At 34.1% G+C, this 129440-nt stretch overlaps 7 protein-coding genes and 1 long non-coding RNA gene across 12 annotated transcripts; 2 read left to right on the top strand and 6 right to left on the bottom strand.

The window, feature by feature from the left end:
- Positions 1–10820: 10820 nt before the first annotated feature.
- On the top strand, positions 10821–16671 carry LOC129904584 (GABA transporter 1). The gene is made up of 7 exons (XM_055980145.1): positions 10821–11011; positions 12251–12481; positions 13439–13536; positions 14161–14347; positions 14456–14586; positions 15241–15474; positions 16236–16671. The coding sequence occupies exons 1-7, from the start codon at positions 10933–10935 to the stop codon at positions 16614–16616; spliced, it is 1341 nt and encodes a 446-aa protein (XP_055836120.1). The 5' UTR covers positions 10821–10932; the 3' UTR covers positions 16617–16671.
- A 7041-nt stretch (positions 16672–23712) lies between these two features.
- Positions 23713–26657, bottom strand: LOC129903143 (uncharacterized). Its single transcript, XR_008770211.1, has 3 exons — positions 26022–26657; positions 25059–25109; positions 23713–23967 (listed from the first exon to the last, which is right to left on the bottom strand). It is a non-coding gene; the product is annotated as an uncharacterized LOC129903143 (long non-coding RNA).
- A 4538-nt stretch (positions 26658–31195) lies between these two features.
- On the bottom strand, positions 31196–45903 carry LOC129902237 (DNA repair protein RAD5A). 3 transcript variants are annotated; one of them, XM_055977373.1, is made up of 20 exons: positions 45011–45899; positions 43650–43783; positions 43400–43535; positions 43151–43204; positions 42831–42980; positions 42603–42754; positions 42448–42532; positions 42082–42351; positions 41772–41918; positions 41491–41646; positions 40474–40541; positions 39777–39899; positions 39550–39649; positions 39337–39449; positions 33184–33456; positions 32892–33092; positions 32403–32496; positions 32249–32320; positions 31995–32093; positions 31196–31824 (listed from the first exon to the last, which is right to left on the bottom strand). In XM_055977373.1, exons 1-20 carry the CDS (start codon positions 45656–45658, stop codon positions 31702–31704), a joined length of 3198 nt encoding a protein of 1065 aa, XP_055833348.1. In that variant the 5' UTR covers positions 45659–45899; the 3' UTR covers positions 31196–31701. The 3 variants fall into 3 exon arrangements, with proteins under 3 accessions (XP_055833348.1, XP_055833350.1, XP_055833351.1); XM_055977375.1 differs by lacking the exons at positions 31196–31824; positions 31995–32093; positions 32249–32320 and having other exon boundaries at positions 32870–33092; positions 45011–45903; XM_055977376.1 differs by lacking the exons at positions 31196–31824; positions 31995–32093; positions 32249–32320; positions 32403–32496 and having other exon boundaries at positions 32957–33092; positions 33188–33456; positions 45011–45903.
- An 8915-nt stretch (positions 45904–54818) lies between these two features.
- On the top strand, positions 54819–66193 carry LOC129902145 (DDT domain-containing protein PTM-like). Its single transcript, XM_055977207.1, has 10 exons — positions 54819–55013; positions 55167–56141; positions 56757–57461; positions 57624–58809; positions 62693–62984; positions 63141–63265; positions 63389–63846; positions 63927–63955; positions 64057–64509; positions 64615–66193. Exons 2-10 carry the CDS (start codon positions 55315–55317, stop codon positions 65652–65654), a joined length of 5115 nt encoding a protein of 1704 aa, XP_055833182.1. The 5' UTR covers positions 54819–55013; positions 55167–55314; the 3' UTR covers positions 65655–66193.
- Positions 66194–68085: 1892 nt separating this feature from the next.
- Positions 68086–85418, bottom strand: LOC129904734 (AP-2 complex subunit alpha-1-like). 3 transcript variants are annotated; one of them, XM_055980322.1, is made up of 28 exons: positions 83204–83294; positions 81155–81336; positions 77697–77828; positions 76704–76829; positions 76549–76611; positions 76355–76452; positions 76066–76273; positions 75734–75805; positions 75514–75606; positions 74898–74999; positions 74595–74692; positions 74148–74229; positions 73972–74060; positions 73390–73495; positions 73237–73302; positions 72290–72396; positions 72104–72208; positions 71869–71989; positions 71491–71670; positions 71151–71396; positions 70457–70537; positions 70207–70371; positions 70040–70126; positions 69680–69805; positions 69421–69501; positions 69255–69326; positions 68762–68841; positions 68086–68670 (listed from the first exon to the last, which is right to left on the bottom strand). In XM_055980322.1, exons 2-28 carry the CDS (start codon positions 81155–81157, stop codon positions 68526–68528), a joined length of 2934 nt encoding a protein of 977 aa, XP_055836297.1. In that variant the 5' UTR covers positions 81158–81336; positions 83204–83294; the 3' UTR covers positions 68086–68525. The 3 variants fall into 3 exon arrangements, with proteins under 3 accessions (XP_055836297.1, XP_055836296.1, XP_055836295.1); XM_055980321.1 differs by lacking the exons at positions 81155–81336; positions 83204–83294 and adding an exon at positions 85011–85418; XM_055980320.1 differs by lacking the exon at positions 81155–81336 and having other exon boundaries at positions 83204–83748.
- A 1424-nt stretch (positions 85419–86842) lies between these two features.
- On the bottom strand, positions 86843–93516 carry LOC129904733 (protein RETICULATA-RELATED 1, chloroplastic). Its single transcript, XM_055980319.1, has 7 exons — positions 93038–93516; positions 92023–92121; positions 90968–91188; positions 90304–90373; positions 89947–90026; positions 88352–88416; positions 86843–87223 (listed from the first exon to the last, which is right to left on the bottom strand). Exons 1-7 carry the CDS (start codon positions 93461–93463, stop codon positions 87030–87032), a joined length of 1155 nt encoding a protein of 384 aa, XP_055836294.1. The 5' UTR covers positions 93464–93516; the 3' UTR covers positions 86843–87029.
- A 1226-nt stretch (positions 93517–94742) lies between these two features.
- On the bottom strand, positions 94743–102605 carry LOC129904732 (BTB/POZ domain-containing protein At3g44820). The gene is made up of 4 exons (XM_055980318.1): positions 101201–102605; positions 99876–99945; positions 96584–97795; positions 94743–95927 (listed from the first exon to the last, which is right to left on the bottom strand). The coding sequence occupies exons 1-4, from the start codon at positions 101248–101250 to the stop codon at positions 95367–95369; spliced, it is 1893 nt and encodes a 630-aa protein (XP_055836293.1). The 5' UTR covers positions 101251–102605; the 3' UTR covers positions 94743–95366.
- Positions 102606–105241: 2636 nt separating this feature from the next.
- Positions 105242–110210, bottom strand: LOC129903011 (UDP-D-apiose/UDP-D-xylose synthase 2). Its single transcript, XM_055978488.1, has 9 exons — positions 109786–110210; positions 108009–108101; positions 107768–107875; positions 106615–106729; positions 106397–106530; positions 106199–106300; positions 106023–106115; positions 105775–105910; positions 105242–105688 (listed from the first exon to the last, which is right to left on the bottom strand). The coding sequence occupies exons 1-9, from the start codon at positions 110050–110052 to the stop codon at positions 105576–105578; spliced, it is 1161 nt and encodes a 386-aa protein (XP_055834463.1). The 5' UTR covers positions 110053–110210; the 3' UTR covers positions 105242–105575.
- Between the last annotated feature and the right edge of the window lie 19230 nt (positions 110211–129440).

Below are 129440 nucleotides of genomic sequence, written 5' to 3'. Positions count from 1 at the left end.
ATCAATTATCTTTTGTAATACTCCCATGGTCTAATAAATAAAGGATAAATATATTTTTGATTCAATCTTTCATAAATTTCAAACAAGTTGCTATCTTCTCCTCTTTTTTTTTTTTTTTTTTAAAAAATGGAATAAAATACAACTCTATTTTTAATTTCAACTTCACAACTTTTAAATAAATTGAAGAATATTTAAAATATATGACGGAATGCCTATTAAAATTTTTAAATATATAAATAAGCATTTCACATTATTTGAATTAGTGATATTGATCCCCGATAATACAATAAAGTACCAGACAAGTTGGGATATGATATTTTCTTAAAATAATACATAATTTGGGGATCATTGAACCTTGAGGGATCCTAAAACTACAAATACACCATCTTGATTAGGTCAAACATAACTTTTCCTTTTTTTAATTTCCCCCTCTAGGTTCGATATTCATTTTTATGACCACTAATTTGAATTCACATTGAAAATAACCTATTATTTTAGACGTCAAACATTTGTTATTAAAAACGCGCTTAATTTTCAGGATTTAAACATGATAACTCTGATTAAAGATGAAAAAAATATTTAACTAATGTACATATCTTTTAGAGATAGTTTGGTATATTGGACAATACCCGTCAAGATCTAATTCCAAGAGGATATTGTTCATATCTTCTTTACGTTGTTATTCACCTTGGAGACTAGACAATAAGAGAGATTAGGATATAGTTGTTTAAATCCTCGATTAAAATCATCCAACATCAAATTGTATAAGACCTTAGTGATTGACTGTTGGTGTGTGATTAGGATATAGCGTCATTTTTTTACTATTAATTTTCAAATGAGTTGTACGATGATTAGTAATTAGTATCTGGACTAATTACTCCTGTCATTCCGAGATAAAATAACGAAATTGACAAAAATCACCTCTGAGGTTTCTCAAACCTTTTTTTTTTACTAAACGAGGTGGAGAGTACGTAACAAATTAAATAACTTTTTCTTAGATATTATGAAATGCATGTTATTTTTACTATAATAAGTCAAACCGTGAATAAAAAATAATCTCTAACATAACCTGTGTTTAAACCAAACCACCCCTAAGAATAAGTATATAATTGCATTGCATTTGATCAACAATATAATATGGAAAAAAAATCATTGGTTCATCCCCCTCTTAGCATGACAAACCTGAAGGTGAAGTAGCCTAGGGTTGTCATAATTAAGCAATGTCTTGTGATTCATTTCTACTTTTTTGTAGACACAAAGCTCCATGGAACTATCAAACCTTATTTTATGCAAAAAGTGAACAAAGGAAATGATGTTTTTATATAAATTTGGCCAAAACCTAGACTTGCTCATAAGTCATATACCAACTTTTGTCCAATTTTTAGTCATTTTTTTTCAGATTTAAAGCACATAACAGACTTATGTCATTGAATTATTCATAACAAAAATCATAACATTATCCAAAAAATATTAATAAACAATAACATAAATTTCAATTTCTTTTCCTTTTTATGGTTATACACAAGTGGTGTTTGGAGAGAGTAGAATGTACACATACTTTGCCTGTACATTTGAAGAACAGGGAGACTATGTTCGATAGACCCTTGAAACAAAATAAATCTAAGAAAATGTTTAGAAACTATGTATTAGAATTTAGAAAGAGGAAAGAAATTGATATAAAAAAATTATAATACTATATGGGGTCTATATATTAATAATTTTTCTTCTATCCAAATTAAAAATGCTCATAGCAAATAATATTCTCCAAAAATCAAAAGTCATGACTAACCTTCCATTAGCAGTAATTGGAAAAGTGTAAGCTAAAAAGAGTCTATATATACCCCATGAATGTCTTTTAGGTTAACCCCTCCCCACATCCACCCCCACCCACCCACCCACCCCCAAAAAAAAATTCTAATTAAATTAGATTTTTTTTATTTCTCACTTGGTGTTTGATATCTATATTAAAGTCTGACTAAATTAGAATTTGCGAAATATTGTAGGCCCTTTTTCTAAAAATGATGCTTACAGCAAGATTTTTTTCATTTTAAAGACTCGAATCTAAAATTTTAGCCAAGACAAAAAAGACTCAACTATTTCACTCCGACCAATGTTATTCAGTTTAATGAAGATGTTTCTCTTGTTTAAAAATAAATAGCTACAAACAAACTCAAATAGAATCATGAAAAAGGAAGTATTTAGCAAACAATAAGTAATAACAACATGTATATATGAGGTGGCACAAGATCCTAGACTAATAGTGAAAGAAAATAAGAAATATATAAACTATATAACAATTAATGAAAACAAAGTTGCCTATTCATGAAGTGGAGTCTTGGAGTAACTAGTAAAGTTGCTGTCATGTGACCAGGAGGTCACGGGTTCAAGCCTTGGAAACAGTCTCTGACAGAAATGCAAGGTAAGGCTGCATACAATAGACCCTTATAGTCAGACACTTCCTCAAACCCCGCACATAGTGGGAACTTTAGTGCATCGGACTCCCCTTTAAAGTTGCTATTCATGAAGCTTCTATGTATCCAAGGGAAAAAAAATACAAGACTTGTTGCTTTATTGTTTTTGTTTTCTTGTGAAATTAATTATATTAATTAGTAAAAAGACACAAACTTATAATCTGTCAAACATTTGTACTCATTAGTGGATTCTTTTCTTCCATCTTTGGATTCTCCTTTCCAATTTTTTTTCTTTAAAATAAAATTAAATATTTGTTCACTCAATTGCTTAAATTAGAATTAATCGGCACTTTCATGTATATGTATGTATAATTTAACTGACTATTTATATAAAAAATTATTTTTGTCTTGATTCTTTTTTTAAAGTCATTTATCTGATGGGATTAATAATTTAGAATTAAATATGGGATTAATTCATTCTATATTTGGTAGAATTTTTAATTCAAGATCAACAATTTTGGTATCATAATTTTTTTTTATCTCACATTCTATACGAATAACAATTCCGGAATATAATAACAAAATAATACATTTTCCCTTTTCTAAAGGCATTTTAGCCAAAACCCTTTTAAAAAATGATCTAGATTAAAATTGAAAATAAAAATTTATTCAAGTTTATCCAATTCAAAACCAAATACATGATTTATAGTAACACTTATATCCACTCAATAATTTTATTTATTTATTTCTATATTATAATTCCGAAATCATAATTCATGTATAATTTATTCATCAACCAAACGATCCCATGGACTTTAACTCTTTATTAGTTTGAATTTAATTATTTTAGGGTTTTTTTTCCCTATCGAGGGAATTGGAGAGAATTAATACAATGTGGGACAATCTAATCATAGAGGAGAATTTTATTATAATGTCATATAATAATAATATGGGACAACATGTACATCAAGGAAAATATTTCATATTTAGATCTTTGTACTAAAAAAAATGATTTTGACACCAAACAAGATTATTTTTTTTTTGCATAAATAGCCTATTTTTCTCAGAAAGGATAATATGTGGAACTTTTTAAAATTTGTTTTTCTATGAGTTGATGAAGTCCCATGAATTAACTAATATGAGTATTGGAAACTTAATGTAACTAATATGAGTATTGAAACTTAATTGTATATAATGAATTATAAGTTCAATCCATTCTAATATGAATTCATCACTTATCATCAAATCACTTAATTATGATAAGTTGCATTCAGTGTTAAAAAAATAACATAAATTCATCACTTATCATATTTAGCGATATATGTATTATCATAAAATTATGTTAATTACGAATAATTTACACATTAATTAAATAAGACATGAGAATTAGTTAGGTAACACGTACATTTTCTTTAAAAAAAATTTCTCCAACTTTTGTTTGCTCTTTTTTTTATTTTTTATGGTGGGGGTGGGGGAATTGTGTATTCTGCCGACAGTTTGGTTATATTTCAATTTCGCTATTTTTTCACGCTATCCACTAAATTAAATAAATCAAGATTTAAGTAAAATAACATTAACAAAAGTCAAAAAAGATATTTTTATGTTTCTTGCAAGAGTATTATATTCAACAGCACATATATAATATTTTATTTTATTTTTTCTGTGGGTGATATAGTAAATAATAGGATATACTTCTTAAATATTCTAAATTCCGAAACATATTTTTAAGGGTGTAATTAAGAGGTCAGAAACAAGTTGTACTATATATGAATTATTTTATGTTTATTTATAGTGCCAACTGTATTAATTAATAATAATTTAATAAATTTTATTCCATCTCGAATTAATTAATTATATTGCTTGTATCGAAATCTATACAAAAACTGTATGTGATGTGTCTAGTTGTCCACGTTACCCCATCAATAATGTGTAAATGGAGAAATAGTATGTTATGTTATATGGATCGAAGTATTTCATGATGTTTTGAATTGAGCAAATATGCCTCTTTAATGGACGAGTGAACAATTTGATAAACCCTTGGAACACACTACATACAATCTAAGCGATATTCTAAATTCAGCTAACGTATCGTTTTAATGCGGAGCAAATGACTCGATCAACCCTCGAAACACACTACATGCAGCCCTAAACGGCAAAGAGCCGACATTGAAATATCAAACCTTACTATAGATGTGAACCCTTAGCGAAGATCAACTAGCATGTTTCTTAAGTAACTTTTAATATTTGCTCTAGCGGCGTCCCTCCCGCACTTTCGAATCACTAAGGCTAACTTCTGTCTCTCTTCGACGAGTGATTCTTACAGTCAAGCACCCTTCTACCTTTTCACTTCTGGGGTAAACTATCTATACGAGACTGTCCCTTCGAGACGAAGATCTAATACAAGGTTGGAATTTTACCAAAAATCTTTCTTGTAATATTCTTGAATTTTATACCCCACAAACTCAAATACATAAAATGATATAGTTTTTTGTGTTTACCAATTTTTTATTTATTTTTTTTTAAACAAAACTATAGAATTTCAATGGTTAGGCCAATAGGATGTCGAAGACATGTTGAAAATGCATGGAAATTCGTGAAAATTGTCGGTTATATATCTTACAATTTTATTTTATTTTTTGTAGACTTTTTTGTGTAAGCGAAAAATGCGGGAGAGATTAATTCAATCTCAAGAAAATTAACTACTAATTGGTTTAATAAATTAATAATTGGTCTACTAAATTAAGATTGTTCTTGATTGAACAACACGTATTAACAAGTCAAAATTATATTTAACTTGTTAGAAAACATAACAAATGTGGACAGACAAACATAACATCTTCTTCTTCTTTTATGTTTTGTTTTTATAATTGTGGTGTCCGAGTTAATAATCACAAGCAACATGTATTAGGTAACTCTGTCTATCAAATTAGGACAGAATGAGATGAAATCACCTAATATTTTTTTGATATCTGCTGGAAGTTGAAGTTGAGACGTCATGAAGTTGAGACGTCATGATTCTCAGCTCATTTCACTACTAGGTCAACTATCGAGTGCATTTTGATTGGATCATCTTTATGAATTATTATTTTTCTTTGGTCAAATTATAAGAAAAAAGAAAAACAAAAATCTTATGCATGATTGACAATATGGGTTTAGTCACGTGGTGAGCATGTTATTCTAGAGGAAAAGCATATGCTAACACATGATTTATTTATTTTTTTTGGAAAATTAAATTAAAAGAAAATAGGAAAAAATTACAAAATAAATTTTGACATTTAGTGTAGGATAGACAATTTTCTTTTTCTACCTTTTATGGTAACCATCATAATAGAGTACTTTTAATTTGATGTATCCTTGTTGTGTCAATAGTAAACATAGGTCACATGGATTCATTTTGGATGGACTATATTATATACCAACTATTTGGAGTTCACTAACATGTTTTATTTGTAATGAATAGACCTACTTAATTGATTCATAACCTCATATTATTTTCCCTACTATATAGTACAATTTGGATACCCCTTATCATAAATTCCTTGTGGTTTTATGTTTTAGCATGTTTCATATATATAGTATTGAAGAGAGACAATTGTATAATTCATATATAGTGGTTGGAGATCAACCAAATAAGTCATTTAACTATCATTTATAACACAGATATGAAAATACCAATATTTTGGTGAATAACTGTTTTTTCTTTAAATTTGATAAATGGAAATTCAATTAAAGAGCATTGGCCCAACCCAAATTCTTGTTGATGCCATTCTAAAGCTCTTCCTTAGTTTCTCTTGTGGCTTCTTTCTTTTTCTCAACATAATATGAAGAATATATTTATATTAAAGTGGATCTTCGAATAAAACTCATTTCTGTTTTGGGATCGCTTGGTCCTTGAACAGTTCTTTCAAAACAAAGGAGAGCCCATTGCCTGCCTTTTTATATACGAGTGAGATACACTAGTTTTTAGATTTTGTTGACGACTTTTACAAAGAGTTGCACAAACGAAAATTTAGACTATAATTTAGGGTTCATCTTATCGAAATATCGATTGCCCAATTCTAATAATATAATACTATACATTAATGTGTCTCCCATTTGGTTACAATAGTTTCACATTGTCGTGTACTAGTGTTTATTTATTTACAATTTTTTTTTAAAAATAATAAAAAATATGTATATATATATAAGAGGTTGAAACTTTTGACTGAAAAAAAAAGAAAGGAAGGGCCTTTGGACTTGGTCCAGATATTCTTTTGACTAGAGCACTTGAAGAAAAAGACAATTATATCTTTTAAATTTCATTATCTAGTTATCAAAAATTGTACACAATTCTTTTATAAAAATAATTTTATAGTACTTGATATTTATATCAAATCAAAATATATAATTACTAAAGTCAATTAAAGTGAGAACATATATGAATTAATCATGGTGCAAGGTACATATCTTACATTTATTTGCTTGGTGCAAATAGTGTTAAAAATAATTATTTCTTAGATAATTAATATGACTTAATTTCATATACAAAACACATAAAAATTCTACACAAGTATAATGATTGTTATTCCCCCTTATTTTTTTTAAAAAAAATATGTATACCCCTATATAATGAAACTCCAACGCAAATAAAGATTTTAGCTAAATAAACTTAAGATAATTTGAAGGCCGACAATACATAAGGAAACTAGGATAAGAAAATGGGCTTTGTAATAAGGACTCTAAATCTGGTTTGGGCCTTTTTTTTAAAAAAAAAGAAAAAATTACATAAATACAAAACTTTTAAATTTTCTACTATTTGAAAAAATTATAAAAATCCGTACTCTCTCCTATTCTCTGATACATCACTGTATCGAATACACCACTTTACGTGATGTATAGGGAAGTCGGATACACCACTTCACGGGATGTATCGGTCGGATACATCACTATTGGGATGTACGTAATATATCCAAAAGTGTGAGGATAAAATATAATTGGAAATAATTACTATGGAATTTAGGTAAAATTTACTTTTAAAAAAATGAGTAGGCTGATTTTACGCAAATATCCTTTTTATAAAATTGTCACTCAAATTTTTCTCTTAGTTTTAAATTTAAAAGTTGAGCGGATACGTTAAACTCAGGTTTACTGTTTGTTTATATATTTCTCAATTTTATAAACAAAATAGTGTACTATATATTTTCTAACTTTTTAAATAACTAACAATATCTTAGAAGGTGATTTAACGTTTTATCATAAGCTTTTTAGATTGCTCGAAAAGAATTTTTAGATCGTGATATAAAACGTCCATAAGTAACAAGGAATATTAAAGAAAGGAGGAATTTACTATAAGAAAAGGTCCATAGGTTGCAGGCCTTGACTATATGGCCCATCTAAGATTGGGCTTAGTATGTCGTCAAGAAAAGACAACATTAGAGAATACAGGAGACATATAATTTTGTAAAAGTTTTATGGGTAGTCTATTTAGACACCGTTATTTAATGTTAATGGGAAAAGGGTCAAAAATATCTTTAAACTATTTGAAATGAATAAAAATGTCTTTCATTTATAGTTTGGTCAAAAAATGCCCTTGTCGTCAATACTTTGGTCCATAAATTCCCTTATTGTTATTTAATGGGTCAAAAATATCCATATTCTTACAAAATGGGTCAAAAATATCCTTTTTCGAATAAATATATATATTGTTTTTTAAAAATCTTGTTCCTTATAAAAATATTACTTTTAAGGAACTCTATTCGTATTTTTTTTAAACCAGCTTAAGTAATAAAAATGTAGGAAATTATTTTATTCTTCATACCCTTATTTTATCAATTAAAAAAAATAATTTCATGTACTCTAAGTGATAACGGATAATATATGCCGTATATATAAGATTATAATAAATTTATCATTAATTTTTATTCAAATAATGATAAAAAACAATTATAATAAAATAAGAAATATTTTTAATTTTTTAGTTTTTTTCTAATTGAAGTAGAATAAACATTTGCAAGGTAAGGCTGCGTACAATAGACCTTTGTGGTCGGGCCCTTCCCAGAACCATGCGCATAGCGGGAGCTTTAGTGAACCGGGCTGCCCTTTATTAGGAAAAAATATATATTTAAAAAGAAAATAAATAATATATTTATTTGAAAAAAACATTTTTGACCCATTAAATAATAATAAGGGCATTTCTGGATCAAAGTATTGATGGCAAGGACATTTTTGGACCAAACTATAAATGCAGGACTTTTTTGTTCATTTCAAATGATTTAGGGGCATTTTTGACCCTTTCTCCTTATTTAATCTATACTTTTTTTTTTAAAAGAATTTTTTGCACGTTCACTATGAAACTATTTCAGATATGCGATGTTTGAAAATGTAACTTCAGACAACACATGATCGATGTTTAGGCATTCTGCCTAAAGTTCATGAAAAAATGATTAAGTTTTAGTTATATGTGCATGAATTTCAGATGAAAATGACTGAATTTAATCACATATGATTGAAATTCAAAAAAAATAATTAAATATCAGACGAAATTAACTAAACTTAAATCACATGTGTCTAGACTTTAGCCTTATGAACATGCACCACATATCTGGTGTTGTTTCGAAGTGGTCAGACTTGCAAAATTTTGCACACTACGAACATGGCTTAAATGATAATTTCAAAATTCAGTATATATACGCTTAGGCCGATAATTGTACTTGAGAATTGAATCTATTAAATAAAAACACTAGCTAAATCTTGGGCCACTAAACAATTCATTTCACCTAAATTTGTTCTAAAGATGGAAAGTGGAAGGTACCCCACAAAAATTGAATTTTATTAACCAAAGTTTAAAATAAATATCAATATCATGTAGAAAATTGAAATAAATGAAAAGGTGGATAGGAAAATAAAATCCAACACTATTTGTATGTGTAGAAGTTATATTCAAGAATTGAGGTGTAACATAAACTAGTTTGAAAACATTTAAGAAAATATTTCTTTTTCTTAGGTAATTTTGTTTTTTCTATTAATTATTTAGACATGAATCAAGTGTCCAAACTAAAAAATAGATAAATTATTATTTGAAATTATTTTATTCGATCAAGAGTAAGTGCATCTTTGTTTGTGTCACATCATCATGAGATATTTATTAGTATATATGTGTTAATGTTAAAGTGTGTAATTGAAATTAAGCTCAATTAAAATATCAAAATGCAATTAATGATAGAGACGTAGTTGTTTTCATTGCTTATCGACTTTGCAAGTTTGCTTGTTCTACTTGCCCATTTTCTTGGTCTAGTTATATAAAGGATATTTGATTTGACACCCTTCATTATAGGTGGCTAACATCAATGATTATTATCGATAACAAAGTTAAAAATTTCAATAAAAAGATTCACGAAACCAAAAAATCCAAAAATACTATATTTGAGAACAAAATTTATATTTCTCTTATTTTAAAGAGATTTAATATACATAACTCTATCACCGACTATTATTGGTAAGACTAGTGGTGAAGATTATATTAAAAAAAAATATAAATATTGAAAAGTAAATAAAACAAAATTAAAGCTCCAACCTATTAGTTGATCAATTCTAGTTGAGAAGCGACCTAATAATCAATAAAGTGGAGGTAACTTATAGAAGACGTAGAGTTCAAATTCAATCGAGATAAAACACACATTACTAAAATAACGTCAAAATCGAGGATCAAAATTGAGGGATAACTTTGATATTTTGTCTAAAACCGATCTAAAACTATTAGGTTTGGGTTGGTTAAAAAAATCAACGGACTATATAGGTTTTGTTCGTCCATTTTTCATAAATATATGTAAAGAAAATGTACCAACCTAGAATCGCATCCAAATATTTTCTATGACATTGAACAATTCTACCACTAGATCACACATACTCTATGATGAAATACTTTTGTTGTTTTTCATTTATACCCCTCAACCCCAATTTTGTATTTTAAAAATTGATGAAGTCCATCAATTTTTGTAAGCAAAAAATCGAAGAAATCCATCAATTTTTTTATTAAAAAAAATTATAATTTTTGTACAGAAAATAACTAACGAATGTCCATCAATTAATTTTTTAAAACGTTACTAAAAAACCACCAATTTTTGACGATTTTTTGGTAATGACATCAGTCATCCATATGCTAGTCTACAAAATAATGACATGACGTAATCAAATACATGGTAGAATAGTCCTTTTTTTTTTTTGGTAATTATGATAGAATAGTCGATATGCACACATTGATCTAAAATAAACATGTTATTGGAAAATAAAGAACACAAAAACATATACCCCACCCCAAATAAATAAATTAAAAAGTGTAGCTAATTGGAAACAAGTGGGGTGGGTATATGGTTGCTAGATATCTCTATATATACATAAGCTTCCACATTTCCATAATTTGCTTCATCATCATCTTCCCAATATCATCCCCACTCCATTAAAGCTCATCAATATTTATATAAATAAAAAAGAGAATTTATAAATAATTATATACATACATACAAATTATATATAAGAGAGAAAAATGGGAACAATGGTTGATGAATATTATGATCATGAAAAAGAACTTGATGCTGGTGCCCTCTTTGTTCTTAAATCCAAAGGTAATATTTCTTTATTCTTTGTTAATATTAATATTTACTTTATATATATTTATATATATTTGTTTGTTTTAATCTCTATTCCCTCTCCTCTTTGGTTTGTTTTTTTTCATTATCATCGAGGTTGCAGTAGGATGAATATGATCCCTCAATATTCAATCAGATATTTTAAATTTTAAGTAGCTATTTTTAATTGAAAAATAATCACTATCATAAAATTTTATACCAATGATATTTCAAAATATCATCATTGAAATTACACACGCATAATTTTTTTCAAAAATAGATCTAAAAAGTAATTGACGAACCCTATTTCTACAAAAATATCCTGGCAAGAAGTGATTTCAAATTTTCCTCTTAGTCTTTACTCAATGCGAATTCAAATTAATCCTGAATGCTATGGAAAGCTAGCAATGGACACTGAGTGGAAATCAAAAGAATGATTATTTGACCAAACGTATCATTTTTTATGACATGAGCTGATATATCTTTGTTGGGGCACGCACTTACAACTTGTTTGTGTATTTTATTATTTTAATAAATATAATATTTAAATAAATTATATTATATTTTATTATTATATAATGTCATCTAAAAGATAAATTTTAAAGTAAAATAAAATTCATGATAGAGTTATTATTAAAAAAAATTATTAAATAATAAACAATAAATAAAAAAACAAAATGATCACATTAAATAAGTCCGTACATATAAATGAGATTTTTTTTCTTTTAATATCACCAACTTTCCTCAGTGAAATTAATGTCTATCAAATGAAATTGTCAAATTTCCAGCCGATTTTTCTATTTTCTTTTTGTCATTTTATTTATAAAATAAATAAATCAATCGTCATGCTTGGCTAAGTTTACCTTCAATATTGAGTGTTGTATAGTCAAAATAATTTAATTTAATTTTGATATGATTTTACAGCCAAATTTAAGTCACATAATTTCATGACATGTTTCAAAATCATATTTTTCAGACAACTTATTTACTTTCTTAATCATCGTATCCAATCAAATTATAAATTCACATAAAATGTAGAGGGAGTACTAATTATTCTATAATATATTGAAGGAGGTTTTAGAGGTGTCAATTGACAGTTTAACACCACTTCATTGAAAAATTACATAAAATAAATTTTGAAAAATACTTATGCATATATACTAACTATATGTTGATTTGAATTTTTTTAATTTTTTTATATATTTACTTCTTTATATTTTAAATAAATATTCGTAGGATCATGGGTGCATTGTGGTTACCACTTGACAACCTCAATTGTAGCTCCACCATTGTTAAGTCTTCCATTTGCCTTTGCTTCACTTGGATGGTGGGTTGGAATTCTATGTTTGGTAATTGGAGCTCTTGTAACATTCTATTCATATAACCTCTTGTCGATGGTCCTCGAACACCACGCTCAGCTAGGTCGCCGCCATCTCCGCTTTCGCGACATGGCCAACGACATTTTAGGTATGTACATAATGAGGTCGATACATACATTTATATCAAATTTTTGTATAATCATATCATCTGAAAGCCAAACTATAAAATATCGTATAGTAGAATAATAACCCTAAAAAGGTTTAATAACTTACATATAAGCACATTTCATCAATATTTATAACTTAAAAAAATACAGACCTCATCATGAAAGAGCATTGACAATATTAAAAAGAAAGGAATCCATGTAGTTAGTGAGTTAATGATGAAAAAAATTAATCATTTTGACGAGTAGGACTATTATATATATAAGTTTTCAAAAATTATTATACTTGATTATATTTTATTTTCACATTATATGTATAGGATCCAAAATTCATATCCAATATTGTAACCTTTTTGGGTTGCGTGCATCTTTTCTTTTGAGCAGCCACCAAATTTGAAATCGATACGTATTTAATTCGTTTATATTTGAATTAAATGTTCACTAGAATAGCCTAAAGTCAAACTATCATTTTTGACCCACCTACTGCATTTAATTAGCACAATCCTTTTCTTTGGGCCCATAATTTCCACTTGATTCTTATGTAAATTGTACATTTTCTTGAAGGTATATTTATTTATGAGAAAATGATATGATGTAGAGGTTTTGGTTACTTTATTACTTTTTTATAGTGATATTTCTTAAATATAAAAATAATAACATATTGTGTATTTTTATAGCAGATATAAAAGATACTTATATTTATATATCTGAAAACTCTAATAGTGATCACTTTCTCAAAAGAGACGGCGACAAATACCTAATATATATGTATGACATACATACGTATATTTAAAACACACATACACATATATTGATAATAAGATATTATGTTCACATAATTTTAATTAGAATTAGATACTATATGCACGTCGATACAATATATTTTATTGGCATTATTTGATTTACCCATTAGTGAAATATCATAAATTTTAATTTCACAGGACCAAGATGGGGCAGATATTATGTTGGACCCATTCAATTTATGGTTTGCTATGGTGCAGTAATAGGCTCCACTCTTCTAGGAGGACAATGTATGAAGGTGACTTCTTTAAATAAAACTAAGTTTAATGAAATAACAGTAAAAAAAAAAGGCTGAAAAGTGTTCAACAAACGCTATTTCTATTTTTCAATTATTGTTATGAAGTTTCTCTTGCAGAACTTGAAACTTCATAAGAGTGACTATTTTTAAATATATGCCCAAAAAGTAACAAGTGACTTCTATTCATATCTTTCAACTACTGTTATAAAGTTTCACCCGTGGAACTTAGAATTTCATAATTATGACTATTTTTTAAAGACATGATCAAAAAGTAGCTAGCGATGACATTTTTTACTTTCAATCATTGTCATGAAATTTCATACGCATAACTTAAAACATTATGTTGTGCCTATTTTTAAGGACATTGCGAAAAAGTAGACAATGGGCGCTATTTTAATTATTCAATCATGTTCATGAAGTTTCATATATGTAACTTAAAATTTTATGACAATGATTATTTTTTCAAAGACACAACAAAGATCGGATAGTAAATACTATTTCTACTTTTTAAAATGTTAAACTTTTTATACTGTCAATGTATATAATTTATAACTTAGAAAAAATAGAAAAATAATCTTCTTATAATATCAGTTTACCTTCTTTTTTGTTCTTTTTTTTTTGCAGGCAATTTACTTGCTTTTAAACCCTAATGGAGCTATGAAGCTATATCAATTTGTAGTCATATTTGGTGGCCTAATGTTGATTTTAGCTCAAATGCCATCATTTCACTCTCTTAGACACATCAACTTAATTTCTCTTTTACTTTGCATTGCTTATAGTGCTTGTGCCACTGCTGGTTCCATTTACATAGGTACTTAATTTCTATTGCAAAAATATATATCTTGTCAGATTTCTCTATTACAGTGATTTTCTATAATAATATTTTATTATAATGACATTTTGTTGTATATTTTGCTAGGAAATTCGTCCAAGGGACCTGATAAGGACTATTCGATTAGCAACGATAAGGAAACGCGCATTTTTGGAATTTTTAATGCAATAGCTATTATTGCCACCACATTTGGAAATGGCATAATTCCTGAAATTCAGGTTAGTTTATTACTATCGGAAAAGTTTCTCTAAGTAAGAGACAATAGAATCAGCCGATAAGCACATATAAACGTAGTAAAAGTGATTATTTTTTTTAAAAAAAGTAACTATCCAATTAGACCCATTAGACATGGGTTGGATAACTAACTTTATAAAAATAAATTAAATATATATGGATATATACCCATCTGTTTGCTTGTTCTTTTTTATGAGTTCTTAATTTTTGAGTCTAAACTTATTTTGATTTTTAACTTAGTATTTTCATCTGATTACTCTTGAAACCATGAATAATATGAATATTCATATCATCCGTTGGTTAACTCAATTATTACCCGTGTTAAATATGGACGGTTCAAATATTTTATCCATTTTTATGTAACAAATTTATAACTAGTCCATATCCAATTTGACTCGACCGTTTATCACTCCTAGTTCATAAGTAGAAGATTAAATCTTAAAACTATCTCAACTTGTTTTGCATTTTTGCTTATTTACTCTTACTAATTTTGAGATCTAAATGATAATAAAATAAATTATTTTCTAGTATATTCAGATATTAAGTACATATTTAGCTAAACATGTACCAATTTAGACAAGTTGGACGAATTATATTTTTATGGATTAAATTTGACGATCTTAATATGATTATTACAGGCAACGATAGCGCCTCCGGTGAAAGGAAAGATGTTCAAAGGGCTTTGCATATGTTATGCAATGCTTTCAACAACTTTCTTCAGTGTGGCCATTTCTGGATATTGGGCATTTGGGAACCAAGCTGAGGGCCTCATTCTAAGCAACTTTACAAAAAATGGCCACAATTTAGTCCCAAAGTCATTTATCTTCATAACCAACATCTTCACCATTCTTCAATTGTCTGCTGTTGCTGTGGTATGTTATACATTCCGTTGTTACTATTCATGTACCAGATGTTCAGTATAAAACGGGGTAAATTTCACAAATAACTACTTTTTAGTCTCTGAAATTTAAAAATAGTCATTGTCGTGAAGTTTTAAATTTCACAGGTGAATGTCTATCCAAGAGTAATACATGTGAAATTGAAACTCCATTATGATGGCTATTTTTTCAAGGACGTGCGGAAAAGTAGCAGCGAATGCTATTTCATCATCCTGAATGTGCGGAAAAATCTTACAAAGCCCAAAATTTGACCATGTACCAGATGTCCAATACAGAACGATGTAAAATTCATAAATAGCCACTTTTCAGTCTCTATAATTAAAAAATAGTCATTGTCATGGAGTTTTAAATTTCACATGTGAATGTTTGTCTAAGTGTTATACATGTGAATTTGAAGCTCCATTATGATGGCTATTTTTCAAAGATACGACTAGAAAAGTAGATAGCAAACGCTATTTCATCTTCTTGAACATACGGGAATCTTACAAAGTACCACATTTGTTGAGGGAATACAATATTCTCCCTCTATATGATCTCAGTCAATCTTTACCTCGTGAACTAACTTTTGAAATTGAGTTAGATTCATTTTCTTAACAAATGAAATTAGTGTTTTTCAAACAATCTACTACAATAGGTTATATTATACAAATGATGCATAAAATATATAAGTTTATAATCAGTATGAATATATTATACACTAGCACGATTACGATTAATTGGTGTGGCTTTTGCAGGTATACTTGCAACCAACAAACGAAGTACTCGAAAGGACATTTGCAGATGCCAAGAGCAGTGAATTTTCCACAAGAAATATGATCCCACGCTTAATTTCTCGATCAATTTCAGTCATCATATCAACGATAATCGCAGCAATGCTTCCATTTTTTGGTGACATCAATGCAATAATCGGGGCATTTGGTTTCTTGCCCCTTGACTTTGTGTTGCCTGTGATATTCTTCAATTTGACATTCAAACCATCAAAAAAGAGACCAATTTTTTGGCTTAACATAGCAATAGCAGTGTTTTTTTCAGGCTTAGGAGTCATAGCAGCAGTTGCTGCTGTTAGACAAATTAGTCTTGATGCAAAAACATATCAATTATTTGCAAATGTCTAAGTAAAAGAACACTATGATGTTTGGATGTATTGTTTATGATACGTGTTTGACAGAATTCAGTAGCCTGCTAGCCAATCTTGACCCCTCTGAGGTCATATTTAATATTCTGACTATTGTAGTCGGAATATTTAAACTTTTTGTTTGGAGGATCAATTGGCATAGATGATTTTTTAGATGCTCAATACGGATCTGGATTAATCAAGGGAACTTACAGAGATCCTACAAATTTAGGAGCTAATTACGTAAATATTTTTATTTGTAATATTACAAATCTTATCAGATTTTGATGCGTCCAGATTTATGGGGTCAAAATTAGGTATAATTTATTCTAAATGCACCGTATCCAAGTAAATTCGCATGTATCTAGGATGCATAGACAAATCTCGCTCGCCACTCTCATATGTATCTGATATACTAGATACATGCGAATCACACTAGATACATACAAATACATTTATCTAGTGTATTTAGTGTGATTAACATGTATCGGGATACATGACTATCCTAGATACTCGTACCGAGGGGCTGCACAAGCGAAATTAGGCGATTTTCTTTACCTAAGTGCATTCATAGAATTCAGGGCTGCACAAGCGGAATTAGGTGATTTTCTTATTTTTCGTGCGTGTTAGCCCATGAATATTTTGGTGAACTGGCTTCAAAATGAGAAAATTATCTAATTCTACTTGTGCGGCCCTTAATGCTATAAATGCATCGTGGATCATGTCGAGGCTACACACACTAATCCTCTAGGTACATACGGAGGGTCCCATATAGATTTCAATTTTTTTTGACCAAAAGCCAATTGACCAAAATATTAATGGGCTAACACAAACGAAAAATTAGAAAATCATTTAATTCAGCTTATCCGTCCTCTAAATGCTATGAATGCAGCGTGGATCGTGCCAAAGCTACACGTATTGATCCACCTGGTACTTACGGAGGGTCCCATATAGGTTTCAGGAAAAAATTGACCGAAGTCAGTTCAACAAAATATTCATTAGCTAACACACACAAAAAATGAGAAAATCAACTAATTTCGCTTATGCGGCCCATAAATGCTATGAATGACTGGGATCGTGCCGAGGTTACACGTACTGATCCCCTTGTACTTACCGAGGGTCTCATAAAGATTTCGAAAAAAAGTTGACCAGAAGCACATTCACCAAATATCCATGGATTAACACATACACACAAAAAATGAGAAAATCGCATAATTCCCCTTGTACAACCCCTAAATGCTACGAATGCGACGTGAATTATGTCGAGGCTGCATGTATTGATCAACTGGGTACTTACGAAGGGTCTCACATAAGTTTTAGATAAAAATTAACCGAAAGTCAGTTCAATAAAACATTCATGGCCTAACACTCACGAAAAATAAGAAAATTATTTAATTTCACTTGTGCGACACCTAAATATTATGAATGCGTTGTAGATCGTGTCGAGGAAATGTTTTGATCCCCTAGGTACTTATCGAGGGTCCCTTATCGGTTTTCGAAAAAATTGACCTGAAGCCACTTCACCAAAATATTCATGGACTAACACAAATAAAAAATGAGAAAATGGCTTAATTCCGCTTGTGTGATCCCTAAATGCTATGAATACGTCGTGGATCCTGCCAAAGCTACACGTACTAATCCCCAAGACACTTACAGAGGGTGTCATATAGGTTTCAGAAAAAAAATTGACCGAAAGTTGTTCACTAAATTATTCATGGGCTAACACATATGAAAAATGAGAATAAATCACTTAATTCCTCTTGTGCGGGCCCTAAATGCTATGAATGCGCCGTGGATCATATTGAGGCTATATGTATTGATCCTCAGGGTACTTACGGAGGGTCTCATATAATTTTTGAAAACAAATTGACTGGAAGCCAGTTCACTAAAATAGTCATAGGCTAACACAAACAAAAATTGAGAAAATCGCCTAATTCTTTTTGTGCAGCCCCTAAATGTTATGAATGCACTGTGGATGGTGCCTAGGCTACACCTACTGATCCCTCGGGTGCTTATGTAGGGTCACATACAGGTTTCAAAAAAAATTGATCGGAAGACAGTTCACCAAAATATTAATGGGCTAGCACATAAGAAAAATAAAAAAATTGCTTAATTCTGCTTGTGCGGTACCTAAATTCTATGAAAGCATCGTGGATCATACCGATGCTACATGTATTGATACCCTGGTTACTTAAGGAGGGTCCCATATAGGTTTCGAAAAAAATTGATTAGAAGTCAGTTTATCAAAATATCTATGGGTTAACAAAGACGAAAAATAGAAAAATTGCCTAATTTATCTCGTGCGTTCCCTAATGCTATGAATGCACCATTGATCATGCCGAGTCTACACGTATTGATCCCTCGAGTAAATACAGAGGGTCCTATATAGGTTCAGGAAAAAATTGACAGAAAACTAGTTCACTAAAATATTAATGAGCTAGCACACATGAAAAAGAGAAGATCGCCTAATTCTACTTATGCGACCACTAATTGCTATGCATGTGCCGCGGATCACGTCGAGGCTACACATACTGATCTCCTGGGTACTTACTGAGGTTCCCATATAGTTTTCAAAAAAAAATTGATCGGAGGCCAATTTATCAAAATATTCATGCACTAACGCACAAGAAAAATGATAAAATTGTTTGATTCCGCTTGTGCAGTCCTAAATGCTATGAATACGCCATGGATCATGCTGAGGCTACATATACTAGTCCCTTGAATAATTAAGGAGGGTAACATATAGGTTTCTCCAAAAAATTGATTAGAAGCAGTGTACTAAAATATTCATAGGCTAACATACACGAAAAATAAGAAAATTGCCTAATTTCGCTTGTCCGACCCCTAAATGCTATGAATACACCGTGAAGTGTGCCTAGTACATGTACTGATCATTCGGGTACTTACAGAGGATCCCATATCGGTTTCAAAAAAATTTGACCTGAAGCCAATTTACCAAAATATTCATGGGCTAACACAAACGAAAAATGAGAAAATAGCCTAATTGCGCTTGTGAAACCCCTAAATGCTATGAATGCACTATGGATCGGGGCCAAAGATACATGTACTGATTTCCAGGCATACTTAACTCCCGGGTACCTACGAAGGGTCCCAAATGGTTTATGAGAAAAATCCACTAGAAACGAGTTCAGCAAAAATATTCATGGCTAACACACACGAAAAAAATGAGGAAATTACCTAATTCTGCTTGTGCGACCCTTAAATGTTATGAACAAGTTATGGATCGTGCCGAGGCCGCACATACTGATTCTCCGGATACCTAAGAAGGGTCCTATATGAGTTTTCGAGAAAAATCCACCGGAAGCCAGTTCACAAAAAATATCCATGGGCTTACACACATGAAAAAATGGCTAAATCGCTTAATTCCACTTGTGCGGCCGCTAAATGCTATGTTTGTACGACCCTTAAATGCTATGAACGCATCATGGATTGTTATGAGGCTTCACGTATTGATCCCTCGGGTACCTACGGAGGGTCCCATAATGGTTCACGAGAAAATAATCCATCGGAAGCTGATTCACCAAAAATATTCATGGATTAACACATACAAAAAAATGGCAAAATTGCCTAATTCCATTTGTGCGGCCTTTAAATGTTATAAATGCACCGTGAATCATGCCGAGGCCGCAGTACTGATCCCTTGGGTACCTACAAAGGGTTCCATAATAGTTTTCGAGAAAATTCCACTGGAAACCACTTCACCAAAAATATCTATGGGCTAAGACACGCAAAAAAATTAAGAAATTGCCTAATTTCACTTATACGATCCTAAATGTTATGAATGCGGCGTGGATCATGTCGAAGCCGCTCTTGCTGATCCTTTGGGTACCTATGGAGGTCCCATAATGGTTTTTGAGAAAAATCTATCATAAGTCAGTTCACCAAAAATATCGATGGGCTAACACACACGAAAAAATGGCAAAATCGCCTAATTTCACTTGTGCGACCCCTAAAGGCTATGAACGCGTCGTGGATCATGTTGAGGCCGCTCTTGCTGATCCCCCGAGTACCTATGGAGGGTTCCATAATAGTTTCTTAGAAAAATCAATCGAAAGCCACTTCACCAAAAATATTTATGGCTAACACACACGTAAAAGTGGTAAAAATTGCCTAATTCCGCTTGTGCAACCCAAATATGCTATGAATGCACAGTGGATGATGCTGAGGTCGCATGTACTTAACTCTCAGGTACCTATGGAGGGTCCTATAACAGTTTTTGAGAAAAATCCCCCGGATGCCAGTTCAAAAATAATATCCATGGGCTAACACATACGAAAAAATGGCGAATCGCCTAGTTCCACTTGTGCGGGCCCTAAATGCTATAAAGAAACTTTTGATTGTGTTGAGGCCGCACGACTGATTTCCCGAATACCTACAAAGGGTCCCATAATGGTTTTCAATAAAAATCAATCAGAAGTTAGTTCACCAAATATATTCGTGGTCTAACACACATGAAGAAAATTAGAAAATCACATAATTTCGATAATGCAGACCCTAAATGTTATGAACGCATTGTGGATCGTGCTGAGGCCGTACGTACTGATCCCCTAGGTACCTAAAAAGGGTCCCATAATGGTTTTTGAGAATAATCGACCGGAAGCCAGTTCACCAAAACTATCTATAGGCTAATACATACAAAAAAAATAAGAAAATTGCCTAATTCTGCTTGTGAGGCCGTTAAATGCTATGAACACACCGTGGATCATGTAGAGGCCGCACGTACTAATCCCTGGGTACCTACGAAGAGTCTCATAATGGGTTTTCGAGAAAAATCCACTGAAAGTCAGTTAACCAAAAATATCCATGGGCTAACACACAAGAAACAATAGCGAAATCGCCTAATTTTGCTTGTGCAGCCCCTAAAGGCTATGAACGCGTCGTGGATCGTGTTGAGACTGCTTTTGCTGATCCATCGAGTACCTATGGAGGGTTCCATAATAGTTTCTTAGAAAACTCAATCGGAAGCCAGTTCATCAAAAATGACTATGGGCTAACACACACGTAAAAGTGGCAAAATTGCCTAATTCCGCTTGTGCAACCCAAATAAGCTATGAATGCACAGTGGATGATGCCAAGGCCGCATGTACTTAACTCTCAGGTACCTATAGAGGGTCCTATAACAGTTTTCAAGAAAAATCCACCGAATGCCAGTTCAACAATAATATCCATAGGCTAACACATTCGAAAAAATGGCAAAATCGCCTAGTTTCGCTTGTGCGGGCCCTAAATGTTATGAAGGCGCTGTTGATTATGTTGAGGCCGCACGTACTGATTCTCCGTATACCTACAGAGGGTCCCATAAAGGTTTCCAATAAAAATCAACCAAAAGTCAGTTCACTAAATATATTCATGGTCTAACACACATGAAAAATTAGAAAATCACATAATTTTGCTTATACAGCCCCTAAATGCTATGAACGCATTGTGGATCGTGATGAGGCCGTACGTATTGATCCCCTAGGTACCTAAAAAGGGTTCCATAATGGTTTCTGAGAATAATTGACCGGAATCCAGTTCACCAAAACTATCCATAGGCTAACACACACAAAAAAAACCAATCGCTTAATTCTGTTTGTGCGGCCCCTAAATGCTATGAATGCATCGTGGATCATGTCGAGGCCGCCTTACTAATCCCTGGAAACCTACGAAGAGTCTCATAATGGTTTTCCTAGAAAAATCTTCTGAAAGTCAGTTCACCAAAAATATTCATGGGCTAACACATAAGAAAAAATGGCAAAATTGCCAAATTCCGCTTATGTAGTCCCTAAATGCTATGAATGCACCGTGGATCGTGTCGAGGTCACACTTCCTAATACTTCGAGTACCTATGGAGGGTCCTATAGCAATTTTCAAGAAAAATCTACCAGAAGCAAGTTCACCAAAAAATATCCATGGGCTAACACACAGGAGAAAAAGGCGAAATTGCCTAGTTTCGCTTGTGCGGCCCCTAAATACTATGAACGCGTCGTGGATCGTATTGACACCATACGTACTGATATTCAGGTACCTATATAGGTTCTCATAATTATTTCCAAGAAAAATCTATCGGAAGACAGTTCAGCAAAAATATCCATGGGCTAACACACAGGGAAAATGGCAAAATCGCTTAATTCGGCTTGTGCAGACCCTAAATGCTATTAACGCGTTGTGGATCATGTCAAGGCCACACATACTAATCCATTGGGTACATATAGAGGGTCCGTAACAGTTTTCTAGAAAAATATACGAAAGCCAGTTCATCAAAAATATCCATAGGCTAACACACAAGAAACAATGGAAAAATCGCATAATTCCGCTTGTGCGGCCCTAAATACTATGAATTCACAATGGATCATGCCGAAGCCGCACTTACTAATACCTTGGGTACCTATGGAGGGTTCTATAATAGTTTTCGAGAAAATTTATGGAAACCAGTTCACCAAAAATATTCATTGGCTAACACACATGAAAAATGGCAAAATCGCCTAATTCTGCTTATGCGACCTACGTGTCGTAGATCAAGTCGATGCCACACGTACTAATCCTCCAGATAACTTTGGAGAGTTACATTATGATTTTCAAAAAAAATCCACCGGAAGCCAGTTCACGAAAAATATCCATAGTCTAACACACACGAAAAATGGCGAAATCGCCTAATTTTGCTTTTGCAGTCTCTAAATGCTATGAACGCACCGCGAATCATACCAAGGCTGCACATAGTGATCTATGGGTACCTACGGAGGGTCCCATAATGGTTTTAGAGAAAAAAATTCACCGGTTGCCAGTTCACCAAAAATATTCATAAGCTAACACATACGAAAAATGGCAAAATCGCCTAATTCCATTTGTGCAACTCCAAAGTACTATGAGGGCACCGTGGATCGTACCAAGGCCGCACATACTGATCCCCCAGGTACCTACGGAGGGTTTCATAATGGTTTCTGTCACGACCCAACCCCGTAGGCCGTGACTGGTGCCCGAGTTGGGCACCCAAACGTACCCTTATCCCAAATTTGGCTAATTTTTTTTTTTGAATAAACAAATGTAGTGATTAGTAGAAATTACTAAATATATCATAAAAGTAGATATACGCACGAGAGTTGAAAGGTTGTCACAACACACACAAAGATCCAAACTATATATCCAAAACCCACGACATAACTCTGTCTACAGACCTCTACAGATGATAGCATAGTCATATGACGAGACAAGGCCCCGTCGTACCCCTGACCAACATATCCAAATATACAAAGATAAAGTCAGTACCAAAATACAAGCTCCGAACAAGGGAGCACTGTCAACGACGCAGCAAATATCCTAAACAGGTGGATCAGCAAATCAAACTTCGGTACCTGCGGGCATGTAACGCAGCCCCCCCGAAGAAAGGGGGTCAGTACGAAAAATGTACCAAATATGTAAAGTATGAATTGTAATAAATAAAATCATAATCTGAATAGTATGTGCAGAAAATAAAATAAATGTTCAGAATTTCAAAATACTTTTCATAATCCCAAATCATATATGCAAATACATATGCCGTATCCGGCCCCATTTTATGGGACTCGGTGAACAAAACGTGGTCGCCCTCCTGTCATTGGCGCCACAGCACATCATAACACCAGAGTAGGGAATATCTCCGTAATAAATCATATCATATCAGATGGCCATATCAAATCATATCATATAACAAACATATATGTACATGGCACAGCATAACTCCGTGGCATAACATTTACCAACCCATGTACATGTCATACCTGCCCCCTCACGTCGGGACACGGCGAACAATGCAGAGAAATACGCACGAAAACATATCCTGGCCCAGGCTCAGTGAAAGAAGCATTGAGGCATCCACGAGTGGAGTAGTGAGAAACTAAATGCAATTTAAATTATAAAACATTTATACAGACTCGATGGCATAATTTCGATAACAAATCATAAAAGGAAACTTGAATAATAATAATAGTACAAGTACTTCCAATATCACAATAGTCTACGTAAAAATAGTATTTTCCGAATTATCTCCGTACTTCCAAATATATTATGGGAATTATCAGAATAATTATTCATATAATATTAGGAAGCATAGCAAAGAGTTTCTTTCAAATTCTACCTACCGTAATTCAAACGGAATAACGAAGAAAAATTCAGAATAGTGGGGCCCACCTCGGTCAAATGAGGTGGCGTATACAAATCACGTGCGTTAGACTTCATAACATTATTTAGAAGAGTTTCAAGGTATTCGGAATTCATTTGTGCAAAATCTAGAAGTTTAGACAATTTTTTTCCAAAACTATTCATAATTACCTAATTCAATTCTATTGAATAGAAAAGGGAAATTTTCGAGCGTCGATTCCGACGAGTAGAGTGATCCCCGAGGTTCGTTTTCACTCCTATTACATCTAGGACATGCCAAGAGAAGAAAATGTAAAGCTTTACATACCTTTTTGGCCTTTTACGGTTGTCCAAGTTCAATTTCCGTTTTCTCCAAAATCTACAATTGGTCACATTTACCAATTACTATTCATAAGACTTTAAGAATTCATTTTTTCCAATACTTGTCTACAAAAATTTTGGCAGCATCTCCCCTATATATATGACAACCCCGAGATTACAACTCGGCCACAATATCAACAACCAAGCCAACAACAACATCAATTTCATCAATAATCAATTTAAACACACCATAACATAAATTGGTGTAATTTTCCAATTAGTGCAACAACTTTCAACCAAACTTTGCATTTCCAAATAAATATGAATATCTCATATCCATAATTAATTTCAACTCATTCCAATATAAGTGAAAAATATTCCAAGTAAGTTATCCAATTTTCATCAATTCCATATTTCACTCAAAATTTCATAAATACAACAAAAATATTACAATTCATTTTCTTCTTTCAACTTCATCATCAAATTCATTTCCTTCTTTCAACTTCATAATCAACAACAACAATCCATACTTTTAATAACTTACCTCCATATTCTTATAATATTATACTAAAATTACATAATTCCTATAATCCATTTTAATACCAACTTACACCATTTAAACTTCATTTATATCCCAAAAACCATAACCACAACTAACAAATTATACAAACATAATTTTTTTCCCATTACATCACCTAACCCATTTTTCCAACTTCAATAAATTTCATCCAACTTCCATTTTCAACATCAATTAACTATCATAACTACTACTCAACTACTACCCAAAAATACTACATAAAAATACTACACAAAAATTCAAGTCTTCTTGCCAACAATCTTACATACACATAACTTATTCATATGTCCAAATCCAACCATATAACTTCTATATTTCCATGGATTCTACACATCTCTACTTACTACAACATAAACAAACTTCATAACACAAAGAAATTGGATTAATTCTTACCTTTTCCTTCCAACTTCTTCACTTTACCAAAGCTTCAAATCAACCAAACAAGCCTCCTATCTTCCAAAAAAACTACACCATGTTGTAGAGCACCCTTGACTTAGTAGGAATACTAGAAAATTATAATTTTTGGGATGAAATTTGAAGGGGTAATTTTTTGGTCTTCTTGTCCGATTTTCTCTCTTGATTTCTCTTCTTTCCTTTGCTCTTCTTCTTTCTCAAATTGTGTAGAGAATTCTAGGATTTTATGACTAAGGCTCCCATGTGAAATTTCCATTTTGCCCCTCACCTTTCCTAATATTTCCAAGTTGAAATTCCACCTTTGCCCTTAACCTTTTATAGTATTTCCATATGTAAAATTCCAAGTATACCCCTAACCTTTTATAGTATTTCCACGTGTGAAATTCCAATTTTATCCCTAACCTTTTATGGTATTTCCACATGTGAAATTCCAATTTTACCCCTAACCTTTTATGGTATTTCCACATGAGTAATTCCAATTTTGTCCTTAATCTTTTATGGTATTTCCACATGAGAAATTTCAATTTTTACCCTTAATAAATTTCCAATATTTCCACATTTCAATTTAGTCATAAGAATTTTGTATCCAACAAGGTCAACCATAGCCTTGCCCTTGACTTATTATCATTATCCCCAAATTGTCCTAATGTGAAAAATACGGGACATAACAGTTTCCGAGAAAAATCCACCGGAAGCCAGTTCACCAAAAGTATCCTTGGGCTAACAAACATGAACGCAGTGTGGATCATGTTTAGGCCGCACATACTGATCCCTCATATACCAACGAAGGATTTCATAATGGTTTTCAAGAAAAATCCACCGGATATTAGTTCACCAAATATATTCGTGGTCTAACATACACGAAAAAAATTAAAAAATTGCCTAATTCCACTTCTGTGACCCCTAAATGCTATGAATGCTGGACTACGGCAGTTTGTCAAGTTACCTCTTAGAAAATACACATAATCAAAAAAACATTGCGTAAATCGGACATCCGAGGCCAAAGTAATGTATGATTTAAGTTTCACCATATTACAAATAGTTTTTTTAGTTCCACTCCTTAATTTGGTTTGCCTTTTTATATTATTCAATTTTTATTTATATAGAATAGTGACGTCAAAGCATCTATTATTAAGTTCATGCTTCATTATTTATAAATAAATAAATTATTAATGCTCAATAATGAATTTAACATTTGGGTATATTTTTCTATTTACCCTCAGAATTCGTTTGGAACCCCCATGCACACAATCTATATATGCGAGCCTTTTGGCCCAATATTCCAAATTCTACTTTAACCTCAGCTCAAATATAAAAAAAAAAAGAAAATAAAAATGAAGAGATGTACGATAAGGCATAAATCGCATTCGGTGAATTCGATTTATAAACAAAATTTGTGGCTTTCAAAGATATACTGATAAGGCATAAATCGCATTCAGTGAATACGATTTATGAACAAAATTTGTAGCTTTCAAAGACATATATTCCAACGTAGATATTACTATATGTATCTCAATATAAAATATTATATAAGAATATATCTACAAATATTCACTTTGTTTTACTATATAACATTAAATTCCCTTGACATGATATAATATGTGTACAACTCCGTCTATTTTACCTTAAAAGCTTGTGTGGCCCTTAAATGTTATGAATACATCGTGAATCGTGCCAAGGCTACATGTACTGATCCTCCGAGTACCTACGGAGGGTCCCTAATTCAACTTGTGTAGCCCCTAAATGCTATCATTGCATCGTGGATTGTGTCGAGACTACACGTACTTATCTCCTAGGTACTTATGGAGAGTACCATATAGATTTTGAAAAAAAATTACCGAAAGCTAGTTTACCAAATTATTAATGGGCTAACACACAAAAAAATAAGAAAATCGCCTAATTTCTCTTGTGCAGACCCTAAATGCTATGAATGTATCGTGGATCATGTCGAAACTACACGTATTGATCCCTCAGGTAACTACGAAGGGTTCCATATAGGTTTTGAAAAAAAATTGACCAAAAATAAGTTCCAATATTCATAGGCTAACACACATGAAAAATAAGAAAATCACTTAATTTCGTTTGTGTGGGCCCTGAATGCTATGAACGAGCCGTGGATCATGCTGAGGCTAAAAGTACTTATCCCCGGGTATTACGAAGGTTCCCATATAGGTTTTGGAAAAAAGTTAATCGAAAGTCAGTTCACCAAAATATTCATGGGCTAACATACACAAACAAGAGAGAAAATCCGCTAATTCCGCTTGTGCAGACCCTAAAAGATATGAATGCACTGTGGTCCGTGACGAGGCTACACGTACTGATCCCTCGGGTACTTACGGAGGGTCCCATATAGGTTTCTAGATAAATTAACCGAAAGCCAGTTCACCAAAATACTCATAGGCTAACACACGCGAAAAATGAGAAAATCGCATAATTCAACTTATACGGACCTTATATGCTATGAATGCGCAGTGGATCGTACCGAGGCTACATTTACTTCTCTCCCAGATACTTACGGAATGTCCCGAAAAATATTCGAAAAAAAATTGACCAGAATTCATACCACCAAAATATTAATGGGCTAACACACACAAAACAAATAAGAAAATCATCTAATTCCGCTTCAGTGAACCTTAAATGCTATAAATATGTCGTGGTTATGTCAAAGGCTACACGTACTGCTCCATCAGATACTCATTAAGATACCCGTAAGGGTTTTGAAAAAAAATTGACCTTAAGTCATACCACTAAAATATTAATGGCCTAACACACATGAAAATGAGAAAAATGACTTATTCCGCTTGAGTAACTCCTAAATGCTATAAATATGTCGTGGATTATGTTGAGGCTACATGTACTGCTCCTCCAGGTACGAAGGGAGTGTCCTGTAAAGGTATCGAGAAAATATTGACCAAAAGACATACCACCAAAATATTCATGAGCTAACACACAAGAAAAATGAGAAAAACAGTTAATTACGCTTGAGTAGTCCCTAAATGCTATAAGTATATCGTGGATCATGCCGAGGTTACACATACTGCTCTTCTGGGTACTTATGGAAGGTTCCGTAAAGGTTTCGAAAAAAAATTGACCAGAAGTCATACCACCGAATATTCATGGGTCAACATACACGAAAAATGAGAAAATCGCCTAATTTTGTTTGTGTGGACCTTAAATGCTATAAATATATAGCGGATCATGCCGAGGCAACATGTAATAATTCCCCGGGTACTTACGAAGTGTTCCTTAAAGATTGTGGGAAAAAATTAATTGAATCCAACCACCAAAATATTCATGGGCTAACATATATAAAAATGAGAAAATCGTCTAATTCTACTTGGGTGGCCCCTAAATGCTATAAATATGTCGCGGATCGTACCGAGTATACACGTACTGATTCTTCGGATGCTTACGAAGGGCCCCATAAAGATTTTTAAAAAAATTATCAAAAATTATACCACCAAAATATTCATGGGCTCACACATGAAATGAGAAAATCGCCTATTTCTGCTTGAGTGGCCCCTAAATGCTATAAATATGTCATCGATCGTGTCAAGGCTATACGTACTGCTTCTCTGGGTACTTACCGATGGTCCCTTAAAGGTTTAGGAGAAAAATTGACCAGATGTCATACCACCAAAATATTCATGGGATAACATACACGAAAAATAATAAAATCGCCTAATTCCACTTGAGTGGCCCCTAAATGCTATAAATGTATTGTGGATCACAGCTAGGCTACACGTACTGCTCCCCCAGATACTTACTTAGGTTTCTTTAAAGGTTTCAAAAAAAATGGCCGGAAGTCGTACCACCAAAATATTCATGGCCTAACACACACGAAAAATAAAAAAATTGCCTAATTCCATTTGAATGGCCCCTAAATGCTATAAATATATCGTGAATCGTGTCGAGGCTAAACATACTGTTCCCCCGAATATTTACGGATGGTCCCATAAAGCTTTCAGGAAAAAATTGACCAAAGTCATACCACCAAAATATTAATGAACACACGTGAAAAATGAGAAAATTGCCTAATTCCTCGTGAGTGGCCCTTAATTGTTATAAATATGTCGTGAATCGTGTCAAGGCTACACATACTGCTACCCCAAATACTTACGGAGGGACCCGTAAAGGTTTCAAAAAAAATTGGTCAAAATTAATACCACAAAAATATTCATGGATAATACACACAAAAAATAAAAAAAATCATCTAGTTTTGCTTGAGTGACCCCTGAATGATATAATATGTCGTGGATCATGTCGAGTCTAGATGCATGTCTCCCCGAGGCGCTTACTGAGGGTCCTGTAAAGGTTTTGAAAAAAATTTGATTGGAAGTCATACTACCAAAATATTCATGAGCTTACGCATGAAAAATGAGAAAATCGCCTAATTCCGTTTGTGTGCCCTAAAAGCAATAAATATGTTGTGGATCGTGCCAAAAATACACGTACTGCTCCTCCATGTACTTACTGACGGTCTTTTAAAGGTTTCGGAAAAAAATTGACCGGCAGTCATAATATCCATGAGTTAACACATACGAAAAATGAGAAAATCACCTAATTCTTTTTGAGTTGTCCCTAAATGCTATAAATATGTTGTAGATCGCGCCGAGGCTACATGTACTGCTCCCTTGGGTACTTACTGAGGGTCATTTAAAGATTGCGGAAAAGAATTGACCAGAAGTCATACCACCAAAATATTCATGGACTAGCACGCACGAAAAATAAAAAAAATCTCCTAATTCAACTTGAATTGCCCCTAAATTCTCCTAATTCGTGCCGAAGCTAAACGTACTGCTCCCCAGGTAGTTACGGAGGGTACCATAAAGGTTTCGAAAGAAAATTAATCGAAAATCGTACGACCAAAATATTTATGAAATAACACATACGAAAAATAAAAAAATTGCCTTCTAAAGCACCAATGAATCGAACTCCAGTACTACTAACTTAATTGCTTTGCAAATTTAACCATATGTTTTATTGGTCTGTAAAGCACCAATGGATTGGAGAACTTGAATACTCACAACTTATTAGCTTTGAAATTTGACCATCTGTCTTGAATCGTTGGTCAGTAAAGCACCAAATTCAACAACTTCACTACTCATGAAAGAGACAATAACGGTTATTCTAATTGAATGTCAACCCGCGTATTCTGATAACTTAATAACTTTGTTAACTCAAAGGAGAACTTCAATAAGGTCATAATCTGCATACAAGGTTTGTTGATTGGGAAAAGGTTATAGATTTACATATGACTCTCTGCAGCTTGCAAGCTACATTGACAAAATTATTCATTACAAATTTGTTTAAGCTACCAAAACTGTTTTAGAAGTCCTAAATTTTGATAATACTCTCAATGAAGCCATGATATATTTTTACAACAGTGAAGTAGAAATACAAATCCCCAGATGCTAGTTACATTCGCGCTCCTGGAAACTGCTTCAGTGAAAAATTGGAATACCGATAACAATGTGGCTTCCTCTGAAAATTAAATCAGCCGTAACCAATGGAACAATCACTTTTCAACACGAGAGATTCTTGAGGCCTCCAAAATAAGCCGGTGTACCAGCAGCAGAATGAAATGATCTGATATGTTGTTTGTGAATCTACAATCTGAGGAGCCAGAGGCAACATTTTGGCATAATTTAGTTGTTCTCTATGCGAAAAGCATCTTAAGTTCCTCAATTCTTGCAGTCCGAACTTCTTGGTCGGTCAAAGCACCAGAAATCATCCGTTGCTTCCTAGCTTGGACTGCCTCCATTCTTTCCTCTACCGAACCCTGCCAGCAGAAATATATGCATGCAAGGGTCCGATGACTTTATCAACATGGTTGAGCACTCAAGGTGCAGTAGAGTATATGATTTCAGGTAAAGCATTTCTCAAAGGTGATATTGTTACATGGGGATCCAACTAACAAGTCCTAGTTAAGGAGAAAAGTGTTTAGGATACCTTCACAATGAATCGTTTGATCATTACTTGCTTAGTTTGTCCAATACGATGAACACGCATGACCGCTTGTTCCTCAACAGCTGGATTCCACCAAGGATCCTAGAGATAATAGGCAAAGATGAAAACTGTATATATTTGACGACAATAGAATCACAAAAAAATACATGCATACAAACAGTACAAATCATGGGACCGTCAAAGTTCTTTGTAAAGAAAGGACAGGACAACGTCTAAAGCCGCAAGGAGACGAGTACCATGACAAATGCATTAGATGCAGCCGTCAGGTTTATCCCAACACCACCAGCCTTCAATGACATTAGCAACACCTATACAATATTCAAATTGATTAAGGCAACATAATTAATTAATACAAATATTATAACCAAAGAGGCAGCAACGATGACAAACCGATATGTCATCCTCTTCTGAGAACTTCTTTATTACTTTCTCACGTTGTTGTTGGTTTAACGTCCCATCAAGGCGAACAAATGGAATACTACTACTGCACAAGTATGGATGTAAAGAAATAAATTAACTCAAAAATAAAGTATGCAAAATATGAAAAAAAGACTGTTACAAAAGGCAATAGACAAATCAATTGAACTTCAAATGTTTAACAGCAGTATTTCAACTAATGGTCGGAAAAGAAACATCACCTAAATAAAGAAAATATCCAAGCATTTGCAAAACTGGGAAACTTTCTCAGTTTCCGTATCCTTATAAGCATGCATACCAAGACTACTACAATTAATTAGTTTGCCATAAATAGACAATACCACGATGTTCATGGAGTTTCTTATTGTAAAATTATCTTAAAAGACAAGGAAGTTGCAAAATACAGTTTAAAAAAACTTATAAGTTCTTCAGATTCTAACATGAACAGAAATATGGTGGTACCGAGAAAGAGGAATCTGCAGTAGATCTAAGAAGGCAGTCCACTGACTAAAAACAATGCTTTTGGAGCCAACAGAATGAACACGTTTTAATTCAGACAACAAGGCTGATACTTTTGATGACTCCACCCAATTCTTTTCAACATCAAACTGAAAGCGGTTGTCTGACGGGGCTGTTATAAGCTCCTGTCTACTGACAGTGTTTCTGCAGAAGTGGAATTTATATGATGTTAAAATATGCAGTTGATCTCATAGTAAAGAATCACATTCTTCAGTAAACACCTGCAGGAAAATACCTACAAACAGGACAAAGGCCTGAATTAGAACTTCGCCAGCTTGCCAAGAGACACTCTCGACATAACCTATGAGCACATGGAGTAAACACCGCATCTTCAAAAGCTTCAAGACAAATAGGGCATTCTCCCTGTTCTCCATTCCGCAACTCTTCCACAACCTCCTGAATATAAGCACGTGAAGGGACATCCTTTCCTTCTCCAGTCTCCTTACCACCCTTGAGGAAACGTTTAGCAAGCTTATTTAGATCAGAGAATTCTTGAGCATCACCTCGACTGGTCAAAAATAAACCCCATAAGCAAAGATATTACTTCATAGATAATATTTAGTAACCATTAGCTATCAGATACTCCAGCAGAGTCCAAGAGTCTAGACACAGAAGCAAGCTATGTAAACAGTCCAAAAGATCAACTGCAATAACAATTACACCTGCCACTATATTATAAGTCAAGGTTGATGTTTAAAAAATAAAGATGCTAACGGACTACTTGAACGAAAAAACTGAATAATCCGAAATAGCACTTACAAGAAAAACAATGATCACTTTCTACAAAACTAGAGTCAATAACCTTTCTGGACTCAAAAAAAGGTATCTTGGATCCACATCGCAAAGTTTTCAAAAGATTCACATTGCTTGTCTTTCAATGAAGAAGCAAAAAGAAGTGCTTTCATTTTCACTCGAATCAGAAATTAGAATGGAAGCATGACCCACAAAACCAGAACAAACCAAGAAAGCAACAAAAGAAGAAACAGATAGAAGTCAAAAAGATCTTCCCATAACCCAAAGCATCACAACGTTATTATCTTCACAACTTCCTCTCTCCAAACTCAAAAAATGTTCTTCAAGCAAAGAATAAGCATGCAACTTTCTTTTCTTAATTTCCATATGGAACAGATGAAGCATGTGCTAATCCAAGAGCTAAAAATCATATAAATCAAACACTCCCTTTTGTCTATGTCCTATATCGCCCTCCTATAGTCTGAAATGTCCATTTGACTAAGATATGAAACGTTGTACTAGTACTTTACTTTGCATAGTTGCTTCATATCTACATGTAATATTCATAAATCATAACAAAAAGAAAATGATTCTGAACTCTATTCATTATCAAACCAAGAAGATAATTTTCAATTTATTTCCATTTTTTTGGATTCCGTTAGCAAAAAAGACTTTGAATCCAAGTTTATAATGTGAATTAATCAGTCTAACTTGTTAGAATCCTAGGAATATTCTATAGCATATGTGTAAATATAGTAGGTAGCTTGATTTACTCCTAGATTTACTCCTATTTAATTAGGTATTGATTTCCTTTCCTTTCCTTTTTAGGACATGTATACTTAGCTATTTAAACCCCAATAGCTTGGGAATAATCAAGCTGAGTTCTCTCTCAAACTCTTGTCTTCTCACATGGTATCAGCGCTTTGTTTAGTGAGAAAACAAGAATAATAAGAGAACAAAATTGCTGAGAATTTTTTTTCCAGCAAAAACTCCATTGTTCCGCGATTCCGACACTCTCCAAGGGTATTGTGCATATCCACTATGATCAGAATCCTCGCGGCGTGGTGTTTTCCAGCCACTTTTCCGGCAGATTATTTTTTTCTAGGTAACTTTTTTCGACAAGACAGCAAGCAGTTTTTCAATTTTCCAGATCTACTCTTCAGGTTTTTTTCCAGAATTTACTTTTTTTTGGACACGAATAGATCTGTTTTTTTTCATATTTCTCGGATCCGATATGTTTAGTACTAAATTTGTGGGTTCTAGCAACCCAAATCATGGCATCACCACAGAACCTTTGACAGGTAGTGCAAACTATTTATCTTGGTCCTCCTCTATTCAATTATGGTGCAAGGGACAAGGTGTTTAGGATCACTTGGTTACACATGCTAAAGATATTACTGAAAAAGACGGGCGAATGGGGGAAGATTGATGCTCAATTGTGTTGTCTGTTATGGAAATCTATTGATTCAAAGTTGATGCCATTGTTCCGACCATTCCAAACTTGCTTCTTAGTTTGGGAAAGGGCTCGTGGGCTATACAAAAATGACCCCGCCACGCCAAGTGTTAAAAAGCAATTGAAGCAGCGTCAGAAGATGTTTCTCATTGTTACACTTGCTGGACTTCTATCTGATCTTGACTCAGTGCGAGATCAAATTTTGGCAAACTCTACTGTCCTGTTGTGGATGACATGTTCGCTCGATTGTTACGACTAGCTGCACCACCTATGTCGTCTAGTCATCCAATACCACCTGCAGATTCTTCTGTCCTAGCATCTCAAACTGCATTTCAGACTGGAAATCGACATGGAACCGTTATGGGAAACAATAACCAAGATGTAGCTATTGTAACAAATTGGGTCATACTCATGATGTGTGCTACTCTCTACATGGTAAACCAAAGAATTCTCATGTTGCTCAAACTGAATCCACTGGTAATCCAACCAATCAATTATTCTCTTTGTCTGAGGTAGAATACAATGACTTTCTTCAATATCAGGTGAGTAAGCAGACATCTTCATCAATAGCTTTCGTTGCCCAAGTTGGTAATCATGTTGATCATGTTGCTTATATCTCACAGTCCACTACACTTGGACCCTTGGGTCATGGACTCAGGCGCTTCTGGCCACATTTTTTGGTAACAAATCTTTGTTGTCTAATATTACTTACTCTCAATCCCTTCCCACTGTTACATTAGCTAATGGTTCTCATGCCATGGCAGCCGGAGTCGGTCAAGTCAATCCCTTACCTTCCTTGACTCTAAATAATGTTCTTTTTGTCTCTAGTTGTCCCTTTAGCCTCTTGCCAATAAGTCGTTTAGCTAAGGTTTTAAATTGTTTCGTCTCATTTTTTAGTGGCTTCTTTGATATACAAGACCTCAGTACGGAATGGATGATTGGTGAAGGTCATGAGTCAAATGGACTTTATTATCTCAATTCTCAGATCCACTACAGTTTGTTCAGTCTCAGACTCTCCAGATTTAATCCACAGATGATTGGGACACCCTAGTTTATCTAAACTTCAAAAGATGGTACCTAGCTTGTCCAAATTGTCTAAGCTAGATTGTGAGTGATGTCAATTGGGGAAGCACACCCGAGCTACTTTTCCACGTAGTCCTAATAATCGTGCCAAGTCTCTTTTTCATTTAGTTCATTCTGATATTTGGGGTCCTAGTAAAGTCAGTTCTACATTGGGTTTTAAGTATTTTGCTACTTTTATTGATAATTACTCAAGGTGCACTTGGATGTTCTTAATGAAAGATCGTTCGGCATTATTTTCCATATTTCAAACTTTCTGTGCTGAAATAAATCGATTTGGTTTTTCTATTCGCACTTTCCATAGTGATAATGCACGTGAATATTTACCATCCCAATTTAAACAATTTATGTCTACCCACAGAATTCTTCATCATACATCTTGTCCTTACACTGCACAACAAAATGGGATTGCAGAGAGAAAAAATAGGCATATTGTCGAGATTGTATGCACTTTTCTCATACAAGCAAATGTTCCTTTGTGTTTTTGAGGGGACACAGTGCTCGCCTCTTATTATCTGATTAACTGTATGCCTTCCTCTGCTATTCAAAATGAGGTACCGCACTCTATTTTGTTTCCCCAGTCAAGCTTATCCTCTCTTCCACCACGCACCTTTGGGAGCACATGCTTTATTCATACACCTACTCCAGGAAAAAACAATTTTGCTCCATTGGCTCTTAAATATGTCTTTCTCGGTTACTCAAGGGTACAGAGGGGATATCGATGCTTCTCACCTGACCTCCAGTGATACCTTATATCCGTTGATGTTACTTTTTTTGAAGGTCAAAGCTACTTTACATCCTTTTCTGCTAAACAATTAGCTATTTCTGAGGTTCTACCAATTTCATCTTTTGGGGATCCCACCATAGTCTATCCTTCCACATCATCTTCTATGACTCCATCTTCATCCTTTGCACCTCCACCACTATTAACCTATCATCGTCGTCTACGCCCAGATGATTCACGCCCACAACCAGAATCCTTGCCTACTGAGGACTTGTCTATACAGAGTCCTTCCATTGCCAGTCGAAAAGCTAATTGCTCTACTCGTAACCCGCATCATATCTATACTTGTGTGAACTATCATCGTTTGTCACTGGCCCATTCAACCTTTGTATCATCACTATCATCTGTGTCTATTCCTAAGACTACAGGTGAAGTTCTTTTTCATCCAGGCTGGCAACAAGCTCAAGCTATGACTGAAGAGATGTCTGCCTTACACTCAAGTGGTACTTGGGAGCTTGTTCCTTTACCTCTAGATAAATCTACAGTTGGTTGTCGTTGAGTATATACAGTGAAGGTTGGCCTCGATGGACAGATTGATCACCTAAAAGCTCGACTAGTGGCGAAGGGTTATACATAGATTTTTGGTCTTGACTATGGTGATACTTTCTTTCCTGTGGCCAAGATTGCTTCAATACATCTCTTTTTATCCATGGTTGCGGTTCGTCATTGGCCGCTTTTCTAGTTGGATATTAAAAATGTCTTTCTTCATGGAGATCTCGAAGATAAGGTATATATGGAGCAACCAATTGGTTTTGTTGCTCAGAAGAAGTATAGTAACATGGTGCGCAGACTACGACGAGCACTCTATGGCCTGAAGCAGTCTCTAGAGCATGGTTTGAGAAATTTAGCATGGTTATTCAGGAGTTTGGCATGGTGCGAAGTGAAGATGATCATTTTGTGTCCTATTGTCACTCTAATCTAGGTTTGTGTATGTATTTGGTAGTGTATGTTGATGACATAGTTATCACAAGCAATGATGATGAGGGAATTACCGAATTGAAACATCACCTTTTCCAGTACTTTCAAACTAAGGATCTTGGTCAATTGAGGTACTTCTTGGGCATTGAGGTTGCTCAATCCAAATCAGGAATTGCCATTTCACAACGGAAGTATGCACTTGATATTCTTGAAGAGACAGGGATGACAAATTGTAGGCCTATTGATTTTCCAATGGATTCAAATGTTAAGCTCCTACCAGGTCAGGGGGAGCTTCTTAGCGATCCAGGAAGATGTAGAAGGCTGGTAGGAAAGTTGAATTATCTCACAGTTACTCGACCTGATATTACTTTCCCAGTTAGTGTCGTAAGTCGGTTCTTGAATTCTCCTTGTGATAGTCACTAGAATGCAATTATTCGCATTCTTCGATACATAAAATTTGCTCCAAGGAAAGGACTACTTTACAAAGACCGAGGACATGAGAAAATTATTGGACATTCAATGCAAATTGGGCAAGGTCACCCTCTGACAGACGATCCACTTCTGGATATTGTGTTCTAGTTGGGGGTAATTAGGTGTCTTAGAAAAGTAAGAAACAAAATGTGGTTGCTAGATCTAGTGCAGAAGCAGAATATCAGGCTATGGCAGTGGCAACATGTGAACTCATATGGATCAAGCAACTACTAAAGGAGTTGAAATTTGGAGATACTAAAGGAATGGAACTTGTGTGCGATAATCAAGCTGCACTTCACATTGCATTGAATCTAGTATTTCATGAGAGGACCAAATACATAGAGATTGATTGTCATTTTGTGAGAAAAGGTACTCTGAGGAGACAATCGTCACAAGGTTCGTGTGGTCAAGTGGTCAGTTTGCAGACATGTTCACCAAGTCCCTAGCCGGTCCCAAAACAAGTTATATATGTAACAGTTTGGTACGTATAATTTGTAATCACCAGATTGAGGGGGAGTATTAGAATCCTAGGAATATTCTATAGCATATGTGTAAATATAATAGGTAGCTTGATTAGGTATTAATTTCCTTTCCTTTTTAGGATATGTATAATTAGCTATTTAAACCCCAATAGCTTGTGGGAATAATCAAGTTGAGTTCTCTCTCAAACTCTTGTCTTCTCACATAATTGAATTACAAAAATTGGTCAAGTTGAGAATAATGAGAAATAGGAATATTTATTTGGGACAGAGGGAGTAATGACAATCACATACATTGAGAATAAACTTAAACACCAAACCAAAGCTTGAACTCATCAACACAGAATAAATAAGTGCCTGTTAGAAAGTTACACAACAATTTTTCTGGAGTATAAGTTCATTTAGACAAGAAGAAACCACTAAATAACAAACTCAACAGATAGATATAAGCGCATAAATAAAAGTCCAAACCTCATGACAAGAAACGGATGGTCACAACATTGACGAAGTCGCAAAAGCAACTCCAATATAGAAGCATAGTTGTGGAGAACCCGTCCTTGCTCAACAAACTGATCAAACTTCACCTGATATTGGAGATATAGGACTATTGTAAAGGAAATAAAGGTACAAAGGGTATCTAAGGATAAAATATTTCATGAACAGAGTGATCAATGATGGTAAAACCTTGGATCTTTTATACAATGCATCATAGAAGTCGCGCTCTGCTTCTGTAAGTTCACAATACATCACTTGAATATCTGCTGGTGGTAGAACTAAAATTGGTCTGCGATGCAATAATACGAGAAGCAATATAACATTTCAACAAACCTAAAAGTAACCATTACAAACGAAACCAAACAAAAGAAGACGACAAAGAAATAACATTAGTGAATCCCAGGGATAATTCCAACCTTCCTTCTCTATCTGTACTAGATTTTGTTCTTCTCAACATAATCAGACTTAATATTGATTGAACCAACTTTAGCCCGCTCTCATCTCCCTCCTCAAAAGGTTTCTGAATAAGCTTGTTCCACCTAAATATGATCAAGCAGACAACAGGTTGAATGGCATTACAGTAACATGAGAAAATTCAATCAACTGTGAAAATAACTCTCTCACACAGAACTTAGCTTCATATTTCCCCAAATACAAAAAGGAACAGCACTTGTAGCAGCACCACAGCCAATCTCCTCATACCAAAATGGCAAGGATCAAGACTAATTCCAGCAAGATTAGTGAGGTTTTAGTTGAAGTCACAGCAATGGATAATTAATTCAAAACCATATGAATGAAAAATCAAGCTGCTGTAGATCATTTGACAGATGGGGGCAAACTGCAAAGTCCCAATAAAAGGTATATGCTACAGCCTACACTTTCTACAGTCTCCTATCTAATGCAAGGCGTACACAACAACAACATACCCAGTGTACACAAAGGTAGAGAATCTTAGAAATAGCATCAGTCATCAACAATTCAAGACCCATCTATAACATTTCAAAACATAATTATATATTCATTCAGAGAATAAGAGTACCCCACCACACTGTCTGATAAGCTTCATGATGATAAACAAGTTTGAAGGTTATATGCAACGGATCCACATCTTACCATGCCCAGCTTCCCCATGGTTCGACTCTCAAAAATCTTAGTAGACTGTAAATATCCTCCAGATTGTTCTGTCAGAGGAAAACTGTAAGTCCCATAACAAAATGAGGTGAATATCAATATACCTTATCTTGGAAAAGCAGATGAGTAATGGTAAACCACTATAAGATGGCAACAAATGCTAGATTTAAAGAAATATCCAGAAAAATGTCTGAACTAAATTAAGGGGAAACTAATATCTAGCTAAGATTACCTACTCAAATGAGTGGTATCCTCAAGTGTACTAGTAATAATCAGCTGATGGAAACCTAACTGAGCAAAAGGTATCTCAATCTCAAATATGGTGAAGCTTGCAAAACGGTCTGATTAACTAAGACCTCATCCAACAAAACTGCTTAGAAGTACTTCACTAGGTGTCTTGATAAGATAATTCTTCTAAGCTATGATGTTATACCAAAACTGCAGCATTAGTACCATAGAGATCCAACAACAGGCTCAGGACCAGCCAAGAAGGATCTATCTGAAAGAATATGACTGCATACTGGGTAAAAGAGGTGAATATCTAGATCATCTGATAAAAGATAGAGTGCTGGAGAACATCAGTTTTTCCAAAGATCTATATTATTTTCCCTCTGGAAGGTAGGGAAAGAAGAGAAGCATGAACTTGTATCTCAACTTACACACAGAAAAACTAGCATTTACAATCAGTTCAGACAATTTAAGTTTGAACAACTGATTTGGCTTTGAAACATCGAAGACAAATACTCAAGGTTCAAGGCATGCTTGAAACTTAGAAAGTCATTATAATAAGACACATGGCCAGTCTAGCAATAAAAGAGATGGACCAAAGCCTTAATAATGTAGCATTTGTATGAATCTAATCCAACAGCTTTTATCTCTCTGAGAAGAACTATGAAAATAGCAAAACAGTATGTTTTACATTGTAGGAAAAAGAAACTTTAATCTCCAAATAATGCTAATAATTTATTAACAAAGTTTTCCAACGGTAACACTGGATACCTGGATAGGGGTACCAGTAAGACACCACCGACGGTCAGCAATAAGAGCAGCGGCAGCATTTGAGATTTGGCTTTTAGAGGATTTGATAGTATGCGCCTCATCAAGCACCACTCTAAACCATCTAATAGAGAGAAGGCCCCCACTGTCCTCAGCATTCTACATGAGTACAGAACATAAATGAAGACACAAGGACCTAGACCAAATTAGCGCAAAGTAGTAACAATAGGCAAACAAGGTGAACGCAGAAACTAAAACTACAGTTTGAAGAATCAAAAAGATACCTCAGTAGAAAATTCGGAGGCCAACACCCCATATGTCGTTAGCACAACATCACTTCGGGCAAGCACTTTTGCATCCTTTGATCTTGTCTGCCCATAGTAAACATACACAGATAGAGCCCCAGCTTGTGCATGGGCCTCAATCTCTGCCTACAAGTGACGAATTCATCTTTACATATCTATATGTAATATGTGAATCCGTTTTATTTTCTTTTGTTTTGACAATTGTAGAGCTGAATATGCCTAATGCACCATTTTAGTTCCTAAAAAAATAGTAATACTAATGTTTACAGTTGAAGCCGATATGAAGTACCTTCCATTGACCTAGTAGTGTCATTGGACATATAATCAGATTGCCACCAGAAATGAGTATCGGCTTATGTTTCATAAGCTTATCAAGACTAGAGAATTTTGCTTTCTTCGCAAAAGTTGGAGAATGACCTAAGATATTACTAGCTTCACCATTTTCACTAGACAGCTGACTTGTAGATTGGCTTCCTGATGATCCACCTCTTTCAGAATGACTGAGGAGGAGAGATATAGTCATTATAGTCTTCCCTAGCCCCATGGAATCTGCCAAAATCTTCAGAATACTCTCAAGTCATTAGGTGGAAAGTGCATATATACCACTAACAAACAAAATATCCCAAAAAGTAAAAGAAGCATAGCATCAACATACCCCTCCTCTAGCCGTTTCAAGGGTACTTGGAAATTCAGTGGTCGCATCGCCCGAAAATGCATTCAAGTAAACAACAAGCTCCCTCCTGAAATGAATATTTAGCGTACAGAATGTGAAAATAAATGGTAAAAGCATGAGAGACAACATTCACATACTCATCTTTCAGGCGGTAAGCATTCCAACATGGATGCAGAGTAGTTGCTGCTTCATCTGTGTTTCTTCCCCTCTCCAGTTGCGTCATCCAATGAAGCGCCTGCTTCTGATAGGGTCGCAGTTCGCACTGGAGCGTACTTGGTGGTTCCATTTCCTAAAATATGATCGTAAAGTATTCAACAAGCACAAAGAACTCAATAGGCAAAAGAACACTGTTGAGTTGGCCATACCTGTAGCTTTGAGCTATCAGCTAAACCAACAATATAGTCAAGATCAGTATCAGAAATTGACTCATCATTCTCAACTTTATCTCCATCTGCAGATGAGGAGCTTTTGGACAAGTTTGCACGCAATAATGAGGCAGGACCTCCAGAGCTTTCCTGTGGAGACAAATGAAGCATTAAAACTCAACATTTTAATCAGTTGTAGGTCACAGCTGATCTAAGAGAAACTGTGCAACCCTAGAACAACACCTTGCTACTCTACTTTAATAGTATAAAGTGGAGCAAGAGACAGAGAAAAGCGAGTGGAAACTCTCTTCTTGTCTTACCTGTTCGTTCAAAGGCCGCTTCCTCGTGTATAAATCAGCTGGAGTAAACTCTGCCTAATAATGATCAAGAAAGAAATTATGAATTAATCTCACTCAATCATCGATGAGATGCATTCTTATAACTAGGCAGGATATGCTGATTCCAACTGATAAACAAGTTGTCGCAAGAGGGTTATAATCCATAATAGCTATGATCAGAAAGCATCAACTATTTCCTAAAGCGTAAAGAACCAAGGAAAAAATTATCACCTTCTTAAATGGAGTAAGCCCGAGCAAATAGAACAAAGTCGGAAGGGGGTGAACAACTGTATCATCTGCGGGATTGCTTCTAGCCTTTAGTGATGTCTGATGGCTTTTACGAAACATGGAACTGTTAATATGCACTCTGCATATAAGGAAAAGTTGATCAAAATCACCACCGTCTGTATCATGTCTTGTGAAACTGGATTCCTCAACTCAAATGTTGAACTACACTACAATTAAACTACTATCAGAGTACCTGACAGACAAAAGGACAGAGTCCATAATCCCCAATATATTAGGGGCCGATTTGCAACACCCTTCAATTCTAATCTTCTTATCTCTCACCAGTGGCAGAATACATCGAGCCCATTCATTTGGAATACGCCCAATCTGTCATTCCACAACAAATAACCACAAAAAACTTAGGCTTATCAAACAGAATTCCATCAAGAAAGGTCTAGCATTCCCCTCTATCACACCCTTAAAAAACTAATTTTCAATAAACTTTCTTCTGACCAATTCACTCCATATTCAGACACTCTCTAAAGCAGAACCAGGTGCACCCACTGCCCCAAGCTCAAACAATATTTATGTGTAAGAGAACATATATTAAAATGATGCAACACTGCATTTAACCTCTCTTCTTTTTTCTTTTTAGATATGGGTGTTCTTCGGACCAACTTGCTCAGATCTTAACTAATCCACCAGACAACTTATCCAGCCCAAGAGCAGAAGTTGCCAAGGTAATTCTACGCACTAAGACTGGAGTAGATGAGTTCACAACAAGTGTTGTAGCTTGGATTTGAACATGGAATCTCAAAGTTATCACTCGCATGCCCCAATGAGTGGTGGATCCAGGATTTAGAAGCGGTGTGTTCTGAAATATATACTCCCCCGTTTCAATTTGTTTGTTTGATTTTGACTTAGCACGGAGTTTAAGAAAGTAAAAAAGATTTTTGAACCTTGTGGTCTTAAATTAAATATATGTAGAATGTATCAAAATGTCTTTTAATCTTGTAGTCATAAACATGTCATGTGAAAAGTTAGAATTAAAAACTTGCCGATAAAAGAAAGAGGCATTCTTTTTAAACGAATTAAAAAGGAAAGTAAGACAAACAAATTGAAATGGAGGGAGTATCTTTTTTTGGTATAACCAACCAGTCCTACTGGCCTTACTAATACGAATTATAAGTTCATGGTACCTACTGGCCTGACTAATTCAGATTCTCCATTTCCCATGCTTGAACACAAGACATCCGGTTAAGGGTAGAGGATCATGTTCATCTCATCAAATTCTTTGGTGGTTCCAGTATATAAATCTAACTATACATATATATATATATATATAAATATAAAGGTTTCAAGCCTAAAGTTGTGGGTTTTTCGGAGCTACAGAAGCCTTCTACATCCCCCACCGGCCTCAACCACTAGACCATCCTCTCCAGGACACAACCACTGTCCTAGATCCACATTGGTTTTGAATGCAACTTGACTAATGTAAAGCCTTGGCAACTTCCTTCTTCCATTTTCTTTATATGTTTATTTGGCTAGGGGAATTCCATCAAATGCAATAAAAGGAGAGAGATTTAAAGGGAAGAAACATAAAGAAAACAGTACCTCTCCACAAGCCATTGTAGAAAACCTTACAATTTCAGAACAGGCAGCTGCTTGACGCCCTCGTCCACTGCCAAACTTCCCACGTGAAGGTGAACTCAATTTCTTCTCCACCGGGAATGTAAAATCAACTTCATCACCAGGCTTCAAAATCCTCCCTTTACAAGTTGACATACCAGCAACCTCACCACACCCCACATACCACCATTCACTCCCCATATCACACCCAGCCCTCTTACCCACCAATTCATTACTCCCACATTCCCTCCCCATATCACACCCAGCCCTCTTACCCACCAACCCATTACTCCCATATTCACTACCCATATCACATCCAGCCCTCTTACCCACCAACCCATTATCCCCAAATTCACTTTCAGTATCCAAACCCACAATTGAAGAAACTGTACTAATCACAGATTCTTTGATCTTACCACTATTACTACGTACATTTTCAGCTTCAGAATTGAAATGGGTATTGCGAATTTCGATTTTCTTGAAACTCGGGGTGTCAAAAATGATGTTTATTGCAGCTGTAGGATCGTTTTTCGCCATGTGAAGTGATCTAATTATGTCCATCTCTGTATATTCATCGCCAACAATGGAACGTACCATTGAAACAAGCTCCTCAGTGACTTTGTTCCCCGCCATTACAGTGAATTCCCACAAAAAAAAGGGCGATGATTACAGTGAATTCCCAAAATCCCCAATTGAATTTGAATTTGGTGAAGAAAATAGTGAAAATTTGAAAAACCCTAAACGGGTTTAGAAATGGCGGGTTGCTGTACAAGTGGGTGGCTGTCCCTTTCTTCTTTCTCATTTTTTTTCTTCTGCTTTTCCCGTTTCTCTTTTGCCCTTTCACTAAGTTTTGTCCTCCCCAATTATTATCATATTTCTACCTATAAATAATGCAGTGTAACATGTAAAGAGTAGCAACAAAATCAAAGTTCCAAAAAGAAAATTTTATTGTTCTTCCTCTCCTCTTCTTATTTATTTGCTTTCTGTATTTTACTTACCCTTCTCATAACTTAATTACTTTCATAACACGTTATCAGCACGAGCCTCCATCACTTTAAGCAATTTTAAAAAAATAACAAAAAGGGTAAGAATTTTATTTTCTTAAAATGTCGAATATCTCTAAACTTGAATTTGTTGTTCTTGATATATCTGAAAAAGGCTACTCATTATGGACATTAGATACAGAAATACACTTAGAATCGATGGATCTGGCAGACACCGTCAAAGATGACAATATGGCATCTAGTCAAGACTGTGTCAAACCCATGATATTCCTCCGCCACCATCTTGACGAGGGGTTAAAATTACAGTATCTCACATTAAATGACCCTCTTAAACTGTGGAAGAATCTAAAAGAAAGATATGACCACCTGAAGTTGGTCATCATTCCATAGGCACTGCATGATTGGCTCAATTTGAGATTAATGGATTTTAAAAATATAACTGAATATAATTCTGTCTTGTTTAAAATTATAGTTCAGTTAAATTTATGCGGAGAAGAAATCACTCAGCAAGATAAACTTGAAAAAACATAATTCACATTTTTCCCCGCGAATATACTCCTGCAACAGTAATATCGTGAAAAGGGTTTAAAAAATATTCTGGATTACTTTCTCACCTTCTTATTGCTGAATGCCACAACGAACTATTAATGAAAAATCATGATAGTCGGCCCATTGGTTCTTTGCCACTCTCTGAAGTGAATCAGGCAAACTATAACCAACGAAAAAGAGGTCATGGCCCCAGTCGTAGTCGTGATCGTGGTCGAAGAAAAAATTATAATCATGATGCTCGGTTGGCACCAAGAAATGATCAGCAATATAAAAAGAAAAGTGAAAGCAGAAGCTAGACCAAAGAAAAAATCAGAAAGTATATATATCATAGATATGGAGGTATAGGGCACTGGTCACGGACATGTCGGTCATCAAAATGTCTGGTTCAGCTATATCAACCATCCTTGAAGAGGACAGAAAATAATCCAGAGACAAATTTCATCTCTGAAGATAATATTGAGCCTATACATCTGGATGTAACTGATTTCTTCAATTTTCCAAAAGAAAATATGAATATTGATAACCCTGATAATATTTAGATAATTTTTTTTATTTGTCTGTACTAAATCATATGTTTATATTTTTCTAATTAATGTAAATAAATAAAATTTGTATAACGAGTCATATTTTAATTATAACGTTTACCTTATTTCTTTCTGAAGAAAAATATGGATATGCCTCAAATTTTATTTGGATTAATGATCAATCACGAGGATATTCGTGTAATTGATAGTGGAACGACTCATTCCATTTTTAAAGACAAAAAATATTTTTCTTACTTGCTTAGAAGAAACGCAAATGTTACTACAATTTTGGGTAATTCAAAAATTATTGAAGGCTTCAGAAGAGATACTATATTTCTGCCTAAGGGGACAAAGATTGTTATAGAAAATGCATTATTCTCTTCTAAATCCCCAAAAAATTTGTTAAGTTTTAAAGATATCCGTAAAAATTGAAATCATGTTGAGACACTAAATGAAATGAATACTAAATACCTTGGTATAACCAAGAGTGTCTTGAGCTGGAAATATATTTTGGAAAAAATGACCAACTTTGTCGTTTGGCCTATATTATGCAAAAATTAATGTAATTGAAGCACATTTGATCGTAAACCAAAAGTTTACAGATCTAAATACATTTGTTCTATGGCATGATCGAATAGGTCATCCTGGATCAATAATGATGAGATGAATTCTTGAAAATTCAATTGGACATACGTTATAAAACCTGAAGATTCTTATGAATGATGAATTTTCATGTGATGCTTGTTATAAAGGCAAATTAATTGTCAGACCATCAATTCTGAAGGTTGGCATCGAATCTCCTGGCTTTTTAGAACGTATACATAGGAATATATGTGGACCTACTCATCCACCTAGTGGATTGTTTAGATATTTTATGGTCCTAATAAATGCATCATCTAGATGGTCTCATGTGTGCCTCTTATCATCTCACAACCTAACGTTTGCGGAGTTATTAGCACAAATAATAAGATTAAGGGCGCAATTCCCAGATTATCCAATTAAGGTTATTCGTCTTGATAATGCTGGAGAGTTTATATCCAAAGCTTTTGATGATTATTGCTTATCAATTGAAATAAAAATTGAACATTCTATTGCGCATGTTCATACTCAAAATAGCCTTGCAGAGTCATTTATTAAGCACCTACAATTGATAACAAGACCTTTACTAATGAAAACAAAATTGACAAATTACTGTTTGGGGTAATATTATCTTACATGCAACAGCACTTGTAAGTCTCAGACCGACAAATCATAATAAATACTCTCCATCACAATTAGTATTTGGTCATGAGCCAAATATAGCCCATCTACAAATTTTTGGTTGTGCGGTATACGTGCCTGTAGCACCACCGCAACGTACAAAGATGGGCCCTTAACAAAGGTTGGACATATATGTTGGGTTTGACTCACCTTTCATAATTCGTTACTTTGAACCGTTGATATGAGACTTATTTACTGCTCTATTTGCAGATTGTCGGTTTGACGAAATAACTTTCCCTCAATTAGGGGGCGAGAAAAAAGAACTCAAAAGAGAAATTGCGTGGAAAGTTTCATCACTATCTCATTTTGATCCATTTACTCTCACATGTGAGCAGGAGGTTCAGAAGATCATCCACTTACAGAAAATAGAAAATCAAATGCTAAATGTATTTACTGATTTGAAACGAATAATTAAGTCACATATCCCTGCAATGAATGTGCCTGTCTGGATTGATGTCCCCAAAGGATCATCTACTAGTATCATAGTTTCTGAAATCCAAACACGCCTGAAGCGTGGTGGATCATTGGGTTCAAAGGATAAAAATCCTAGAAAGAGAAGCGTGAGGAGTAATAAAAATGATACTACAAAAGAACCTCGTAAAGAAGGTCAAGATTTGAGTAATCCTGATATTCCTGAAGAAATTAGTGAACCCTAGACTCAAGTGAATGAAAAACTTTCAATAAGTTCTACCAGTGATGAGATAAATTTAGATCGATCGAAAATCACGATTGATAATGTTTTTGCATATAATGTTGCACCTAACCTCATGCAAGATAGTGAAAGTCTTGAGCCTAAATCTGTCAAAGAATATCGATAATGGCAAAAGACAATTCAATCAGAATTAGACTCACTTGCTAAACGTGATATTTTTGGACCTGTAGTCCAAACTCCTAAAGGCGTAAAACCAATTGGCTATAAATGGGTTTTTGTGCAAAAACGAAATGAGAGAAATGAAATTGTAAGATATAAGGCATGCCTTGTTGCACAAGGATTTACTCAAAGACCCGGGGTCAACTATGAAGAAACATATTCACCTGTTATGTATGGAATAACTTTTCGATATCTCATCAGTCTAGCTGTACATAAAAATCTTGAAATACATCTAATAAATGCAGTTACAGCTTACCTTTATGGTTCACTTGATAATGAAATTTACATGAAAATCCAGAAGGATTAAAATTGCCTGAAGCATGTACTAACTCTAGGGAGATGTACTCGATGAAATTGCAAAGATCATTATATGGTCTGAAATAATCAGGGCATATGTGGTATAATCGCCTTAATGAGTACTTGATAAATGAATGTTATATAAATGATGTCATTTGTCCATGTATTTTTATAAAGAAAACGGAATCAGAGTTTGTTATACTCGCCGTTTATGTTGATGACATAAATCTCATTGGAACCCTTGAACAGGTCCAAAAGGCGATTGAATATCTAAAGAAAAAAATTGAAATGAAAGATCTTTGAAAGACAAAACTTTGTCTGGGTCTGCAAATTGAACATTTAACAAACGGGGTCTTTGTCCACCAATCTGCCCACACTGAGAAAATCTTAAAATGATTTTACATGGACAAAGCACATCCATTAAATACTCAAATGGTTGTTCGTTCACTTGAAGTGAATAAAGATACATTTTGACCTCCAGAATAGAATGAAGAATTTTTTGGTCCTGAAGTACCATATCTTAGTGCTATTGGTGAACTTATGTATCTTGCTAACGCAATCAGGCCTGATATAATATTTTCTGTTAATTTGTTGGCAAGGTATAATTCATCCCAAACGCAAAGACATTGGAACGGTATCAAGCATATTTTGCGATACCTAAAGGATACCATTGATATGGGTTTATTTTATACTAACAAATGTTGTGAAGACCTTATTGGTTATGCAGATGCAAGTTGTTTATCAGACCCACATAAAGCTCGATCTCAGACAGGCTATCTATTTACATACGGAGGAACTACTATATCATGACAATCTACAAAGCAGTCTATTGTTGCTACTTCTTCAAATCATGCTGAAATAATAGCAATTTATGAAACAAGTAGAGAATGAGTGTGGTTGAGATCAATGATACAGTTCATCAAAGAAATATGCGGCCTGAAAAATGATGTCAAAGTACCCATAGTTATATTCGAAGACAATGCCGCTTGCATAACTCAATTGAAGGATGACTTCATAAAAGTAGACAGAACAAAATATATTTTACCAAAATTATTTTTTACACATGATCTTCAGAAGAATGGTGATATTGGTGTACAACAAGTTCATTCAAGTGATAGTCTTGCAGATTTATTCACAAAGGCATTACCAACATCAACTTTTGAGAAACTAAGATATAAGATTGGAATGCGTCGTCTCCAAAATATCAAATGAAGTTTTCATCAGGGGGAATAAAATACGCGTTGTACTCTTTTTTTCTTAACCAAGGTTTTGTCCTACTATTTTTTCTTGTAAGGTTTTTAATGAGGCAGCACTCAAGACATATTATTAGAAGTGTGTACTCTTTTCCCTTTACTAGGCTTTTTTCCACTGAGTTTTTCTTAGCAAGGTTTTAACGAGGCACAATATCTATGGGTGTTCAGGATAACTATGTATATTATTTCTTGTAAAGTTTTTAATGAGACATATTTCACGTGGACATACAAGGGGGAGTGTTATACAAGTAGTGGTTGTCCCTTTCTTCTTTCTCATTTTTTTCTTCTGCTTTTCCCCTTTCTCTTTTCCCTTCCACTAAGTTTTGTCCTCTCCAATTATTGTCATATTTATGCCTATAAATAAGACAATGTAAAATGCAAAGAGTGGCAAGAAAATCAAAGTTTCAAAAGAAAATTTTATTGTTCTTCCTCTCCTCTTCTTATTTATTTGCTTTCTATATTTTACTTACCCTTCTTATAACTTAATTACTTTCATAACACGAGTTGATTTTTTATTTGTTTATGAAAATAGAATTGCAATGCGGGTGTATTACAAGTTCCCGCCTATATTGGAGTTAATGTTCCGACTTCCGAACAACTGAATATATGATAAAGTGCATCGAAAGAATCTTTATGACTATTCTCATGCCGTTATGTGGATCACTAGAAATATGTTACTTCATTTAATAATATGTGTAATCTTAATACTTTATCCGTCTCATATTAGTTATCGACATTATTGAAAGTAGTTGTCGTAAATTTATAAATTAAAGATTTTTTCTTAAAGAGTTTAAATAAGTTGGTAAAGTTCCAAAAAGGTTCTTAAGAGAAAAATTAGTAAAACTATCTTTCTTATTTATGATTACTAAAGGGCGTGTAAAAGAAAAAGTGGACAACTGATACAAGATGGAACTCAAAATGAGTAAGTCGTAAAACTTTATTCGTGTTCCAGATGATGTTAATGTGTGTAATTAAAGAGAGATACGTTTTATTGATTAGTATATCTACGCAATGAGCGATTGTAAACATGCACAAATTGTTTTCCAAAATATGAATAAAAAATATTTAATAAAAATAATATATCATATATTTATATGTTTTATTAAACCATGCTATAATTTGAGTATCTAAATAAGCTACAAATTTAAGAAATTGTAGATTACTCAATACATGCTTATTTGTTTTCTTTTGTTCGAGTCATTCAACAAAATATGGTTGCTAGCAACTTCATAATAGTAGTTGTGTCCCTCATAATTTTAAATTTTGAAGAAGTTAGTATCATATATGGTTGATGCATCACATGATACGTGTATATTACTAATATATCTTTAGAAGGACATTATTATTTTTTTGGGTGTTGTTTTATAATGTTACGCATTAATAATTTAAAAAATAAATTTATAGTATTATAAAAAAAGAAAAGAACAATTAAGACAAATATGGCATTTAAGGTAATAATATATATATATATATATATATAACAAATATTAAAACAAGCTATTAGATAAGAGCGAGTCATTCAGATGATAAATATCTTTCACTTTCAATTCTTAATTTGTGAGTTCGAATCACCAAAGGAATAAAAAGGGATATGAGTTCCTGAGGAATGGGGAGGGGGTAAGAAAAAATAAGCTATCTAGAGATCATACGAAGATTTTCATTCGTTTAAATTTAACAACGATCTTAATGTTAGACATACATTTTACTAATTTCGTCAATTCACCACTATATTCATCGCCATCGATGATCAATTATTGTTATCGATGCCTACCATTATTAACTATCACTATCCATAACCACCATTACTGTCGATTACCACAATTAGTTGTTATCGTCGTTGACTAAGATTTGCAAATATAATCACCAATCACCATTACCACAACAATCTTTGATCAATACAAATAATCATACTTATCAATGGTCACTATTTATTATCAACCGTCACCATCACCATTCACCACAACTATCAGTCGCCACTAGCAATCATGTACCATCATCACCCACAATTGTTTGTCACCGTCACTACTAGCTACTACCCACGATACCTTTACTAACTAATATCATTCCTAACGGGCGCCCGTGACCACCATCCCTAGTCATTACCACCACCAACTGCCCTATATATATGGTGTTAGATCAATTTCGTATTTTGATGAATTTTATGTTTATTAAGTTTTAAATAAAGACATTTTTTATATATTTAAATATTGAAAAATCATCAATCTTAATTAGTTAATATCTAAATTTTAAAACAATATATTAATATTCAAATGGTTATTTTTATTCATACGTCTAAATTTTAGTACATATTTTATGATTGGAGTGGTTATTAAGTCAAAATATATTAATTTCAATAAAAATAAATGAGGCATAACTGTGATATTTTAACGACTTAATACATCAACATCTTGTGTCTAAAAGGGCCACTTATGATGTGTTCAAGTGTCTAAATAAAATTTACTCGTTGAACACAAGATGAAAACTTCTGCACGCACTTTGAAGCATCTATTAGATAGTCAAATTAACAACAAGATAATATAAATATTTTATTAAGTGTTTAATTAAAATAAATCATAATTTAAATGTATAAATGAAATTTGTGCTACTTAGCATAGGACATACTAATGCTTTATAAAATACGACAATCAATGTAAAATTCCAAAAGAATATAAATTGTTGCAAAATATTTTAGAGCATTTTTTTCTTCTTAAGTTACAAAGATGTTTGGCGGGTAACACAAAATCATTAAAACATATTCTTCCCGCCAATAAGTTTTCTGTTATTTGGTTGGTGTAATTGAGAAAAAAAGAAAAAAAAAAAGAAACAAGTTTAATAGAAATTAAAATGGGACCGAGTTGACTCACTATACGGTGATTAGCTTTGTTTCCTTTTTGTCTTACCCCCACCCCCTTTTTTTTAAAAAAAAATATATATATAGAGATAGATAGATAGATATAGATATTTTTTGGGAGTTTTTCATTTTGTGTGTCAGATATTTATATTGAGGCCGATTAATTTAGATTCATGCATTATAAAATATATTTATGGAGATTCAAATTTAAAATTTTTAATTAAGGATGAAGTAATTTCAATTGTTTCACTATAATCGATATTGGTAAATATAAACAGTTGTCACTAATTGTGTTTGACATGTATCATCAAAGTTTTTATTGGATTATAATTATTTGAACTCATTAATGTAGGTCTACACTAGTGTCAAGAAATTAAAGGAAATCATTGAAGAATTAACATATAATTGGTAATTTTTTGATGATCAAATACATGTTATTGCTGAAATTAAGATGTAGTGCAAGCTATTTGAATTTGTTATAGGTAAATGATACTTTTTAAAGTCACGTGTTAAGATTTTTTTTTTTAATTATGTTTGAATTTGAATATTTTTAAAAACAATCACAACTACAACTCTTACATTCTTCAAGAATTATACTACATTAAAAATAAAGTTTTATAAGATATTAATAAGTGCCTATTTTTTTTATAGTTAGGAGGACAAAAACACAATTTAACGTGTAATTTTTTTTATCATTCTTCCTAGTGCTATATGAAGTGATGATTGATTTATAAAGACGTATTTCGCTGGATCATATGATGAATATGTTTTTTTTTATAAGAATAAGTATATACAAAATGTTATTTGAGTTTTATAGAACTTAATAACATAAGATACATTATTTGATTAATGATAATTATCTTTTAAATAAATATAGTTTTTAATGATCAATAATAATTTAGTAAATCAAATATCATAAATAAATAAAAAAACCAATTACCAAAGTTAATAATAATTTTTAAATATTCGTTAAAATCGTTATACGTAATCAAAAGTTACAACGAAAAATAACCGTCGTCAAAAATTTGATAGTTATAACGTCAAAAAACTATCGCCTAGAAAGCTAGGGAAGTCATTTCCCTCCCTAGTCGGTGAAAAATATTTTCCTTCATAAAACAATCAAACATTGAAATGATTTTTTTTGTTTGAATTATATTGTCCGAGTCATTGAGTTAGAAAATTGGACTCACTGAGTTACGCTTTGGGTAAGGAAAACAATATCCAGAAAGCCCACACAATTAAACTTTGGGTACTGAAGAATCTTGATTTTGCCTTTTCGTTTTTAGGGCTATAACCCTTTTTCCCATTTCTCTTATCTATACATTTCCCTTCTTCCATTATCTTTTCAATGGCGGTTCTTGTGGTTTTTGCTTAAAAAGGTAAGATTTTTATGTGTTTTATATAATCTTTGTGTAATTTATGTTTGTTGTACTTGTGTTTTTCTGTAAAGGGTAGTTATAGATTTGTATAAAATGGTAAGATTTTGCTGATTTATTTGTTTGTTTTCTTTGTTGGGTTTGTGCGATCTGAAGGAAGAATCTATAAAAGGGTAAAATTTGAGTGGATTTTGTTGAAAGAGTGCGATTGTTAAGTGAAGCGAAGGGACCCCAGATTTTTATTTTGTTGGATTTTTTTGGTTTATGGTGTGAATTGGATTGGGAATTGAGTTGGGTTTTTGGAATGGAGGGTGGTGTGGGTAGATCAGAAAGGAGAGGGAGGAAAAGGAGAAGAAAGGATGTAACAAATGTGGAGGTTGATCAAGATGGGAAGAAAAGGGCTGTTGGATTGAAGCCTAAATCATTGGTGGGTAGGTATGTGAGGAAGGAATTTGAGGGAAATGGGTTATTTTTGGGAAAGATTATGTTTTATGATTCGGGGTTGTATAGGGTGGATTATGATGATGGAGATTGTGAAGATTTGGATACGGGTGAATTGAAAGAGGTTTTGGTTGAAGAGGATGAGTTGGTTGGTGAATGGTTGGACAGGAAGAAAAAGTTGAATGAAATGGTGGCAGGTAGGGAGGTAAAGGATGTTGCTTCTCAGGTTGAGATTGAGGCTGATCCGATCAGTGCTGTAGTTGATGGGATTGAAGAAGTGCCAGATTCGAGTGACTTGAGGAATGATTGTCCTGTTAAACTTGAGAAGATGCAAGTAGATACTGATGCTGATTCACTGAGCGATTTGTCTGAAGATGATGAGGAGCAGGATTTAAGTTCAGAGGTGGAAAAGCCTCTTGTTCCTGCACCTGAACTGCCTCCATCTTCTGGCAATATTGGTATTCCAGAGGAGTATGTACCACACCTTTTATCCATTTATAGCTTTTTACGGACATTTAGCACCACATTGTTTCTAAGTCCCTTTGGACTTGATGACTTTGTGGGTGCACTCAGCTGTTCTGTTCCAAACTCGTTGCTGGACTCTATTCATGTTGCTCTAATGCGTGTTTTGAGGCGTCACCTTGAAAAGCTGTCATCTGATGGTTCTGAGCTTGCATCAAAATGCGTAAGGTGAGTTTATTTGCCTATTTCATCTAGGATATTTTTTGAAAAACTGCTGGACCAAGTTCTAGTCAGTTTTATTTTAATGTTGTTTTGGTTTTGTTTGGGAGGTGCTTCCTGTCATGCTGTCCTTCTGAAAAATGCATCACTGAACTTGAAGAATGCCTTGATTATGACATGGTAAAAATAAACTAAAAGCTAGATAACTTGTCAGAAGAAAAATTCAAATGATGGTTTATGACATGAAGTTCCATTACAGTGTGTCCTCATGCAGTTTGACTTTGCCTGTATTAAGGCATTGAATGACATACTTTCCTAACAGTTCAGCTGTTTTAATTAATCGTGGCATGGCATTGTTTGTATGTTTGGGATGTGCTTGAATATTTTCCGTGCTGATTATATATCATTTTTGCAAGCAGTAGCAGTTATTCACTTTTGTTGAATATTCCTTGTCACTGTACTTTTCATGGAGGAGATCTTGAAATGCTTAACTAATGTATTTATTTCAGCATAAGCAAGAGTCAGTGCAGTCGTGCTTACAGGATTTCATATTTAGGTTTCTATGTAATTATACAATTTAGTAGTGTACATTTTGGAAGCTTGACTATTGCTGCCTGCTTGTAGGAACATTGATTGGAGCTTGCTTGATACAATGACTTGGGCTGCTTATCTAGTTCATTATTTAACGGGAATGGGATACACAGATGAACATGGTTGGAAAGGTTTTTATCCCCATACTTTGGAGAAGGAATACTACTCATTATCTGCCTGCAGGAAACTCATAGTTCTGCAGATCTTGTGCGACAGTGTCCTAGATTCTGAAGAGCTAAGAGAAGAAATTGACATGCGCGAGGAATCAGAGGTAGGAATTGATTCAGATGGCGGTACAGCTTTTGCCCCAGTTATTGGACCACGCAGAGTGCATCCACGGTACTCTAAAACTTCTGCCTGCAAGGACCAAGAAGCCATCAAGCTTAGTAAAGAAAACAGTGAAACAAATGTCTCTTCTAATACTACTTCTTTGGCTCCCAAAGTTAGTGGACAAGATTCCATTCGTGATGTTGATCAAGATGGTAATGGTGACGAGTGCCGTCTCTGCGGTATGGATGGAACATTACTTTGCTGTGATGGCTGTCCATCATCTTACCATGGTAGGTGCATTGGTGTTTCCAAGATGTATATACCAGAAGGAGCATGGTATTGTCCCGAGTGCACAGTCAATGAGCTTGGGCCCAAAATTACAAGGGGAACAACTCTGAAAGGATCAGAGGTGTTTGGTGTTGATTCCTATGGACAAGTCTTTATGGGCACTTGCAATCATCTACTTGTGTATGTCTCTGAACTTCTATATTTATTGACTCTGTTAAGTTGCAGCATTTGATTATGGGATGTTCTATGTGGAGATATATAATGCCCTTAATCTCAAGTAGTTCATGCTGAAATCTACCTCTGATTCTCCTTTTTAATGTAATTTTTAATCGTCTATTATAGGTTGAAGGCTTTGGCTGGCTCAGACTGTAATGTGAGATACTACTATGACAACGACATACCCAAGGTCCTGCAAGCGCTCAATGCCAATGTGCAGCATTATTCCTTATATTTGGAAATATGCAAAGGAATTATTCAGTACTGGGAACTTCCAGTCAATATCATTTTCCCCAATGGTGAACTTTCTGAAATTAGGAGGCAAGGAGAATGTACAACAGGTGGTTGCCTTTCGTCATCACTTAATTCCTTGATTACAGAAAGTCATGGGGAAGAGAATACTGCAAGTTGTGTCACTGAATATGGTGCAGGAAATGCTCTTCTAGGCAGCTTCCCGATGGAACCAATGCAGAATGAGAATCTCGGTGCAGTTTCCCGACCTGATGGTCTCTGTCTGGCAAATATTGATTCTATAGCGAGACAGAGTAACACACCTATGGATTCGTTGCCATCTGAACAAATTCAAGTGAAATCCAGTGTATGTACTGGTTCAGCTGACCAGCAACTTATTCCTTCTGAGTGGACTGAACAAGATGGCCCAAATTTGGTAAAGACTGCTATGCATACCTCAAGCCACAGTAACTACTTGGAACAAATTAATGGTACTTATGCTGGTGTCATGGTGTCTCATGGAAATGGTTGCTTATACATGGGTTCATCTTTCAAACCTCAAGGATATATAAATAGTTACCTGCATGGAGAATTTGCGGCATCTGCTGCTGCTAGTCTAGCTATCCTTTCTTCTGAAGAAAATCAGGCATCTGAGAATCGCGTTTCAGACAATAAGCGTAAACAATTATCTGCAAGTTTTCTACTTCAAGCTAAAGCTTTCTCATCAGTAGCAGTGCGCTTTTTTTGGCCGAATACAGAAAAGAAACTCGTGGAAGTACCAAGGGAAAGATGCAGTTGGTGTCTTAGTTGTAAGGCTTCTGTCGCTAGTAAGAGGGGATGCTTGTTGAATGCTGCAGCATCAAATGCCATTAAGGGCGCTGTGAAGATACTTAGTGGTCTACGTCCTGCAAAGGGTGGTGAGGGAAGTCTTCCTGGTATTGCCACATATATTATATTGATGGAGGAGAGCTTAACTGGTCTGATAGGTGGCCCATTTCAGAGTGCAGCTTTTAGAAAGCAATGGCGTAAACAGGCAGAGCAAGCTTCTAGTTGCAGTGTGATCAAGTCTCTTTTGCTCGAAGTAAGTGTTTTGCAGACTTTTGTTTATGTTAATGTTAGCTAGCGTAATGTCCACTTTCTTGATCATTGTTTCTCTTAAAATGTTTGTTACCAGTTCTCAATTCACCATATTAGTTGATAAAAAATGTATTTTGTTTATTGTTTTTGAACATTAAATAGTACTTTATGCTAGTAGTATTAGGGGCTACTTGGTAGCGTAATTCATTTAACTCACTTATAATTGAATCTGAAAATGGCTGTCAATTTGTGTCAATCGTATTTTTTTCGATTGTATGGATATTTTCTTTCGAAATGTGTACTTCTTTTTGTTAGGTAATATGCATATTTAATTGATGTTGCCACCAAAATGTCGGAGTGAGTTCGTTCATAAAGAGAACATGGTAGAGAATATAAAGAGCTAAGAAAAGTATGTCTTGGCAACCTACTCTATAACATTGGTAGCAAAAATGTACTTCCATGTTCTTCATCATACGGAATATAGATTTATGTTTAAGGTTCACAATATTGACCCTTCTCTGAAGACTCTAGAAACTCTTTCCTTTCACATGACCCACCATATAACAACAGGGATAGTGTTCTTTTGTAGGAGGATTTTGTCATGTCTGTCTTTTGCCAAGTTAGGAGAAAATCCATGGAGCTCAAAGCTTATTTGATGCCCTGGGTATTAAAGAAAAAAATGCCAAATTTCACATGTAACATTACATTTAAGGAAAAGATTGTTGATATCCTACACATCCACTTTAGGAGGGGAGCATCTAGTGTTTAGTGAAATGCCTCTTTCTGGAGATTGTTTGAAATAAGATTATGTTATTTACCCTATGCTACAAGCCAATTGAAGCATTTGACTTCGTAAAGTGCCTTGTTCTTTCAAATAGATTTCCAAGGCCAAAAGGGAAGTGAGGAGGTGGAGCCTGTCAAAGAGGAGTGGCAGCTCCCAAAAGAGAAATCACCTTTGGAATTAGGATTCCAAAAAAAGGTAATCAATAATCAATTTGGGTAGACAGTGGTGGTGCCTCGTTCAGATGAGACATCAAGCTCATGTATTCGTCAAGTTCCCAGTTGAGGTCTGTTGAGCTGTATAAACTAGTTGAGATCATGTCGTTTATTTGCCATGGAAGTATTAGGGAAACTTGAGAGAGAATTCTTCATAGGGGATTATCCCACCAGATGAGATATAAAATCACGAAAACTATGCCTAGATTGATCTCCCTTGTTGTCAAGGACTTTTTTTTTTGAAATTTCTTTCTTATATGATTAATAGATCTTTCTTTAACTTTGAAAGACATGATAATAGCTATCGTCATCCATATTCCATGTTTTTTTCTCCTCATTCAATACATATATTTCAATAAAATTCCTTAATTTAAGCTTAGCAGGGAGCTTCTATAAGATGTTTCAAAATGTTGACAAAAAGATTAAAGAGGGTGGTCAATGTGCTGGTGGCGGACACACAAATGACCTTTATTAAAGGCAGTCAAATAATGGATACAGTACTCATTACAAATGAATGCCTAGAAAGCAGAATGAGACAAGAGGAGGCGGGGATTATATGCAAGCTGGACAAAGAGTAGGCTTTTGATCATGTCAGCTGGTCATACTTTCTTAGTTTGGTGAATGGTATGGGTTTCGACAACAAATGGATTGGGTGGAGTAAATGTTGTAGCTCTACGTTATTTTCAATTTTTTTGTAATAATAAATACAACAACATACCTAGTGTAGTCCCGCAGAGTGAGGATTGGGGAGGGTAGAGTGTACACAGACCTTTCCCGTACCTTAGAGGTAGAGAGGCTGTTTGTGATAGACCCTCAGCTCTGCTCAAGAAAAAACAGTCCAAAAAAGAAGTAACGGAAGTATAAGAAATAACAGATAACAACTAAAAGCAACCTAGTTATGGAAGATCATGAGGTTTGAGGGTCAACGGGGGAAAACAGTTTTTTTCTCATCAAGGAGGTCCCTTAAATTCAAGAATTGGCAAATATACTCTAGGGTGCAGTGTGGGGAATATACCAACAACTTACCTTGGCATGCCATTGGGAAGCAAACGCAAGGCAGTGGAGATTTGGGATAACATAGTAGAAAAAACAGAGGAAAGAAACTGAGGAGGAATTTTCTATAGTGAGACTGCAAAGAAGGGAAGGGGTACTGCTTGGTAAACTGGTAAATAATATTACTTAGCAAAAAAGGGGTGGATTGGGAATAAGAAATCTAAGGTTACAGAATAATAGCTTATTGGTGAAGTGATTTTGGAGATACCATGGTGAGGAACGTGCTCTTTGGAAGGAGCTATTTAAGGAAAAGTTTGATGAGACAAGCTCTAAGCGTACAAAAGCAATCACAGAACCCTTTTGAGTTGGAGTGTGGAAATCTATCAGGGGCCTTATGGCATCTGCTGGAAGCAAAAACTCAAGGTAGGTAATGGTAGTAAGATTCAGTTCTGGAAAGAAGGATGGATTGATCAAGCTTCTCTTAGTGAATATAAGAACCATTCTCTGATCTATTTACAATATGCAACAATCCTAAGGCAAGTGTGTGCCAGTGTTGGACAATCCAGGGGTGGCCACTATACCAATGGAACTTCATTTGGAAAAGCTTAACACCTACCACAGTGAAGTGCTTTACATGGATGGTGTTAAGAGGGCTTGTCTTACTCATGTAGGGCTACATAGGAAAGAAATGCAATTGGTGTCTAGGTGCTTTCTTTGTAACAACTAAGAGGAGACAAACAACTATCTGCTCCTCCATTGCAAATTCATTGTTTAGTTATGGGAAATTTTTCTTAGCCTCACGAACCCTAGGTGGATCATGCCTGAACATACAACAAATTCACTAAGCCTTTGGATTAGTAGGGGAGGTTAAAAGCCAGAAGAGTTGGTGGAGGATAATACCATCTTGTATCTGTTTTGTGTGGAGAGCAAGAAATGACAGATGTTTTGAAGATATATCCAATTCTATACAAAAAGTAAAATGAAATTGTATTGTATCTCTTTAGTTTTGGTGTAAAGAACAATGTAGAGGATAATACTTCGTCTCCTCTTTTACTTTGTAAACAATCTTGGGAAAATAGCCCTTATTTCTTGTCTTGTACAGTCTACCTATCTTACTTCTCATCTTTTCACCTCTACCAAACATCGTCTAGGTTAAAGTAATAATGTGAAGCAGTAGAATAAACATTGCTAAATATTTTATGGTAAAGAAACTAGTACGTTAGATGCCCACATAAACAGTCCATTTTTAAGAATATTAGGCAACTAGTTCAGTTTCAGTATTACTGAAGAAACCAATTTATCTTATTTTGCCTTTTGTTTTTTAAGCCAAATGTAACTCTGGTAAAATAATGAGAGGTTTGCATGGCAAAGAGAAAGGGGGATGTGGAGTTAATTGCCATCAGGGAGCAGCAGTGAACAGCTTTTGAGTAATGTGGTGCAGGGTATACAGGATATCTGCACATGTAATATTTGTTCCGTCATCGGTTTATTTAGTGAGTATTCTTTTTGCCGCAAGTGGGCTAAGTGCTTAGGTTCTGTGCTTTGATTATGTTTGTGGTTCATCAATCTTTGGTCTGAAGTATGAAATCCAGAAACCACGGGGAAATTCCATACTGCTTAAGTTGCAGCCTTGATTTCTTAGTTGCACATTGTTTGAATTCCAACAGATTTTTGCAATTTTTTAGGCTGCTATAGAATTTAGAAGGGCTAGACAATTCTGGCTTTATTTGGAAACTTTGCATTTAACTGCATTGTGTTATTAGAATAATTCGAAAGATAGATACTTTGTGATATGCCCTAACCTTTGACATCTATAACTACTTCCTACATATGCTTTTATCTATAGAATATTCTGTTCTTTGTGCTGATGAATGTAGTGTATGGATTTATGTTTGCAGCTTGAGGAGAATATCCGCCTAGTTGCATTTTCTATGGATTGGACAAAGCTTGTTGACGGTGGATCATCTGTGTCTTCTATCACCCATTCAGCTGCTGGTGCTGCTGGATCAACTCAAAAGCGTAAACCAGGGAGACGTGGTAGGAAACCAATGGCTATTGTTGAAGCCACTGCTGATGAGTGCCAGGATATACCAACTGACTTCACTTGGTGGAGAGGTGGATTGATTTCTAAGTTTATATTCCAGAAGGGGACCCTACCCCGAAGGATGGTGAAGAAAGCTGCACTTCAAGGTGTCTTTGAGATACCCCCATTACCTTTTTTGTACTGCAAATTTTCAATTTTTCAGTTGTCGAAAAGAAGGAATATTTCATTATGACTTACCATAAGTTCAGTGGAATACAAATATAAATGCCATGAGAATTCATTAATAGCTTATTCTCTTGCAGGTGGTGTAAGAAAGATACCTGGTATTTATTATGCTGAAGGGTCTGAGACTGCCAAAAGAAATAGGCAGCTTGTTTGGCGGGCTGCAGTTGATATGTGTAAGACAACATCACAGCTTGCGCTTCAGGTGATTGAGATATATTGCTAAAGATTGAAGCTCCTTTTTGTGACAAGCTTTTGCTGCAAGTCTGGATCAAGTGTTTCTTCTGATGTTCAATCTTAGTGAAGAAGTTGTTCTTTTCCCTTACAGGTGAAGTATCTAGACATGCACGTGAGATGGAGTGACCTTGTTCGTCCCGAGCAGAGCATTCAAGATGGGAAAGGTCCAGAAACAGAAGCTTCAGCTTTCAGAAATGCTTATATATGCAACAAAAGAGTTGTTGAAAATGAGATTAGGTATGGTGTTGCTTTTGGGAATCAGAAGCATCTCCCATCTCGGGTGATGAAAAGTGTAGTAGAAGTAGAGCAAACACAGGATGGAAAGGAAAAATATTGGTTTTCTGAGTTGCGGATTCCTTTGTATCTTATAAAAGAGTATGAAGAAAAAATGGGAAAAGATCTGCCTTCAGCAAACAAACCCACAAGTGCATTTACACAGAAAAAATCCTTGAGGGCTCCTTGTAAAGATATTTTCTCTTATCTGGTTCGGAAGAGAGATGGCAATGATACGTATTGTTGTGCTTCATGTCAAGCAGATGTGACATTCAGGTATCCATTTAATGCATTAATCAAAATTTCTTTTCTGCTTTTTCTCATGTTCGCTTATTTATGCGATCTCACTTTCTCAGGAATGCGGTCAAGTGCAATACATGCCAAGGTACTATAATATATCATATATTTCTTGTATCAGTTACTATCATTTTGTTATGCGGTCTAGCTAGTTGATCTGGGAGTTTATCCATATTATCTCTTTTGCAGGTCTCTGTCACGAGCTCTGTACAGTTAGTTCAACAATTGATGCTACAAAAACTTGCAAACAGTGTAGCCAAAATAGAGCCCTTTCTCAAGCTAAATGCAGTGATGAATCTCCAAAAAGTCCTTTACTCCTGCAAGGAAAATACTTTCCAAAACCAATATCAGCCAACAAAGGAGATAATGTTGATAATTTTAATCGTCCATCAGCCTCCATTGCCACTTTGAAGCATTCTTCTGGGATGAAGCATGGCAATTCCTCGAACTCCACTGCAAAAACAAAGCGCAACTTAGGCGTCATTTGGAAAAAGAAGAGTGAAGACACTGGCACTGAGTTTAGATTAAGAAACATACTTCTGAAGGGCAATCCAGACAGGGATTCTCTCATACCTACTTGCCACCTTTGTCGCAGAACATACGATCCTGATTTGATGTACATCCGCTGTGAAACCTGTTCAAGTAAGTTTGTTCCTGGGAGGAATTCTTTTTACCCTGTTAATCATGAATATATGTTACATTACTTTTTAGGTTTAGAGCGATAATTAATACATTCTGAGTTTTCAGATTGGTTTCATGCTGATGCTGTTGGACTTGAAGAGTCAAAAGTTTATGACGTTATGGGGTTCAAATGTTCTAGATGCCGTAGGACTAGAATACCCATCTGTCCTTATTTGGATCCAGAAAGCAAAAAACAGTTGGAAGAAAAGAGAATGCGCCCAAAGGCTTCAAAGATAGATAATTCAGGAATGGAGTTTGGTTCTGGGATGATTTCAGAGCTAAATATGGATGATGAGATGTCTACTCAAGTGGTGCCTTCAACGGAGGACAACATGTATCTAGAGGATGATAATTCTCTTTATGTTTCTACCTCAGAAGAATTCAGTGAGCAATTCCCGGAAGCTGATTGTGAATGGAATGCTGCACCCATGTCTGTGCTGGGCCCTAAAAAATTGCCTGTGAGAAGGCATGTAAAGAATGAGAATGATTTGGATTCTTCTTTTGCAAGCAATCCTTCCAATGCTGATTTTTTTGGAGGAAACATAATGATTTCTGCAGATGAAATACCAGCTAATGCAGAACGGGGTACTAAACTGCCAGTACGAAGAAATGGAGGAATGGATAAGGATTCAGATACTTCTTTTGCCAACAACCCCACAAATGTTGAATTATCCACACCTCTTGAGGTTGAATGGGATACTTCCAGAAATGGTTTTGAGGAAGGGATGATGTTTGAATATACTGATCTCCAGTATGATGATATGGAGTTTGAACCTCAGACCTATTTCTCTTTCAATGAATTGCTTGCATCTGATGATTGTGGCCCTCTTGATGGATCTGCTAATTTAACAGACAACGTTGACACATTGTTGGGGTTTCCATCTGATGGACTTTCTGATATGTCTTACTTCCAGCACGAGCATGCACTTAGCATAGATTCCGCTGCTGTTACTGTCCCTTGTAAAATGTGTTCTCATTCTGAACCTTGCCCTGATCTTTGTTGTCAAATGTGTGGCATATGGATCCACAGTCATTGTTCACCTTGGGTTGAAGAGTTGTTTGGAGAAACAGGTTGGAGGTGTGGCCACTGCAGGGATTGGAGATAGTCGATGCTTACATCATTTTTTTGTGATCTTTCTGATTGAAGCTAGAGGTGCATCAAGCCCGGATAGTTGGATTCTTGATGCAGTTTCCCGGACAGACTATTTGCTGATACAAGCTGCTATTGCTGCTTTTGTCACAAATAGATAAGGAGGTCGAAGTCACTCATGATGCCAGCAGGTAATTGTTCTGCTAAGCACAGCTAGAGCATGTCTACACATTCAAGGTTCAGTGATGAGGCTGCTGCAATTTCGCAACCTGCAAATTTCCCTCATCTGATCTGTGACCTTTCGTAATCAACAAGTCTTGTAGTTCTTTCGAATGAGTATAGCTGGATTATAGGAAACCAATCATGCGCAGTATACATGTAGAAAATGTTTTAGTAGGAGGTTGTGGTATTTGCTCCAACCTTGGTGGATAAGCAACTCCTTTTTGTTGGGCTTATCTGATATTTTTGACTGTATAAAGAGGCCATTAGTTAGACATTCTTTTTCACCATCTGCATTTTTAAATTTCATTGAATGGAGTTGGCATATTTTGGTTACACCTTGTGTTTCTGAAGGGGGAGCACCGTGATATTCACAGGGTTATGAATCTAATTAGGGAAAGCAGCGTTCAGGAAACCATGAAGCGGAAAAAAGCGACAAGGTTCTGCTTCACGCTTTAAGTGAAGCATGAGATGAAGCGCTCGTTCCATTGAAGTGAAGCATAAGTTGAAAGAAAAAAGATCAAAATAAATAAAGAATATATATAAGCAAAATTTCTAATGAAAAACTCTAGATGAGTGAAAATTTTAGAGAAGCAGACCAATAGTCAAATTAAACTGGGTCTCTTGAAATAAGAGGTCACAGCTCTTTTTTCCCCCCTTTAATCGACCTTTTAAGACTTCAAAAAAATTAATCGTCGCTTCCTTTGCTTTGCGCATTGTCAAGCTTCAGGCTTTGAAGCAACCGCTTCTCTTCACCTCCATCGCTTCTAGTCTGCGAAGCATGACTGGCTTGCATGGCAGCACTCGCTTTCCTGAACACTGAGCAAAGGGTGTATAATGACTGGATATTGGATAAGTAGTACTCAGTTGGGAAAGCAAATGTGTTGATAGACTGTAATTAGATGGTGAGATAAAGATCAACTAAAGATAACACTACGACGTCTTGATTGTACTAGGAACACAGTCCATATATTGTTGCAAGGCTTTAGTAAATAATAGAGTTTGGTGCTAGGAAATATCCTTCAGTGCGAATGTCTGTCGAATCAATCACCGACAATTTATGTACACTGACATTAACACTATTACAGACGATTTGCTTTAACGCAGCTTAAGACACTCAAGGATCTAGACAACTTTGGAGGCCAATTTAGTCTATCAAATGTCTCGAAATAAAAAAAATTCAATTAGATTGGTGTCACGCTATTTTTTATTGTGAAAATGAATATCTATTCACCTCCAGAGGTTAATGTTACGTTGAATCAGTTTATACCTGTTAGAACAATCTCAGAGGCACCTACTTAGCGTAGTCTCGATTGTTTATTTAACATAGGCCATCGACCTTTCCTAAATAAGGGGAAATTTACTGCTTATTAACTAGAACTTGTACGAGATATCGAAATAGGCATGTGGACTTAAAAGGACGACAAATTGCTTCAATAAAAATAGATTGAGAAACTATTATTGGGATTGAAATGAATTGTGTAATTGAGCCGAGTGTCATAACCCGCCACTTGATCATGAAGATGGGGGAAAGATCTAGAGTCTTGGAGAGGTTAATAGAAGACTCTAGAATGTCCAGGAGAATTCTTGAAGAAGGTAGAAGAACCTAGAGTCTTGGAGAGGTTAGTGGAAGACTCTAGATTCTTGTAGAAGCTTGTAGAGAAGTCTTGAAAGACTTGGAATTCTCTAGAGTGTGTGGAGATTTCTAGAGTAGGGACTTCTTTGTAAATATGGAAGGACTTGTATAGTAAATTTTATTTACACTTAGGCCCCTTAGGAGTAGTATAAATAGAGGGGGCATTCATTTGTACAAGATCAAGAAAACAAGCATTCTTCCAAAGCAATACAAAAACCTTCTTCATAAAAATTCTCTTGTCTTTCTTACAATCTAGCGTTCCCTTAGCGATCTAGTCTTAAAGGCTTACTTGAGCTTACAAGATCGTGAAAGATTCGTGAGTAAGTTGTCAAGTGCCGCACGGAAGTCTTAGTTGAAGTCTAAGTCCGTGACACGAGGGTCTATAAAACCTTCCTCTTTCTCTCCACCTCCACAGACCACAAGATAAAGGCAAGGCTACGTGCACACCAAACTTCTCAGATTCCACTTATAGGATTGAAGTGGTATGTTGTTGAAATGAATTGTGTGCTGCCACTGCTTCAAAAAATTCTAAATTCAAACACATTTTTCTCTACCTCAGTTGAACAATTAAAACAAAAAAAAATCAAAAAAATCAACGCCAAATACTTCCTTTTTCCTCAGTATAATTCTTGTAGAATACATAGGGAGGTGCATACCAAAGTAGCACTTACAATGACTTGCGCTATTGACACTACATAAACCAATGGTGTAAAAGCCTGACTAAATGAAGATGAAAATTTGAAGGGAACCAATAATAAAATAGGCCCTATCATCTAAACTTATAAACCTCAACAAAGCACAACATATTTGTGCAAAAGAATCTCAAAATTTCAACTGAACTCTTCCCAGGAATTCCAATCACAATCACGTGCTATGTCGATCAAGACAGTGTCACCCTTGCTTCCGCCAGCCCTTGCATCATGTTGTTAGGTGCCAATCTTGCCTTTTGCAGACGTTTCAGCTTGTAATATGAACAAATTTTACAATCGCTGACTGTGGATATAATTCTCAACATATCATATTTAAAGCCACTTATAGCAAACCAGCAAGCAATGCTCCAGGATCTGATGCTGGTGGTGGTGGACTTGTTGGCTGAGGTTGTGGAGGTATGGGTGGAGCAGCTGCCCGAGGAGCTGTAGGGATACTAACCAGTTGTTCCTTAACGAATTCCTTCAACCTACATATAGTTAGAGGAGAATCCATAGGTGATTTATAAGTCGGTAATGAACACAAAGCAGAAAATATTAGAAAGCACATTTAGCTCATACTCTAATGTTAGTGCAGGATCGCCAGAAGCAACTGTCATACGCAGTTGAGTTCTATCAGCTGGATCCGTTTCTATTCTTACCTGAATATCACAACCAACGATGTTAGATAACTTTCTAGAGAACTTTTCTATTTTAAACTAAATGATAAATCATAAAGATGACTGGTATTTTGGCATGAGAGAAAATGTTATCTTGGAAAATAAGTGGTTTTCTCACTTATTTTGTGGTGAAACTATATATTGTTCCAAGAAACCACAATCTCCATCTTCTCATATGAAGCAATGACAACCTCTGACAACTGTAATGTAAGTTCTTTTTGGACAAACTGCTTTGATTCAGGTATAAAGCAAATTCCCAAAAAAGAATGCGATATGATATGCTAACACCTATACTGCTATAAACTGACACTTTATCATATTATATCTACAAACCAATAAAAATTATGGTATTTTAGAGCATTAAGGCAGCAGGTACCACAAGATCACTAACTTACCAAACACAACATGGCTCGCGTACTCTCTGAATAGAAAGTTGTGCTAGCAACCAAATTATTTGGATTTGGATCCTGAATAAGAAATCAAGAAGTGAAATATAATGAGGAAATTTGGTCACAATCCAGAAGGTAACAAGCTAAAATAGACGAAAGATCAGAAACTCACAAGTCCTGGACACACAATCAACTGGAAACTATTGAACAAGTTTGCCATTTCAAGAAGTGCCATTGGTCTTACACCTCTAACCTGGTCAAATTAGAAAAATAAGTTTTGAGGCTGTGTTTCAAATATCGATATGCAAATGTAAGGTTTAGATGGCAATCTAGGTATTCATTCATGGTTTATGATGTGCTTAATTATACACACTTAAGAGCACATTTCCAAATGCAAGTATATTGCTAAAGTTTAAAGAAAATGGACAGACCACTTCTTGGAGCTTCAATGGTGGACCAGATAGTGATCTCCATTGTGGGAAAAATTCTTCTGCAGATACTGTGATAGGCTGAAAAAACTTATTCAAGACAGCAGGGAGGCGAAGTTTAACATTAACCTGTAAAAAGCACAACCAAGTTAAAAAACATACAAAAACGGACTTAACAATGACAGACCATTAAACTCCAATCCCCCCCACCCCCCACTACAGGAGAGAGCCTTTTTTCACTTTGTTCCCTAGGTGGCTTGAAGCCCCAATCTCATGATTGAAGGTGGCGGGCCCTTACCACTATAGGCCATCACTCCTCTATCTCAAACCATTTGAAAAACAAAATTCATAAAGAATCAGTACCAAATGAGTTCCGAACTTATAGGAGAAGTCAAGAACAGCGACATCCCTACTTGGACGTAGGTTAACAACTTCAAGTGGGCATTGAACCTGCAGAAATTCATTTAGTTGGAGATCACAAGATGATACTACAATCAAATAAGTTAGACAAGTAAAATTAACTATCTGACCTGTGCACGTGGTGGAATAGTCTCAGGTACTAATGATAGTTCCGTCCTCAAATGAGATGGAGATAATATTATAGCCTGCACTGAAGCAAGTGGAGACGTATTCTTATTTCCCAAGAACAGGACAAGCCGTCCATGATGTGCCTGCCAATCTGCTTTTGTGCCAATCTGGAAATGTGCCAACAAAAAGAACTAAGTGCATAGAAGTCCATCACGTGACAGTTGAAACAATAACTCTGGATTGCTCATCTACCTGAATGTATGGATCCTCATATAGTACACCACTATCTTTAAAGCACAGCGCATGAAATCTTTCTGCAATGCTTCCTATTGGCTACAACCAGGAAAGGTAAGACTGTCAAAATAATTTTACTTATGAATAGGTGACAACAACAACAATATGCCCAGTGTAGTCCCACAAGTGAGGTCTGGGGAGGGTAGAGCGCATGAAGACCTTACCCCTACCTTGGAAGGTAGAGAGGCTGATAGATTCTCGGCTCAAGATTTAACATTTCAAAGTAGGTTGAAAAAAGAATTAGCGGGAGTTTCTGAATAGATGAAGGCACCATAATAAAAATCTCAAGTGCAGCAAAACTTTCCCTTAATTGCAAAAGGTGACAACATTAGCTAATTTTGCAGAGCATGAAATGAAAGTTCTTCTACTGACAAATGGTAATGAAAATGTATTTAGGGTCATGCAAGAAAGTGCCAGTGATACTAGACAAACACTTTTTAAAGCTTATCCCAGCAGCTTTAAAGCTTATCTCTTACAACTTTCAAGAAATAGGAAAGTATGATGAATTGAAAGACCTGAGTTTGGTAAAAGAATCAAATGAACCAGAAACTGAAAAAGAAATGGCAGCATCTTCCTATCACTTAATTTTAGCAGTTATAAATATAAAAGCAAGAGGGTAAAGCATATTAACAATCATAAAAGAAAGCAGTACCTGGAAGGTGTTCATCTGTTCTTCAATAGGTGCAAGTGCTAGTGCCTCCTCCACAATTGCAGCACCTTTAACATCAGCACCCAAACTACGGTCAGATTGGTTTTCAGCAGGCTGAGGTCCCTCAATAGCCAAAGGATTTAAAAGATCACCCAGGAGATCAGGCGAAGGGGTTGAAGGGGGTTGAGGATCCACAACGGTCAAAGTTCCATTTGACTGAGCCTCCCTTTGATCCGCTGAATCACAATCCTGGCCATAAATAAGTTGTTGATTACCATCTAATACTGAAAACATAGACATTAAATCCTCATTTTTTTACTAAATGGTCACAGAGACAAATTACCGCATTGCTCATGATTGGAACTTTTACTGGACCTAGCTGGCTGACTGGTGGAGTTCCATTAGCAGGGTGTTGGTCTGTCACCACTAAAGCATTAGAATTTTGCTGTTGTGCACGCAACTTGATTGCACTTTGGTCAGCGGTATCAGCCTCAGTATCCTCAGCTTTTTTTATCAGTGACGACTACATTGTAAAGAGAATATTGTGGCTTAACACCAATGATTAAAAATGATAATAAAATAAAAGGACAATAGCATACTGCACAGTTGAAAGATTACAATATATGATGCAAAAGGAGGCCTCTCACATTGAACCAATACATCAATTATGTAGAATAATGCAGATATAAATAATCGAAGTCGAGAAGTCCAGCATGCATACCTGTCGCTCAGGAAACTTCGGCATTTCAGCTAAGATGTCCATTAAAGCTGCACCTTTCTTACTCAACTCAAAGTATTCCACAGCCCGTTGTTGTATCTCTACATCGATGCAGCCTTCATATCTGGGGTATTATGCAGCTCTAGCAATTATTGCAATACTTTTGGATATATCCACAGAAGAAAAACAACCTTACAGGATGAACAGAAATAACAACCATAAAATAATACTATCTTACTTCCTGAATATTGCCCAAATCAGATTCTGTAGCTCCGGATCTGGTGGCTGTGTATGCATCAAGATCTTGGCATATGTTGACAGAAGAATAGGAATTGTTGAAGACCTGAATAACAGTTTGTGTAAAATAACAGACAGGAGAATAAAGAACAATGAGAAAATGAGATTGAACACTAAATGTTCTTACGTAACGGTAGGGAGCTTCTCATGAATGATACTAAAGATTTCTTTTGGACTACACCCAGGCCTTCTGGCCAGAAGATGGCTGTATTCTCCAAGGATATATGCACTGACCTACTCCATCAGATAGCACAATTTAAATTTTCGATTAGCTTTCCCAATATATTTTTTTTCATTTTCAAACTGACAACAAAAGGACAGCAGATGCATCTAAATTCAAAACAAGTATCACAAAGAAGACTATTTAGCTCTTGGGTGCTTATATCTGGCTGTGAGGGCAACTAAACATTAGAACTGGAAGAGCAAGTGAAATAGCATAGAAATTCTATGATAAAGTGATGCAAATCTAGCTTGAAGATAAAATTAGGACACCCAAGTCAGGTTGAGGCAATGAAAGCCTTTCTATATAAATGAACTAATCAAATGACTTGGATTAACAACAGGCCTCTCTCCATTTTAAAAACAAACAAACAGTAGGCCTCCCTGTAAAATGGAGGCGTCAAGCCAAGTCTCGAAGTGTTGACAACATGCCTTAAAGTGTGATCCTTGAGACTCAAGCCCGCTCTTGGTATATGGGCCTGATTAAATCAAGATGCAAGCTATTTCTGTCTCATGAACAGCTCAAGCCAACATCTCTTCCAAACTTGTGTCAGAAGGTAACTACTCATTCTTCCAGTTGGCAGTTGCCAGTCGGATATCCACAGTTTTTTTTTTCTTATGCACGTGTCTTTAATTATATTTTCAACCTCCAAGAAAAATCCTCTAATTAAGTTTATATGCCAATAACAAATCATGTCCATGTAACTATTGCATGTCAAAGTGACTTAGGTTGGACTACCCATTCCAATTATAAGCCAGCAACGAATCTAGCATGATAAGTAGGCAATCCACTAGGGTTCATAACATTTGCACACATACACACATATTATTAGTATTAAAAGAGAACGTTCGCACCTTGACCATTGTTTCATGAATGGCAGGTTTATCAAGATATTCTCTGGCCTTCAAAGCTGCATAAGGCTGAGGAAGGGGTTGAATGTATTAAATGAGCTCATTAAAAAAGAAACCAAAATCAAGCTAGCATATAGACAGAGCAGCTATAGTTACCTGTAGATCTTCATTGTTTGTAACAAATTGCACAACACGGAACCAAATGTCATCACTGACGAAATCACCAGCCTTATCAATTAATTGAAGGACAACATCTACATACCTGCATGCCAAAACATGACACTTTTAGCTGTTATCGCATTGTACATCTGTAAAGCAAGATTTAGACAGTTTCAGCAAGATTCATCTGATTCTGAGTGCTTGCGAGTTACTAAAAGCACTAGATTTGGAGTTAGAAATATGCACAAAGAGAGTAACATTTCTGTATGTAGATTTGTCATGATGCCCCCTTTGATAACGATTGACAAAATAAAACCCCTGAAAAGGCTGCAAGAAAGATCAAACCGGAGAGAACTTCTAGAAGATGAGATTTTTGAATTTCCACAACTTCAAAAGCAGGAGATGAAACTTTGCTAAATATGGAAATATCCTTGATTCAGTATAGTCAGCATATATGAGCAAAGTGTTCTTTCTTTTTTTGAGAAGGAATATATGTGCAAAGTTTTTGAACTCCAAAAGACAACCATATATTGCGTTCAAGAAAAGTGAAGTTTCGTTATGTCCATATCTATTTCATACCATGACAAATCAGGAGCAAACTTCTCTGCAAGAATTGCAATTTTGAGTGACAGTTCTTCACGCATCACAAACTCTGCTGTACTAAGATACTGACAAAAACAAAAGATCAGTGGCATACTTTTTTACTCCGCAATAGGCATAAATTAAATAACCATGAAAAGAAATAAACCTGATACCTGTAACAGTTCTTCCACTATGTCTTTTGCATTTGAAACATCACACATTCCATATAGTAAATCAAGGGCACGTCTCCTTATGCTGTTTGAAGTGCTTAACGTCAGTAAAGAAAGCAATTTGAATATTTAAGCTAAACTTAATAGACAGACACACAAGCGACTACTGCCGACATTTTCCCATCATTTCACCAGAAAAGATAAGGATATCTAAATGAAACAGCAGAGATATTGAATGTCCAGCTCAACTCAAATGTAGGTAAATTGATAAGGAGAGCTCTCTCTTTAAGGAGTAACCATGCACATGCCACAATCAGAAAGTGTTTGGGCAGAAAAATTCGAGCTTTACTAACTTAGTTGCTCCAGCAGCACATTTTACTTATTGTACTTCTGCTGAGAAACAAAAGCAGGGAATAGGTGATAAGGAAAATGCAAAGGCTCCAAATCAACCTGATATCAGGATCCTTCAGTGAGGTAATAATCTGTGCTTGATGTCTTTTAATGATGTCCTGTACATCTGTAACCATCAACATCCGAGTCATATTCTCCTGCATGCAAAACAGAGATGAGGAAATCAGACGGTGGTAAACTGGTACATACAGAGAAACTGGATCTGTTTTGCAAGTTCCAACATTATGCAAGAATAGTAGCTTACCTACGAGTGTGAAAGTGCAGCTGCTGTATAAAAGACCTCTTACATGCACAGAAGAAGTAATACCATAGAATAGTAGTTTGTATGCTTCTATAACTTACCAAACCAAGATAGCGAATATTTGGCTCACGTACAGCAATGAATTTCCCAAGCAGTGCAACACACTGAGACATCATCTCTTTTTCGGCATCAAGATGCATGACCTGAAGCAAATCAATGAGAAGTCAAACTTAATAAGTATCCAAGAAAGCAATGGATAATATAAAACAGCAGCCAAGCTTTGGAAAGTTAGATAATACAACAAGTCCATCTTAGCATATGGAGAGTGTGAAGGTGAACTGTTCTCTATTTCCTTGAAGAAGATTCACTGATTATGTGATAAAATGAATTGTTATGAGAAAAGTTATAAGATTGGAAAGAATGAGCAGAAATAAACAAAAATCTTGTCAGGTAGCAATATCTACGGAATTTGTCAGGAAACTGTAAGAAAAAAAAAAGATTTATAAGTTTAAACTCAACATCATCACAAATGTCCACGAAAAGGCTACCAGAAGCATCACATAGGTTTTGATTAACAAATCAGCATGCTTTTACTTCGGGAATCTCATTATTTATAAAGAACTAACTTACTCAAATGTAAGATGCCATTGCTATCAGCAATTCATGTAGCCCACGAATTATAGGGAAGGATAATGATTGATACATTTAGAAACTTACAAGAGCAAGTGCTTCAAAGAGGACAGCATGTGACGCATTGTTTTTGTTCACATTTTTCACCACATCGGTTCCCATCAATATCCGTTGCAAAACCTGATTGATCATAATGAAATCCAGAACATCTTTGAAATTTACTACTGATTCTTTTGGACAAGTGAAGTTGGATAGAAAAAGGGGATATACTTTCAGTTAAAGAAGAATACTTAGCAGGTGAGCATACCTCAAACAATGATCTTCTAGTATCTGGATCCTCAATAGTAGGAAAATATTGAAGAGCCCTCATAGTCTTTACCTGAAATCAAAATTATCAAAACTGAGAGCATGCTTAAGCAAAGATGTTTGATTCCCACATACTAGTTTCAAATTGATGTATCGAATTTGAGAGATCCTATCCACGCACCAAATTTCAAATTCATGCATTTAATGTGCATAATTGATCATTCATGCAATTGCACAGCATATATTTGTTTAAAGGTCCAAAGACAACATATTCAATTTCTTTTCTGCAACAAGTAATGGCTACTGCAGATTGCACAGGAAAAGGAAATAAACCTGAAGCCAGGGAGATGGGATCCCATGGTAGGCATATTCTTGTGGTACATCTTGGTTCCTTGCAAGCCTTTCCAATACTTTAACACATTTGGGAAGACAACTCCAATACTCTTCATGGTTATTTGACACTAATGCAACTAGAAGGCTCATGGAAGATGTCACAACACCTAAATCTCGTTCATCTAGCAGTTGTGCCATCCGATCTGACCTGGATAATGAGACAAACTCTATTTGTTGGGATACAAATGAAACCATTTAATAAACCATCCACCTAGGTAACTACACTTACCAGCTATCTACATTCATGACATCAGGATTTTTCCTAAAAAGACGTACGAGACATAGTGCAGCCTTCTTCCGCACCAGTGGCCTGCAACTGCTTGATATCTGACACAACGAAAGGAAAAAGAGAAGAAAAGAAAAGAAAGCCCACATCAGTCATAGACTTGGGATACTGGATGGCTACTACAAATATTGACTTACAAGTAACTTTTGAACATCAGGAGCTAGAGATTCTGCAAAATCCCTTCCCCCGATATTTCCAACCTGCACAGATATATCAAACAGTTGAAACTTGTAACAAAGAACAACAGATCTGCTTCTAGGAAGAGAAAGAAGAAAAGATCTGAAATTCATACCAATGTCAATGCTAGACACTGGAAAGTCTCATTGCGTCCGACTATGTCATTGCGTACTGTATTAATTGCTAATCTCAAAAAATCATGATTCTCATTGAGCAAACATGATGTCACTATATATCCAACCTGCAAAACACCAAAACAATAGTAAAACCTTGTATGCCGTTAAATTACATAAAAACATTAGGTGCAGCACAAGGAAGAGTAGCATATACTCTCTCAACTATCAATATGAATGCATCAAATACCATGTAAATATAAGACATTTAAAACCGCAACCGCCTCCAATTTAATCAATGTAAAGCCATGACAACAATGGTTTTATGAGAAAATATCAACCTCTGGAAGGATAAGAGTCATTATGAATGGACCAAACAGCTAGAGAGTTTCATTCAGCATCGATAAGGTCACCAAAATGCTAGACTAAAAAGCAAGACGTGACCAGCGGCGTACGCAGGATTTTCCATAAGCGTTATCAATATTTATAGAAGAGACAACATAAATATCAATTATCATATTTGTAGGTAAGAAATAGCCTTGACCCATTGGTTTAGTTAGGTTAAAGCAACAAGAGGTCGTGAGTTCAATACTACTTAACCACAATTTTAAGTTACAGAGGTTATATTTGCCAAAAATATGCTTAGACTAAGGTTTGAACCTCCGACTTCCAAGCACAAAATCATGCACCGAACCAGCACGCCAAGCGACACACAATAGTAAGAAGTGTCATTGTCTTCTATATATCAATTTATGCATAGTATTAATATATATGCTTAATAAAAAAAAACGACGAAGCGGTGTGCGGTGTCGGGTGACACCGCTTGGTTCAACGTGGGTACACTCCTGGATGCAATGCAACCTTTGTTTTCATACATTTTCAATATACTAGTCACATTTATCAATTCAATTAAAAAAGATGACAGTCTTCACTTCACAGAAGCCAATTTTGACGAGTTATCCATGTTAGAAATGAAAAGAAGAAAAATGAGGTACCTGCTTCTCAGGATACTTTGGAGCAGAAATCAGAGATACAGCTTCCATGTGACCAAAGTCCACATCATAACCAAGCATATGAATATACAGCATTTTCCAGACATATTTCTTCTTTTCATATGGTGTCAAACCCTGTATAACACAATACAATTTCAAAATCCATGGGCATCGTGACGTCTATGTTAATTTAACACACGATGAGGGAGGTCTATGATTGACGTTTTTGGGAAAAAAGAAGATGAAAAACAAAAATTTATACAAAGCAAACATGGGAGAGCAGTGAACATATAGGGTATAGGGCCTGCTCTCGGATGACAAAGCATAGTTTGCAAGACTTATGGTTTAACTGAATAAAAATCAGTTAAAAGAAGAGAAGGGGGAAAAAGGAAAACAAGCAAAAGATAGAAAATGATAGACAGAGAAAGAGAAGCAAAAGCTATATTACAAAGTTCATAAAGGTGTATTGTGAATGCAATTGAAGTGCAACCAAATCAAATCCTATGCAGATGAAATGATAATGTGAATATTGGAATAAAAAAAGCCCCTATTACAGAAAAAATATTCTATGCCTTAGTTAATAGCACGCCTATTTCTGCAATACTTCTATCTCAAGTTCATTTTTTCTTAGGCAAGCATCCATTTTGACATTTAACCCCAAGAATTTTTTGAATGTTCCACGAAATACAATTGATTGAGTTAATCATTATAAATCTGTTAATGCTTTAGCCTTGCTTAAATTGAGAAGCTCATGGAAGGGCACCAAGTAACTGTAGCTCATACTGCGTCTAAACTACTAAAAATCTATTTTCTGTTCCGATCTTTTATAGTTAATCACTATAAAGGTTGAAAAGGATAGTGCACAAGCCAGTGAACAAGCATATCATATGGCATATATAAAGGGAAGACACACCATAGATTCAGCACTGATAGCCAGTAAGTATGTGGATTCCACGTTGAGAGGGGATGTTCCAGGAGTTATGTGCAAGCTAGACACAGAAAAAACATATGACCATTTAAACTAGGACTTCCTACTTGGCATACTTGGACAGGGTTGGGTGATAGGTGGTTGAAATGGATTGGATTATGTATTAAAACTCTTAGGTTCTCAATCCTAGCGAATGAAAATGGCATGGATAAGCTTCACAAAACAACCAAATTCTGACCAATTAACAGTGACGTAATGAAAATGGCATTGATAAGCTTCACAAAACAACAAAATTCTGACATTTAAGATCTTTCTTTTTATTTTTTGGATCTGATGTCCGGTTTTAAGAGTTTGTGATCTAGCTTCCAAACTTTTTCTTTAACAGGTAACAGTTTGTATCATAGACCAGTAATTCAAACCCCAATTTACAAGAGAGAAATAAGAAGAAAAGAAAACAGAAAACTGAAAAGATTACAATCCTAACAGGAATAAAAAACTTCTAGGATTGACTCTGTACCTACAGAGTAAGACTTTGTGCACCAAAAACAAAACAACTTAATGGAGTTGAGTTTAATCTTTTGTATTGTGTTACTTCTATCCTCAAAATATCTTACATTTCTTTCTTTCCGGATAATCCACCATATAAGGGTGGGAATGATCCTCCATTTGTTTCTATCCTTTGCCCCAATTCAAGCTTCCTCCCAGCTAAAAAGAGTATCAACAATCTTTATAGGCATTGTCCATGAGATGCCTTTGAGATTGATAAAAATCTTCCATATTGGGATGGCATTGTGGAGAAAACAGAAAGGAGATTAGCCAGATGGAAGGCTCAATATTTGTCTCTGGGAGACAGACACACCCTCATCAATTCAGTGTTAGACTCCCTTCCTACTTATGTCATGTCATTATTTCCATTACCCCCAAAAGTTTTGAAGAAACGGGACAGATTAAGGAGGGACTTCCTTTGGCATGGATGCAAAGAAATTAAAGGTTATAACCTAGTCAAACGGGAAATAACCTTGAACAGCAGAAACAAAGGGGGTATGGGCATTAGAGATTTGAGGAAACAAGACAATAGCCTTTTGATGAAGTGGTTATGAAGATATAATGAAGAGGGGCAAGTCTTATGGAAGGATGTCATCAGATCCAAGTATGGTGAGTACAATCCTTGGTGCAGTAATGTTAGTGTTGGTGCCTATGGGGTGGGGGTCTGGAGAACTATTAGAAACTTATGGCAAAAACTTGAAGCTAATATATACATTGAAGTGGGAGATGATAGGAGAACTAAGTTTTGGGCAGATGCGTGGAACAAACAGGTCCCTCTAAAAGAATCCTTTCCAGATATATTCTTACTATGTAGTAATCCAGATGCAAATATCAATGAATGTTGGACAGCACAAGGGTTAAATCTAAACTTCAAAAGGTTTTTGAATAACTGTGAAGTGGAGAGAGTGGCCAAATTGCTAGAGCTATTAGAAAAATTCTCTGGCACCACCAATGCTCTTGATTCGTTGAGATGGAAACATAGTAAAGATGGGGCTTTCACTGTTAGCAGGGCATACAAAATGGAAAGCCCCCGGCAAGGCAACTCTAATCAAAGTTTGTGGAGAAAGGTATAGAGAACCTTAGCAACAACTAAGATAAAATGCTTTACGTGGTTGGTTGCTAGAAGGGCTTGCCTGGCACATGAAGTGTTGAAGAGAAAAGGAAAGATTATAGTATCTTGGTGTTCATTATGTGGGAAGGCAGAGGAGACCAACAAGCATCTATTCTTGCATTGCAACTTTACAACACAAATTTGGGCCATCTTCCTTAGTCTCAGTAAGACAAATTGGACCATCCCCGAGCATACTGCAGACTTGTGGAGTTGTTGGATAAGCAGAGGGGGGAGCAAGAGCCAGAATGCATGTTGGAGGATAATTCCACATTGCATTTGGTGGACAATTTGGAAAGAAAGAAATAGTAGAAACTTTGAAGATATGTCCAATTCCATTCAGAAGGTTAAATGGAATCGTATTGCATCTTTTTATTTTTGGTGTAAAGAGAAAGGTTTAGAGGAAACAGAGCAGATTGTGGAATTATTAGGAACCTTGCAAGTATTTTTTTTTTCTTTTCTTTTCTTTTCTTTTGTTCCCCTCTGTTTTCTGAAGGTCACCAGCATATCCTTAATGCTGAAGAATACAACATTACTATTTTCAAAAAAAATAAAAAATCTTCCATAACTGATCTGTGATTTTGCAAGGTAGAAATAGGTAACGCACAGTCTCAACATCATCCCCACAGAAGAAATACCATGAACATAAAGAATGTCAACACAGCTTATATAAGAGTCTGATAACAGAACATAAAAGAATTCAGATTTCACATCTTTATGTCAACACAGACTCAACATCTCAACATCTTTATGTCAACACAGCCTCATTGGCTAACAACCATGTGAAACAAGCAACCTTGTAAGGTGACCCTCCATATGTTTCCAAGGCCACTCATAGATGAAGTTCTGGAACATTCATAAATTATATCCTTCACTCACCATGTAGAGACCCTTGCTAAGTTGCCATTACCAGTCCACCACAAGCAGTCTACTCCCCCTTGCATTCCTTTGAAAGATTCCAGGACCTGGTACAGTTCAGCTGGTCTAGGAATCTCCCAATCATTCAGCATTTTCTAAACGACAGCTCCCATCCTTGAGGAGCCCACACCTCTGCCACTGTCCTAATTTGGTGTTGAGCAAGAACTACAAGTCAGGAAAAGACTCCTGCAAACTCCTGCTATCCACTTATCTTTCCAAAAGGTGGTATTGTTTCAAAAAGCCAAAAAAAGAAAAAAAAAGAAGAAAGGACCTACATCTTAACAAACTAATTAAGACTAGCAATAACACCATGCATCAATGGGATTGTAGAAAACAAGTTAATACCATCCTGGTTGTATGCGCTTCGTATTACTTTTCAGAATATCCTAATAAGAATATAACAATATTAAAACCATCCAGATCATAAACAACCACAAATTACTTTCAATCATACTTCAAATCCTTCAACTCAACTATTGAGCACCTCTTTGGCATACCATCTCTGCCAACTATATTTAAAGTTCTGTAGCTTATATACCTAGGGGCTCACTCCGAATTTCTAGGTATTATCTGATAACAGAACATAAAATAATTCAGATTTCACAACAGCTTATATAAGAGAGTATATCTCTGTCTTTCCATCCTTGTTCTATGTAATAGGCCAGCTACACTTCCTCGAGGGAACTGACACAAACTTGTGACAGTCATTTCAAAGGTAATACAACATACATAAAACAGATATCAGTTAGATTGGCATAGCCAAAAGGTCTTCCCTTCAACACTCTAGTCATGAGTTGCACTTGCACAACTCCCGTTAAGTGCTTTTTCACAAGCCTAATTTTGTTATACACTATTAATAAGTCATTATACATCAAATTAGTGTTCAAAGGAAAAATCTTATTTAACAAGTCCCGTGACAGTATCTAACAGACCTTGAAATATGTGCCACCTTGAAACTGCTATATTTTCTTAGTAACCAGAACTTCACATTGTTTGCCTAAAAAGTACTTTTGTCCCAATTTATATGACATTCTTTCCTTTTGGGGACGTCCAAAATGTTTGACATTGTAATTTTATTATTGTTAATTTGACAGTCATTTTCTATACAAATTTCAGAATTTTCAAGAAACCAAATACATTAAACTATTCAAAATGTTTGACATTGTAATTTTATTATTGTTAATTTGACAGTCATTTTCTATACACATTTCAGAATTTTCAAGAAACCAAATACATTAAACTATTCAAAAGGTAAACTTTCATATGATGTTTTCTCTATCTAATTAAATTTTCAACCACTACTTAAATACTCCATTATACTATCACTAATAAATATGTACAAGTCAAATTAATATCTTAAACTCAATATTCAGTTAAATACATCACATAAAATGAACTAAGAATGTAACATAAGTATCTACTACTTGGTTTCTCCCTTTTTTAGGGCTCACAACTGGTTACCCCACCAGTTCCTCACAATGTATTCAACTTGGCAGTAACCACCTACAATGTCAAAGACAAGCTCACAAGATTAAGTTTAATTACTGCAGGTTAGTCTTTACTTAACTACTCTGTTAAGATATAACTATTGGACGTCCAACCCAACCCTAGCATACCATCCCTCACTCAAAAAAAAAGCCTCCTAGTATAGCTAGCAACAACAACAAACCCAGTGTAGTCCCAAAAGCAGGGTTCCAAAAGACACTCAGCTCGAGTAACGAACATCAGAGCAGCTAAAAGAAAAATACAGAAGTAAAGAGGACACAACATTCAAAAGAAGCGCAATAACAATAACCAACTAATGTGATAACTGAAACACCTAGTATAGCTAGCACAAGTCCAAAATTCAGCCAGAACTAAATGCAGAAAATAGCAGAAACTCAATTACACTTCACTGACGTCAACTTCAAAAATTTCCATATCCTAACAAAACCATTACACACATTAAACATCTTGTAATATACTGCTAACGGAGTTGCTATTATATGTAAAAAAGGAAAAAGTCGAAACCTTTTCGTTCTTAAAGCGAGAACGAATATTGCCAAGCTCTTTATCAACACGAAGGCGTTCCTGTTCTTTGTTCTGGCAATTACGAACGTCGCTGATGAACACTGACAATCCTCTCATGCCAGATAACGCCATCTCCGTTCAGATCCAACCGAGAAGGCTCTTTCACTTTACCTTCCCGTAGATACTCAGCACCTCCGGTTTCCTTTGATCCGACGATCCTAAAACTCGAAGATCGAGGTTCAAATTGCGAACGAAAATGGCGGTTTTACGTGTTTTATGGAAAGACTAATTGGGAATTTGACGAAATGTATAGATATATGGATGTGTCATGTGTATGTATAGGTAGAGAGAGAAAGAGGTCTGATCTAGAGATAGAAAATGTGGACTAAGAAAATTTGGAAAAAGCCGACGCCCAGTTGGGACGAAGACAACTTTCAATTTAGTTTAATTTTTGAAAAATTTCAACATAAATCAACAATACAAATTTAATATAATAAATTGATAATTCAATAATTTATTTATCAAATTTGTGAAGAGAAATTTAAAATACGCATATCAATTAATTAAAAATTAAAAATTATTTGACCAAAAAATTATAAGAGTTAAAGTCAAAACTTGATATTCGTAACAAGCAATAACATATTCCAAGTATAATTTCATAAGCAAAATTCGACAAGAGTAGATTGTATGCAAATAATATTTCTAACTTATGATAAATAAATTATTTTCAAAATAGTTTTAAAAAAAATTAGAACATAACAAATAATAGAAAAATACAACATTTAAAACAATAACAATAATAATAATAATAATAGTAATAATAGTACGATAATTGAATTACAAAAGTAAGGAGGAAACTTGTTTATATTTGAGGGACTAAAAGTGCTAAAGGGATTTCATAATTATTTTTTAGGAGTCATTAGGTAGATGATCATCATTAAAGTTAAAAGACTTTAGTCATTACATCTTTTTAATCAATTCTTCCTTCATGTGAATTTCACCTTTGGGGTATGGTTACAAATTTTATTCAAGCAAATTAAAAAAATCTTTGTTATAAATGGTCGCTTTAAAAATGAGCTTCTAAATTGTAATATGTAAATTTAAATTTAATCAAACTTTTATGCGAGTATCAAACATCTAATATATAAATAAAAGAGTCCATAGTTCAACCAGAAATTGAATTTTGCAACAAAAAGTAATCACAAACATTAGACATACTAATACAACAGCAGATGAAACAGGGAATATATACGTAAGCCATAAGCCATAAGCCATAAGTAGATTCAGAATTTAATCTTTACAATTTAACTTTTAAGATTCTTAATGTTAAATTTATTATATGTTTAAAAGTAAAACGTCGTAAACATATGTAAAGTATCTCACTATTTTTATTTTTATGCCTGAAGATATCTCAATTTTTCAATTTTTATACATAAACTATTATGTATGCAACTATGCAAGTTTACTAACTGAATCACCGCTGACAAATTCAACCACTTTCCCAGCTTAAATCTCGTTGCTTCTTTCGGCCAGCCCAATGAGTATTATCAATCATTTATCAAAACATCAGTCAATTATCAATTATTTTTCTCTATGATGATATTTTACGAAGAAAAGGAAATAACGGACAATAAATGTGTATTTTAATAAATAGTTCAGCTAGCCAGCTTCACACTGTATCATTCAAATATGATATTCAAAACATCAAATATTAGGTGTTTATATCTACTGTTTATTGCAATTTTTATGAACTTTACACATAAATTTATGATTCGCATCGAGTTCAGAAGAATCGGTGCAGTCGTACCTTTTCGTTTTTAAATCGAGTACGAAGATTCCCGAGCTCTTTATCAACACAAAGTCGCTCTAGTTCTTTGTTCTGGCAATTGCGAATGCTGCTGATGAACACCGATAAACCTCTCATGCCGGATAACGCCATCTCTGTTCTGCTCTGCTCTGCTCAGTTCAGAATTCAGATCGATCGGCGATTGATCGATTCGATTCTCAGTAACACCTCCGATTTGCTGATTTAATGATCCGGCGCGGTTTTGCGAAGAACATAATTGAGAATCGACGAAATGTGTATGTATAGGTAGAGAGAGAAACGGAGGAAATTTGGAAAAAGCCGTCGGTCATGGCCTCGTAGATAAGAAGACGATTCTCTCTATTTTTGTACAATTTTAATAGAGTAATAATTTTGTTGACTCAACACTGTCACTCACAAGGAAGCATCATTTATTTGTAATATTTTTCTTTTTAATAATTATTTAATTTCGTTTTTTTCGTGATAATATGTTTAAAGCTATTGGATTAAAAGATATTTTAGTATATTTTATATATATTTAATTTAAAATTATAAAATTTATTTTTTAATTTTTTTTTAAACTATGTTCAAGTTAAAATAGAACAATTAAATTAAAACAAAAGAAAAAGTATCTTTTTCGCAGCAATAACTCTTAACAAAAAGTTAATTTGATGCACATAACATTATGTGTTAGAAGACATTTGAACAAAACTGGAGTATGAGTTAGAATGAAGTCATTGAAAAAAGCTTCCTTTAAGAAGTCACCAAAGCAAGGATCATTGCGATTAATTACTTTTATCATGATATTGGAGCAGCCAAAGAATTTTGAGAAGACAAAAGGTGAGAATTCGTGACCCGACAACGTGTTAAGAGATAGAAAGGACTCTCTAAAATGTATTAGAAGGACGAAAAGATGGACTCTTTAGCATGACTTGTACAGGATTCTACGAATCACGAGAGGTTTACAACTGACACGTAAAACAATATCTCAAAGTGGATCATTCTTATTAAATGATGTACTATAAGGCTCGAATGAAGCATTCTCATTGGTTTATGTATTTCATTCGTTGTCTATAAATAGTTATTTCATTAACTTGTAAAGGATTGACTTTTGACAATACTAAGCAATACATCGATACATAGATCAAGCGATAATTTTATCTATAGCAAAATTCTTCAGGGTTCTTTAACTACCGTTTGAATTTTATGCACTAATTTTATTTTTTTAAAAAATACTCATAAGAAAGTGAAATAAAATTATAGAAAATAAAACAAGTTATTTTGCTCCAGTATGATTTGGTTTAGGAGAGGCTGTAATTTTCTTTTATCCCCAAAGACAACTTTTTAATATGCACTTACAATTGGATTATTCTTTTTCAATTTGTTGTTTTCCCTTGGTAATGGTTTAGGTGTATTATGTAAGGAAAGAATTATAAAAGAACGCGGCGTAATGGATGAAGCTATTTCTTTTTTAATCAGAAGGTTTGGTGTTGAGTCTTTAAGTATGAAAATTTTCTTGGTAAGAAATGCTTCCTAGAATATGTCCTACGCGACACAAATTCAAATTAGTCTGACTTCAATATGATATTAAACCCAAAATGAAAAATAAAAAATGTGAAAGTAGCTCCAAATTGGCCATGCTAATAGCTGGACTAACCAAAGGCACTACTAACATCAATTCACATATAAATAGATAACACAATATCTCAATTCTCAACTCTTGTGCCATTAGGCATTTGCTTAGCCATTTAAGCAAAAATGCAGTCAACCAGTTCAACAAGCTAAGAATATTAAGTTAACGTTTTGATATCAATATGATGAATTGACAACTACAGTACCAATCAAACAAGAGAAAAGGATAATTGTTGCTCGGACTGTTCAAAAATGTCGACTAGTATGTGTCGGATCTTTCAAAAATAGTGCATTTTTGGAGAGTCCGAAACATAAAACAGTAGCATACAATAATTTCAACAGGCTTCTAACATCTGTATTTGCTAGGAAATCTTTGCACACCAAACTATCTTATTGCACTCCACTCAGCTTAGCCCATTCCACAAACTGCATACCACCATAAATATTGTTAGCAAATCGTACGCCCACGGTGAAGGCCAAGGCAACAGGGGGGACGCGTTTTGCTACTGGCGATGCTTCAACCAAGCGCTCTAAGCCGTTTATAATTTGGTATCGAGTATTCGAAGAGACTGCCAGAAAGAATCCTGTATGAAAATGGAAGAAGAAAAGAGTCGATTCAAGCAAAAGGTAGAGAGGCTACAACACATGCAGATTTGACAACAGAAAGCACTTTGGGATAATTGTAATAATATCAGATCAATCAAATTAACTCAAGATTACATAACTGTTGTCCATTTAAGACTATTTTTTCTCCTTTCAAACTATATGATGTGAGGTAAAATGTTCATTTTCCTTTTATTTTTAATTCATACTATTGGGAAAACAGAATAATGCAAATATAAGTAAGGCTTGAGTCGTGCAATGAACTGTGAAACTATTTCACCGATGTGAAAGTTACCGAGGGAGAACAAACAACAAAATTTAAATAACAAATCAAGCAAATTATGAAAGAAGGTAGGTGTAATGGAGTGACTAAGTATTAATGTTTTAATGAAGAAATATGGGGATATATGTAGTGATGGAAGATGGTTCTAGTCATGCCATGTGTCATAGGATGACAGGTTGTATGCCATTTGACCATCGATTCTTCGTGTGGTTGCCACTTGTCGAGGGTTCATTTGCCACATAGCCATGTGGTCATGTTGTGAAAGACACTTGTGCAAGTTCCTTTACATAAAAGCTATATGTGCAAGTTCTTTTGAAATACCACTATTACTTTGCCAACAATCACCCACATATTTCAAAAGATTTTTAAGAATAAAAGGGTAAGCAATAATATAATAAGACTTGCTAGATTTGTATGGTCTGAATGCAATAGGTCTGGTATCCCAATTTCAAATCACATTTTGACCCTCATAATTATGTTGTTCAACACGGTGTTGCGCGAATAGACCATGCACTTTCCTTAATGCACGTTCTGGTCAAATGGTTATTCATGAAAGCTCTAAAGACTTGGCCTAATAGGAGCTGCCCAACCACTCTCATATAGGTGAATTCATCAAGTGTATATTGTTTTAAATCATCCTCCTTGCGAAATATGAATTCATTATTTAGCTTCTAAATAGGAACGGTAAATTCCAACTTATCTTCTAAGCACATACGGTTACTCACATGACACAACACATTTTCTATCTGGAGTCTGCCCTTTCCGTTGTAATTATTTAGCTACGTATATTCAAAGGTATAAATTACAATTCAAAAGCAGAACATACCCCAGAGTGCAGCACTTTTTATTAAAGGAGGGACAGGTATGTCCTCTTGTGACTTCTTGATGCTCCTGTTAGACACATAAGAATATCAGATGTCAACTAATGTTATCAAAAGCAAAAAGCACAAAAAAACTCTAAGGTCCGTTGGGGTTTTAAGCGCAATAAATTGTGAGCTTTAAAGAAAAAATGCGCTAAGAGAGAAAGAAATACAAATATATATGTTAGTTCAAGACTAATACTTATAAGCATGAATGACAAATGTATAAACAAAGAAAATGAATTTTTTTTTATGATAAAGTGATATATCAATAGTTTAAAGTTGCCTCTTCAGAAGAGGCTCATTAACAAGGAAAAGTATGCCTTAAAATCTTGATGATGAGAATGAAGCGCACATTAAGCGAAGCGAAGCGCTTAACACATTTTGAGTCTCGCTTCACGGCTTAAGCGCGCCTTTGACAACACTGATGTCAACCCATAACGAGAATGAATAGCACATCATTTAGCTTAATAGACGGGCAGCTGATTGCATGGCAATCAGAAACAGAAACTGAACATCATAACAGAGGTACAGAAGATAAAAATTTGTACATTGGAGTGAAAAAAGATATTTATTATCACATTCCAATAGCTATATTTTGAGAAGTTGTGAACGCACAAGAGCTCCATGTTTATGATATTCTATATACTGTTCTTTATAAGGAAAATAGCCTGACATCTTGACAAAGAGTCACAAAGTTCCAATAACATCCATGTTAAGGAGAATATGAAAGAAACTAAATGCAGATATCACTGCATGAAATCCAACTTCAAGGATATTGGAGATCCACCTAAATTGAATACAGAAAAGTAGCCAAAAAAAGAAAAAGAAAACGAAACTAAGAAGGAAAGTAAAGCTATGAAGTAGCCTGCAATAGCGAGGAGAAAAACTCTTGTTAAGTAGCTTGCAGCTGCCACAAAACATAAATAAATATATATATATCCTTTTTTTTATCAAGTAAAAGTATTTCATTCGTAAAAATGACCGAAACGGCCGTAAGATTATACCAAAAGGTCAAACCTCTACAAAATATGATTCTTTGCAAACTCCAACCAATCCTCTATGCAAGAAGGAACTTTCTGTTTACACCAAAAGAAAATAAGGGAGTGGACTACTCCTCAACTGCAAGAAACTTGACTCTACACCTTCAAAAGCTCTCCTATTTCTCTCTCTCTCTCTCTCTCTCTCTCTCTCTCTCTCTCTCTCTCTCTCTCTCTCTCTCTCTCTCTCTCTCTCTCTCTCTCCAAACTACCCACATTAATGCAATCGGAACCACGTTCCAAGCCCTTTCTCCACCATGTGTCCCCCCTAATCCCCTATAATTCTAGAATTGATCCAATTGACATGTAACTGTGACAAGATATAAATCACTTCTGAACAACAAAGCAAATCTATATTTGTTTGATTCAACTGGACTAAAGGCTTGAATGAATGTAAGTTGCAAAGAGAAAGAAGCCCTCAACAATTGTAGAATTGTAGACTGAATATGGGGCTGGCTGAGATTTGGTGGAGCATTGACAGTTAAGTGAACTAGAGTGTGGAGAGTGTTTCACAAACATACCTCTTAGTAATCATTATCAAATTCGCAATGCCCTGCCCAACAAGGCCACACCCAAATCCAACTGAGCCATACAAAAACCCCTGGCAATCATGAAAGTGAAATAGGTTATAACACTAAAAAGTAACTGCTTCAAGAACTACAAAATGACTTAATACTTCGGTAACAATGAAAAATGGAACCAAAATAACCGATTATGACAGGACTTTGAAAAAGATTCACATAGAAACAAATTCTCTTATCCAAGATCTATCATCTGTATAGACTGGAAGTACCAAAATCATCTAAACGATAGCAAAGAAGTTCTATTTTTAATTTATTTTTTTTTAAACTGACAAAGAAGTTCAATTATATTTATACCTTGTAAAAGAATGTTGAAATACGCTGCTGCAATGTAAATTTACACCCTGGCCTCTCAGCTTCAAAAACACTGCAAAAAAACAGATATTCAGAAATAAGAACCACAAACACTGCTATTATCAGCTGTCATAGCCCGCGTCAAACCTAACCCACAAAAAAACAAAGGATACGCTGATCGTGTTATTCCCAGTTTTCATGTAGAATCTCGCACCCTTCTGGAAGCATTAAACCATCTGTCTTAAGCTAAGTGAACAAGAGAACTTACAAAAATCAATGTTCTAGCATGCACTTAAGGCAGCCAACTTTTAAGGAGAATGCCATAATACTCATACCCAGGTCCATTTATACAAGAAGCTTGGCCACTTTTCATAACATGTTTTAATCCTAAAATGGTGAAGCTTGCCACTATAATCTTAACGGTCAGCAGAAGTAACTATACTCAAAAGAAGGATTAAGTCTCTAAAGGTCAACCGCATACATGTTCTTAAAAGAAGAAGAAAAAAACCTATTATAAGGGTGCTTAGACTGGTAACCAAGAAGAGACATTAGCCCTTTCCCTAGGCTGTCCATACAAATAAAATATCTGGGCCTGTGCCACAGTATCTAAGCAGCAAAGAAAACAGAGAATGCTGTAGAAATGAAGGTGCACAAATAAATCAGTCACCTGCTGGGAAGAGCTCCACAAGCATGTCGAAAGCGTCCAAAAGAGCTGCTTGAAACGGACTGCTTGCCTATTCGGACATAAGGAGCCAACATGCCTACCAATGCGATGTCAACAACAATTCCAACAAGAAGATCTGCTGCATACAACTCAAATTCAGCCCAGAAATCCTTTCCCCTTTTCTGCACCTCTGCAAATGTTGCACAACAGGAGTCGATGACAATCTGCAATACATCAGATCACGTATAAACTACCAATCTTATAAGGTTTAAACACTTTAACAGTCAAGTTTGTTAGCTACCTGTTCTTTAACTGATGTACAAAGTTATCAGTCAGTTAAACTATTTATAAATGCATTTGCCACAACCCACATTAGCAAGTTACAACCAATATATTTCCTTCACTTAGAATGTTTTCCTTGAATATCTATAAGCACGTGTAACCCTTTGGTTCCTCCTTTTTCATTTTTATTAATTTTTCTGTTTTTGCTCGTTTGTGACACATTATCGTCCATAGAGGAATAACAGTTACACAAACTTGTTAAAAAAAATTTCAAAAGTTGCATTAAGTGGTCGAATGATTGTACCCACAGCTTAGTAAAAGAGAGTAACCTATTCCGTAATCACTTATTACAAGCTTTGTACTTGAGTCATGCACACCTCACATCACAGTGGCTACTTAGTAAGTTAGTATCCTATATGATACAATTGCAAGTCAAACACATTTCACAATCATTACTCTTAAAGAGTGAAATATTTGTGGCATGTTTTTTTTTTTTAAGTTTAGTGTTCGGCCTAGCTTGAGTGCAATATTTGTGCATATTTGTCAATTGATAATACCAATCACCAAACTCCTTAAGACATTAGTGATCAGCCATAACAAAGTATATGCATAGCTTCATTCCAATTTTTATATTTAGTTTTCGACATGTAAAAGAATATATAGCTCCCATACGAAGGATAGGACCAGCAATGGCTACCATCGTTCCGGAGTTCCACATAGATGAGCAACTCACGAATAAAGGAGCAAAAGATTGACCTTTTTATTATCAAACTAACCTCTGTTCCGACTTTAAACAAAAATGATGGATCAGCAAGCATTCGATTTCTCAGCATTGAGCAATGTCTCATCAAAAACCCCAGTGGCCAAGCTGAACCCTGAATGTCAAAATACCAATTCAAAATGCAACCAGTACGTCTACACACATATCAAATAAAATTGAACACTTTGCATCAAAATTAGTACTCCCCTAGTTTCAATTTATTTGTCATACTCTCTTTTTAGTCCATTTAAAAAAGAAAGCCTATTTCCCTTTTTTGGCAACTCTTTAAGCATGTTTAAGACCACAAAATTGAAGGACATTTTGATACATTCTAAGCTAGTGTCTGATCATAGATTTTGGGGTAGATTTTGAAAATTATTTTCAAATATCCATTTGGCCATAAAATATGATCTTCAAATATTTTCAAGCTCCCAAAAGTTGTCTCAGACCATTTTTTTGGACTTCCATCACAAAACTTCAAGGTTTTTTCAACTAAATGAATGTCCAAATACAACTTCAAATTCCAATAATCACAACTTTAAAGACTCAAATTTTCAAGTTTCAACTCCAAAATCTAAGGCCAAACGGGTCTAAGACCACAAAATTTAAAAGTATTTTTTACTTTCTTAAACTTTGTGTTAAATCAAAAACAGACAAATAAATGAAAACAGAAGGAATGCATTTTGAAAATTTATCTTCATATCCATTTGTCCATGAAATATGATTTCAAATATTTTCAAATTCACAAAAACTGTCTCAGACCATTTTTTGTACTTCCACTCACAAAACTTCAAAGTTTTTTCAACTAAATGCATGTCCAAACACAACTTCAAATTCCAAAAATCACAAATTTAAAAAGTCAAACTTTCAAGTTTCAACTTCAAAATCTATCGCGAAACGGGAACTAAGGTATCATTCCTTTAAGACAACAATATTCAAAACTATTGGCGTATCTTTCTTACTTTTTTAAACTCCGTATCAAATTAAAACCAGAAAAACAAATTAAATCGGAAAGATTACATATTTTTCACCTGCATATCCAAGTAACGACTAAGAATCAATCTCCTAATCCCTGTAGTCTTAGCAGCTTCCAACATACCAATAGGCAATTTCGCCCCTAACTTTTCCGCCTCTTTAACCACCTCATCAAATTTCACTATCGGTCCAAACTCTTTCTCATCATAATCACCATCACCGTCGTCATCATCTCCACCGCCGTCGCCGGAGCCGCCGTTGTCAGATGGAAATCCTCCTTTTCCGTTACCTCCATCACCTCCGTCAACTGTTCTAATGATGGATTCTTGTCCAGTACATTTAATACTGAAAATTCGATCAGTTTTCGTAATGGATTGTTGTAAAGATACCAACTTTGATGTATTTAAGAATTTGAATTCACAGTCGTTTGAAGAAATCGAAAGATTTGATATATGGGAAAGTGATGATTGAAGCAGAGCCATTTGTTTATAGTAGTAACAACAACGTACGAGAGAAATTGCAACAACGTTGGTGATTCAACTTATTAGTACATGTGACTTGCCATGGAGTAAAAAAATTAAAATACCCGAAAAATTAAAAGTATTACCAAAAAAAGAAAAAAGTTATTATTTTTGAATAAATTAAAAAGAAGAATAGACATTTTTTTATAAACGGAAAGAATATTATGCTTGTTTTAACTTTTTGACCTCGACCGAGCGGAGACTAATAGTCGTACTAACAACTTGAAGTCGTGTCTTGAAGGCTTGCCCAGGGTGCCCTGATTTCATACAAAGGAAAGCAAAAGGATGGGACTGTTGTGTCGATCAGTCTAACTGTTTTTTTCCCAATCTATCACTTGCTTGTCCCTCTCTCATGAAAATGGTCTGCTAACATGATGAGAGTCAGAAAATGAAAATAAGAACTATTAAGTATCGTCAAATATTTATCAAAATATATTTAGATAACTATATGTGGATTGTGATAGTACATAACTACATGGTGTATACTTGTCTCTTTTTGTATAAATTTAGGGTTAAACGACACTTCATGGTAATAGAATTAATTGGAAAAAAATGAGAGATAATGATTAAAAATACATTTGAAATATCATTTTTTTAATGAGTTTTGTACTTGAATTATCAATTGTTTGCATTTTAAATCTGAATAATCACCAATTATTTATCAAAATACGCCATGAAATTAATAAGTCAGTTGTCATATGGACGAAATTTTATGGACAAATTAAATTGTCACACAACTTTTACGAATTTTATTCAAACACTTTCTCTAGTTAGTTTCGAGGCATAATTTGATAAGTAATTGATAATAGAAAACGCAAAAACCTAATAGTTGAGGTAAGAGATTTGTAAAAAAATATATATGATACTTTAGGTGTGTTTTTTATCATTATCTAATTTTTATGTTATATTTTACCTTATTTAAAAAAAACAATTTTTACTTATAACAAAAAAAATCATAATCATAACAACAATGCCTTCTAAGACAGTCTTGCTCAAATATCTATATATTTGTTATTTTATAATAGGAAAAAAATCTAAATTTATTTTTATTTTATGTGAAAAAATCTAACTGTATCGTCCGTTAAAAATTTGAGTCCAACATGTCATTACAATTTTGGCTCGAAATCACCTTAAGTTAACCAATTTGCCTTCACAACTCAGTACATTCACTCTAGAACTTTTCACAAACCAATATTGCTAATCAATATATAGACCAATCTCACAATCAATGTAGCAGAAATAGTATGAAAACACAACAAACTTGAAATGTAACCAATTGGTACAAACAAGTACAAAAATTCCACACAAATTGAAAATAAAATGAATGTATAGCTTTATATATAATTCTTCTAAGATATAATTGGTCCCATGAGACCTCCATTTTAAAGCTAGTATACTTTTGAAAACAAAAACACGAATACCTTCATCATATAGCTTTACAAAACTCTTCATGAAGCTGTACATGTATAAGGGAGATGTGGACAACAGAGTCCCATTATATTGTTCCTAGGAAAGGAACAGATATTTACTAGCATCAGCTGAGTTACTATGTTTGTGTCAAGAATTTGGTTTCTTCTCACCTTCTGCTATCAGGAGTCCATCGTTCCGATGGATAAGTATTTTCATTTTGTTGTTGTTGTCCAACCGCCATACTAAATATACTCAGCCAGTCAAGCAGGACGGCTGTATGTTATGAAATGAACTTGATATGGTCTCTCAAAGGGATATATAGGTGCCCCGAATTATCAAGGGATGAATCTATTCCAAACATGTAATGCAAGAATTCAGGGGTAGAGGGTAAATATTTTTAAAGCACATTCTCCGGGGGGAATAGACATCAAACCTGAGTCTTCTCGTCATGGAATTAAATCAAAGAGGAGCTTTTACGGTGTCTTGAGTTTCTCGGTTGCTCAATTGATGATCTTGGGGTTGGACCTGTGCTTTCAACCACATCTGGTTGAGTATCCGAGGATTGGGGAAGTAGCTTGCATCCAATCCTTCGGGCAAGAAAGCGCGGAGAACTGAGGTAACTATGTGACTTTGTGACCTTTCTCATCTCTTGTTTGATTTTGCTGAATTCTTCTTCAAGTTCACCAACCCTGGACTTCATTCTTTCCAAGTCCACCTTTAGACCCTGGTTCTCACGGACGACTGTCACCCATCCATCTCTCTGTACAATTTGACCTGCCATGTCACTGGGGCCAGTGACAGGAGCTGCAGGGCCACTTTCTGTATCCAAGACTTGGAAGCAACCAGCTAGAGCTGTTCTCAGCTGCAATTGCTCGAAGAATAGGACTTGGAGAACAACTCGAAGAGGCAATCTCTCATTCTGGGATGCATGGGTGCAAGCATCAATAGAGAGCTTCTGAAAGTCGATGATGTTGCAAAGCTGCTCCTTCTCTCTTGCTGAAAGCCAAGGATGAGCCTGTACAATTTTCATTTCAATCCATTAAAAGTCTACAAGGTTTCACAGTGCCGAGTTGAAAGCAATTTAGCTCTAGGTCAGTAATGAAGCATATAACAAAGAAAGTAAAAAGAAATAAAGGGTGAATATATGTTAAGACTACACAGATGGCATAAAGAGACAGAAGAAAGAAGCTAGAAAATCATTTGGCATAAAAAAGACTAAGCAGCTTTCCAAGATGCAGTCGCTTTTTACTAGAGACCAACCCTCAGAAATGAAAGACTGCTTAATATTAAAGTCCGTCTTCAACTGGATATGCAATTGACATGCTATGAAATATAAAAAGATAGCCATCGATGGAATAGAATGAAATGATTAATTATCATGTGACAGTTAACTAGCAGGTAAATAAATTAATCCAAACAATCAGCTTTTTTTTTAAAAAAAAAGGTTAAAAAATCTGGGGGTAGGGGATTACAAGATGGGGAATCGAACCCTGAACAACAAGATGGGAGTTCAGGTAGTTGGTTCGGCAGATTCCCACGCGTTGCGCAGCCGTTCGCCACTTTGTTCTCAACTCTTCTCACCAACCAACTGAGCTACTAATATTCCCCAATCCAAACAATCAGCTATATCATCATTAAGCACACAGTGAGATTTCAGGGACTGAATCAAACCTTGAAGTATATGTCCAGAGCTCTATATAGCCCATCATGCAGAGATCTTGAAGATTCTGGGAGAGCTTCAGCAAGTGAACGTACTTTTCCCGGCTTCAGGTTCACATCAGATGCAACTTCTGCAATATAGCTGTCAACCAACTTCGCCAATCTCCTTAAAGGATGGGATGATGGTGATGTTCCTATCTCAAATGAAGATGGATCAGGTATTGCAGTGATCCCAGGTTCAGAAGAAATAAAATGATGAATCATTCGCTCAACACAGTCAGTGTTATATAATGTATCAGAATCTGAGTAGGAAGGTATCAGCAAACCATCTAGGGAAGCTAGGTCCAACTGCATTCCTGTTCTCCTCTCCAACGAGTCTTGGCATGTGTGGTTCACACCAAGTATCAAGGCAACTCGCAAAAGTCCCAACAAGAAACGGCAAAATGACTTTCCCTTCAATTCAGGAAGCTGTTTCGCAACACTTTCAAGAAGAACTTTCTGATCGACGGCAGCTGGTGTCATACTGAAACTAGCAACTGTTCTAGTTTTACCAATTTGCCCACTCTGCCACCGGCCAAGTCCTGGAAGGTACTTTCTACAGTAGTACATCATAGCACCTGCTAAATTTTCATGTCTAATACCTCTGGCTTCCATTGTTCGAATTAGTCTCTGAAATAATGGCACAGAAAGATATGAGATGTCTTCGAACCACCAGTCAGATTCAATGGTTTGGATTCTAGCACCAGTGTGAATTCCATTCCACAATATACTACCTCCAGGGCTCTGTAAGCTGCCATACATCAACATAGGCCATCCAAATAAACTAGGATCTGTGCAGACCATCACAGAGAGCGCATGAGAGCATTTACTAATGATCTCTAGCTTGTCTGCTATTGGAATGACAGAATCACAACTTTGGAGAGCTAATATGCAATCTTTCCAATTCTTTAGAATATTCTTATGAAAGTAAGCATCTGCCTTCAACAGTAAATTATCTTCTCCATAGTCCTCCGTCATCTCCAAGTAGTCTGCTGCACAATAAACCATTACTATGTTCCTTGGTGTATATTCTACTCGAATACCGTAGCAGAATTTAACTGTGACTAAAAATATGTCACTTCCACCAGGAAAGTCTTCTAAAGTTGTCAGGAAAGTCCCTTCATGGGGATGTTGAGCTGTCTCTAGTATTTTGTCAATCTTTCCACATCTCGACATAAGTGGAAACTGGAGACACAGCATTTTTTGGCTGTTAGACAAGACTTGATATATAGAAGTTAAATTTGCTGCAAAAAGGTGAGTTGGGGATTCCATATAAATTCAGTAATACTTTATCATTATAGGATGCATAGCAAGAACCAACATTACAATAAAAAGTGTCAAAGACCACAATCACAGCAAGTGTATGTAAAATCACCCTTGAGAAGAGTACAGTTATTTTGAAGCTTTGACACCATCTTCATCTTTTATAGATCACTGATTGCACACACATCAGTTCTAAACTAGTGCTTGCATAACTTTGTGAAAACGGAAAACTTCTGCTAAATGAAACTGAGTTGCCACAAACATTAGCATTCCATTTTATTTCGGTTCCAGATAAACCATTGGAGAGTCACTTCATACTTTGAATTTTGAATACTCATCAAAAAGAAGAAAAGAATTGAAAAGGGCATGATGAAAATGAATACAATGAACAACTAAGGTGTTAAAACTACTCTTTATGAAAAAAGGAGATAAATTGCCAACCCATTATTTCTTTCTCACAATTAGCAAATATCAAGAGGAATTATCAGAAAATTTAGATAGTTTCAGATGCTGGAAATGACTATTTCCAAACAGTATTAAATGTTTATGAATAGCCTAAATATAATTCTCATCATTCTGACCATATGCCAACATGTTTAAAATAAAATTCTAACACATAATCCATGAAGTTTATGATACTTTTCAGATTATCATTACTATACAAGAATTATTCTCAAGCCCCATAATATCTTGCCAACATATCCATTAAACCTCATGACAGTACTGGGATTATTATTACTAAACAAGAAATAATTTTAAACAACCTCGTCAAGTCTTACCATCATGTCCGCTAAACCTTACCCAATACCTATTATTCAAAACACATATGATGATAGCAATTCCATACTAAATATACCAACACAATAAATGATAGCTCAGAAAGTGATGGTCCAAAGCAAATGTGGATTCTGTAGGTGGATTCTCAAAGGAAGTTCATTAAATTAGTTTATAACTTGAACAGTAGAAACGAGCATCTCCGATAACTTCCGTAATAGCATTGATCTACAACATGTAGTTACTATTGTTTTAAACAAAAGTTTCAAATTTAGGGAGTATACATTTGTTGGGTACAATTCAAAAGGTAAAATTAGACTATCTTTTCAGAACAGAGGAGTGATGCTTCAAAAGATGCATCAAGGTAGCAATCTGAAGGCCTAAAACGAGACACATGGATTCACTTAACCCATATAAACGAAGCCCCACTCATCCAGGACTCCAGTTGAATGGATTCATCAGCCAGGCTGGATTAACACCTACAATCACCATCTATTGTGGAAACATGAACAGGTGCAACTCACTCTGTTTAATTCAAAAACCAATTGCATTAAAACTAGCAAATGGTGATAACAATTGTACCATGCGTGGAGCACAAGTAGGCACAACCAAACTACAAACTTTGAAGTAGATTGTATAAAATGTTAGTTCATTCTTGAACAAGCACTGCCATGTTTTTCTCAAGCAGGAAGCTACAAAAACAGCATTATTTTTGAAGTATGATACACCATATTGTTCTTATTGCATCTAGTTCAGTTGAGAGGCTACTAATATTGACATACAGTTTGCCCATGGGCGCAATTCAACTGAATGGTTCACGAGGAAAAAAGGAAAGACTACAAACTCTATGTTAGTCAGTTACCATTTCAACAAATAGAAAAATTAAAGGTATAATCTAACAGGGCATAACTCGAAAGTAGAAAATTGTCATCTCTCATAAACACTAACCCTCATGGTTATTTTCCTTTAACATTTGCCGAAATTGAGCAATCTGCTTCTTGAACTGAGTTCTATATAACGTAAGAACTTACAGCAAAGAAAAATAACAAGTTGGAATGCAACATCTCCATGATAATCATGGTTTCTTTAAATGGATGATAAAGGACACAAGAAAGGCAATACTTCACCTCAAAATTGCCTAGCACAAAGATCACAGGCTAAGTTGCATATCAACAACAATAACATACCCAGTGAAATCCTCAATTTTAAAGATATAAAGGAGGAGTACCTTGTGAAGGTGGAAGTTTACTCCATCCACAACCAAGGTAAAATCACTGATCAAACTTGCATTGCAAAACCTGTCACGTTCATCAAACTATGAATCAATAGAAAAAAACATAGCCAAACAATTCTAACTTATCCAAATCTACAATCAAAGCTTTTGGGCTTAAAGAACATCATCATGTTTTCATACTGAAAGATGAATGAGACGCGCCCCCATGGCTTTGGTCTGGACTCTAGTGGTAAGAGTGCAACTTGTGATGTGTGTGTGGATTGACGTGTTCGAATATTGCCACATACAAAAACCTGGCATTTAAGTGGAGAAGAGTAGAGGGGCAGACCCATTATACACCGAATTCGAACCCTCGAAAATTTCACAGTTATATAACAAAATGTGAATCAGACTACAATCAGAACTCAAACCTAGCCAAGGAATCTCTCAGTACTGACATACAGTAATATTTTAATTGGCATTAAAACCAAATAGATTGGTATCCAAGGACATAAGTATCCTCCCAGCAAGAAAATATAGCTCCCTCCCACAATATTACCATCGAAATTGACCCAATATTGCCTCTAAAAATCTTAAGCACATCACTAAACCGGCAAGTAAGCCTATAAGCAAGAGCCAAAGTTCAGCTCTTCAATAATATCTATGTCGGATGCAGAATTATTTCCGTTTAGCCCTTAAACACAAGTACAACACAACAACAACATATCCAATGTAATCCCACATGCGGGATTTGGGGAGGGTGGGGTGTAAGCAGCCTCATCCCTTCCTTGTGAAGGTAGAGATGTTGTTTCCGACAAAAACTCAGCTCAAGTAATAGCATATCAAAATAAATAAACACAGGTACAACACAACAACAACAACAATATATCTGGTGTAATCCACAAGTAGGGTTTGGGGAGTGTGGGGTGTACGCAACCTTATCCCTACCTTGTGAAGGTGGAGAAGTTGTTTCCGATAGACCCTCGGTTCAAGTAATAGCATATCAAAATAAATAAACACAGGTATAACACAACTACAACAACAACATATCCGGTGTAATCCACAGTAGGGTTTGGGGAGGATGGGGTGTACGCACCCTTACGCCTACCTTTTAAAGTTAGAGAGATTGTTTCCGATAAACCCTAGGCTCAAGTAATAGCATACCAAAATAAGCAAAAGCAGTTACAACACAACAACAATAACATATCCGGTGTACGCCACAAGTAGGGTCTGGGGAGGGTAAGGCGTATGCAGCCTTACGCCTACCTTCTGAGTGTAGAAAAGTAGTTTCCGATAAACCTTCGGCTCAAGAAAAAACATATCAAAAGAAATTAACATACCAGTCATTTCCCTCACGGTAGAATCCAGTAACCTTAGCAGCCGGTGCCATCAATGATCCAAAACCCAGAACACCACAACTCTGTTTCTCACCCTTTCACTCTGTTTCTATTTTCTCCAACACAACGTATACACCTTTTTCCTCCGACACAAATTCTACTGAATTCAATTGAAAGCATCTGAACCTATATGATCTTGGCAATTAATTACAAAATTAAACAAACCTCCATCAAAGGAAAAAAGCAAATCACCAAACATGGGAGCCACATAAATGAAGTCCAAAACGAGTCAAACCTTAAGGGGGTCACAAGAATCCACTCAATTAATTAGACACCTTAAAGGCAAATCATAATCATTGGACCCCCTTCTCTTACCGCTAAGCTTCTTAACCCCCTATTGGAAGGTCTCATGTTCGAATCCTCTTAATACGGAGTTGCCTTTATTGGGGAGTCGCCTTTATTGGTGAGCGTTCACCCCAAATATATAAGACTTTTTAGTGAGACCCCAATTTAGGTACTAAACAAAGGTTGGAAAACCAAAAAAAAAAATATTTTTTTACCCCTTCACCCCCAACTCACCCTTTTCTCTTCTTGTGTTTCGAAAGAAAACCAAATCAACTGCTCACAACAACAACCCCCAACAAAGGAAACAGCACAGCAACAAGTGTGGCATGAATTTGGATTTAGTTGGACTCCAATACCACTATTGGACACTGACACTGGTTGAAAAATAAAAACAAAAAAGGAAAAGAGAAAAGCTTCTTACCCCCTCACTCTCTTCTCTTTCACTCTTTTCTCTTCTGGTGTATCTAAAATAAACCAAATTCACTGCTCACAACAACCCCCAACAAAAGAAAACATCACAGCAAAGCAACAGATATGGTCCATAATATACAATACGTTACTTTTATATTACAGTATATAAACATTTATATACTTGTGGCGTATGTTTAAAGAGAACCCACAATAAACCCAACAAGCAACCGGCTTTAAAAAAAAAAGAAGCATAATATCCACAAAGATTCTTCCTTTCAGCAAAAACCCATTACAATATTCATTTGGGTTTTTGACTAGTACTATCTTTTTTTCATTTACATAACCCAGTCACTACATGTACAAGTACCCACTATATATCATACAAATGGATGTAGAGAATGGGAAAAAGAGACAAAAGGGGTTTTAAAGGCCGGCGAAGAAGGATAAATGGGAAGGAAATGGAGACAAGAAGACATGGTTAATGATGAAGAGAAGGGAAATATGATGGTGTGAGTTTTGGTTGACGCTTTTTGTCGAACAGGTAGAGTGCGATTTGGGCTTTAATCGAGGACCGTGTGGATCCAATGAGAATGTATGTGGCTTCGGGTTCTGTGAAGGGCTATTGCCCTTTTTTTATATCAGATTTATCGGTTTTTGACAGTTTTTTTTTTTTTAACGGACTAATTAATAATTCGATAGTAAATTAATAAATATATTTATATCATTCAATATACTTTTTTCGTCCCATTTTAGTTGTCATAGTTTTCATTTTAAGTGTCAAACTATATGAACTTTGACTAACATTTTAAGATATATTTTTTTATTATATTGATATGAAAAAAATTATAACTTATAGTATTTTTCGTATATTTTTTGAATATCTAATTTCTTACTTTATAATATTGAGTTAAAGTAATATAATTTAACTTTAAAAATTATTCAAATTGACTTTCAAAAAGAGCAACATGACAACTAAAATAAAACGGAGGGAGTATAAAGTCGGGATTTAGTTTTATACTTCATTTTTTATTGTCTTAAACTCTCGGCTATCCTACAAGGTGTCAATATTTGCTTTTAAGTAAGATGTAATCTGTCAACTAATATACATAGTCCAATAATCGAGATATTTTAATAAATCTATAATAATTTAACATATCTATAGATCAATAATCAATAAATTAAATTGATAAATTTTAAAATCAAATCTATCAATATGCAATATGAGCGGTGCATAAATTTTTCAATTGAAATCGTATTAAACATATTTATGAGATATTATAATATAAAAAATATAAATTTATCACGAAAAAGTTATATGTCATGTGGGCATAAATTTAAAGTCTGCACAAAATGGCGTTACTACAATCATTTAATGTTCAAATGCGTTTTCTATGCTTTTTAATTTACTTGGTTCTTTGCTTTGTGTACAAGATAGAGAAAAGAGAATTTAGGACATTAAATTAAAGTCATTAATTAACTACACATCAATAAAGGGTGTAAGAGAAAAGTATACAAACAATTTGAATTATTTGAGAAAGTTGAGGTGGCACGTCACCTGGTATTTACTGAAGGAATATATTTGAACACTTTAAGAAATAATTAAGGTATTTTTATACGGATAATATTACAAATATAAAATTATTTTTTTCACAATTTATCAAAAAACTTATATTTGCACCGCAATCAATTTAGTTTACTATAGGCTATGATACACTTCGCTAGCGCATTCGCAACTAGAGATTAAATTGCAAGCTAATATATAAGAGAATTATTTATATGCAAAAAATAAGATATAAAAACAATTTTGGATAATTGTAAATTTATAGTATTAGAGTACATTTAAAATGTGTGATGTAACTCCTCTCACCTTTCCATGTTGTTTAAAGATTGCTAATAAAAAGTTAACCACACTGCGTGGCGACCTGAACTGTGTACTTCCAAAGGGATCTATTAAAAAAAAAAAACTGTATTAATTTATTTATCTTTTTTTTTTATTCGCTATATATTTATTAATTATGTTAATAATACTATAAATAGCAATAATTATCAATTTAATCTTTTTGTTACATATTTGAAAATTATTTAAAAAGTATTACAAATCACAATAATTAAGAATATAAAATATTTCACTATCTAATAAGATACTACAAGTAGACAACTCTTCAAATTTCAAAATACATTATATATTTGAAGAGTATATTAAAAAATTTATAATCACAATAATGAACAACTTAAAATATTTTTAAAAGCATATAAACACTATGGTTGACTCTCTATCGATGTCACATAATTAGAACATATATTATTTAAAATTTACGTAAAATATACTCTAAATCACAATAATTAACAACTAAGAATATTTAAAAATCATAAAAGAAATTGACAACTTAAAATATTTGAAAATAATAATTAAAAATTTTGTTTGACTTTCCAAATTCCATCTAAATTGAGACATAGAAATTAACATGTATTAGAATCGTGCTGGCACGGACTCCTATATCTAGTATATATATATAAGACACAAAAATAGATTGAGATAATTATAAATTTATAATATTAGTAAAAGTCCAAAATGTGTGACGCAATTTTGCTAAATTTCCCTTCTTGGTTAAATGTTATTATTATACATGAATGCTCTTCAAATAATTATAGTTCTATGAGAGATTATTTAATTCGCGAACTAAATTATCTCGGAATTATAATTTAGATTTATAATTTTTGAAATTAAATATTTTTGGAAATGATTGAAGACATTTTGGTAATCGGCTCTTCCAACCCAAAAACTTAAATGTGCTATTACCTCTCAGACTATTGCTTTCAGAGTACTATGACATTATTGTTTTTTTCCCACCCGATGTCCCGTGAAAACGACTAAATTTAAATTCGTGTCGAAAAGTCTATATGGAGAGAGGCAAAGCGCTTCTAACAAAGACAACGTCATATCCAAGGGAACTCAAACCCGAGACATTTGAGAAAGGCAACTCCATACCCAAGGAACTCAAACTCGAGAGCTCTATTTAATGATAAAGAAATACTTACCACTCCATCACAACCCTAGTTGATATGACACTATTGCTATGTTGTCAAAGTTTCTAACCTGTGATGCAACTCTTCTTTTATAATTAATGTACTCGATATTTTAGGAGAATAATAACATAGTATAGTGAGGTTGAATTCTGGAATTACAATCATGTCAAATAGGAGAAAGCCCATACACCAAATCTTTAAAAATACTTGAAATCCAACATAAATGACAAATCAGTGCAAGTAAAAGAATGGGCAATCACATGAATAAATAGAAAAATTTATAGCTCCACCAACAGGTCGATCAAAATGATACAAGATGTTTCCATACACAGGAATGAATATATGAATGACAACAAATCTTATAAGAACAGGACAGCTTTTCCTTTATCTAATACCCCAATAACTATCGAAGCTCTAGTGACAAAATACACCAGCCTATGACACAAATTTCTTAATAAATATGCTGTCACAAAATAGAATACATGATTGATTACAGAAGTGACGAAAAATTGTGTATGAGAGATGGACTATGTAGATTTTTACTCAGGAGAATCGTAATAAGACATTGAAAGACCTGCCAACAAGCAGCGAACAATCAATTTGCTGTTGTTTTAGACATGGCCTGCTTGACAGCCTGGGCATATGTCCTGTGTTGGTACGTGAGTGTGGATTCAAGCAAGTCCCATAGGGAAGTCTTTGGGTTCCAACCTGATCATCACACAATTTAACAGTCAGATTAATCTCAACTATAGCAAGTACTAAAATAGTCAATAGGCGAAGAAACAGGTCAATACCAAGCTGCCTGTTGATGATGGTCATGTCTGGGATCCTCTTGTCACTGTCATCATACCCCTCGCCGTAAAATTCTTTAGAACTTACATCAATGGTGGGTGTTTCAATAGAAGACTCTCCACTCACCTTTGAGTAGACCTGTTATTATCCAAAGGAGTTGAGAAAAAAATACGGCTTCGACAATATTCTGCATGAAATTTAGGACAAAAGAGTATGCGTAGGAGAAAGACAAATTGAATGATTATTTCACCTTAGTCATCATTTCAGCCAGCTGCCTGACAGTAACTTCATTGTTAGGGTTACCAACATTAAAGATATGGCCATTGGCTCTAGCAGGATTTTCCTGCATTTTATTTACTTGAATCAACATAGATCCTAATGCATTTCTGAAAACAAACGTAAAGGGATAAGGAGGTCAAAACTCACAATCATTAGAAGAACAGCTTCAATAGCATCTTTGATATATATGAAGGTCCTTTGTGATTCTCCCCCATCCACAAGTTTCAAAGGTTCACGTCTTAAAAGGTTCTGAGAAGAGGGAACATTAGAAGATGAAAACATGAGACTCGCATGCGAACATCTGATACGGGTTTTAAGGTCAACCAAAGAGAAAAGTACACATACATTACTAAAGCAAGCTAATACTCTTGGAACACCTTCACTAGGACCATCAATGCCGGGAATGAAATCCATCCTAGGACCAATCCAGTTAAATGGCCTTACAATAGTGAACTCTAAGCCATTCTCTGCACCCTCAGCTGTAAATATAACACATGACACGTAAGGTATATGGTAAGAGATTCAACTATGCAATGGACAGATAAATATAAAATTTCACATACCATAGACCAGCCTCTCAATCAATTGTTTTGCACACGCATAAGACCACCGCTGCTTCTCAATTGGTCCAAAGATGCAAGGGGAGGTGTCTTCCTTGAGCACATAATAAGCAGGATCCTAGAGAAAAAAAGGACAGTTGAAATATTTCCAAAGGCAAACAAAGTAAAGTAAAGGGTAAATAATGACATTCTCCATGATTCCACAACAACAACTAAACATATTGTTGACTAAACAACCTCTCATTGATGTCAAAATTCAGACTCCTGATTACCACTGAAATTACGTGGTAGCCCATTCAACTTCAAAGCATACCATTTATAATGAATTTTTGAATGGAGATGAGATTAAATTGTTAATATGGCTCACCATGAACCAACTTATCAACTAGCAAAGCAAATATTCATCAAATAACCATTTTTTCAGTAATCAACATAGCATAAACACACACATCTAACATATAGAGAAATTGCATGAATACTTGCCATGGAACTCGGAGAAACAGAGAGTTCTTGTTTCTCTCATTTTCTCCTCTCCTTTTTTTTTGGTCTGTGAATGTAGTGTGGGGAGGAAGCCAGTAAAACCAAAAGTGGACCACAAGTCCACAACTTTATATCATAGACAACTTAAGACTATGGAATCAAGCAATTCACAGTGTACGCCCAGGTACACCAACATAAAGGCATACTAAACTGGATAAAGAAGGCTAACTTCTTCTCGGTTAGACTAGGTTCTAACTCGAATTCAAAAGGAGGAGAGAGGAAGACATAGAAACAAAAACCAAAGGCAATATGGAGAATATTTTGAATATCCACAAGTTGCTATCTAATTTGAAACATGTTTAATAGGAAAGCAAATGGCATAAAATTAAAATATGAAAGCTGAGAAAAAGGACTTCATCCAGAACCTCACCTAAAATCTAAAAAACATAAGTTCAGTAATATCAGACAGCACGATTAGCAATATTAAGACCAAATTGAGAATACACAAAAAATTGATATCCTAATGGAAATAACAAGAACTTTATTTGATATTTAAAGGAAATAACAAGAACTTTCATGAAACGACATATTAAACACTGAGAAAATAACAGATTAAAGTTCAGACTCAGTTTTCAATTAAACTTAAAAATATGATACAAGGAAAGCAAAGTCTTACCTGCCGCAGTGGGCTGTCTTTGGGTAAAAAGGCACCTATGGTTTTCCCATAAACTTCGCAAGTTGAGAAGTGAATGAGACGCTTTCCATTTTCTGAGCAGTACTTAACCTGCATTAATCAATTCAAATCAACTTCACATCGCAATATCAACTGGAAAAGTGAAATCTTTCCTACAAGTGACAACCATCAAAATCTACTGTCAATTTCATCTATCAATGAAGTTAAAATCCAAAATGCATACCACTGGTAGTGCATCGATGAAATTGCTGTAAATTGTATCAAGTGGACGAGTGTTGTAATCTGCTGGTGTACAGATCGCAGCAAGATTTATGGTCTACATCACAAGAAAATACAAAAAGTCAGAAATACTCAAAGAGTTGCACAAACAACATTTAAAATCCAGGAAAAAGCATCAGAAAACATACAGATGAATAAATTAACCAATACCCACAGGAAATTAGACAAAGCTGTTCAATTAATAATCCAAAATACTAATTAAAAATGCATCAAAACTGATATGTGTTGGAAAGGTCTGGATATCCTCTCTAAAATGTCATTTGTTGAAGAGTCCCACATCCGATGAAAAAAGAATGGGTGGTCTCCTTATATGGACTTGTACAATACTTGCTCATGAGCTAACTTTTAGGATTGAGTTAGCCCCAAGATCTATTCTTTTACATGTTATCGTGACTCATCCCAATTATTGTGTACCGAAGTTAGGGTCCCATATTAAATTGTCCACACACCAGATGTCCACTCCAAGGCGTGAGGTGGGGGTGGTGAAACGTTCCACGTGAGCTGAGAAAGGGTGGTTGATCTCCTTATATGGACTTGGGCAATCCTCCGCTCTTGAGCTAACTTTTGAGGTTTAGTTAGGCCCAATATTCATTTATTTACATCATGCCAAATGAGCAAACTCAGATCCAATACTAGTCTCAAATTCACAATATAGATCCCAATAAATGTGTGTTAAAATTTGAAACTTCGGAAACATATTATTAAGAAACTAAAGCTTGTCATAATGTCACAATAACAAAAAGAGAAGAAATGAGATCAAATCATCAAAACACGAAGCTAAAAATTAAAATCCAATTATGTGCATAAATAAACTTTCTAAAGCTCAAACTAACGCAAAATTCACCACGCGAAGACACGATATAAGAAAAATACAAAAATGAGAAGAACTAAATGAGCTTAAAATTACCAGATCTGCCATTTTGATAAGACCTTCATGGTGAGAATCATTTTTAATATTGATTCAATGAAACTAAATACAATCAACCCTAGTAATAGCAGCCGGTTCAAGCAAATGCTTAATCTTATCACTATAACATCGATGGCGAGCACCTTATGTTCAGTCTCAAACATGGAACTGAAAATTACACTGTATATATGGTTAACATTATTTTTTTATATACATATAATAAATGTTGAACCTATTCCGTTCTTCGTGTGTTTACTGCGTCATATTTCGGTTTGGCCGCCGGATCAAATAATCGAAACACCAAGCTAAAAACTAATAAAATCCTCAAAAAAACGCAAAAATTCACCACATGAATATCCAATTATTTGCACAATGAACACATACATACACGATAGAAGAAATAAATGAGCTTAAAATTACCAGATCTGACATTTTGATGAGACCTCTTCAAGCAGAGAATCATTCTTAATATTGATTCGTTGAAGCTGAATACGATCAGCCCAGGTAAGAGTCTTATCACTATAAACATAGACGGCGAGTACCTTATGTTCAGTCTCAAACATAGAACCGAAAATTATACTGTTTATATATGGTTTTAAAAAAAAATATGTATATAACAAATGTTGAACCTATTTAGCTTCTGCTTTACTCCTTCATATTTCGGCTCCTCCGCCGGATCAAATAATCCAAACACCAAGCTAAAAACTATAATAAAATCCTCAAAAAACGCAAAAATTCACCACATGAATATCCAATTATTTGCATAATGAACACGCACAGAAATGGTAAAACAACTAAAGGAGCTTAGAATTACCAGATCTGCCATTTTGATGAGACCTTCAAGGCGAGAATCATTCTTAATATTGATTCGATGAAACTGAATACGATCAGCCCAGGTAAGCGTCGCCGGTTCAAGCAAATGCTTAATCTTATCACTGTAAACATCGACAGCGAGTACCTTATGAGGAGTCTCCGACATAAGCTTCTCACATAGATGAGAACCAATGAATCCACCGGCACCAATCATACATATTGTAATCGGCTTAATGGGATTACCGTCCAGATCTACTCTTCCTGCCATTACCGAATACTGCAAATCCTCTCTCTCTCTCTCTCTCTCTCTCTCTCTCTACAATTTTTGGAGATTTTCTTCAGTTTCTCTCTCTATATTGACGTGAATCGATATGTATGTATAGGTTTTTGACGGTGAATATATTTAAAGCAAGAAAAAGGAGGGAGGAGAGCTTTATGAGAGTTTGTGGTTAGGGCCCGCCCGGCTTTGAATTTATTTTTAAAAAAACTAGTATTATCTACTTTCGCGAGTATCATATTAAATAATACTTCTCACGTTCAAATATGTTATTAAATTTTGAGAAAATATTTATTTATGTCATTTATTAAAAAAAATAGCTTATTTATGTTATTTTTTATTTGAAAAAAGGTTTATTCATGTCATTATTTATTAACTAAAATGGCATAAATAGGTCAAACTTTTAACGCATAAAATAGATGAGCCTTTTCTCAAAGTTCAATGATATATTTGAATTTTTTCCATTTTAAATAATAATTTAGTTAATCATGAGGGTGAATCATTCACGTGTACAAAATAGTTTTGCAAAACGGAAAATATTTTTAGTTTACAAATAATGGCATGAATGAGCCTTTTTCAGACGGAAATGACATAAATGAACCAAACTTTCAATAAGCAGCATAGATGGACCTTTTCTCAAAATTCAATGGCATATTTAAGCCTTTTCCCATGTGAAAATGATATTCGAGCAATTTTGAATCGAGTGTCTATTAAAAGAAATTTACTTATTTCAGAAAGATATGGATAATTTTTTCAGCTTACTTTTGATGATTTACTTGTAGAATTGTATTGGTATATTGTTGTTTTGTTTTTGACAATCTCACCCAAATAAAGATAAGATATACTTAGATCATTCTCGTTACTTTCACTTGTAAAACTATATTGAAGTTGTTATAGTTTATTGACACCCAATAATGACTTTTAAGATAATATTCTTTTTGCGTTTGCGAACATCATATTTAATAGTATGCACTATGAGATTGGGCTCTGTAAATAGTTTATTGTGAAAATGGCACTAGATAATTATTTTGAATCAAGTGTCGATAGAATTTTTTTTTATCTATTTTAAAAAATTATGAATAATTTTGTGTACATACCATCATTTTCATATGATCTTAGTTGTGAAATTATATTAGGCCATATTATTAATTTGTTTTTGACCACCCCACGCAAATAAAAATAAAATTTGCGTAAATCATTTTCGCTTTCTCATATTTCAAGACATATATTGTAAAGTTTAGTTTTGTAATATATTGAGTCGTTAAGTTTAATTTTTCAGTCCAAAACGTCATGACATTTTTTTCTTAAGTTCAATTCTTTTATTTCGTAACTTTAATATTTTGTGTTTCTTAGATTCAATTCAATATTTTAAATCAGTATATCAAGTTCCACATTCAACTTTTTGATCTAAATTCTCTCATTATGTCTAAGTTTAAATTGTGTTTAAAGCTCGAGTATAAAGGTCACTTTTTTGTTATTCCAATTTAAGTTCATTTTAGAAGAAGAGGGAAAAGAAAATAAGAAAGAAAAAACAATAATAGTGACCAATTTGATATACCGTAAAATCTCTATAAATACATATGCTTGGATCGGAAAAAAAATTTATTTATCGAAATTATTAGTTTATCGATAAATGAATAATGATGATGAGAATGATTCTAAACAAGTTGATAGTAGCATTGTCTCACATGTATCGTCAAAGGAGATATTTCAAGCAATGATTACATTGTCAGACTATTTGATACAACACAAACAAAATATTCCGGAAATTGTGTTCGCTCTTCAAAAAGTTAAGGATGAGATTAATTTTGGTTTTGGTAAGAAGAAAAAACAATCAACTATAGAATCATATTTTAAAAAGAAATAGTTATTGGTCTAGTATTATTGACTGATTAAATATATATAAATTATTGATGTATTCTAGTAATTATTACTTTATATTTTGGGGGGGCCTTTAATACTTTATTTTTAATTATTATCTAATGCATTTAGCGAGAATATTACTTTAATATAACTGGCCCAAATTGGGATTGAAGAAAAATATTTATTTAGCGAGATTATTACTTTATCGAAATTTTACTGTAATTTTCTTGTGGTTTGGTGATTATAGCGATATCTATATTTATGAAATTGTGTCTGTAATTTAGATGTCATAGTTTAAATTTCAATTTTTTATATCCTTAAGTTTAAAATGTGTATTCAAACGTCCATTGTGCGTATAAAAATCAGATCGGGAAACTTATACCATTTGAAAATCATGCTTGATTGAGAGAGAAAAAAAATCTTATTGAAGTGAATATTTAAAAGTATAAGAAAACAACATAGAAATGAGAAGAACTGTCAAAATGGGCTGACCCAATCCAATCCAATCCAATTCTAAATGGTTAGAGAGTTAAATGGGTTGGGACGGGCTGATCCTTTTAACTAGAGGGCCTATAAAATAGCAGCACAATCCAGCGCTAAGCGGGCTGCGGGTTGGAACGAGTTCGCCTTTCAATCAAAGATAGACAATATTGGCCTATTAGAAAGATTATCGAATATTGATCAACATAACATCAATACGTCAAAAATTTATATGTCCATGAATTTCACACACTTTAGTGGAATACTTACAAAACATAAGTACATGCAAGATATAACAGTCAACAATAATAAGATTCATCATAACAACATACATGACATGATCATTTTTTTCATAAATTAGAAAAGAAAGGAGAAACGAGAAATTAAGTATAAACACAAAAGTAAAAGAGGTCAAAGATTCATAGTTATAATAACTTCAATTGTCTAGTTTCTGAAGATTTGACAAAATATAACACTACTTAAAATATAAATAATAAATATTTTCAAAATTTATGACCCACCGACCGGCCTTTGAGACTTGCTGGTTGAGTTCATGAGGCCAGCGGGCCAAATAAAACTGGACTAAAAAATCTTATTCCTAAATAAACTGAAAAAATTTAGTTCAACCTACTTAATTCAAGGATTGAATTAAGCGTACCTCACGGACCAAGCCCATTTGATAGCTCTAGAAATGAGAGAAAATGAGCAAAAGAAAATTATTTAAGTATCCATCTAACTCATCGAGATCATTTAACTAAATTCTTGTCTTATACCCAATTAAATATGACCTCATTAGAAAGCAATGAAGGAATCAAATCATATTTTTTGTTGGTATTATTACTTTTTAACTAGCAACCAAACTAATGCTTGGCATTATTATTATTATAGTTTTTGCTACTTGCAATAATAAATATATTCTGTTGAGCATTATTTACCGATCACATTCTAAAGTGCTGGCAATTCACGTTACACGTTATATAACTATATAAGGTTAATACTTCTTCCGTTTCAATATGATTGTCTTGTTTTATTTTGAAATAAAATTTTAAAAAGTAAAATAAAAATAAAAATTTATGATATTAAATTAAAAATACATAAGATGAACTAAAATATTATTTAATTTTATAATTTTAAATACATCATATATAAAATTAAAATTAAAAAATTATATATAAAAAAAGATATTCTTCTTTAAACGAATTAAAAGAGAAAACCATAAAACGTACTAGTAGATCCAAGAAACAGAGAGATGAGGTTGTCGCCTTCGTCACTGAGAGGCCGTTTAATATGCAAATTAAATTATAGTGAAATTATAATTTCTTAATTAATTTATTCAATTTGAGAGATAGATAAAATAATTCTAAATTAAATAGGCTAAAATAAAATATTCATAATCAAACGTATTATAAATTTATAGGTGTAAAAATTAAATCGATCGATAAATCGAATTGAAAAAATGTTATTGATTTATTGTTATTGGGTTATTGAGTTATTGGGCTAACGGATATTTAATGGTCTTATAAAAATATATCAAGTTATCGATTCGATATTGATGTTTTAATATTGAATTATTAGGTAAATCGATAATCCATTAACACTATCATAATTTACTAATTTAATTTTTAATTTTTTACTCATCACAAATATCAAACAAAAAGTATTAAATAAATATATAATCAGTTAATCACTATATTATACTATTTAATATTTAGTATTTACCCTTTAGGCTTTGCTGCTTTAGGTTTAGTGTTCAGTGACAAGAGTTTGCAGGTTGCTACGAAGGCTGCTCCATGAATCGGATATTTGTTTTAAAAGTATTTTCTTATTGGTTAAATAAAAAATCAAACAATTAAAGACCAAAAATTGATAAATCAAAAATCGATAATAAATATCTTAATGATTTGGTTATCGGTTTAGCGTATTTAGAAATTGAAAATCAATAAACAAAACCAATAATATTTGTAATCGAATCGAACTAACCAATAGAAACTTCCAACTAACCAATACACACTCCTAGAAACTATAAGCCCCTTTTCTTTTTCTTTTATTTTCAATATAAAAAAAATATTTTAAAGTCTACTAAATGTTTTTTTTGGAGTTCGTTTCAAAATTCTTAAAAGTTTAGTACTTAAATTTTAAGTTTATTAAAATGAACCAAAGGAGTGAAAGACTACAATCATCTAACACAATCTTTACAAGATCTCCAAAGTATTATGTATGAAAATTGAAATATGTCTGAGTATGGAGTCGTTTTTATTAAAAAGCGTTTTATCTTTAGTGAAGAATTTTTTAGCACGAATTTAGATTTAATTGAATTTCAATACAAATATCGAATTTGGATGGAAAATAAAAAATAAAAATAAAATTGGATTTTGTTGATAAATTTAAGTATTTAGCACTTTTTGCTAGAAGCACCGACACTCATTACAGCAAAACGTATGCACAAAAATAATTGTACTACACAACAAGTAAGCTGCTCTTTCCCACTCTCACTCCAGAGCGCGTCTCTCACACCTTTTACTTGTCCGCGCTAAACGTTTTTTTTTTAGAAATAATGGTTATATATATTATCAACCAAGTAATATCAACCAAGTAAAATGGTTGTCCACTTAAAATGGTGGATAGTCCATTTACTTTTTAAGTGGGTAAAATGCCCATTAATATTTTCCTCCACTTGTAAATATGGCTATAAATATAGCCTTAAACTTCAATGTAAAATACACAAAAACACATAAAAGAAAGAATTACTATTACTCTCTCTATATTACTACTCTCTCTATTAATACTTTCTATATACATATTCTCTTGTTCTTCTTTCTTTATAAAATTGTCAAGTTAGTTAATTCATAACAATATAAGACTTGTTCATTTTGAACTTTGTTCACGTATGACGGCATATATTTATTTGTTTACTTTTATATAAATTAGGTAATTTATTTGTGCTTTGCGTAGTGATGAATTACTCTTTAAATTCACGAATGATTTTTCCAATATCCAAATAGCAAGAATAATGAAAGTAAAAATTCTTACTTTATTACATGTTCCATATTTTTTGGGTAGTGTCAAATCTTCCTTTTCTTTCTACCTCTCTAATGTATAAATAATAAAAGTAAGTAAGTGAAGAGAATCAAATGCTTAAGAAAGATAGAAGAGATTCATGAATTTTTGCATAGACACAAACCAATATTAGGAATCGAAAGGCTTTGTACTTTCTTTTTAATAAAACAATGAAAATATTATTGTCAGTACGAAGAGACAGTATAAATAAAATAAAAAGTCGCCAAATTTGAAACTATTGGCTCAAAGAGTCCAAAACAATCCATAAACTACATCATTCTATCTTATGTTTTTTCTTTGCACCAGAGTACAATGTTTGTAAAAATTTAAACTAAACAAAAGAAATGTGTACAACTGTCTCTTTTTAAAGGACCTGATGTGGCTTTCAAGTCATTTATTTAAAATGACATACATGGGGTTAGTCTTTCAGATCTGTTTGCCTTGGATGTTCACTTTCTATCTCATCCAACATAATTGAAGTTTCTTGATATTTGGTGGCATTTGGTAGCTTATACCAAACAAATTCAAGAAGAGAGACAAAACACTGAAATGACCTTCAGTGCATAAAATATATGGTTATAGTTATCCACAAATTTACTTCCGAAGAGACATTTGTTGCAAAGTGGAATCATGAAGCTTTAGGTGTTAAATTTGATTTCAAAATCTATATCCTTGGTCATTCGTGAAATTATCAAAATGAGAAGTAAAAGAGAAAATGTATCGTGATTAATTGCACAAAAAAAATAACTCACTTAAAATATCTTTTGATATAGGTGGTTGGGATCTCATTTTTGGTAGTTCGACATTCGATTAAGAACAATTTGATATCTTGATTGAAGAACACAACTGCAAATAACATTAAATAACCAATCCAAAAGGAGTTTTTGAAGCTAATGGTGGAAAGATGAGTAGCAAATAATATACCGAGTCATCTTCTCTTCTTTCGACACCATAAGCACAATTTGTGAACTCCACATATAAGAGAGATAAAAGGAAAAAAAACAGAACTCAAAGCATAAACAACACTTCTCATTGAAACATCACTGATTTTCGGTAAAATTTTGCAAATATTTTCTTTTGAGATTGGTAATCAAGTCATGAGCATATGTTTAGAAAGGTCATTAAATTATTGAAATTCTGCAATAGAGTGAACGGGGTGTTTTCTTCTCTTCTTTTTCATGAAAGACGTGTTCCTGGTTGTTTGTTAAACAACTTATTGTGTACTAATCTATTTCTTGGGCTTAAAGAAACTTAACTCCAGTCACCCGACAAAATATACTTGAAGCCATGTAAAATTTTTATTGCTTCTTGTGATCTTTTTTCGCTTGAAATTATCCTCAAGCGATGTCCTTGAAGATTCTTAAAGGAATTTCTTATTATACGTATCCACAAGAATTTCAGTAGCCAAAACTCACGTGAATACTCATTAAGCATATACTTGATGCTTCATATAACAATTCAATGGTCTAATAAATAACATTGACCAATGTGTATCTTATAACCTCCTAGACAAAGAAAATCAATACAAATGAACAATGGAAAAAATTGATAGTCCAAAAATGGTATAAACAACAACGCAAGTATACATAGGATAAGAGGAGGACGTTCACTATTTCAAAATTAAAAAAATGTGTTCCGTTGACATTTTACTGACCGAAACTTACCTATGTTTGGTGCAATCTTTAATGAGGAATATTGCTTTCTAATATTCATGTCTGGACTTAATAACAACATACCCATAAAATCCCACAAAGTGAAATTTACAGAGGATAGAGTGTACAATGTTCTTACCCGTACCTCATACATAGAAATGTGATTTTCAATAGATCCTCGACTCAAAGAGTCTGGACTTAAAATATTTGATAATAAACATTATCCCTTTTTATACCTTTAATAGGCCTCATATCAATCGAAAGCTGATGTAAGTAATTGCTAGTTACAGTGAAAAGAGATGTGATTTCTTAAATAGTGAAGTCATATAGTTTATTAAATATAACTCGCCCATAAAAAAAAATTAAATCAGTCTCCGTCATAAATATAATTCGTCAAACTCAACAAAATAGATATATACAAAGATCATACCACAAGAAAATTAAAGAAAAAGTTCTGAAATTTATCAGATTTAGTAATTTAGTTTCTAATGGCTTAGAAAAATCATCTCAACAAAAAAAAAGAATGACATTTTGTTACACAAAATCGCCAAGACAAATGGATAAAGGAAAAGGAGAAAATTGCAAGCCATGTTGTAAAGCCGGGATTGAGTTCATCGCAAGACCTTTTGGTCCCTCACCTCGCAACGGGGAAATTGTCTTTTAAGTTAAGTTATTTCATAAGATGACTTCTCTTATTTTAGGAAGGAAAGTGAGAATAGAACCATCATGAAAATAGAGTCATCATAGCTTTCTTCCTCTTCCTCTTCCTCTTTCTCTTTCTTTATACCATATGTACTTTTTCTAATCCTTTTTCTCCTATAGTCTTAGGTTGGAGATTTTGGTTATGGTTTTACGAATTAAAAATACTCAATTATAGAGAGATATAAAACTAAAGAAAGCAAAAAAGAAGAAATATTAGAAATAGACTTCAATAAGAACTTGTTTGTTCTTCTTAATGTAAAAATTTGCTGCATAGCTCTATGATTCTCGTGAATGTTGGTTGTCACTTGTTCACTGGTTCAGCCTATGTAGAACATCAAAACAATACCAAATTTAAATTCTAAAGATATTTGTATTTTTGTCTTCTTTAAATAAAAATTGTTTTACTCGAAAAACAAATAAAAAAATAATAAAATAACACCACTAATGTTTTGATTTACAAAAACAAAATATATGCCACAGTGGGTTAATCTAGAGCGCTAGGAATTGAAAATTGAACAGTAGCTGTCATTTCAAAGTCATATATATTGAAGTTGGCTATATTAGTGTTATAAGAAGTACATTGATCTGTAATTTTAAAATTATTTGTTGTTGGCCTGACTGAAAGAAACGGAAGAGAGAAACAACAATAAAGAAAAATTGTATCCAATTGCCAGATATTCAGTAAAAATCAACCAAGATGACAAAGATGGTGGATTAATTCTATAAATTAAAGTTGGAGAATTAAAAATGGAATTAAGACCCATTGACGTCGTTTAGGATAGGAGTATTACCTTGAATTTGCCATGTAATTCAGTAAAGTCGTCAAACATATTTTTTTACTTAGACTCCAACAATGATAACCCTGAATATCTTGACAGTAAAAAAGAACAGGAAGAGACCGGGTGCGATTAGGAATGGAAGATGCGACTTTTCTTTTCTTCTTTAGTAAACGACACAACTTTTTTTAGCTCCATGCATAAAATGTATTTTTAATTTGTAAAAAAGAATAATAAATTTAAAGAAAAGACAAAATAAGAATACTGATATAAGAATGTGCCACATCAGCTTCTGAGGATTCTCTTATATATATAAGATTTAAGTATTTATTTATACACATCTAAATTTAAAAAATATAAATATTAGTTGAGATCAAGTTAAAATATATGTTTATGTATTATATCGTCTAATACCTAATGTATATTGTAGTAGTGCATTGTCCATCTCGTCAAGTTGCTTGCATAATTTTTGAAAATGTTCAAATTTACCCAAAAATTTCTGATTATTCATATTTTTGCCTATGCTTACCTTTTGGTCCATGAAAGTTTCATACCATTTTCGTCCGATATTTGTCCCTCTATTGATTGTCCATCTTGATTCTGACTTGAAGAGATGCAAACTTTGTCGACAAATAAAAGATTTAAAGTTATTTTTAAATATCAGGTTGATTTATGTATATCATCTGCAATAATTTGAAGTAAGATGTCGAAGGCAGAACTAGTAATTGGAGTGAGTTATACAGACTTTGTAGATAAATAAAAAATTCAAAGTTATCCCTAAATCATCATGTTGATTTATGTATACCATCTGCAATAATTTAAAGCGAAATGTCAAAAGCAAAATTAATGACTGAAGTGAAGTGAAAATATAACATCCCACTTTTCTTTATCACCCCCGGCATACCTTTGAACAAATCAAAATGCTTAAATAAAATCTAAATATACTTTCAAGTGGCTTGGTCAAATCCAAGGAATTAGGGGGTGTATTTGAACATTTTCTCTTATAAAGTGGTGTGGGAAAGTAAAGAAGAAACTAAAAATGGGACGTGGATGGAGACGTGAGGCTTAGGCCCAATTATATTGTCTTGGACCTGCGGTAGTTTACCGATTTGCAAACTGGGCCTTTGGATTAATTTCAGAAATAACACAGTTTGCCCCTAGCATTCTTATTTAAAATATATTCAATCTTAAGAAAAGTATTTAAATTGTAGCAAGTTTTAAGTCGCGATGAAAGCATACAGATCTATTAAATTTGATCAAACATTTACGAGTAATCCTAATATAGGTGAATTTGTTCAGGGAGATATAAAAATAGTACTTCAAGATCCATTACATGTCAAAGAACTTTTGTTCTTCTTGGCATTCGTTATTTTGGAAATGTATGGATGGTGAGGCTCCATTGATACAAAGTCAATTTCAATAAACTTATTGGAGGGGTCCCAAATGAATTGACTTGTTTGAAAAAGGGCTGACGCCTGCCCAATGCCGAAAGGTCAAGGAAGTTGGTGACCTGATAACAGGGGAGCTAGCGATCGAAGTCCGGCTGAACGACGACCGTAACTATAACAATCCTAAGGAAACGAAAGTCCTCGTCGATTAAGTTTCGACCCTAATAAACATATCTTGCGGTGGTATGGAAATGAAATTCCTAATAACCGAAGACAAAAGATTCATATGAAAAAATTTATGAAAAAATTTAAGTAAACAGACCTCAACTTGAGGCTTTAAGGATAAAGGTAAATGAGACCTCTATTTATTTTAATATTATATTGAATTCATGATCTTTCATCTAAATATTTAAATTATTAGAAAATACATTTTATTTACTTGTAACAAATCAATTAAACTCATTCTGCACCATCTAAATTGAATTCCTCACGAGTCACGTGTCCATAATCTTTTTTTTTTCTTCTCTTTTTAGGTAAATTGTCTGTTTTTATACCTCATAAACATGAAAACGACAAAAATGAAAGCAATACAAAGTAAACTCAAACACGTAATCTAACAGTGGACATAATAAATTAAAGGGTGTTACCCGATGAACTATTTAATGATGAAATAATTAAGAGTCTGAACCATTCAACCATCTAATTTATAAAATATATACGTAAACGTTATAGGTGGATCCACGTAAAAGGATAGGGTGTATATGTACCCATTAATTTCGAAATATTTTTTTTCAATTAGACTATGTAGCGTGACATAACTTTTGAGATATAGAAATAGTATTTCAAGATCCATTACGTGTTCAAGGACTTTTGTTCTTCTTGGCATCTGTTATTTCAGCAATGTATGGATGATGAGATTCCATTGATACAACGTCCAATTCAATAAACTTATTGGAGGAGTCCCAAATGAATTAACTTATTTGAAAAAGGTTGATGCCTGTCCAGTACCGAAAGGTCAAGGAAATTGGTGACATGACGATAGAGGAGCCGGCGGCTGAAGCCCATGTGAATGACGGTCGTAACTATAACGGTCCTAAAGAAGCAAAATTCCTTGTCGGCTAAGTTCCGACCCCAATAAATATATCTTGCGTTAGTATGAAAATGAGATCCCAAATAGTTAGAATCAAAAGATTCATATGAGAAACACAAGTAAACAGACCTCTACTTGAACTTCCAAGAGTAAATGTAAATGTATTTAAGATGAATTTCTATTTATTCTAATATTATATTGAAATTCACGATCTTTCAAAAATCCAAAATTCAATAAAAATAAATAAATAGGAGATTGAAAATGAAAGTCTTTTATCTGAACTGACTGTAAGGATTCTGCTGGTCTCTGGTGCTCAGCCTTCGAATTATTGATTAATCGTCAAAGATGGCTTAGAACCAATAGTTCATTATCTAATGAATTATCTAAATATTTAAATTATTAGAGAAAGTACATTTTATTTACTTGTAACACATCAATTAAACTCATTTTTCACCATCTAAATTCAATTTCCTCACTAGTCACGTGTTCATAGTCTTTTTTTATTTTTATTTTCTTTCTCTTTTTAGGTAGTCTTTTTTGTACTTCATAAGCATTAAAACGACGAAAATGAAAGCAATACAAAGTAAACACAAACACGTAATCTAACAGTGAACATAATAAATTAAATGGTGTTACTCAATGAACTATTTCATGATGAAACAATTAAGAGTCTGAACCATTCAACCATTTAATTTATAAAATATATAGATAGTATAATACTTGTATTATACATATACGTTATAGGTAGATTCACGTGAAAGGATGGATCATCCGTTAACTTTGAAATATTTTTTTTCGATCAGACTGTGTAGCATGACATAGCTTCTGACTAGTGAACAATGTCCTTGGTGGTGCTTTCATCGTCTTCAAGTTATGGATCAACCATATTGATAAACTAGTTGATATGTCGGAAGATAGGAAAATTTTGGAAAATGATGACATTCTAAAAGTGACACTAATTTTCTTGTCAATGGGAAATCATTTATTTTATTTTATTTTAAACTTTTTTTTTCTTATTTGGTGTTCGGAGTGCATATTGGAGCACCGATTAAATCTTGATTGCGCAGTGCAGGATTCATTTGGAGGTATCGCTCAAAATTTACTTTATACCTAAGACTCAAATCCGAGACTTTTGATTAAAAATGAAATAATTCCACTATTACACCATAATCCATGATGATATTTTATTTTTAACTTGATATATTATAAGAAATAGGTAAGTCAACAATGGTGAATTGGTGATGCACAACAAAACACATTTTTTTGTTCCCATACTTAAATTTGTTTTTTACGAAGTAACTTTCTCTTTGTAACTACTTTTGTTTTCTTAACTCTTTTGTTATCTATTAGTGTTTATGAATGTCGTTTGTACATTATTCCCTATCAATTATCATACAAAAAAGAATTTTGATGATTAATTTAGATTTCCATCCTGACATTCGACTCGGGACTCGACCTCAACATCCGACCTCGACATCCAACCCATTTCTCAATCCAACACTTGTTCCAGGACTCGACTCGAGACTCGACTTTTGACTCGAGATTCAATCTCGATATTCGACTCTAGACCCGACTCAAAAATCGATCCCGACATTCAACCTCGACACCTAACATCTGACACTGATTCGGGACCGCACTTTCGACACTAACTCAGGACCTAGGACTCGATTCGAATATCAGATTGGGACCCGACTTCCGACCTAAGATTTGACCATGCACCCAACTTTTGAATCGGGATCTGCTCTCGCCCGACCCTAACATCCGACACGAGACTGACCATGACTTTCAATTCTTGATTCGGTACGACTTTCGAATCGAGATCCAACTCTAATATTAGACCTCATCTGACTTGCAAATCGAGATCTGACCCCGAATCTGACCTAGGACCCGTGTCACAACCCAAGCCTAGGGCCTAGACGTGACATGGCGAATGAGGAACCCGAAAGTACCTCAATCAAGCCTCTTAACATTCTTTTAGCCTTTCATAGGTAACGATGATAAATAAACAAGCGGAAATCATAATAGTAAATCTTCAACTTATATATGTCCAACAATACCTCTACTATTAGATTTAACGGGGCTAAGACAAGTCTCTAGCTCACCCTCAATCATAATAGAAGAAATGCCATTGTAAAATATCTAAACATATCATAAGCTAGAAAGATAAAGGAGTATTGTTCCCGGAACATGGGAACTCACCAAAAGTAGTCTTCAATGGAATATCAATTAGCCACGTGGAGGAGAACGAGGAGGAGCACTGGTCCCTACATGGTGATATCATGTAGGCAAAGAGTATGTGTTAGTACTTTGAATGTACTAAGTATGTAAGGATGCATGAACATTGAGAAAACATTAAAACATTTATGTAATATGGAACATAATTTAATGTATGCATAATAAATCAAATAGATATACTTTAAAACATTCATTTTGTGGGAAATTAACCATAATCGACATTTAAGACCATGCGAGCTATTACATGGAATCCAACATAACCCCCTACGTTGGCCGGGGAGACTACTTGCCGGGTAGAACTCCGTCAACTTCATTCATTTCTTTAACTTTAACTTTAAGGCTATTTATGAATCCATTAACCTAAGCCTACAAGGGCTCCTATGTTGGCACATAGTTAATGAGACAAGGGGTTGCTACTAGGATTCCCTTACCGAATCCCACCTCAATGACTCATTCGGTGCTAAGTCAATCCCACGGAATAGTTTAATACTTTAAAATAGTCATAACATATAGCTTGAGAATTCAAAATATCATATTCGGTAGAATAGCTCATTAAAACATTTGATAATTCAAATATGCAAGAATTGTCCTTATTGCATAAAGAATTCATCATTCATATCATTTCATCATTCTTTCATTTCATAAGACTCCCTTTTTTATTATAGATATTGCTTTCATAAACATTTATTTGGAGTCAAAGCTTTCAAGTCAAACTTTATTAAAAACATAGTAAAACTAGGTGGTTCAAATCACTTCAACTTGCAAATATGTATGTAAATAAATATACATAAATACTTTGAAATCCATTAATTAAAAATCATGCTTTAAACAACCCACCATGAATTTCAAGAACCTTTAAATAGATAATTAAAGGGTTTACTTGTAAATCATCAATTCATACATATGAAATTATGTTGCATCAAAATAGAGCAATAATCATTAGTTTAACCATGATTCATACTATTAAGTAAAAATAAGAATTAACATAAGAAAATATTACTTGAAATTAAGATATTTAATTGAAAGAGTTTTTTGAACTACATGGGTGGAAGAACCCATGGATAAATACACACATAACTTAGAGTAGAGCTTAAAGAAAATAAATATAATTTATCATATAATCAAAATAATTTAGGCATGAGAGTGGAAGGAATACTCTCATTGAAGCCTTACATACCTGGAATCCGAAGTTTTAGTCGGTACCGAAAGACTTAATGAACACTCTTGAGTCCTAGCTTCTCTCCTCGGCGGAACGTTTTGTGTACTACCCGGAGTATATGAATCACCGGAATAGTATTTCTTCACTACTAAGAACTAAAACTATATTTGAGAATGTGTAAAGAAGTGTATAGAGAGAAGATTTGCTTTGAGAAAGCTTGATGAATAAAATGAGGAAATAAGGTGGATATTTATAGGTGGGAAAGAGGGACCTAACAATAAATAAAATAATTATAAAAAAAATCTGAAAATTTAATGGAATATATTGATGTCATGGATGATGTTAAATGGAGGACAATTTATGTCATGAGTGATGTCAAATGTATCTAGATCTTTCCATGGTAGGTGAAATGAGTTATCTTTGACAGAATACCCTTTTTTGGAGCTGCGTTTGAATAGGATAAATTCCTTATTAGAATTTGGTGTCTTCATAAGAATTATAGATATAGAATTCTAGTTTTATTTCGTTCGAGAATTAACCAATTTGGATAATCCTACAGTAAGATATGATTTTTCTTCTATAAATACTCCTTTCCGTCACAGCATTCTGTCTTACAACAATTAATTTATTTGACCTACTTAACCTCCGAAACTTAAAATATGGTCTTCATAAAAGTTGTAGGTAAGGATCTTGTAGTTACTCAGAAAGTTGAATCACCCAATTTGGACAACCCTATAAAAAGTTATGCTCAAAATACAGAGGCTGTATCATTTTTAGGCGAGAATTAAAACATCGTATACAACGTTTTTAGAGGATGTTACAACCCGATCCTGACTTCCGACATAGGACTCGACTCCAACTTTTGATTTGAGACCCGACTTTCGAATTAGGATTCAGGACCGACCACGAGATTTGACTTTCAAATCAGGATCTAATCCCGACACTCGACCCCAATGATCAATTAAGGACTCACTCCGATACTTGACCTGGGATCCGACCTCGATTCTCGATCTGAAATCCGACTCTGACATCCGACACGAAATCCCACCTTGACACCTAACTCAAGACCCAACCCTAACACCCCAAAATCTTACCTCAAATTTTGACTCGGGATCCGATACTCAAATTGAGATCCAACCCCGATCTGATCTGGGATCCAGGAATTTGGTCTCGAATCATCTTGAATTTAGAAAAAAAAAGTTAATGACGGAAGGTTGTATCTCATTGAATTGTTGATTGAACATTGCCTTTATTGAAAGACTCTATAATAGATAAAATTATCATTTACTATTTTTCTACTATTGAAAAAATTGTCATTTACTATTTTTTTAAAATTATTGTTATTTAATTATTATGCAAATATGTAGAACTTTGAAATTTTAGGAAAAAAGGTTAATGATGGAATGTTGCATCTTAATGAATTGTTGATTGAACATTGCCTTTATTGAAAGACTCTATAATAGATAAAATTATTATTTACTATTTTTCTAGTATAGACAAAATTGTCATTTACTATTTTTTTTAAAATAATTTTTATTTAATTATTATGCAAATATGTAGAACTTTGAAGTTAATTAAAGATATAACTATTAAATATTTACTCCTTAAGGATATAAAAGTCGTTCAATATTTAATAGATATTTTGGTTGATCAATATTATTAAATGTGTAGGAATTTCCTACTCATAGTTTACTTGAAATAAATTTAATGTTAAACTCCTAGTATTATTAGGATAATATGTATCCTACGATAAACTTAGTCTTAATAGAAATATATTTTGTCTAGTCCTAGTATAAAATTACGTTTATACTCATTAGCAATTGTTTAGATTGAGAAAATTTTAACTTAAATGACAAATAAGTAAATTAACTTTTAGTGGATATTTTAATCAATCAATATTTGTATTGATACTTTTATAATAATATAGAATAGATATAGATAGATAGGTCAAGAGGTCAATTTTTTTAACTGACCTCAAATTGGAAGTCAATAGGTCTTGATCAGTAAAAACGATAAATTTTTGAGGATGCTATTTTTTATATTAAAAAATAAATAAATTGTTTTGTTGCTTGTTTCTTTAAGATTACGATTTCGCCAAAAAAAAAATAAATCTCTGGATATCATTTTTTTGCATGTATATTATTTAAAAAGTCGATTTGAAAATGTCAATCTGCATTTTTTTTCTGAAAATTGGGATCACTATAGTTTATGTGTTTTGAAATTTTTATCTGAAGTTCGAACCCCATATTAAAGTTACGATTAAATTTGGATCATTGCGAGAGATCCATTCCGGATTGACGCTCCAAATAAGAACATTTACCAACCAATATGTAATGTGTAAAACTTTTAATTCATATGTGGGATAGTGACGTGTAATGACCCCAAGTGAACAATGATAAAGCTTAAGGGGTCAATGTGATACTTTGAAACTAAAGTAATGCAATAAATAGAGAGAAATTAAAAACCATATGACTGTGTAGAAGAATTGTAAATTTTAATGGGGGCAAGATGAATAATATCATATGGACACATTAATGAACAAATTTATTCATACTTTTTTTTTGGACAAATTATTCTACCTCTCCGGAGTTTAAAATTTACTACGTGGAATATACTAAAAAATGTTTTATTGTGTCTAGATGAATGTATGTCCATTAATTAATGGGAAAACTTTAATTTATATATCATCCTTTGACCCTGGAAGAAATGATGATTAATGATAGAGATAACGGCAAAGAAAAAAAAAATTAAAAAATAGTAAGTAGGAACACACAAAATCTATTTTACCCTTTATTTAAAATAAGAACAAATTAAATTTAATCTATTTTAGTAACGGTGAAAATAGATAAATCTATTTCATTTTTCATAGTTCAAAGCAAATTTAATTTTTTATCCTCAGATTTCTAGTTTTCTGGTTTTTACAAAGGATGAGCTAATATTAGTCGGTTAGATTTGATTTTCTGTATTATTGGTTCGATTTATTAGTTTTTGATTTTTAAATACGTTAACCCAATAACCAAGACCATTAGATATTTTTTATCGGTTTTTGGTTTTTAATGGTTCAATTTTTGTTTAACCAATAAGAAAACACTCATAAAATAAATATTTTATATGATTTCTCCAATAATTTAACTCGACAGAACAATAATATAATTTTACATAATGCTCATAAAATAGATAAATTCTAATTTTGATCCTTATAATATTTGACAAAGTATGTTAACTTTGTACTGTTACTCCATATTTGAAAGGTAACTTAGTTCTAAAAGTTGTACAAATTACTATACATTTCTTACCTAAAAAGGATTAAAAACATATAGTTGGATATATTGAAAATTAAATGTGCTTCATCAGGTTTATATCACAAGGACCAAATAGTTGGATATAACGCTAAAACATCATATCAAGTAATTAAAGGTTAAATATGTGTTTCGTCCAACACTAAACCATCATACCAAATTATTTTGTCTAATGTTTTACTAAATAATTTTGTCTAACGTTAGAACATAATAAAAATTGGATTGATTGGATTTTATCTTATTATTTGGCTCATCTTGATTTAGTCTAGTCAATTCCCAGGCGAATTAATGGCCAACTTATTTACTCATTCCGTTCACATTTACCTGTCTACTATACTGAAAATAAATGTTCACTTACACCCAAGGGTGTGACCTAATGGATAATGAAGTGGTTGAGAAATCCGGGGCCTCAACTCTAAATTTCAGTGGAGATAAAAAAAACTAGGTGATTCTTCCCATCTGTCCTGACTTTAGTGGATAGAGTTACGACTTGATAGTTGTTGCTAGTGGGAGGTGGCCAGTATCAAGGTGCACGAAAGTTGGCCCAAACATTACATCATAAAAAAATAGATGTTCACTTTTACTTGTCATTTTTCATATATCAAAAAAAAAATATTTTTTTCCATATTATACCATGAATATTAATTACTTATTCTCTAGATTATTAATTTCTCAAATTCTAAAACTATACATTAATTAATATAAATATAATAATAAAATATGATATCAATCATTATTTCTTAAAAACGTATAAAACTCAAACTCTATAAGCAAAAATGAACGAAAAAATATTAAGTTAATTTTTCTCTTCAAATTCAATTATTCATTTAATGACCATAGAGTATAATAACAGAGTAGGAGAATTTCTAGTTCCAACAACATGTTAAATTTTAGCACATGGTGCTTTGATTTATGCCATTTTTTCAGTGTCTTATTAAATTATACAGAAATAAATAAATTCCGACCGTTAGTATCCAAAAAAACTTTTGGTCGTCACAAAAACACTGTTCATAGACCTTATCTCAGTCTCTGTTGATGACTGATGAGCAGTGAACATTAGGGGCCTCTGTTAGAATTCAGAAAATAAAAAATAAAAGAATAAACTCTGCTATTTTGTTTGCCACAAAGAACAAAAACAAGAATTGTCATCATACTATCTCCATCTCCTTAAACCCCGTGCCCCTCTATTCCTCTACGTGGACATATTCAGTGTAATTTTATAAATGAAATACGAAAAAAGTAATGTAATTTTATTATGTTGTTCCTGATAGACTTTCGACTTAGGCAATACATATCAAAATTAAGTATGAAAATGAAATACAGTAATAAAATTGAAGAATATTGGTAAGGGAAGTACTAGATAACATTCGACTACTTATTGAATTTCTATCCTAAGTCTCGATCTTTATATTTTCCTATCTATAGTCATTGTCTTTTCTAATCATTTCTTTCAAATGCTTCATCGGTCTACCTCTATCTTTTTTTATACCCAATATCGTAGTCAACATCTCACACTTGCTTACTGGGGTAATTGTGCATCTTCTCTTCATATGCATGAATCTTCTCGAACTTGCATCTCTCTCATTTTGTCGACCACAAAGGTGACTCTCATCCTGTCTCGAATGTCTTCGTTTCTAATCCTATCTCTCTTAGTACGCTCATACAAGTGACACATCTA

The sequence above is a fragment of the Solanum dulcamara genome, chromosome 9 (assembly GCF_947179165.1).
Source record: "Solanum dulcamara chromosome 9, daSolDulc1.2, whole genome shotgun sequence".
Taxonomy (NCBI): domain Eukaryota; kingdom Viridiplantae; phylum Streptophyta; class Magnoliopsida; order Solanales; family Solanaceae; genus Solanum; species Solanum dulcamara.
This window is presented reverse-complemented; position numbering and strand designations above follow the sequence as displayed.

Coding starts and splice junctions, on each gene's coding strand:
- LOC129904733 (XM_055980319.1), bottom strand. CDS start 93,463: ATGGCTCTGCTTCAATCATCACTTTCCCATATATCAAATCTTTCGATT. Junction 90,374..90,967: donor TGTGGAGCTCTTCCCAGCAG/GTGACTGATTTA, acceptor GTTTTTTTGCAG/TGTTTTTGAAGCTGAGAGGC. Junction 88,417..89,946: donor TTGATAATGATTACTAAGAG/GTATGTTTGTGA, acceptor TGTGTCTAACAG/GAGCATCAAGAAGTCACAAG.
- LOC129904734 (XM_055980321.1), bottom strand. CDS start 85,142: ATGGCGTTATCCGGCATGAGAGGTTTATCGGTGTTCATCAGCAGCATT. Junction 76,612..76,703: donor AGTGTCTAGCATTGACATTG/GTATGAATTTCA, acceptor ATATCTGTGCAG/GTTGGAAATATCGGGGGAAG. Junction 72,209..72,289: donor GAGAAGCTCCCTACCGTTAC/GTAAGAACATTT, acceptor ACTGTTATTCAG/GTCTTCAACAATTCCTATTC.
- LOC129902145 (XM_055977207.1), top strand. CDS start 55,315: ATGGAGGGTGGTGTGGGTAGATCAGAAAGGAGAGGGAGGAAAAGGAGA. Junction 57,462..57,623: donor ACTTGCAATCATCTACTTGT/GTATGTCTCTGA, acceptor CGTCTATTATAG/GTTGAAGGCTTTGGCTGGCT. Junction 64,510..64,614: donor CCGCTGTGAAACCTGTTCAA/GTAAGTTTGTTC, acceptor CTGAGTTTTCAG/ATTGGTTTCATGCTGATGCT.
- LOC129904584 (XM_055980145.1), top strand. CDS start 10,933: ATGGGAACAATGGTTGATGAATATTATGATCATGAAAAAGAACTTGAT. Junction 12,482..13,438: donor CATGGCCAACGACATTTTAG/GTATGTACATAA, acceptor TTAATTTCACAG/GACCAAGATGGGGCAGATAT. Junction 14,348..14,455: donor TGCTGGTTCCATTTACATAG/GTACTTAATTTC, acceptor ATATTTTGCTAG/GAAATTCGTCCAAGGGACCT.
- LOC129904732 (XM_055980318.1), bottom strand. CDS start 101,250: ATGGCACCGGCTGCTAAGGTTACTGGATTCTACCGTGAGGGAAATGAC. Junction 99,946..101,200: donor TACCGTGAGGGAAATGACTG/GTATGTTAATTT, acceptor TGAACGTGACAG/GTTTTGCAATGCAAGTTTGA. Junction 97,796..99,875: donor TAAACTTCCACCTTCACAAG/GTACTCCTCCTT, acceptor CTGTGTCTCCAG/TTTCCACTTATGTCGAGATG.
- LOC129903011 (XM_055978488.1), bottom strand. CDS start 110,052: ATGGCAGGAAGAGTAGATCTGGACGGTAATCCCATTAAGCCGATTACA. Junction 106,116..106,198: donor AAGCTGTTCTTCTAATGATT/GTGAGTTTTGAC, acceptor AATAAAATGCAG/GAAAATCCTGCTAGAGCCAA. Junction 105,689..105,774: donor CATCATCAACAGGCAGCTTG/GTATTGACCTGT, acceptor TGTGATGATCAG/GTTGGAACCCAAAGACTTCC.
- LOC129902237 (XM_055977373.1), bottom strand. CDS start 45,658: ATGGCGGGGAACAAAGTCACTGAGGAGCTTGTTTCAATGGTACGTTCC. Junction 41,647..41,771: donor CCTCCGAATTTTCTACTGAG/GTATCTTTTTGA, acceptor GTACTCATGTAG/AATGCTGAGGACAGTGGGGG. Junction 31,825..31,994: donor TCAAACGATTCATTGTGAAG/GTATCCTAAACA, acceptor TTCTGCTGGCAG/GGTTCGGTAGAGGAAAGAAT.